General features: G+C 43.0%; 2 protein-coding genes and 1 pseudogene across 6 annotated transcripts; 1 reads left to right on the top strand and 2 right to left on the bottom strand.

Annotated features, from left to right (window-relative positions):
• Positions 1–5,463: 5,463 nt before the first annotated feature.
• Positions 5,464–19,745, bottom strand: CHGB (chromogranin B). Of its 2 annotated transcripts, none has more exons than XM_032419665.1 (5): positions 19,470–19,745; positions 13,964–14,007; positions 13,356–13,449; positions 6,707–8,451; positions 5,464–5,862 (listed from the first exon to the last, which is right to left on the bottom strand). In XM_032419665.1, the coding sequence occupies exons 1-5, from the start codon at positions 19,516–19,518 to the stop codon at positions 5,779–5,781; spliced, it is 2,016 nt and encodes a 671-aa protein (XP_032275556.1). In that variant the 5' UTR covers positions 19,519–19,745; the 3' UTR covers positions 5,464–5,778. The 2 variants fall into 2 exon arrangements, with proteins under 2 accessions (XP_032275556.1, XP_032275555.1); XM_032419664.1 differs by having other exon boundaries at positions 13,964–14,010; positions 19,470–19,744.
• A 26,705-nt stretch (positions 19,746–46,450) lies between these two features.
• On the bottom strand, positions 46,451–124,795 carry SHLD1 (shieldin complex subunit 1). Of its 4 annotated transcripts, none has more exons than XM_032419365.1 (3): positions 124,770–124,795; positions 114,671–114,852; positions 46,451–49,148 (listed from the first exon to the last, which is right to left on the bottom strand). In XM_032419365.1, the coding sequence occupies exons 2-3, from the start codon at positions 114,846–114,848 to the stop codon at positions 48,706–48,708; spliced, it is 621 nt and encodes a 206-aa protein (XP_032275256.1). In that variant the 5' UTR covers positions 114,849–114,852; positions 124,770–124,795; the 3' UTR covers positions 46,451–48,705. The 4 variants fall into 4 exon arrangements, with proteins under 4 accessions (XP_032275256.1, XP_032275255.1, XP_032275258.1 ...); XM_032419364.1 differs by having other exon boundaries at positions 124,749–124,793; XM_032419367.1 differs by lacking the exon at positions 124,770–124,795 and adding an exon at positions 124,674–124,750.
• Positions 105,926–106,407, top strand: LOC116641586 (annotated as a pseudogene).
• Positions 124,796–144,179: the final 19,384 nt, after the last annotated feature.

Raw genomic sequence — 144,179 nt, 5'->3', positions numbered from 1 at the left:
CAGGGGAGCAGCACTTTGGAGCAACCACATCAGGGAGCCGGTTTGGAGCAAGCCGCGACAAAAGACATAAAGTGAAATCCAGAGCTTCACGGTCCTCTAGGCCTCCGGGCAGAATTTGACATGGGCGACCCCTTTCCTTGCGACAGCTTTCTCACCTGGCTTCTAGGACACAACTCGTTTGGTTTCCCCCCTCCCTTTCTGGCTATTCTTCCTCCATCTCTGTTTCTGGTTCCTCCATGTTGACATGCCCCAGGGCTTAGCAGTTGCACCGTTGCCCTTTTTTGTCTACACGCTGCTAGGTGTAGGGTGGTGGAAGGATTTGGGGTCTGAGCGAAGAAAAAGATATGACCATGAGGTGGCAGTAGCACCCACATGCTTTACTGAGTGGTGGCCCTCCTCGGACAGGTTAACAAGGGAGGGGGTGTTTTTCACTGCAGGAATCTGTCTAGAAGCCACACCATGGGGTTACTTCTCAGAAGAAGAGGAGGGCAAGGGAACCCCCAGGGAATGGGGAATTAAAGAGGGCCTTCTCGTGTTTAGGTGGAGTCTCTGGGTCTGATAGCTCTGAAGGACAGGAGTCTTAGAACTTAAAAGGCTTGGCATCTGATAACCACTAGGCCCTTTCGATCAATGGTCAGCAGATGCCGGGTATATGCTGAAAGTATGAAAAGCAGATGGACCCTAAATGTCTAAAAGTTTGCTTATTTGGGCTCTATTTAAAAGAAGTAGATGTGAATGTAAGACCTAAAACCATAAAACTCCTAAACACACACACACACACACACACACACACACACACACACACACACGGTAAGCTCCTTAACATCAAGCTTGGTCACGATTTTTTGGATTTGACACCAAAAGCAAATGAAATAAAAGCAAAAATCAACAAGTGGAACTACATCAAACTACAAAGCTTCTGCACAGGGGCGCCTGCGTGGCTCAGTCAGTTAAGCGTCTGCCTTCAGCTCAGGTCATGATCCTGGGGTACTGGGATCAAGCCCTGCATCAGGCTCCCTGCTCAGTGGGGAGTCTGCTTCTCCCTCTCTCTGCCTTTCCCCCCTCTCATGCTCTCTCTCTCAAATAAATAAAATCTTAAAAAAAAAAAAATTTAGTTCTAGATATTTTATTCTTTTTGATGAAATTGTAAATGGGATTTTTTTCTGAATTTTTCTTTCTGATAGTTCATTGTTAGTGTATAGAAACACAACAGATTTTTGTATACTGATTTTGTATCCTGTAACTTTACCGAATTCATTTATTATAACGGGTTTTTTCTGGTGGAGTTTTTAAGGTTTTCTGTATGTAAAATCCTGTCATCTGCAAATCTTGACAGTTTTACTTCTTTCTTTCCAATTTGGATGCCAATCCAATTTGGATTCCAATTCTTTTCTTACCTAATTGCTGTGCCTAGGACTTCCAATGCTATGTTGAATAAAAGTGGCAAGAGTGGGCATCCTTATTTTATTCCTGATCTTAGAGGAAAAGCTTTTAGTTTTTCACCATTAAGTGGGATGTTAGCTATGGGCTTGTCATATATGGTTTTTATTACGTTGAGGTAATACCTATACCTATATATCTATACCTACTTTGTTGACAGCTTTTATCATAAATAAATGTTAAATTTTGTCAAATGCTTTTTCTACATCTATTGAGATAATCAGATGATTTTTGTCTTTTATTTGGTTAATGTGTGTCATGTTAATTGATTTACAGATGTTGAACCATCCTTTTATCTCTGGAATAAATCCATTTGATCATGGTGTATGATCCTTTTAATGTATTGTTGAATTCAGTTTGCTGAGGATTTTTGTATCTATGTTCATCAGGGATATTGGCCTGTAATTTTCTTGTGTCCTTGTCTGGTTTTGGTATTAGAGTAATGCTGGCCTCATAAAAATGAATTTGGAAGGATTTCCTCCTCTTCAATTTTTTGGAACATTTTCAGATGAATTGGTATTAATTCCTCTTTGAATGTTTGGTAGAATTCACCAGTGAAGCCGTGTGGTCCTGGACTTTTGTTTGTTGGTAGGTTTTTGATGATTAATTCAACCTACTTACTAGTAATTGGTCTGTTCAGATTTTCTAATTCTTCATGATTCAGTCTTGGAAGGTTGTATGTTTTTAGGAATGTATCCATATCTTCTAGGTTGTCCAATTTGTCGGCATATAATTATTCATAGTAGTATCTTATGATCCTTTGTGGTGTCTGTTGTAACAGCTCCTCTTGCATTTCTGATTTTATTTATTTGAGCCCTCTCTTTTTTTCTTGGTAGGTCTAGCTATAAGTATGTCAATTTTGTTTATCTTTTTAAAGAAGTAGCTCTTTGTTTCGCTAAACTTTTCTATTACCTTTTTAGTCTTTATTTCATTTATTTCCACCCGATCTTTGTTATTTCCTTCCTTCTACTAACTTTGGGCTCCATTTATTGGTTTTCCGGTTTTAAATGCCATCTCTATGATGATGACTCCCACGTGATGTCTTTACAACAGATCCTCCCCCTGCCCCTTGAGCTCCAGGCCCGTATACCTGACTCAACACCTCCACTTGGGTGTCTGGTCACATCTTAGACTTAACATAACCCAACCTGAATTCCCCGTATCTTCCTTCCCAAGCCAGTCCCTCCTACAGTTCTCCCTACCTCTGCTGTTCCCCGTTGCTCAGGCCTAAAGCTTTCATCCTTGACACCTCTCTTTCACTTATGCCACACCAAATCCTTCAGCCCTACCTGTCCTCTGTCTCCAAAATAGATCCATAGTTTGATGACTTCTCTTTACCCCCAGTGCCACACCCTGGTCCAAGCCATCACAGTGACCCACCAGGATTATTGCAGTGGTCTCCTTACTGGTTTTTGTGTTTGTGCCCGGGAGCTGGAGTGTTGTTATCACGTAAAGCAAATATTGTCAGTCCTCTACTGAGATCTCTCCAATTGCAAAAGCACAAGGCCTTACCAAGGGCCTACAGAGCCCTGTGTGATCTAGCCCATGCCACTTCACTTCCTATGTCCTCCACGTGGGCCTCCCTGCTCATCTTCGAACATACCAACCACATTACTGTCTTGGGGCCTTTGCACTTATTGCTCTCTGCCTGAAGTGTCCTCCCCCAAGGGGTCCACATGGCTTACACCCTCACTTTCTTTAGGTGTTTTACTTTCTCAGTGAGGCCTGCTATGTACCCAAGTGGCTGGTTTCTGGGCTACAGAGTAGTAATTATTGTAGTTAGTCAATTATTTTAGCACCCGAAATCTCCCAATTATACTACATTTTACAGTGATATGTTGTGTATTTTCATTTTGTAATGCTAGGACCCTTTCTCTCCTCCTGTTCCATCACTATGCCTTAACTCCTCCTTGATAAAATATTAGAAACCATGACAGTTAAAATATTCAAATAGGAGAAGAACTCTAAAATACAGATGGTTACGTCTGTGGAAGGATTTGGGAGGAGAGGGTCACAGGCCGTTGTTTCTGATAGTATTAGATACCTAGGGCCGCCCTAACGAAGAATCAAAAACTGAGTGACTTAAAACAACATAAATGTGTTGTCTCACAGAAGTTCCAAATCAAGGTGTCTGCAGGGCCATTCTCCCCCTGAAAGTTCTAGGGGAGAATCTTTCTTTGCTCTTCCAGTGTCTGGTGACCCCAGATGTTTCTTGGCTGGTGGCAGCCCAGCTTCAGTCTCTGCCACCATCTTTATGTCTTCACGTGACATTCTCCTCTGTGTCTATCCACATTTTCCTTCTCTTATAAGAACACTGGTCATATTGGATATGGGCCTACTCTAATGACTTCATCGTAACTTGATTGCATCTGCAGAGACTATCTTCAAATAAGGTCACACTCACAGGTGCCAGGGGTTAAGTCTTCAACATAACATTTTGGAGGACACAGTTCAACCCACTATATGCTTTTCAGGACTACTTGATGTCTTGCCATCAACATATATTACTTTGATCAAAAGAGGAGAAAACAGTGGCCTGGGTAGTCCTTGAGTTCATCTTAAAGAAAAGGTGGCATGGCATCCCCAGAGATCCTAATTGCCCTCTGCTGGCACCATGGATCAGGTGGGATTTCTTGAATGTCTCCTGTATCCTTGATAGGTCATCTGTGCCTACACATTGCCCCGCCCTGAGGTGTTTGCAAACTAAACGGAAAGGACGTGCCAGTGCACAGGACATCAACAGGAAGCCAGGACCATGCAAGGCTATGCTCCACCTGCCAGCAGCCGGCAGCTTCTCATGAGCAGTGCCGTGTGTGTGTGTGTGTGTGTGTGTCACCTGCCAGGCTAGCATTTGGTGCATTGCCGTGTTTTGCCTTCCCTTATCCAGTGAGTAAATCCTTATTTGTCTTGGGCCCTTGAATCCTCTTTATTAGGAAGTGATTTTGTTCTCTGCTGAGCTGCAATAGAGAAAAAGGAGAGATGTGTCTACTGCAATGTGTTAAGCATTTCTTAGTAACTTGTATCAAGATGCGGTAACACAAAGGGTTATAATGGCAGTACCTTAAATATATTTGCCATAATATAAGCTTAGCTTTGGATGGTTTCTCAGGTTGCGGTCCCCCAGAAGCCGACCCTGAAATAAGTTGAGGACAAGCAGTTTATTTGGGAGGTGATTCCAGGAAACATCAGTTGAGGTTACCAGTAGGAGGTGGGACAGGGAGATAAAGACAGCCTAGAAAGGGTATATTACCAAGCGGCTCACTGCTGTGGCACCTGGGGCTCAATCCCTTCGGAGGCACCATTGGTGAGGAATGAGATGACAGGTCAAAGAAAGGAGAAGAGGACATTTTCCACCTGTCTTGCCATAGGAAGCTAGCTGCGGGGTTAATAATGGTAGCAGCCAGCATTTCCTACACCATGCCATATGCCAGGCACTATTCTGTTTTGCATACTCCAATCATCCTCGTAACAACCTAGTAAGGCAGGTATTCTTATTTTACTGATGAACCTGAGGTCCAGAGAGGGAAAACAACCTGTCCGAAGTCATACAGCTACTTAGTAATAGAGTCAGAGCCCTGTCTTCTTACACAGTAGAAATCAGACAGGCCCCGAGGGCTCAGGATCTGTCTGGACTAGCCCACATGTTCCGATTCCCAGTCCAGAGTTCTTCCCATTATCCAGGCTCTCTCCTCCTTAGCCCTGAACAATGACCCATGGCTGGCTACTCCCAGAGCTTTCCAGATAATAGGATTTAAAAAGTAAATGTCTTATGGTCGTTTTTGAAATCTTTTCTTCAAGCCTATTTAATAATCTTTCTTTACCCTGAGGGAACAGATGTCTTTTCCTGTACTCTCTCACTTTATATCGTGGACGTTCTCTTACTTCCAAGTTTTGCTTTTTTTCCCCTCTTCTGCATCCAAAGACCAACAAATCCTAGTGCTATCTTTTAAATTTTACTTTAAAGAATAGATTTGAAAATCACACTCCTCCCTGTTAGCCCAAAGGAAGCTAAGAACAAGAAACTTTGGCCTCAGGTGAATCTTTTATTACTTCAAACTAAGACAAATGTATTTTTTTTTTCAAGGATGACAGCACAGTCATTGTCACAAGCATGTTAATATGTCTATTTTGCGAGAAAGGATATGCTACAAGTCATGCTATTCGTATTTTCAATAGCATTCTGGCAAAAATTAAAGCATTTCCAGTTGTGTCAAACATTGAATGAACAGTAACTTCTATTTTCTGCTTTGGGTAAATAAATGGTGTCTTTCAGTGAAGCGGTGGAAAATAGATAATGTGAGGGCTGCTCCTTAAAACTGCCCTTTGCTCCAACGGCCATCAGCCCCCTTGGTTACCACTGAACTTCTCAGCTATTTTCTGTAGTTCCAGATCCATCGCAGCTAGGTTCTCAAGTTCCTTTTCCTAGAAAATACAGAAAAGTGGAGGCATGAGGTTCCAGATCGATTAATTTTATTGTGGTTTGAGGGAGTATGAACAGGAGGGAATTTTTGATATGTTAGAGCCATATGAGACACCCTCATCAGCGGTTCTCAAAGTGGTCCCCTGACCAGAAGCATCAGCATCACCAAGGAACTTAGCCGAAATGCAGATTCTTGGGCCCCACCCGGGACCTACTCAATCAGAAACTCTGAAGGCTAGGAATCTCTTGAGATTCTGATGCACATTCCAGTTTGAGAAACACCAACCAGCATAATTCAATATTAGGGAAAAAATCATCATTTAGGCAGGTACGGTTCTGATAATGTGAACTATCTGAGATGTAAACTAATTTTTATAGTCCAGTAGCTGATAAGGATAGACTAAAGCAACTAATTTCTAAATCATCTGTTCCTTCTTACCCTGGGAAATAGTGATGAAAAGTTAAATGACCAAGAAGACACCAAAAGAGGGGTTGTCAACCTTGGTTGAACACTGAAACCACATGGAAGCTTGGAAAAATCCTGATGCCCAAGTAGCACCCAGCACCAAATAGACAGAATCCCTGAGGGTGGATCCCAAACGTCAGTAATTACTCAAGCCCTCCAGGTGATTCCAACATACAGCCGAGGTTGAGAAGCACTGCAGTAGGGTAAGTGGGCAAGGATATGGACAACGGAACTTAAACCCAGAGGTTGTCGCCACGCTCTTACTGGGGGTACATCCTCATGGTAATTAATTCCCACCAATTTCTCCACATTACTTTCAGATAGTCTTGAAGATATTAACATTAACCATCATAATTTTAAACAAAAGCCCCACACTCTACCTCTTCCTCTGTCAGAACTCCCTGGCCAGCCCTGTCCTTTTCATTCTCTGCTGCATGGCGTGGGCTCATCTGCTCCTCAGAGTCATAGAAGTCTGGAAATTCGGCTGACTTCTTCCTGTAGTGAAGGAGCTGGTCTAGTTCAGCCACTCGGTCATACTGCCTTTTCAGATCCAGTTTGGGGGAGAGATTTCTCTTCTCATATCCCCAGTTCACATCCTCTTCGAGGGGCTTTTTCTCCCACAAGTCATAGTTATATTCTGGGAAGAAATTCTTCTCATTCAAGGTCAGCCCATTTTCCTCTTCACCCTCAAGAAAATTGTCATCCATGTTGTCTTTTCTCTCAAAATGGCTGCTCTTCCACTGGGAAGGGTCATAGTATGGGTTGAGCAGCTCCCCTAATCTCTTCCTCTTGTCAGTGGTGTAATGGGGAGCATACTGTTTGCCTTGAAGCCTAGCTTCCTCCCTGCTCTCCGTAGCATCTTCCAGGTCCTCCTGCTGCTGCCACTTCCCTTGGGCTTCTTCCTCACCCCTTTCCTTGCCATAGTTGAGGTAATTTCTGTCCTGCTCTTTCCACTCACCTTGTGAGTGCCTCCTTGCCTTATCCATCTGGCTTTCTTGGACACGGTGGTGTCCTTCACCCAAGAACTGTTTTTCTTCTTTGTTGTCTAGAATGGCATATGCACCTGGTTTCCCTCCCCTGGCTCTGTGGTGGTATCCCCCCTCATGGCCCCTCTCTTCCTCACTTTCTTCATTATATCCCTGTGCTGTGTTGTCAAGCTCTGAGCTGGGGCGATTTCTCTTGTCCTCCTCCCAGCTCTCCTCACTGGGAGGTCTTGGAGCCCTGTACTCCTCACTTCCTCTGCCCCCATATCGTCCCTGCTCCAGGTCCTTGGGAGCCTGGACAGCCTGGTAACTCCTCATTTCTTCCCCATATTCGGGTTCTTCCTCTGAAGCCCTATAGTGGGCTGGATGGTGGTCCCTCTTTTCCCCCAATCCAACCATGCCCATGTTTGACTCCTCAGATTCCTCACGGAGGTGTCCCCTTTCCTCAGAGGGAGGTTTCCCTTCTTGAGAGGACCTGTCAGGCCTGGTCCTCCCATGGTGGTGTCTTGGCTTCCAGCGTCGTTTGTCCACCTCAGGGTCAGCATCTTCCTCACTTTCCTCAGATTCTTCCTGACTCCCAACTTGGCTTTTAGACTCTTGAGGGTGTTTCTCCTGGCTTCTTATATCCTCTCCACTCTCCTGGCTGCTCCTCTCCCGGCTGTGTGTCTTCTCCTCAGGGGGCCCAGCAGAGTGTAGACCATATCTGGCCTTAAACTCCTCTTTTTTCTTAGCTGTAGCCTGGTTTCTTTTGTTGAGAAAGGCATTTTGTGTCTCTTCTAGCTCTTCCAGGTTTTTCTCTTCACTGCCGTCTCTCCCATGCTCCCTTTTCTGGTATTTCTCCCCCTCCTCTTCCTTCCTGTCCTCTTCCTCGGTTTTCTCAAAATGGCGTGTCTTTGCTTCTTTGGAGACTTGGCTGTCAGAGGAGTAGAGGTCTCCTTGGGGTTCACTTGCTCCTTCTCGGCTGTGCCCCCCTCCCTCTGTGTCTGCCACTGTCGGACCTTGGGTGTCCTCCTCTCCTGGGACTTCCTCCCTACCAGAAGGCCTGTGGGCTTCTGAGGCATCAGCTTGGTCTCTTAACAATCTTACTTCAAACTGTGTGTTTTCATTTTCACTTTTCTCTTCATCTTTGACCTCTTTTCTACCTATAATGAAAATAAAGAAGTGTAAGTGTAACTTCCAGAATTGCTTGTGGTTCAACAAGCACCAGCCTCAGTGATACTACAAAACCAAAGGACCTGAAAAATTACTTGGATAATTTTTTAAGTTAATAAAAAGTATACTCAGATTCCTTTTAAAAGAAAATGGTATGAAAGCTCCTTGGCTGTGTTTAACTCTAATAATAAACTCTATTTTTACTTTTTTCATAACACCCAGCCAGCATTTCTCATGGGTACTATTTTCTTTTAAAGATTTTATTTATTTGAGAGAGAGAGAATGAGAGAGCGCACAAGCGGGGGGGGGGGGGGGGGGAAGGGGGGGGGGAGAACGAAAGCCCGGAGGAGAAGGGAGCCCGAAGTGGGGCTTGATATCAGGACCCTGGGATCATGACCTGAGCCAAAGGCAGATGCTTTTTTTTTTTTTTAAAGATTCTATTTATTTATTTGTCAGAGAGAGAGACAGAGAACAAGCAGGGAGAGATGCAGGCAGAGGGAGAAGCAGGCTCCCCGCTGAGCAAGGAGCCCCATGTGGGACTCGATCCCAGGACCCTGGGATCATGACCTGAGCTGAAGGCAGATGCTTAACCGACTGAGCCACCCAGATGCCCCTCTCATTGGTACTATTAATGATCAAATTAAAATCCAAATAGAGATTTGTGAAATGCTAGAATTTAGAACCAGAAGAAACCTTAGAATTCATCTAATTCAATCTCCCCTTTTTGCAAAGACATTGAGACTCAGAGAGGTACAATTAGGGACCCTTCTTTCCATATTTGCTCTAAGTAAGGGTTAAAAAATTAGCATTATGTAAATAGCTCTAGCTAGAATCCAGCTAAATAAAGTTAAATAGCCAAAATGGGAAGTATCAGGATTCAAAGGAGGATTTAAAATTTTAAATAATTAGTTTATCAGCCTTTTTAATCCAATCAACTGTGTAGACTCAACGTAGCAATAAGTGACAATATAACTTCGTGACTGGTGATAAGAAGGGTGTATATTTCTTCCCTGAGAAAACTGCCCAGCAGTAGAAAGAACCATTTCTTCCATCACTCAGGTCCCATCTGCCCAACATATTCTCAGATGTTGAAGATGAAGACCAGTATACTGAGTTACCTTTGTGTTTCATTAGTCAACAGTAAATGGTATAACTGATATTTTAATTGAATGTGTCCTCTCCTATCTTTTCCAAAAGTCAATAGCTCCTTGACTAAATCCTCCTTAATTCAAGGGCATTTCATGAAAGGTGATATGCAGCTAGCATTGTCTGATTGTTAGCTCCAAGTCCTTGGATTTCAACTTACATCACTGAGTTCAGATAGAATTCCTGAAGCCAAGGCCTCTCGTAGCTCTGGGTCCAGATCTGCACTGTCTGTTGTGGGAGCTGCCAGTCCTTTGTGGCTACTGAGTACTTGAAATGTGGCTGGTCCAAACTGAGATGAGCTATAAGTCTAAGATACCCACCAGATTTTGAAGACTTTGTGTGAAAAAAATGCAAAATATCTCAATTTTTCATATTGATTATATGTTGAAATATTTTGGATGTAATGGATAATATATATTATAAATATTTTGGGTGTGGGGGCACGTGGCTGGCTCAGTCAGAAAAGCATGCGACTGTTGATCTTGGGGTTGTGAGTTCAAGCCCCACATTGGGTGTAGAGATTACTAAAAAAAAAAGATAAACTTTATAAATAAATACATAAATAAATCTATTGGATGTGTAAATAGTATATATTGAATAAAATACACTGGATAAAAATAAAATATATTATTAAAATTAATTTCTCCTGTCTCTTTTTACTTTTTTAATGCAGCCACTAAGAAATTTGAAGTTATATTTGTGGTTCACAATATATTTCTACTAAATGGCACTGATGAGTCATTTTGAACTGAACATTTGCAAAATGGAAAAAAATTGGTCATTGTAAAAATGTCCAAAAAATATTGGATGGTCTGTACCTCTCTCCTTAAAGCATAGCCTGGCATGATAACATCCTCATGTTTTGTGAATCAACTGAAATGTCTCTGACCTTTCATACCCAGACACCTGAGAGCTGGTCCCTCCCCAGTGATTTTGTCTTTTAAGAGCCAGTGCAGCATTGAAGCAGGTGGGGTCGTTCAGGTCGGCACAGGTGAGCAAGGAGGCTTTGGGCAGATACTGACATCATTCTGAGAGTCAGTTGACATAGCCCTAATCAGACAAGATCTCAGCTTTCCAGGGTGGGGACTGTGTCACCCCTTTCCTACTGCCTACTGGTCAGGAACAGTATTTTTATTTTTTCCCAGTTAAATCTGTGCTCCCTGTAGCAGCTTGTGCCTTAGTCTTAGAACTTCCTCCTAAATTTAGCTTTAAGTCCCCGCAGGTGAGATCAGAGGAGGACTGTAATTAGCAGCACATAGTCATTGTCAATCTGATAAACCAAGGTGTGAAGCTTATCCTTACTTTCCAGTAAAAAAGGGGGAAATGTACCTTCTATCCTTAAGTCTCTGTTGCAAGGATGACCAGATTAACCTGGACAAACAGATTCTTTTACCTATTAAGAAATTGGACTATGTATTCCCTAAGGTCTCTTCAAGCTGTAAAACAATGATTCTCCTCTATTCCCCTAAGTGCTCATTCACTCAACAAGTGTGTGCTTGCTCCACAGACACTCTGGACAGAATGGGGAGTGGAGATGAGGTGGGCTAGGGGCAGGAAGGAGATTTCATCCATCCAGCTGGCTGAAAAGCTCCACCAGTCTTCTGATCAGTTTAAGACACATCAGCAGGAGAGAAAACTAGAATTGGGCAGAAGCCACAAAGTGGTAACCCAGAGGTGAGTTCTGGTTGGCCTAAATAGCATTTTTAGTCATTTCAAATTCAAAGGCAATACTTAAATACCAGGAGATATTGCTTACAAATCCAAATTTTAACTTCTTTTGAAAAATCCAAATCTGATAACAAAGTCTGTATTTCTCCACCAGTAGGGTTGAAAGTGAGAAATATCTGCCCCCCGCCCCCCTGCAAAGGGACATGTATCCTCCAGTTTGTGAGTCACTTCTTATCCTGCCTTATACCCTATGCTGTCTGTCTGGCCTTGGCTGCTGAGTCTGCAACCAGGAGGATCTCTTAAACCCTCCCAATCTCAGCATTGTATAGTTCTCTGGGTAGAGTGTCACCAGGGTCCTTTCTGAGAGACATGAGTCATTTGATTTTAACCAGTTTCCCTGGGTCTCTCTCAACAGACATCTAAAGACCCCAAGACACAGTCTGTGTTAAGCAGAGGCTAGAATCACTATGGCCACAACCTAAAGGCTGAGTCTGATCTTGGCAGGCAAGCAGAGCCCTACATTCAACAGCTCTTCCTAAGCAATCACAGTTCTTTGATGACCTACTATGGCAGACCCCACACTTCTGCATCCATCTGGTAAACGAGGGAAGGGGAAGGAGGTAGTGAGACAGGTTTGCCCAGAGGAGCTGCCTTTAGCCTCTGCCTGAAGACTCATTCTGTCTGTATTTATTCCCTGTAATGGCTGGAAAAAAGTTTGGGGAGAAATTCGGAAAGATATGTATGCTGGGATTGGTAGGGAAGCTTCCTCCCACTATTCATGGGGTCTATAGAGGCTCAGGTCCCCACATCTGTGATTACCCTGAAGCCCCCAATGGTGGATTGAGTCCTGCCAGGTTACTCTTTTGGTCAATTGCCAATACTTGTTTTTACCATTTTATGCATGAGGGCTCATGTGCGGCAATAGCAAGAGAGTATTATCTTGCAATGGGAGATTTTGGAGGTGACAGGAAAAACAAATCCACTATTCCCAGCCTAACTAAAAATTTAAAAGCAGAGAAGGTGTTGAAGAGAACAGTGTTTTGGATTTGACTGAATCAGGTTGACTTCATGCATAGGATAGACGGCATAGTTTTTGAAAAACTGATCTTTCATTGTCAACTCCCAGTGGACACTGCTTGCATTTCTGTTCAAATTTTATCTTCAACAGAAGTTGATTGTATAGAGAACGCATCCCACTCTAGATTCAGAAGGTCACTGCTCTGACTCACCGGCTGCTCCCCTTGTAGCCTCCCCCTTCCAGTTCTCCACCATTTGGTAGTACCTCCCATTCTAATCAGCTCTAAATTAAAATGGCCTGAACAGGGGCGCCTGGGTGGCTCCGTCATTAAGCATCTGCCTTCGGCTCAGGTCATGATCCCAGGATCCTGGGAATTGAGCCCCCGCATTGGTCTCCCTGCTCGGCGGGAAGCCTGCTTCTCCCTCTCCCACTCCCCCTGCTTGTGTTCCTGCTCTCGCTGTGTCTCTCTCTGTCAAGTAAATAAATAAAATCTTTAATAAATAAATAAATACAATGGCCTGAACAATCTGTCATGTAAAGAGGCCAGAAGTTTCCAAGTCATCCTTCAAGCTTCTAACTTCTCACTGTCAGAAGAGCAGAAGGCAAAGAATAATTTTAAGATCTCCTTCTATCCTTTCATCTTCCAGCATTCCCAGAACACTTAACTCCTGCGACCTAATCACAAATGAGCACTCCCCACACTTCCCTCCATCCAAGTGAAAGCCTGTTCTAAAAATCCAAACTCTGGAACTAAGGAATTTAAGAACTGATAGCTATCTCAAAGGCTGTCATTGAGTTCAACTTCCTCATTTTACTTTGAGAAAATAAGCCCAGAAAGGCAAGAGGTCCTTCCCCGTGGCCACACAGCTATGAAGTGGCAGAGTGGGACTAGAAGCCATTATCTTCTATCTCCCCAGATCCTAGTCTAATCCGCACTCTTCCCAGTTCATTATGCCCTCCCCTGCACCCTTTCATTTGGAGGTAAAGTGGAAGGTGTAGTGGAGGGAGTGGGAGAAAGGACCACTTGATGGACAAAGATCTCCTGCAGTGTAGGACACTTACTCTTTTTCAGGACTTGGCGACACTCTGGGGTGATGGGTGGAGCGCTGGACTTCGACAAGGCATTTGAGAGGACCTCGATGATGCAGCGAGTCACCTGGGGGTGGGGGGAAACCCAAGAGCATGTTGGCAAAAGCTGGTGTCACTGGGATGAGAGACTAACTCAACCCAGAGCAGCTGTAGCAAGAGGCTTGGCTCTGTGGCCTGTACTGGTGTGGGATCCTTGGGGCAGAAATGTAGATTTACAGGACCATAGTGAAATCTCAGAAGCTTCTCCACAGAACAGTGCAAAACAGCATTGGGTCAAGATTACATAAGAGACAAGAAATAAACACCCATTTCTTGCAGGTTGGAAGGAAAATGGTGATGACAGCTATCCTCCAGGACACTAAAGACATCCAGGAAGGAAATGAGAGCCCAGGGCAGGAGGGACATTCTCTGCCCCCGTCCCCTTAGGGATGAAAACCTAGCTTTGTAAGACTATGTTGTAGGTTTCCTGTTGCTGTCATTTGTTTTTGTTTTTTTTGTTTGGTTTGGTTTGATATGATAAGGAGTGGGAGAATCTAGAGTCTAGATAAAAGTCTAGATTCTGGACTTCCAATTCAACTTACCATTTCTTCATTGTGGTTCCTGTTATCCACTGGCACAGAACTGACTGCTTTGAAGGAGAAAAATAAATGGGAAGACTTTAGTTGATTTTTGGAAGCTGTGTGACCCCCAACTCACAAAATCATCTCCACCCTCTGCACATTATATGGAGAGAGGGGCAGAGTCACAGCTGAGCAGAATGGAGATAGTTGAAGAAGATCGGTCCAGGAGCCATAATTGCCCCAGTGCGCTCTCTCTCTCTCTCTCTCTCTCTCTCTCTCTCTCACACACACACACACACAGATGTTTTCCCTAGCAATGTCTTAAACATGATTTGGAAATGAATACTGTCTAATATGCAGTATAATTCAAATCCACACCACAGACAAAGAGAGCTTCTGAGATACTGACAATGTTCGGTTTCTTTCTTTTTTTTTTTTTTTTTAAGATTCATTTATTTGAGAGTGAGAGAGGGAATAAGTGGGGGAGGGGCAGAAGGAGAGGGAGAGAATCTCAAGCAGACTCCCCGCTGAGCATGGAGCCCGAAGCATGGCTCGATCCTACGACCCTGAGATCATGACCTGAGCCAAAACCAAGAGTTGGACCCTCAACCAACTGATCCACCGAGGTGCCCTGGCAACGTTCTGTTTCTTGATCAGGGTACTGATTACACAGATGTGCTCAATGAGTGAAAAATTCATTAAGCTGTATACTATGATCTGTGCAGTTTTCTAAATGTAAATAAAAAGTTTAAAACCTAGTTTAAATGAAACCAGGGTACCCTCCTCAACTCTTCTGCCTACCCAAAATGGGTAAAGATTTGTGATTCCCTCTACCTATTCCTGCCCCCAAGAAAATATCCCTCCCAAAACTCACTTTATTTTTGAAGACGTGATTGTGATTATCTTATATCACTAATTACTTCATTTTTTTAAAAGATTTTTTATTTATTTATTTGAGATAGAGAGAGCAAGAGAGCGAGCAGGAGCAGGGGGAGGGAGAGGGGCAGGCAGAGGGAGAGGGAGAAGCAGACTCCCCACCGAGCAGGGAGCCCGATGTGGGGCTCGATCCCAGGACCCTGGGATCACGACCTGAGCCGAAGGCAGACGCTTAACCGGCTGAGCCACTCAGGTGCCCCTAATTACTTCATTTTTACCCCCAGTCCTTTGTCTGAACAAGGTTGCTTACGCATCTCTATCAGTGTTGCATTTCCCTTTCCCCACGTTGTCTGCAGCCATGTGTAAAGAGCAGGGGAGTGATCTCATTCTACTAGTACAGCATCAAGTCTGTAATATCATGTACAAATAGGTGTTTAACAGCTGGCTAATGAGGATATTTTAAAAGAATAAATTTTAGGGGCGCCTGGGTGGCTCAGTCGGTTAGGCGTCTGCCTTCGGCTCAGGTCATGATCTCAGGGTCCTGGGATCAAGCCCCGCATTGGGCTCCCTGCTCGGCAGGGAGTCTGCCGCTCCCTCTCCCTCTGCTACTCTCTCTCTCTCTGTCAAGTAAATAAATAAAATCTTTAAAAAAAAGAAGAATAAATTTTAATTTATTCAAATTAAATTTCATGAGACTCTGCTTGTTTTAAACCAGCGATTCAAATGCCTTTGTCTTCTTAGGAGATGTTTCAGGTGCTTTTAATTTTCCAAAGCCATTTTTTTCTTTCAAAGCTGCTTTGATTCTTTCATCTTTCACTTTGACTTTGTTCTGTCTAAGCCCTTTCCATTGGAGAAGCTAAAGCATTTACATGTAGGCCCACCTCCACAGTTCTCCTGGCATTCCCTGGAGTAGACAATTGCTATTATAGCTGAAGAAGCTCAGTGCAGAAAATTCTTCTAGATCCCTGAGCAAGAGAAGAACTAGCTGGAGCAAGAGCAATACTGTCAGACATCAGAGATGAAAGCTACTCAAATGCAATTTATTTTTAACCAGCAACCTGACCTCTCCTCACAAAATATTTGCTCTCCAAGCATTCTTAACTGCCTGCCTCTAATCAGTTACAGATCATAGAGCTCAATCTCGAAATAAAACACCTATTTCATGTACTCACCTTACTGAATTTTCCTTTTTAAAGCATGGCCGGGGATCTACTTCAATTGTTTCAAGAAGCCCAAAGCTATCCAGCATGTTAAAATCATGTGTAAACTGTTTGAGAAGTGGTTAACAAGGTAAGAAGACCCCACGATCTTCCTGAAATTTAGTTCAAACAAGATCCAGATGGCCTGCCTTTGGCATCCAGGGTCCAGTATGCTGGGCCATTATTTTATCCCCCAAATGGCTATTATTTGGGAACATTCCCACTCTGGCACTTATTCTTTGCACCTGAATCTGTAAAATTCTGTGGAAAGATATAACTGAGAGAATTACTCCTCTAATAAGCTAGAAGGTGCCTTTTAAAAATCTAGCTTTACTAGGGCGCCTGGGTGGCTCAGTTGGTTAAGCGACTGCCTTCAGCTCAGGTCATGATCCTGGAGTCCCGGGATCGATTCCCGCATCGGGCTCCCTGCTCAGCGGGGGGTCTGCTTCTCTCTGACCGTCTCATGCTCTCTCTCTATCTCATCCTCTCTCTCAAATAAATAAATAAAATCTTTAATAAAAATAAAAAAATAAATAAAATCTAGCTTTACTAAACCTTCTTTGTAATGCAGTTTCTTGCTAATAACACCCCCCCCCCAAATGTAAAGTAGGTACTTTTATTAACTACTGACATCGCCTAACTATTAACAGTCATCAGATTTGGGCGGAGATAAGTATTTTTCTTTTTTTTTTCTTTTTAAAGGTTTTTTTATTTATTTGTCAGAAAGAGAGAGAGCACACAAGCACAAGCAGGGGAAGCGACAGGCAGAGGAGCAAGCGAGGAGCCCGATGTGGGACTCCATCCCAGGACTCTGGGGTCATGACCTGAGCAGAAGGCAGGTGTTTAACCGACTGAGCCACCCAGGTGTTCCGAGAGATATTTTCTTTATCACTCTAAACAATTTATAGCTCATGTTTGTTATTGCAGGACAGTCCTGTTTCTCTGACTGAGGCTCTTCAGGCCTGTTTTTGATGGAAAGGAGCTGAGGTCTCCTTATAAAAGTGCATTATGCATCTTGGTGAGACACCTAAGTTCTACTGTATTTCTTCCAATAGAATCTGTGACAGCAAAGTAATAACCAAAGACATGTTGATTCCCCTAAAGTAGCTTAACTTATTTTTGTATAAATTAAGATTCAGGAGGCACCAAAGAAAACCCAAAGATTATGATAAAAGTGAAGTAGTCAGATGGTAGAAAATCTTCAAATTATATTGTATGATAAACCTGAGAATAACTTCCAGAGTATTATATATCACAAGACTATCAAACTAAGGTTTGATTCCAGAATAAAAATGCAGCTATAGTTTAAAAAGTTAAGCAACCTCATCTGAATGCAGAAACTATTTTACCCAGTATAATATGGATATCACAGAGCTACTTCACTCACATTAATTTTTTAGAGTGCCCAGTAGCTTACTGTAGAAAGGTATGGATCTCCCTTCAGAAGCTCTTAAGGGTAGGAAATGAACCAGATGGTTTCCTGAGGTTTTCTTCAGCTCTGTGATTTTGCTAAATAGCAAACTTTGCTTGAAGGTTACCATGTTTCATTTCCAGGCATTTGTGGAAGGTGGGAATGGGAAATGACTGCTAACGGGCATAGGGGTTTCTTTCTGGGGTAATGGAAAACTTCTGACATTTGATAATGATTACAGAATCTGTGAATATACTAAATTATGCACTTTAAAAGTGTACATTTTATGGTGTGTGAATTATAGCTTGATAATTTTTTTAAAGAATATAATGTCTCAAAAAATGTCTCTAATTTAGCCAATATTAAAATATGAACCCTTCTTAAAATATTCTCTTGAATAAAGGAGCTATAAATATTTTACCACTATAGTAAAGTAAGTCTCACAAATGACACTGTTTTGTAGTCCAAAGCACAATGTATAGCATAGCTATAGCATTTTAAGCAGTTTCTTTTTGAAAATATTTTTGACTGGAAAAGACTCTAAATATTCATTTAGTTTTCTTTAAATTAAGAACATTTATAGGCAATTTATAAGAGTGACAAGAACATTAGAAAATTCTGGGAGTGCCTGGGTGGCTCAGTCGTTAAGTGTCTGCCTTCGGCTCAGGTCATGATCCCACGGTCCTGGGATCAGGCCTGGCGTCGGGCTCCCTGCTCAGCGGGAGGCCTGCTTCTCCCTCTCCCACTCCCCCTGCTTGTATTCCCTCTCCCGCTGTGTCTCTCTCTGTCAAATAAATAAATAACATCTTTAAAAAAAATGTTAGAAAATTCTGAATGTGTGTAGCTTGCAATAAAATAAACTACCATTGGTTTTCTTTTTGTGTCTTTATATTTGGGATCCAGCAATTGCTGTCATTGGAAACTTCATATTCATGGTTGGCAATACCTCAATTCCAGTTAGGAATCTCAATCTCAGATAAGAACAATATCCTATGAGGTTATTAAAACAGTAACAGAAAACCTCCAGTTTAATCTGGTGGTAGCATATTTACTTCCCTGGTAAATGGTCTAGTGATTTTACTTCAACACACACACACACACACACACACACACACACACTCTTTTCCAAATCTCCAGAGATCATTTCTTCAAGATTCATAGTAGTTTGAAAGATTAACCCTACAGTCTTCCACACATAAAGAGACACTATCAAATATCTACTACTTAAAATTACATCCTCCCGAATTGACTAAAATGATGTTTTGGTTTTTTTGTTTGTTTTGTTTTGTTTTTACTTCTTCAAGGATATCTTTGTGGTTGTTTTATAATTGTTATTTTCCTGGAGTACAAAAGTCAAAATATCTACTGCAGTTTCCATTCATACTTAAAAATGGATGAATTTGGATATGAAATTACCTCTCCCCAGAAATGGAACTATAAAATACAAAAAAAATTACGTTAAACTTGTACATACATATACATAAAGACACACATATAGAGGAACATGTTAAGAAAAAGATATGATATCTTATATACATACGAGACTTATTTTCATCTCATCATGTTTAAATAATAATGATAATAAAGGAAATTATGCAGGTGCCAACTAATATCATAATACATGTACTCTTGTGTCTCCATAGTTCTCTGGCTTTAAAAAACCAAACAAATACTTAATTCCAGTTACATATTAAGATTTTAGCAGCATCTCTCTAGACAGGTAGAGAGAGCATGACATTTTAGAAGTGAGCACAAAATGTGGGGTTTCCTTGGAGGCGCAGGCACGTTTTTCTCTACCTACAGGAAAACTCAGATATGAAAAGACTGAGACTCTTCTGGTTGGGCTAGGAAGCCCTCTGGCTTTTTCCAAGTCAGACGATGAAGCAGGGAGTTTCAGAAATTAAGAATCTCAAGAAAGAAGGAAAAACCTTCCACTCAACCCCTTCCTCTTCCCCCAGTATCTACAAGCTGGTTCCCCAGCGGCCGGAAGACCGAGGCTAGCGCTGTCCGCGGTGCTGAACAGCCGGCCGAGCCCACTCACCGGCCACCACCGCCGCTCCCAGGAGGCCGAGAAACACCGCCGGCTGCATGGCTCCGCTCGGCCGAATCTGCACGGAGAAGAGGATGGCGGCTGGACCGGTGAGTGAGATGCGGGCAGAAGGCGAGATAAAGATGCTCCGGGAAAGCAGCTGTGTGTCCAGGTCCCCGCGGTGTGGTACGGTTGGCGCAGGCCCCGCTCTTTTAAAGGGCAAGCCGGGCCGCAGGGCCAGGAGGGGTGGGAACCCAGGAGGCAGCGCCCCCTCTCTCAGCCTTGACGTCACGAGCCCCCCCACCCCCCCGGGCCGCGGCGCAGGTAGGAGGAAATTTAAGCGAGTCCAGCCTCCTGGGTGCTTGGGGTCTGGAGCAGGGGTGGGCAGTAAGGCGCACGTAGGAATGAAGGGGTGAGGGGAGGTAGTGCAAATCTAATGCAAGGGGAGAGACGGAGGCCCCTCTTAGATTGCCCAGGCTTGTTCCTCATCTCACTCCACCCCACCTCCAAACCTGAAAACGTGTGTTTGAGGCTGTGTATGGTGTGCGGTTTTGTTGAAAGTGTATCTAGGACTAAGGCTGGTTTGTGTCTTCACTACCTAGCCGAGAATAAGACTCCTGCTAACTAAAGAGGACTAAACGGTGGGGGGACATGAAAAAAGGAATGATGGCTTTCAAAATAAAAGGTGCAGCTGGAGAATATGGAGCCTGCTGTTCCTTCAAATTTTTAGTCTTAAATCCGTCTACCTACCTACGTACTATTCGTGATTTTCTCTCTTTCTTTCTCTGAACACAACATATACATGTGGTAAACAATTTTTAGGTCAGATGGTACAAAAGGGTTTACTATAAATGTCTCCCTTCTACTTCTATTTCCTCAAGTTCTCTAATTACCCTCTGCAGAGTCTATACTACTTAACCACTTTCTGTTGTTTAGGCTTAATTTATTTTGAAACATACATAGCTGCATCTTCTTTTGAATGGCTGCTCTATTATTACATTGACTGTATTAACTAGAATTTATTTAACCAGTCCACTTTGTGATAGGCATTTATTTAGGTTGTTACCCTTTGGCCTTTAATTACTCCTTTATAACAGAGCCCTAGTGCCAGGTAATGGAATAACCTGCTTGTAGAATCTAGTACATCCCATAAGCACTGTGCATCCTGTCTTGCTTTAAAATTGAAATAGGAAGGTATTTTGTTATGTGTGAGAGGAAGATGAAAACATCTTCCAGGATATTTTTAACGTGAGTTCTCTCAGTCTAATGAGGAATCAGGAAAAAAAAAAGCATCCAAGTCCCTACACCAAAGAGAAACCATCCAGAATCTTCTCTGATAACATAGGCTTTGGGGAATAGAGTGAAACTTTATTTGGGGTCTTTTTTAGGAAAGGCAGATGTCTTCATGCACAGCTAAACGGAAGTTTCAGTGTCTTTTTCCTGAAAATCAATGAGGCTCAAATCCTTTAAGCATGCATTACATCTTTTTAAAGAGGCTGGGAATTATTTCACCAAGACTGGTGAAATATTTAGAAGAATATTTAGAAGAATAGTCTTGAAAAGGATATCAGTGGGACAATTGGTAAAATTTGAACAAGATCTGTAGATTACATAATAAATATTGTATCAATGTTAATTTCCCGATCTTGAGAATTGTACTGTGATTATGTAAGAAAATATCTTTGTTTTTAGGAAATGCATGTTGAAGTAGCTAGAGATAAAAGGTGTCATAGGTACAACTTACCCCCAAATGTTTTAGAAAAAAATAGAGATAGAGTTAGAGAGAGGAAAAGAGGGAATATTAAAGCAAACAGGGCAACATTTGGGAAACTGGGGTGAAAGGTATATGGGAATTTTTAATACTATTTTGGATTTTTCTGAAATCTGATATTATTTTAAAACAAACAGAAAAGAATGTTCTTGGCACAAGAGAGTCTGTATAAAACCTCTGGAAAGAAGTGGGTACAGACAAAGAAGATGTTAAGGGAAGGCCGGCCCTTCCTTGGGTACTGATCTGGGGGAAATTCCTTAGCTATTTTTGAAATTATATAAGGGTTCCAACTGCTGTTTAAAATACACTGATTGCCAATAGTACTTAGAAATTGGCACCTTCCAAGAGCATCTACATTCCAGTGTTTCAGCAATTTCCCTTTTGTCTTGCTCTCTTGTAAAGCACAGGGTTAAAAATGTTAATGTCATCTTGTGGCTTCTCAGACAGGACTTGGGCTGAGTTTATTACTCATCAAGAAAAGTCTTTTCATTATTGTGAATTGACCCACAGCCAGTTCCTATATTCAGACTGACCTTTCTTCGTTCTCATTATTTTACAAACTTTTTATTATTTTGCCTCTCATATTTAGATCTCCATGTACCAGGGGAAAAAAAATAAAAGCTTTTGGAAGGAGCATTTCCAAGGAATTATTTCAAAGCAGGATGACAGAGGAAAACCAATATTTTCCTTAGGAACTGGAGCTTAGAATAAACCTGGCATGAGTTAAGGGTACAGTCACACTTTTTACCACATTGCCACTTCGTTGTCCTGAGAATTTTTTATGGAAGTGACCATCCTTTCTCGCCTACTGTGTAGTGTCACTGAAAAAAAAAAACAACCCTAGAGTTCATATGTGCATAGGTATGTTTCTAGACTCTTCCAGAATACTGATCTATTCTGTCTCATTGGTCTATTTGTTTATCCTTGGAGCAGTACCACACTTTCTCTACACCACAGCTTTTTAATAAGTCTTGATATCTGGTGAAAAAGGTCTTCCCATCCTGTTTTTCTTCTGGAGGGCATTGGTTATTCTTGGCCTTTGCATTTTCATATAAATTTTAGAATCAATTGCCAATTGCCATGTGACAAATCTGTTAGGATTTTGAGAAGAGTTGCATTAAATCTATGGATCAATTTGGGAGCAGCTGACATCTTCACAATATTGGGCAGACTTAGCTTTTTGATTACTGATAATGTTTTGGATGTAATCTTATCTCAAGTAGTATAAAATACTATTACCCTAGGTCAAAGAAGAGAAGCCATGGGGAAGAGCATTTGTCAGGAATGCTCTCAAAGAAAAATTAAGGAGGAAAACAGATCTCCTTTAGGAAGCAGGGTCCAGAAAAAAGCATGGTTTTGTACATGGCTCCTGAAATAGATTATCCATGAGGGTCCAGCCAGGAAAATGAAACCACTATAAGGAATTTAATAAAGGAAATAATACACAGGGATTAGAAAACCTGAAAGAGCAAATAGGGGAACAAGAGGAAGCGCAGAGATTAGTAAATGCAGGCAGCTGCTACACCCCTAGGGAATGGAAGGATAAAGAAATGTTGTGTCCTCACTGGAGCCCAGAAGCTTGAGCCACTTGGTAAGAGTGGGAAATTCCACAGGCTAGGAAGGTGGAATTTGGGGCCATGGAGGAGGGGTTGTCTGGTAAGAGCCGGAAACACAGAAGAGAAGCAGCCATGGCTGCCAATGCAGCGTCCTCTTCCCAAGGAGATAAAGGGGGAGAACTCTCTTGGCTTCTCTTTTCTTTCAGTGCCTGTGCCTCTTATTGGCTGAACATACCTGGGTATACTGACAGGGAAGACTGAGCAATATGGTTTGCAAGGAACAGTTCCTCCAATGATACAGAACAGAGCAAAGAACCAGAAAGCAAACAGACATACAAATGGCATATAGGTCAAACTAACCCACCTAGCAATACAGGTACTGAATTGAGATTTTCTCTCAAAACTCATTAATTAATTTCATTTGCATATATAAATGCTTACTACGTGTCAAGCACTGTGGTACATGCATATTTGCCTACAACAAATTACATGGTCAATCCCAACATCAATGGCGAAAGGAAATATACTCCATCTACTCTAGCAGAGTTCATCAGCCAGCCAGGAAGGGAAGGTGGGAGCGGCGTGGGGTAGACTCCAGGTCTGCAGAGGAGGGTGAGAAAACAGGGCATGTCAGGAAAATGGCAATACCATGGAAACTGCTGCCCTGCAAAATCTACAGAATGCTGAGATTTCCCCCCAGATTCCCAGATCCCTCTGAGGTGTGTGTTCCACAGAGGCTCTGAGAGTTTCCCAGTGGGACTAAGCTTTAGTGATCCACAATGGAACGTTCCTGATAGCAAGCTCTTTGGGGCTGCCTTTCCTTCCCTGTTTTACTTCTCCACTCCTTGTCTCTGTTTCTTACAATTATCTCCAAAATAAATTATTTCCAGTCAGATTTTTGGTCTCAGGGTCGGCTTCTGGAGGAAACTGAATGATGACACATATATTCACAAACCTATTACAGGCTGTTAAGTAGAAATTTTCATACGTCCAACTTTTGGCTGAAGCCTCAGAACTAGAGAACATGGGTTTTAAGTGCCCACACGTTCCAAAGAGAGGAGTCAGGCACATCTCTCCAAGATTCACTAACCCAGGCACAGCGAACTGGCACAGGGGCTGTCAGAACTAGAAATGTAAAGGGGACTGGTTGGAAAAAGAATCTATTTGATAGGGAGCCCTGCACTGTTTCATGATGGTGCTTCCTACCTCAGCCAAGTGAGAGACCCCTTGAGAACAGTTCACAAAAAGTGGGGTTGTTTGCAGGATGGGAGACTGACATCTCATTTCCTGGCTGGATGCTTGCTGAGCTGCAAACACCCAAAAACTTCCTATAATGCTGCTAGAGGAGAGTGGGAAGGAGACCATAGGGCAATTTTATTTGAGAGTTCAAGAGTTAAATGAAGACTGAGGCAATGGGAAGTCGGCTGAAGCAGCTTGCAAACTGGGGAGAAGGACAGTGGCTGGAGCATCTGTGTATCTAGAGATCTGCCCTGGGCCAAGTGGACTGCATGGAATGTTACTGGTCTTGAGTCACCAAAAAAGGGCCCCTGCTTGGAGGGGAAGAATGAAGGGTGGGGGGGAAATCAGAGGAGGAGATGAACCATGAGAGACGATGGACTCTGAAAAACAAACTGAGGGTTCTAGAGGGGAGGGGTTGGGAGGATGGGTTAGCCTGGTGATGGGTATTAAAGAGGGCATGTTCTTCATGGAGCACTGGGTGTTATACACAAATAATGGATCATGGAACACTACATCAAAAACTAATGATGTAATGTATGGTGATTAACATAACATAATAATAAAAAAAAAGAAAAAGAATGCAAAGATTTACAAAAAAAAAAAAAAAGGCCCCTGCTTGATGGAGCAAAGGAACCCAGGGATGTACTGATGATGGTAGCTGAGGGGTGTTGTGAAAGGTCAGACAGGGAGCACCACGTCTGTCAGGGATTGGTGGAGTGAGGAGGTTACCATGGAGGACTCTAAAGAATCGAGAAAGGTCTCTTGTGAAAGGACCAGCCAGCATCCGGAGGTACCCTGGAGAACTACAGAGGACACTGGTGACCTCTGACCCCTTCTCAGTCTTCTTTGATCTTCCGCCTTGTTCCAAACCAGAAAGAGCTGGGTGGAGGGGGCGGGGAGAGGGGGTGGTTATGATAGGAAAGAAAGAAAAAGGAGAACAAAAGAACGAGCCACCTTTTCCTCTTTTCCATGATTGGTTCTGAGTCAGGCAGCAGCTGGGCGCCGGAGGAGCTTTGAAGTGGGTGAAAAATAGAAGTCTGGACTGTTGTAACAGTCCAGAGTTAATGAAAAGCTGTCGTTCCTGCCTGAGAGTGTGTTCAAGGATCAGGAAAGGAGATTTGACAGAGCATGCTTGAAGGCAGCTGTGAAAGAAGGTTGAAGCTGTTTCCTGAGTGTATCTTCCAAGTTCAGCGTGTTCAAAATGATATACATGTAATATAAGATTGAAAAATGCTTCCACGTTGTTTACAGATATGAGTGCTGTAGTATAAGAGGGAATGTTCCAACTGGACCAGAAACCATGAGGAATCCCCAAAAGATAAAAGCAGATGGGTTCAGAGTGAAGGAGAAAATTCACAGCCCCTAAGAGAGAACTAAGGCAAAAGATCAGATGAGTTTTGGAGTTCCTCCAAGACCAGAAGCAGGAGGGAATCTGTGGGTCACCGCTGAGGGGTGTGAATGGGGTACCTGGTAGAAGCACTTGGGTTGTATGGCCCTCCCTTCCTCCAGCACTTGTGCCAAGCAGCCGGTAGCAGAGATGGTAGGACCTGCATCCTGTTCTGTTGGGTTCTTCCCTTCTCTTGTAGCAACTTCCCTACACCCCTGATGTCCTTGATGCCCACAGCCTCTTTGTCCTCTTCCCATTAAAAAGCCTTCTCTCTATGGCACTCTTCATAGGAATTTTTGAAATTTGGTCTCATTCCAAAATATGTATTTCAATTTGTGGTATTTCCAGCACCAAGCCAGAAATGGTGCTCAGAACCTTGAAGTCACACCAGCTTCAGGCCAGCATGGCTGCTACTGGACCAGTCCTGTGCAGGGTGTTCTCAGGTCTCCCTTTTGGGCTGTCTGCTGAATTCCTCTGACCCTTCTCTCTGCACTCATCCTTAGGAGTCAGGAAATGTAAGTTGGTTCTGCCTCTGTGATTCTGAGAGAACTGGCAGACTTAATAAAGCCCTCTTTGCTCTAGGAGGAGGCATTCTTCTGCTGATGCTGAATTTTTAATTATTTATGGTGACTATTAGAGCACATCAACTCCTAGGCAGGCCTCTTCTCTACAAAAATGTATTCTGTGGATGTAAACTCTGGGAAAACTCCATGTAGGCTAATTTCGGTTTTACACCTATGAATATTCTATTTCCCAATCATTCATAATGGTCCTTGAGGAGCCATTACTATTAAGTAAATATATACAGTCCCAAACCTCCCAAGATGTAATTGCCCATATTTTTGTTCTGGGTAACAAAGATATATATGTATGGTGGGCCGCTTCTCATAAGTTTTATTGAAGGATTGCTCTCCCTCTCCTCACTCTCCCCTAGCTGCCTTTTCTCTCTTTTGTACTCACTCACAAGGCTGAGAAAAGATCACCAAATAATATTATATTGCCATATAAACATGGTACTCCCTGAAACTATAAAGTAACCAATGGATGAGCCACTCTCAACTCAATCTTTTTGTCTTTCAGAAGGCATATGATCCTATCAGGTATGAAAATAAACATTGGAACACTTACCGGATTTGGTCCTTTCCCCCTAAAAGTGTAATGGAGGCAGACTTCATAGCTAACTTAGGAAGAGAGAAAGAACCTTTGCTGGAATATGACCCAAGGGACAAAGTGGTACCCTAGGTCCTGCAGACTAAAGGCAGAAGCTCAGGGTTCATTGGGCCTCAATCTACTGGAACATAGGCCAGTTTCTTGTCCAGGGGAAACAAAAGGGCATCCAGAAGACCTCACTGAATCTATATGGCCTAAGGAAATGTTGAAGATAGGTCAGAGCAGCACAGGAGTTGTCTCAAAGGAGATGGTTTAGTCACCGAAAAGTGAACCTGAATTCCTCAATTCCTGAATTCACCCAAGGACTCCATGAAATGGTTAGACAACATTCTTCAAAATCTAGAGCAATGGTTTGTTTGCATAGTAATTCAGTGTTTTATTATGCTACTCGGGACACTGTTTTGAAGGTGGGGATGTGGAGGGAAAAAAAAAAACAACCCAGGAAGAGTATATAAGAGGCAGAGTATCATACACACAAGTCCTACTCTGCTCTCTAGGTAAGCCCACACGGTGGTATTCTTGGATGCTGCTACTTCTTGATTTGGGGGAAAAGGGCACATAGGAGGTAATGCAAGCCTCAGAGCAGGCACCAAAATGCCAAGTCAGTCAACGGCCCCCAGTCCTCTCCTTCCCATACCCTTTTCCATTTCTCCTTGTCTCTCCAGATGAAAGAGAATCCAAAAGAACTTTGGGAGGTAAGGCACCATGCTCTGTCTTCTTGTCATTCTGCTCTAGAGTAAGCATCCAGATAGCTTCCATCACCTGCCTGTCTTTCCAGTATGATTAACATCCCACCATACCAGATCTAAAAGTGAAGAGTGTAATTTGTACAAAATATGCTATTACAAAGTGCTAATGAAAGCTGGAAGACTCCAAACTGGTATTACTCCTGGAACCATTTCAGAATAACTTGTCCCTAAAGATATCTGAGGGGAGGGAGTCCGTGAGTGGAATTTCAGCACAGTGCAGTTTCCCCAGAAACCCACTTCAGTTACGAACCTTCTCAGGGTCCCTCAGTTCATACATTACCTGTGAGCCATGGCCCACTCAGTAGACCAACTGTGCTCTTGCTGCCCACTCAGTAGACCAACTGTGCTCTTGCTGCACAGTAACTCCCATGATAACATTCTTGGGATTGGGGGCTGCTGCTGAAGTGGACATTTATGTGAACATTGCAGAGTGGGTGGTGCTTTGGAAGACCTTCCAGAACTTCCCAAGGGGGTGCAAGTCTTTTTTTTTTTTATATCTCTGTACCCTGACAGCATCTGGCCCAACCTTACCAGGGGTGAGGAGGTGTTGATCTTGAAATGCCTTTTGACTGCCTCTGTTGTTTTCTGTCCACAACTCACATACTTTACCTTGTGCTCAACCTTGAGCGTAACTCACATGTTTTACTCTGTGTCTGTGGACTCAGCCTTACCTGAGTCCTTGGACCTCCCTTAGCCTCTGCTAAGAGAGATACACAGAGTTCAACATCAGGCCATATTTCTTATTGGTCGGGCCCAATCTGGAATCTGACTTCTTGTGACTGGTCTTGTTTCTGATTCATCGCTGATCTTCCTGAGCCACCTCCACTACAGCCCACGGTTATATGATGCATGGTAAGAGTTTTGGACCTCATCCCAGTAAAGGATGTCTCCATACTTTCAGGTGCTCAGCCACAAACCTTAGAGTCACCCTTAACTCCTCTATTCTCTCACATCCAATAGTTGGTCTTTTGGCAAATCCTGAAGACTCAAACTTTAAAATATGTCCAGAATCTAACTGCTGATTTCCAACTCTAACTCATGCCACCACTGCTGCAAGTCACCATCTTCCCTCAGCTAGATAAACGAATGGCCTCCTCACTGGTCTCCCTGCTTCTCTCCTTGTCTCTTATTAGTCCATCCTCCATACTGCAGCCAGACGGAGCACACTAAAATGTCTATTCAACTCATGCCATTGCTTGGTTCAAAATGCTCCAATGTTTCCCATCTCATGCACAAAACCAGAATCCTTACACTGACCACCAGCCCTTTATGATTTGGCCAGCCCTCTCTTACTTCTCCTGCCATGCTCCCCTGTGCACTGTGCTCCAGCCATGCTAGTTTCTGTACTGTTCCTAAAACATGCTAAGCATTCTTCTGCCTCAGGTCCTTTGCATTTACTGTGTCCACATACAGAGCCAGAGATCCACATGTTCCCTCCCTCCTTGAGAGCTTTGCTTCAATGTCACCTTTTCAGTGAGGGCTTCCCAAACCTTCTCCCTCCCCTGTTGCAGGCATTCCCTATCCTTCCTTCTGCCTTATTGTTCTCCAAGGCATCACCACTAGTAAAACAACATACGTATTTTTCCTTATTTGTATGCCGCCTACGTCTTCTACTAGAGTGCAAGCTCCATGAGGGCAGGGTTTCTTTGCCCGTTTCATTCTATACTCTGTTCCTAGTGCCTACAACAGTCCTGGCACATAGTGACTGCTCAGTGCATATTGTTGAATGAATGAATGATGCACAACCAGATGTGGGAACCATTGTTAGGGAAGACGTTCAACCAACAGAAAGGTAGGTGGTCTGCTTTTGGGGATATTAAAACTACAACATTGTTTAATTTTAGGAAGAATATACTGAGTGCCTGCTGTAAGCATGACATTGTGAAAGACAAAACAAGATAGAGGTCCTGACCTCTTCCCTCAATTTGACAACTGAGCACCTGCTGAGTCTGACATTGTGTGAGTTGTTGGGACTCAAGGACTGTTAGTACATATCATAACTGCATTCCACGAGCCTATCAGGAGTTCAGAGGTGCAAATAAATAATTATAATCCAGGGTTCTGAGTGCTTCCTTAGTAGATGCAGTAAAGAATTCCAAAGGTTGTCAGGAAGGCCCCAAGCCTTCCACTGGAGCTGATTTTGAGCTGGCTTTTAAGTAAACATATGCCAGAGAAGCTTGTTATTTCCTAGGATGATGAATAACGTTAAAGACAAAACAGCAGTTAAAGGCAGTGTGCCACTCATGCTGGAGCTGGCTTGTGCTAGTTCATGAGAGTTGACTGTTTCATTTGCAGGAATTTCAAGAAGAGTTGGCTGACATCACATTGGCAGCTTGAACTCAGCCATTGTGGGAATATTACAGCACAGAAACCATATGTATATATGGTCTATATGTATATATATGGTCTCTCTCTCCTTCTCTCTATATAGCAGGTCTTCCCCTGCCCAAAAGAGCTGGTTGCTAAACACTCACGAACACACCACCAGGTAAAGAACAGACATGATCCCATGGTTCACATGAATGGATGGTCATAGTAGATGTCACAGTCAAAAACAATACACTTAGGTGATAGTAAATGAGCTAGGCCTTCCCAGTGGGTGAGATTTGGATTTGCCAAAGTGAATGTACTGGGTGAAATAATGACCCCCCGCCAATTCATTTCCACGTGGAACCTCAGAATGTAACCTTATTTTGGAAATAGGGTTTTTGCAGGTGTCATTAGTAGAGTTGAGGTGAGATCATACTGGATTAAGGTGAGCCCTAAATCCCGTGATTGGTTTATCAGAGGAAGGAGAGGGAGATTTGGATACAGAGACAGAGGAGATCCGGGAAGAAGGCATGGGACAAGAGACACAGAAATTGAAGTGGTGCAGACACAAGCCAAGGAATGACAAGGACTGCTGTCAACCACTGGAAAGTAGCAAGGGGCAAGGAAAGATTCTTCCCTGTAGGATTCCGAGGCAGTATCGCCCAACTGACCTCTTGATTTTGAACTTCTAGGTCCAGAACTGCGAGACTATGAATGTCTGTGGTTTTAAGCCACCTAATTTGTTACCATATTAGGAACCAGGTTACCATGTTGGGAAATTAATGCAGAACTACATGAACAAAGAGAATGAGGGGGGATGTGTACGAGATAACTGAAGGAGTGGAAAAATAAGAACTGTTGTCATTCATTTATTGAGGGCCTTTCTATACCTCCTCAATTCCTGTGCTGTGCTGACTGTGCGGTCAGCATAATTTCTGTCCTTCTCCCTCCCCTGTTGCAGCCTTCCCTATCCTTCCTCCTGCCTTTGGTTCATTGACCTCATTTTGAAAATAAGAACATCAAAGTTCAGAGAAGTTAAGTGACTTGCTCAAGAACACACAGCTTATTAATGACTTAAAAAACAAGTGTGTCTGGCTTTTAACGCTCACCTTCCTTCCGCTGTGACACTCTACCACTTTGATGTTCTCTTCCAAGTGGGCAAGAACCATCCCAACATCTCAGGACCCTGGGGTGGCTCAGTTGGTTAAGCATCTGCCTTTGTCTCGGGTCATGATCCCAGATCCCATGATCCTGGGATTGAGTCGCACATCTGGATCCTTGCTCAGCAAGGAGCCTGCTTCTCCCTCTGCCTGCCGCTCCCCCTGCTTGTGCTCTCTCTCTCTCTCTCTGACAAATAAATAAAATCTTTAAAAAAAATAACCATCTCTCGGGCTCCCTGCTCCGCAGGAAACCTGCTTCTCCCTCTCCCACTCCCCCTGCTTATGTTCCCTCTCTTGCTGTGTCTCTCTGTCAAATAAATAAATAAAATCTTTAAAAACATAAAAATAAAAAAATAAAAAAAAAGAACCATCTCAACATCTCAAATGATAGAGACAGTGATGTTAAAATCAGTATTTAACATCAAGGAAGCAGGGCTAGGAGACATTAGGATCCAAGCAGAGTTCAACACCTTTTGCCCTGCCAAGATCACCTCAATCTGGTAGAAAGATTCAGATGTCATTAAAAAATAGAATTTTAAATATCCACAGACATGCTAAGAAAAATGCTATAAGAGAACTGAGACCATTTATGTGGGAGGAAACCACCATCACAATCAAAAGAGATCTAAGCAGCTGACATTTATGTTGGTTAGAATCTCTTTTTTTCCCCCAAATCATGCCTTTTATTTGGCATCCTGGTCTGAAGTTGAAAGAATAAAGATCTAGCTACTAGAATAGCAGGCAATAGTCACACAACATTCCACACATTTGTACACTTTAGACAAGCTTTCATTTAAAAATAAAAATAATTTTAAAAAAATAATAAAATAAATAAAAATAAATCCACCAGAGTTATAAGGGAAGATCACATCGAACAACTGTGGTTATACTGCCAATGAGTCCCCCTCCCCCTACCTCTAGTAGATTTATGTAAAAATGTTCTGAGTTATATAATATGAGGATTGTGTTTGAATTTGCATATTGATAAGGATAGTCAACCAATTATCTAATAAAAGAGAACATTCCTAACATAAGTGCAATAATGGAGTGGCGGGGAATATAATGAGTTCTATACGTTACCTTGTGTACAAAAGCACAGCCTTCATGTGAGATATAATTTTCTCATATGATGACTCAATTTATTAAAAGTCTAACATTAAAAATACTGTCATTTTGCCTACATGGTTTTTATTTTTTAGAGAGAGACAGACAGACAGAGCACATGTGGGAGGGTGGGGGAGCAGAGGGAGAGAGAGAATCTTAAGCAGGCTCCACACTCAGCGCAGAGTCCAATGCAAGGCTCAGTCTCACGACCCTGAGATCACAACCTGAGCCAAAATCAAGAGTTGGACACTTAACTGACTGAGCCACCCAGCTGCCCCTTGCTTACTTGGTTTTTAAAAAAATTATTATTGGGGGGCGCCTGGGTGGCTCAGTTGGTTAAGCGACTGCCTTCGGCTCAGGTCATGATCCTGGAGTCCCGGGATCGAGTCCCACATCGGGCTCCCTGCTCAGCGGGGGGTCTGCTTCTCCCTCTAATCCTCCCCCTCTCATGCTCTCTGTCTCCCATTCTCTCTCTCAGATAAATAAATAAAATCTTAAAAAAATATATATTATTATGTCTTCTAAACTGTGGTTGGTTAGAATCTTTTAATCTTCGATTTTAACTGTTGGGGTCTGAAGTTGGCCTAGCAACTGGAATCGGTTTCTGTTGGGCCCATACCTAGTAAAAGGTTATGCCTGTATTTCATGCACTGTATTCTAGCCTTTGGGAAAATACTTTCCTCAATCTTCTTTTGAGGTGTGACTGCAAATGCAGGGTGCACCTACCCTAAGCAGTCTAGGCCCCATGCAGCATTCAGTGCAGAGATCCCAACCTGGCAGATCCTGGCCCTCAGTGGGTGGTTTGGTTTGTATTGGTTGGTTGTTTTAAATACTTGAATTTTAATAATTTTAATCGAGGCTCGCACTCTCCTGTTTGGTCACACTCAGTCTCCACCACTTTTGTAGTCTTAACATTTAGCCAAGTTCCCATAGTTTATCATCTATGTGGCCCCTGGAAGCATTTGCTTCTATGATCCTTGGAAGGAATGCCTTGGACTCTTTTTCCCACACTTGCAGACATGCTTCCATTTTCTTGATTATGCTTCTAATCCCCACGGGAGTCATATTAGTTCTTCACATCTCAGGAAGAAATCCTTCAATCAGATTGCTTCCCTCCTGAAGCCTAAAGTCAACCCAGAGAGAACTGGAGTTTTGCTGGCAGGGAGTGTGTATCTGTGAAGCTTGAAAGGGCAGGTTTAGTGGGACCGAGTAGAAAGGGGCTTTGGGCCGTCAGAGAGCACAAGAGGTGGTACCCACTGAGGAGCTGCTGAGGAGTGTTTCCATGAGGGAATTCCTTCCCAGCGTTTCTTAGACAATTTATATACTTTCCAGATATCAAATTCTGAGACAAATTGGGAAATTGGGAAAATAGGAGAAGGTATTACAATTCTCCTGTGAGAATTAAAGCTTAACCATGAGCAGAGAGATACCACTGGTCTGAAGGGATCCATTGAGGGGATCCACTAAAAGACCAGGAAGAGCTTTGTGCTCAGCGTGAAATCTGCTTGAGATTCTCTCTCCCTCTCCCTCTGCCCCTTCCCCACTTGTGCATGTGCACATGCGCGCTCTCTCTCTCTCTTTCTCTCTCTAAAATAAATAAATAAAGGGGCTCCTGGGTGGCTCAGTCGTTAAGCGTCTGCCTTCAGCTCAGGTCATGATCCCGGGGTCCTGGGATCGAGCCCCGCATCGGGCTCCTGCTTGGTGGGAAGCCTGCTTCTCCCTCTCCCACTCCCCCTGCTTGTGTTCCCTCTCTTGCTGTCTCTCTCTGTCAAATAAATAAATAAAATCTTTAAATAAATAAATCTTTAAAAAAAGAAATCCATAATAAAGAATTTCTGATTTTTTACTTCCAAGTCCCAAAGATTAATATGTTCTTGAGAATTTAGAAACACTACAATGAATGAGGATTTAAAAGGGTAATGAGAGTCTGTTTTGAAATTTTGCCTAGGGCCCATCTTGTTCCTGGAGTGAAACTAATGGTCTCCAGGAAGCACAGGTTTCTACAGGGAAGCAAAGCTATTTGGTAAAAGTCACAGTCTACGGAAGCCACAGGGATTTGCTCTTGTTTGTCTTATCTCCATGTTCTCAATTTCACCTGGAAACATCATTTCTCTTTTGTCTTGGCTTACAAGTCAGCTTATGTGCCTAAGGAGGCTTAAATGAATGTGGTAGCTGAGGTGCTGTTCGGTCCAGAATCCAAGGTCTTTTAACTACTCTGTGGCCCAAAGCACTCAGCCAAATAGTAGGATCTGCGGCTTCCATTGTACAAACTACATGTGTTCCAGCCCAGACCATTTCATGTGGAACCAGATGTGATCAAATCATATCATGTTCTCAGCAATGATTGCTCGTTTGAGAATAAATTATTCTCTATCACCCTATTAGAGATAACGGCATCTATACCAGATGCCCTCTGGTCCTGGGGGACTGGCAAGCAAAGAGAGGGCATGAATGAAATCCAGCAGGCCCAGGCTTCACTTCTCATTTCAATCCAACTCAAAATGGAAGCCTCTTTGGTTTCCACTACTAGGAACCAAAGTTGTCCTTAGAAACCAGGACAAAGCCAGCAAAGAGCTCATGCCTCTTACACTTTAAGGAGTGTGATCGACAATGGTCAACCTCTGTTCCACTCACAATTTTTTTTAAATTTTTTTATTGTTATGTTAATCACCATACATTACATCATTAGTTTTAGATGTAGTGTTCCATGATTCATTGTTTGTGCATAACACCAGTGCTCCATGCAGAACGTGTCCTCTTTAATACCCATCACCAGGCTAACCCATCCTCCCAACCCCCTCCCCTCTAGAACCCTCAGTTTATTTTTCAGAGTCCATCATCTCTCATAGTTCGTCTACCCCTCCGATTCCGCCCCTTCATTCTTCCCCTCCTGCTATCTTCTTCTTTTTTTTTTTTCTTAACATATATTGCATTATTTGTTTCAGAGGTACAGATCTGAGATTCAACAGTCTTGCACAATTCACAGCGCTTACCAGAGCACATACCCTCCCCAGTGTCTATCACCCAGTCACCCCATCCCTCCCACCCCACCCCCCACTCCAGCAACCTTCAGTTTGTTTCCTGAGATTAAGAATTCCTCATATCAGTGAGGTCATATGATACATGTCTTTCTCTGTTTGACTTATTTCGCTCAGCATAATATCCTCCAGTTCCATCCATGTCGTTGCAAGTGGCAAGATCTCATTCCTTTAGATGGCTGCATAATATTCCATTGTATATATATACCACATCTTCTTTATCCATTCATCTGTCGATGGACATCTTGGCTCTTTCCACAGTTTGGCTATTTCCACTCACATTTTTGTATGTGGCCAGAGGAGGGGAGAATTAAAATTCTCATTCTGATATAACAAGTAGGCTCTGAGCTGCTAATTAGATATACAGGTAGATGCAGAAATAAAAGATGTACATCATATAGACATGGATGTTGTCTGTGGTGAAATAGGTGATATTGATGTAGATATTGTAAATGCTGTGATGAGGCTGTCCATGACCCAGAAGTAAATGCAGATGTAGCTGATATCTATATAAATATAGATGTACATAGAGTAGCTGCCAATAGAGATGTAGATGGGATTGGCATAGCTGTAAACAAGGATGTAGTTGATGTGGATGATAGATTAGAGTTTCTCAATGTCAGCACTATTGACATTTTGGGCTGAATAATTCTTTATTGCAGGGACTGTCCTGTGCATTGTAGGATGGTTAGCAGCATCTCTGGCCTCTACTCACTAGATTCCAGGGACACGCCTTTCCTGCCTGGAGTTGTGACAATCAGAAATGTTTCTGCATGTTGCCAGATGTCTCCTGGGTACAAAGTTGTCCTGGTTGAGAACCACCGACTTAGACAATGTAGATGTAAACGTCAGGTAGACATTGATGTGGATGTGAGCATAGATGGAGACGATGCAGATGATGAACAAGAAAGTGTAGCTGTAGGTAATATAGATACAAACATAGATGTTGGTAAAGAATATGTAAAGACAGACGGAGGAGATGATGTAAGAGGAGATGTAAATGCTATCGCTTTGAACATAGGTGTAGATGACATACATGACATGGCTAATGCTGATGGTATAAATGTAAGTTGTATGATCTGGGGAGAAAAATGCTGGTGTTGATGATGCTGATGATATAGATTAGGTATAACCAGCGTTCAGGTATATGAGATAGATATCTAGATAGATCAAAATAAAAAGAATTTTCCCAATTTGAATTTAAGTTTTTTGAAGATGAGGATCATATCTATATATATTGATAACTCCCAGAGCAATTTGGAGGTACTTATGAACAATCTATTGATTGTTTAATTAGTTCTACCCATTAAGAGCCAATAAAGTTATCTCTTATATTCAAGTATGTTTTCAATTAAGAAAACAGATTGTCTTCAGGAGAGTTTGTGGTTATTTAAAACTCCAAGTTATAAATAAAAGTATGTGGGTAGACATTTAAACACCCAAAACATAGCCTGCATATATTTTCCCAACATTTTGTTATGAAAATTTTCAAACATACAGAAGACTTGATAAAAATTTACAAATAAGACCTATATACCCACCACTTTACCATTCACATTTACTCTACCATTAACATTTACTTCACGATATATAAAACATTTACTGTACATTTACTATACTATATACTTGTTTAACTCATGTCTATCCATCTGTCCATCCATCACTCCATCTTATTTGTTGATGCATTTCAAAGCAAGTCCTACATGTGTTTTTCACTGATTCCCTAGAAGACTAAATTCCCCAAATACTACTTTTGACTTCCTATAATTACATATTGTCACCTTGCCTAGGATGGTCATAGGTCACCTGGGATGTTTTGCAGAATAAACCTTTGTAGAACTTAGGAGATCAAGACATTTGTTTAAAATTTGAAGCTGAAATTCAAGCAAGGATAGACCCAGAGTTTATTAAGGAAAGACACTGAGAACAGGTAGGCTGTGGCATTTCTCCCACTTCTTTGGGAGAGTGTTCAGACGCTGGGCAAGCAGCATCCTGTCAGGAATGGTTTTTTAAGTGTGGTATTGCCTGAAGGCAGAGAAATTGTCCTGTGATCTATTAAGGTCCTTTTTGATAGAGCCATCTGATTCTGAGGTCTCTCATTCTCCACTAAAGACTGATACTCAGATTGAAAAAAGAAAAAAAATCAATGATGAAAACCAGAAAGACATTAGACTTCAAGCTATAGATAACTTCATTAGCACAAGATCACATGACAAGCGTCAGGTGGTCTCTCAACTCATTCAGTAAAGCTTTTTTTTTTTTTTAAGATATATGTATTTATTTATTTGAGAGGAGAGAGAGAGTGAGCATGAGCGGGGGTAGGAGCAGAGGGAGAGAGGGAGAGAATCTCTCAAGCAGACTCCACGCTGAGCCTGCAGCTTGATGTGGAGCTTGACGCGGGGCTCGATCCCACGACCCTGAGATCATGACCTGAGTGGAAACCAAGAGGCGGACGCTTAACTGACTGAGCCACCCAGGCGCCCCTTCAGTAAACCTTGGTAGTATGTTCATACACCAGACAGCAACTGAGGAAATGTTTCTGCTTTCACGGAAGTCCTAGCCTTTCTCCCAGACATTGCCAAGTTGTCAACTCACAGCTGGCTGACCCACAGTTTACGCAAATGCTATTCATAGTCCTGAGGAACCTGACTTCTTCCCCTAGAAATGAGCAATACTATATTTTTCGGAATCACAGTTCTCTACATACCCAAAACTCGTTATGCTTAGCAAATTTGTAAATCTCTCCAAAACATCAAAGCTGACAAGAACCCACTGAAAGTACATTGGCTGTGGATGGCAGCATTTCCAAATATCCAATCAGATGTTTACTGAATGGAAGGAAGTGTCAGTCTGTCAAGTTTATTGAATTGTTACAGGGCTGTGGTCAGTCTGAGCTGCCGACATGTTACCAGGCTGGGCTAAAGAGGACCAGATGTGGGGTGATCCTACCACATGGGTGGAGAGCTACTGAATAGCAAACAGTGAAATTAGCAATCTGCACCAGTCTGTACTGAGATTTGGTTTGGGGGTGGCACCTCCTACTTGATTCTGGGAAGGTTTCCTCTGGGCTTTGATGGGTGGGGAACAGAAAGTTTGTCCACAAGTCTGGAGGATGAGAGAACACAGAGTAGCAGATGCTGTAGATGCCCAGCCTGCATATATTCTCTCTCCTTGGGCCTTGACATTGCACGTATAACCGACGTGACTTCCAATCACCAGCATGTGCCTCTTTACCTGAGGGCTCTGTGTGGTGCCTGGCGTCCCCTCTGCCCATACACACAGCAGGCCAGACGTGCTGGAGTATGAGTGCCTCCCCGGGTGCGGCCTTTGACAAAAGACTGATGGGAGCTGGTGCTCACATGCCCTCGCTCTCTCACTCCTCGTGCAGGATAACTCTGAGGCTTACGTTCTGCCCTGGCGCCCTGAGTTCTGAAGGGGGATTGAGCTCCAGTTGCCCACGGGAGCAACTTGCTGGGTGATGTACCTCTTATTGGCCTCCTTTTCTCCCATCTCAGCTCCCCGCTCTCCCACTCAAATAAACTACTTGCACTTGAATTTGTGCCCCAGAGTCTGTTTCTGAGGGGACCTAAACTAAGCCACACAGGCAGTGAACAAATGCTCTAAAGGTCCTTCTGGCTCATTATTTTCCGTCTTGTAATCCGTGAAGGCAATCAGAATGCAGAGAAGACAGGGCCTGCCAAACTCTCTTACCTCAGCCCAGAAAACTCAAGGGCATCTTTTCCTAGTAACAGAAATTCTGTGCCTTTGGGAACAGCAGTCACGGGGTCAGCCCTGGCTTCACATTACTTAACCACGCACACCACCTCCTCCCATTAGGGAATTTGAGAGCCATCAGAAATACAATGAGGGAACAGAGGCAGAATCCTGGCCGTGGCAACAAATCTCCTATGGCCCCGTTCATCTCTGCCCAGCCTGATCTGTAGCAGCATGGAATACTTTCAAGTGCAAGTCCAGTCACTAATGGAACCCTTGGAGAAGAGGTTTTAATGGGCCTGGAAGACCCTGTGCTTACACTGAGCATCTGAGTGAAAGTCAAGGGGACAGATCGATCTTTGGTTTTCCCCCAGAGATTAGGCCAGGAGACAATCACTGAAACACCAAGACACAGAAGAAACTGTTAGCTCTTCAATGAGGTTAAAGCCTTTGCAAACTCGGTGCTTAAGGGGTGCTGCTTAGGGGCGCCTGGGTGGCTCAGTCGATTAAGCGGCCGACTCTTGATTTCAGCTCAGGTCATGATCTCAGGGTCCGGGGACTGAGCCCTGCATCAGGCGGGGGGGGGGGGGGGGGGGGGGGGGGGGGGGGCAGCTTGGGGATTCTCTCTCTCCCTCTCCCTCTGCCTTCCCCCTGCTCGTGCTCTGCCCACCCCCCTAAAATAAATACATAAATCTTTAAAAAAAAAGAGTACTATTCTGTTGATGTAATCCATTTTGGGGGTTGGGAAATACCTCCATATTTTGTTGAAATAAAGTAACTACTGTTGTCTATGTCTATACACTAACAGAAGTTCAAGTGGAGAGATGGGCAGGTCATTTGCTGTTATGGGGAATGCTTAGCATCCTAATTCCCTTTTCTCTATGATGTGGGAAATGGTGAGAAGCAGGATTCACCCCCCTACTATAGAAGGGAGCCAAACCAGATGGCCCTTTCCCTGACCCCCGGCTGCTAGAGGACAGCCACATGATCTAGCCTCAGCAAATCAGATGTTCCCACGCAGGACTTAATTTAGATGCAGGGACAGCTTAGAATTTAATGCAGCAGTGGCACCTAGGCTCCTGGCCCTAGCTGCAGTGGTATTCAACAGCCAGAGAGCAGAAGGGCCAGAGTTAGGAACATTCCAACCAGACTATCCCTGTAGCATGACCTCAGCTGCGTTCCTCCTGCCTAGCCTCCTTCAGATCTGCCTGTTTTCAAAAACCTGATTATCCAGACTTCTGGTCAATTCCATTTGGCACCCATTCACCTTCTCCTAAAGTCAGCTAGAGTCCACTTCTGTTGTGTGCAGTGCAGAACTCTGACTGGCACAGAAAGTGACATCCCCTAGTATACAGAGTCACCCTGGAGGTTGGACACCTGGGTTCTTGTCGGGGAGGGGGTCATCTAGATAACTAGACAAAGGGATCTTTACCTCCCTCCCTGCAGAGGGCTTGACTGCATAATTGCTAAGTTTCCCTTACTGTTAGGTAAGTATGTAAATTACTGTTCAAAGTCTATGATTCTACATGAAGTATTGGTCGGTGAAGAGCCAAAGCTACTTGAGTTTCTGCATCCTTAGTGATAGGGAAAGTGTGTCTGGAAAAAGATGTCATTGTGTGAAGCCCACAGATAGATTTGGTCCAAATCAAATAATCAAAGAGTGTCTCAAGCCACTATATGTGTGCATAGGTTCCCCAAAGGGGTGAATGTACCTGGTAAACACTGCTTTGGGCATGTCAAGGCCAAGAATATGCATGGCTCATTTAATAGTGTCCATAAGTGTCTGCTTTATGAGTGGTCCCACTGAAGACAAAGAAAATCAGAGATCAGACAGTGAGAATGACTGGCACTTTTATGTATGCAGTAATCTAAATAATTGTGTAGCCACGAAAACAAGTCTGGGGAGTGGGAAATGTGGTCATAACATGCACAGATCATGGATTTTTAGGGGGAGAGTAGAGGTCACTCACTTCGAAGCGCTTCCCATGTTCATACTATAACAGATGCTGGAAAAACCCACAGGAAACATGATGAGTCAGGAAAACTTTTGTGGTTTAATGATAAACAAATTTATTTGGAGAGTAATTCCAGTTTTTACAGGAGAGCAGCTAGTGCAGATTGAAAGAGGTTTAAGAGATACAAATGCAATGGTAGATCCTTGTTTAAATCCTGATTCAAATCAAACAGCTCTAAGAAGGCATTTTTGAGACAATTGGGAAAAACTGAACATGGACTGAGTATCAGATAACATTAAGGAGTTATGGATGATTATCTTCAGGTATTCACGGTCAGGTGGTGCTTTGTTTTGTTTTGTTCTGCCGAGTCCTTATCCATTAGCGACAGATGCTCCGTTCACAGGTGAAATATAAGAATGTCTTGGATTTGTTTTAAAATACTCTAGCATTGGGACGCCCGGGTGGCTCAGTCAGTTAAGCGTCTGCCTTTGGCTCAGGTCATGATCCTAGGGTCCTGAGATCGAGCCCCACATCAGGTTCCCTGCTCAGCAGGGAGCCTGCTTCTCCCTCTGCCTCTGCCTCTCCCCCTGCTTGTGCGTGCACGCTCACTCGCTCTCTCTGACAAATAAATAAATAAAATCTTTTAAAAAATAATAAAATAAAATACTCTAGCATCATACTCCTCAAAGTATGGCCTGTGGATCAATGCCTATTTACAAATTGTGTGCTGTTGGTCTGTGGTAAGTGCAGATATTAACAGTTAGGGTTTAGAAACTGTTATGACACTTTGCATTGTCGTGGCACCCAAGCAGGGATTAGTGTGTCATTGGCCAGGGAAGAGCCCGGTCCCAGTGTTGTTGAACTTGCACGGTGAGCTGCATGTGCCGTGAGCATGAGCTGTGTGCTGGAGTGGGCCAGGACGGAATGGACATTATACAAAAAGGCCCTTCACCGCTGACAGCTGAAGAAGCAATGCTTTAGCACACATGCAGAAAGGCTGGGGGCAGGGGGGATTAATGAAAAAGAGTGCAGGAGGCTGGTGGCTGTTGAAGCTAGGTGATGGGCACATAGCACAGTGCTCTCTACATTTGTGAAAGGTTGAAGATCGCCATCATTTGGTTTACTAAAAAGTTAAAAAGAAATCTAGTCTGTCAAGGGAGATATTTTAAATAGGTACGTCTTCAGTACATTTCATAGGTTTATATCGACATGTATAGCATATGTATAATAGGTGTGTGTTTCACATAAACTACTATAGAAATGACACGCAGAATAATACATAGTTCACACAGGGATTAGGGTTCAGGTAAAACTTTATTTTACAGAAGTCGTGGGTAAACAAAGTAATTTGCTGCATCATGAGCTTGGTGAGCTTTTATTATATAATAAATTCTGATTATATAATAAACTCCTTGACGCCAAGGTTTCCTGTGAGATACCACTTCTGTGTCTCCACAGGACTCAACACAGGGTACCTCAGAGTAAATGGTGGTTAATGAACACTGGCCGGTAGGCTAAACTCAGGAAATGAATTGCTCTGAACAGTAGTTTAATTCTCCATGCAGTAACGCCACACCGCTCAATCAATTTGAAAATCAGTTTCCTGAATCCACTCTCGTGGAGATTTGTCACAGAATGTTCGAGTCTGAGGGGGACTTGGAGCTTTGCTGATGTCCTCATTCTGCAGATGGAAATGAGGCCTGGAGGAGTTAGATGAGCCTCACTAGACATCCTGCTTGTTAATGGCAGCATTGTGCCTCTGCCAGCTCCAGTCGGACTCTTCCTTCCGCCATGAGGTTTCCCAGAAGGGCCAAAGCCACCTCCTACTTTCCCCCACCCCTTACTCCTGCTTTGCAATTATATGGTTTCAGTTGCAGGAAAGAGAAAGAGTTGTCAAGCTCCCTCTACCAGGAGGCTGAAGAGAAGATGGGACCCACAGAACGAGCTCATGTCATAATCGGTATTTACCCAGGACTGGTCTGTGCCTAGCCTGGCTAAGATAAGCTCCCTAGCCTTTAGGAACTTTCCATCTCTTTGGGGAAAGAAGATGTACACACATTCATAGCTACAGGAGGGTCCTCCTATGTAAGATTAGAGCATAAATGAGAGGTTGGGTAGAATCATGGGGGCTAGAGAAGGGATGGGATGTTTTGGAGGCCATGGAGCTCGGGCATAAGGTTTGAGGACTGAGAAGAGGGAAGAACACAGATTAGAATAGCATGGGCCTGGGTTTGTGCTTCACCCTGTTGGTGTTAAGGAGCTTGGGAAGTTTCTGGGGGGTGAGGGGAATGGTAGAATGGGATCTAGTACTGACTAGATTTAGGAAGACCAATATGGTAGTAACAGTGCATGGGAATGGCTGGAAGCAGGAACCTTAAGGAGGGCCTTAAGGAGATAAAAGCTCGGGGCAGGTAATGGCAGGAGGAAGAGAAAGAAGCAGCAGATGTAAGAATTTCCATTTTTAAGCAACCCCCCCCCCAAAAAAAATCTCCAAAAAAACCAACACTAACTGCCAGGTGCTATTCTAAACACCATACAAATATGAACTCATTTGACCATCCTGAACTAGGTACGATGGTTAATTCTGTTTTACAGATGAGGAAACTGAGACACAGTAAGAGCAAATAACATGCCCAAGGGCATATGCCAATAAATGATAGAGTCAAGATTCATACCCAGGCAGGGCCTCCCAGGTCTCAGCTCTTAAGGACCACTGGCATGCTATAGTGGAATGTTTAGAAGCAGAAGTCATGATGAATCCAAATTTTTTCAAGCCTGAGTGACTTAGCAAATGTTAATGCCATTGATGGATTACATATATCAAATGGGAGTATTATTAGCCTGTGGGAAAGAGGATACACTTGACTTTTTATACATTTTGTTTATGGTGACAAGAACACATCTGAGTAGAATGTCCCATGGGAAATCAGAACTACAGGACAAGCTTGGGGAAGACACGGTTGCAAGTTTGTTTCTTTCTTTCTTTCAACCCTTGAAAAATGTTGTGCCACTTTCTTCTGGCCTCCATGATTTCAAAAGAGAAATCTGCTGTCATTCGAATTGGTGTTTGCCTGTAACTAAGATGTGCATCATTTCTCTCTGGTTGCTCTTAAGATTTTTTTCTTTAGTTTCCAGAAGTTTAATTATGCTGTGTTTTGATGAGGATTTCTTTAGATTTATCCTAGTTCAGATTCATATTAGCTCTTGAGTCTGTAGGTTTTGTTTTTCACCAAATGGAAGTTTTCAGCCATTATTTCTTTGAATATTTGTTAAGCCCCACAATCTTTTTTGTCTCCTTCTGGGATTCTGATGATATCAATGTCAATATCTTTTGTTACTGTGCCACAGATTCCTTTCTCCCCCCACTCCCTGTTCTCTTGTTTGTGAGATTGAGTAAATTTGATTGAACTGTTCTCAATTCAGCGATTCCATCTTCTGTCATCTCCACTCTACCATTGAACCCATCCAATGAGGTTTTTTTTTTCTTTTTTAATTTTGGTGGCTCTGCTTTTCAGTTCTATAATTTCCACTTGGTTCTTTTTTGTAACTTCTATTTCTTTGATGAGGTTTTATATTTCTTCATATGTTTCAAGGGATTTCATAATTACTTGCTGAAACCATTTTATGGTAACTGCTTTAAAATCTCTGCCAGATAGTTCCAACATCTGATTCATCTCACTATTGGTGTCAGTTGACTATCTTTTCTCACTCACATTGTGATTTTCCTGGTTCTTGGTATGACAAGTGATTTTTTTTTTACTGTATCCTGGGCATTTTGCATATTATGTTAGGAGACTCTTAATCTTATATAAATCTTCTATTTTAGTAGGCAGCCACCCTGTTTGGGCTTTGGATTTTTTTTTAAGGTTTACTTTTGTAGTCTATAGTTTCAGTGACAGTTTTCTGAGCCCTTGCAATGCTGTTTTGGTCTACTTTGTTCTGGTTTTGCTTAAGCTCCCACTGGATCCCTGCATGTGATGCCTACATGGATATCATTGGGTAGATACAGGGGGATGCCCTAGATCACCATCTGCCATTGCAGGGAGGCCTGGGAGACACCGGGCCTGCTGGCGCGACTGGTGCACATGAATGTATCTACATCGTTCACTTTTTATTCTAGCATTTTTATGATTTTATCTTTTTATTTTTAATCCATCTAAAATTCATTTGGATATCAAGAGTGAGGTGAAGAATATTCTCCTCCCCCCGTTGGGGAGCCAATTACTCTAAAACCATCTGCTAAAAATTCCACCTTCTCCTTACAAATTTGAAATGCTACCTTCATCAAATTCTCAATTTCCATGTGCATTTATATCTATGGGCCGAACTCTTTTTCTTGGATTTGTCTACTTTTGTTGCTGCTTGAGTTACTGTAGAGTTAAAAATGTTTTCATATTTGACAAGGCTAGTCCCTTCTCTTTAATTTGCTGTGTTTTGCTTTTTAAAAGGATTTGCGACATGGGTGCAGGGCAAAGACAGGCAAAGGAAGATGTGGCTTGATCTGATAGAAGTTTCTTGCAGTGTTCCAGGAGAGATATGGTGGAATACTATAAGGTAGGATAGATTATCTATCCCATTGTCTTCCAGATTTCAGTCATTTTCTGGTACACCAGCTGTGTAATTTTTGACATATCTATACGTTGTCTGCACTGTTAACTTTTTTGCTAATTCAATTCACTTTTTAAAAAAAGATTAGTTATGGACGCCTGGGTGGCTCAGTTGTTAAGCGTTTGCCTTTGGTTCAGGTCATGATCCCAGGGTCCTGGGATCGAGTCCCACATCAGGCTCCCTGCTCAGCAGGAAGCCTGCTTCCCCCTCTCCCACTCCCCCTGCTTGTGTTCCTGCTCTCACGATCTCTCTCTCTCTGTCAAATAAATAAATAAAATCTTAAAAATAAATAAATAAATAAATAAATTTTAAAAGATTATTTATTTATTTATTTATTTATTTATTTAGAGTGCATGCGAGGGGGCAGGTAGGGGAAGAGGGAGAGGGATAGAGAATCTCAAGCAGACTCTGCTGAACACAGAGCCCAACACAGGGCTCGATATTACCGCCCTGAGATCAAGACCTGAGCTGAAATCAGGAGTCAGACGCTTAACCGACTGAGACACCCAGACCCCCCTAATTCAGTTCACTTTTAAATTTTAAATATTTATATTAGGCTTATCCTCCATGCTATCTGTAAAAGCACAGATTAGATGCAGCAGTTATATATTTTTCTAGCATATTAAACCGAAGAGATAACAGTGAAAAGAAACATTGTTTTTCCATGTGGTGCCTACGGTATGGTGTCAGCAGTTTGAGAAACAAAGGGTCTGAGCAAACCATTCTCATCTGTTCTCCAGATGAAAGTCCTCACTCAGAAGGGAGCCGCCTGGGTTGGCTGGTGATCTCTGTCGCTTGAGCTGGATGCTGGGCGCACGGGTGGGTTCAGTTTGTGAAAATCATCAAGGGGTTCACTTAGAAATACTTTTCTGTGTGATAGGTGTGATTCAATGAAAAGTCTTAAAAGTATCTCCGTATTGTTTTGTGCTAATGACTGGTACTAAGATCTGTGGCATGTACTCACGCAGGTCATGCAAAGCAATGACTAATGGAGTGAGTAGCCGCCATACAAACTTAAAACACTGGTAACAATTTCTCTTCTTCAGAGTTCTGATGTTCCTGCAGGCAAATCCCCCTCATGGAGACTGCTGGAAAGGGCCGCAGAGGATATCACAGAACAGTCAGAATGCTCACGGGATGATAAGACGTTGGTGAAGTGATCTGCGGGGCAGAAACGGACGATAATGCCAAAAGCCAGGGCCTTAATATCCTTATCTCTTAGTTTTTATTAAAGGTAAACAGAGATAAATGGAAAATGCCATCCAAACCTCACGAAGATCAAATTAGAGAGCGAGATTGCAGGGAATCAAATTGTACTGACCTGTCACAAGCACTTACTCAGATGTAAGCAAACACACAGCACACTCTTTTCTTCTTCTTCTTCTTCTTCTTCTTCTTCTTCTTCTTTTTTTAACCCTAAGGTGATTCTGGCTTTTAGATTTCTAAATTCTTTGGTCTCAGAGTCTGCCTCCTGCTGAGCACCCTCAGCACCCAGAATAAAAAAGGTTACAAAATCACTGATAACTAAAATCTCTCTGCCAAACAGAAGTAGCTTCCATCTTCTGTTCTTTAAGAACAGTAGAAAATAATCCAGTCTCCTCCTGTTAGTGGCCATGGAAACTAATCTCCAATATTTCTTTCAGCGACTGAATAATACTAAAAACCACAGCAGTCTTCAGAGTCATCCATTAACTGGCTCCACACTAAAAAACAATAAAACTACCGGACCTTAAAATTCAACCTGCACATGTTCCATGATAAGTCCCCCCGGTTTCCCGATTATTTCAGGGCCAGTTGAATAGGAGAAGCCCCTGGGGAGAGAGTCACATGATTGCTTGTCAGAGAAAAACCTGGAGTCTTGTTTCCTCAAGTATCTCTGAAAGACCTACTCCTTTCCTATTTCCTACCATTTGGGTCTCCTTCCAGTGGTGTTTCTGCACTTCAGCGTGAAACACTGTTTCTTACCTCTGATCGTCTCAGAACTGGAAGCCTCAGTATGGAATTGCTGACCTTTAGAAGTCTCCTCTCCGCAGCCGAGCGTTCCCAAGAGACCTGCCTGAGAGGGCTCCCTCACTCTTCATGGACACTTGGAAGCCGATCTATTTGCAAAATCCGCTTTCTGGCAAGCTTCTGGAGTCTTAGGCCAACCAAATTTCACCTCCAGTTTCTCAAAATCTATCTGCACAGGGTTGCCAGCTTCTCGGTTTCCCCCGAAAGAAAGACGGACCTCCTTCCGTCAATGTCATGTATGGGAAGGGCTGTCAAGGCAGGGATCAGCAGGAGGCCTCCAATGACAGTTTCAGAGAGCTTGGTGCCGGGTGATGTCATTCGACCCCCTGAGTCTCGAATGGGGGTTCAGGACACGGCCGTGGAGTGGAGCACCTGCCGGCACGAGCCCGGGCCAGCTATTTAAAACCACGAAGCAAGGACAGGACAGGGGTGAGGGGCCAACTGTTCTGAGGGTGCCGAGGGTGCTGGTAGCAGGCAGGCAGAAGGCAACAATGCCGGGGAGGAATCCACCTGGGCAAAGGATGCCTTTTTCTCTTCCTCCACGGACGGCCAAGGCCGTACCTCGTCAGCCTGGCGTGGCCTGATGGAGCTTACACAGACTTCAGTAGGTGGCACACATTTGTTTTCTTCACACCTTTCACACTGGCAATCTGGTGGAGACAAAGAGCCTTTCTTTCTTTTTTTTTTTTTTTAATTTGCGAATCTTAGCTCTTATTTTAGAGGGTCCAAATGTTCCTTCCACGCCCTGTTAGTATTATAAAACAGGGAATTCTGGCTTTGGAGAGGCAAGGGTATGATTAATATGTGATGCATCTTAAACCATATTTAAATCTTAAATGTATTTTGGGAAATACATTCTCAACCACATGGTCTCAGTTTTACAACTTGGTAGGATTCTTATACTTGATTCGGCACAGAGCTTTAAATCCTTCAAAAGACGCATCTAATGAAAAAGTCTGTTCTCTTAGGTTGGGTTCTCCTAGAAGCAGACTTTGAGTCAAGGATTCAGGTACAAGAGCTTTATTAAGGAAAAGCTCCCAGGAGACACCAGTAGGTGAACGGGAGAAGGAGGACAGGGAGACAGAAGAAGCTGAGCAAGGTGTGATTTCGTGGGAAGGCCCAGTCTTGGCCTGATCCAGAGGGGAGTCCTGGAGAGTAAATTATGCCTCAGAACATGTCCTTCCTTCCTCGGGACAAGGAAGCTGTGCTTTTGGATCTCCCAACCAGTCAGTCGCTGGCCTTAAGTCAAAGGGAGTGGTAGGGTGGGGTGGGGTGGGAGGTAGCGTGGACACAGGGGCTCTCAGGCCCACAAACACTGCAGGCTCTCCATGTGGGCTGACCTGGCTCCGGTATCAGCTCACAGGGGGCTGCACCCACAGGGCTGGCCAGAGAGGCCTGAGGGGATGTGGGTGCGGCCCTGACAGCGTGGGCCACAGGGCCATCCTCCACACTGCCTGTTCTTACCACCGGGAGCTACTTAGAGATCTTTCATCACCTTCTGCTGCAAGAGGAAACGAATGATGTCTTTTGAAAGTCCCGGGGTGGGCTTTTCATCATCCAGAGACACACCTCCTTCTCCCCGTGGGTAGAAGTGGGTGTCCTTGGAATGCCTCCGTAAGACGGAGCAGCCGTCCCGGTTGAAGATGACCTGGGCCATCTGAAAACTGCGAAGGGCGTACTTTTGGTTCTCCTGGCCCTTCAGTTCGTTGATTTTCTGAGACAGGCACTGGCAGACCGATGCGGAGAGTGGATTTCTAGCGGCTGGCTGGGGATGGCCAAACATTTCATAGAATCGATCCAGGGATTTCCGAAGCCCATCATCCTCTGCCTTGGTCTCCGTCTGGCCCTTCACACCAGGGTCAAGCCAGAAGTTCTCAGAGGTCCAGGAATCATTTTGTTCACTATTTAGGTGACTGGTGTCTGCAAGAGAGAACACATTCCAATACTCGAACACATATTCAAAAAAGCCAAAAGCAGATAACGTCTCTTCAATTCACCACACCTACTGCTCTCGGGTGACTGATAATGGGCAGGATTAGCTGATTCCAGAATTGATTCCCACCATCCTGGGGTTATGCCCCTTGTTTGCTCAAAACAAGAACATCTTATTTGCATGTTTCAGGAGTTCTTCATCTATGGTCTTTGAATAGAGGTTCAGAGTAGCTGTGAATTTGGATGGGGAAAAAAATCATATCTTTATTTTCACTAACCTCTACCAGAAATTAAGCATTTCCTTCCATAATAAATGTAGGCAACAAACCTATTAGCAGCAGTACCTATGACTTTGTTACCAACAGCTCACAGCTATTTTCTCATCACATTATAGTTTCCAGAAGATGTTTTTAAATATCATTTATGCCTATCACTATGCTATGGACTGAGGTGTGGCCCTCCAAAATTCTTATGTTGAAGCCCTAACCCCTAATGTGACTGTATTTGGAGATGGGGCTTTTAGGAGGTTATTAGGGTTAAATGAAATTGTAAGGGTGGAAGCCAAATCTGATAGGAGCGGTGGCTTTATAAAAAGAGGAAGAGATCTCTCTTTTTTTCTGTCTCTCTCTCTCTGTCCACGTGCAGGAACTGAGGGAGGACCATGAGAGGACACAATGAGAAGGTGGCCTTCTCGAAGCCAGGAAGCCCTTCCCAGAACCCAGCCATACCGGCATTGTGATCTCAGACTTCCGGTCTCTAGAACTCTGAGAAAATAAATTTCTGTTGTTTAGGCCACCCAGTCTATGGTATTTTGTTATGGCGACCCAAGGAGACTAAATTACCACAGTTATTAGTCCTGATACTAGATCTTATTATTTAAGCATTAATTTACAAAGCATATATTGGAGACTCTTAACTATAGGGAACAAACTGAGGGTTGCTGGAGGGGAGGGGGGTGGGGAGATGGGGTAACTGGGTGATGGGCATTCAGGAGGGCACGTGATGTAAGGAGAGCACTGGGTATTAAATGCAAGTGATGAATCACTAGATTCTACCCCTGAAACTATTAATACAAATGCAGTAAAGACCCCTAATGTAGACAGTGCTGGGCATTTACACAGTTCAGACATTGTCTTTCTCTATTCCCTACACTAATCCTATAGACTCTTTGTCTCTCAATTAAAATCACCACCTTTGTGTTTTTTAAAAGAGTAACAAATAAACTAAGTGACTTAATAATAGACAATATGAAGCCAGAATTGGAGCCAAACCCTAGTCCCTGATCTCACTTTCTGTACCTCTCTGGGAACCCTAATTCTTAACATGGGAATCTCTCAGCTCTTCTGAAACAAAGGACTTTCCTCTCAACGTGTTCTAGGAAAGATCCCACACAAATAATTTGCAGAATTCCTTATGCACCAACCAGTTTTATTCTTTAAAACTTTATACTTTAAATCAAAATATTATATTTTCTTTTTCTGCTCTGATAGAAGCTTTACTAAATTACTAGCTTTAATTCCACACACACGCCCCTCACCCCCACTAACTCAATTAGTAGCTATCATAAAAATATTTGCACTTGCTAATGATGAAGAAAGTTGTGTGATACAGTGGGTGGTTTTAGAAAAGGAGAAGGGATTTGGGGATTTGCCTTTAGTCTTCCTACTAGCTAGACAGCATACTACCTTGCTGAGCTTTGGCTTTCTCATCTACAAGAGTTTCAGTAAATGGTCTCTCTTTGAGAACTTCTGCGGTAAGACAAGGAACAGAGAAGTAGATAAGCCAAAGCATCCAAGGATATGGACACATGTGGTATGAGACACACGTAGGCCCACACGTGGACAGACATTCACTGGCCCACCATATAAGGAGCCCAACAACAAACCACTTAGCCACCTTGAAGAATGGCTGATTCCAGGGTGGTTACAGGAAAGTACATGATGGGACTGGTATATTTTATTGTTCTAGAATGCTCAAATACTGATGGGGGCTTGTCAAGGGGGAGTAGAGGCCAGCTTGAAAGGGATCACCTGGCCACATCTGGAACAACTTGAGCATGAAAATAAAATGAGAGTAACAGATGACAGACCATTTATTAAAACAGAAAACCATGAATCCATAAAATAATTGAAAGTTTGTTGAGGAACAGGATAGTTGCAGTCTCAGAGTACTTCCCCCTAAAATACTTATTAGTCACAAATGGAAAAAGAATAACTTCATCGTGGAGAAACCTGGCACATATCACCTCAATCAAGTGACGTAAGTGAGGGGACCAATCGAAATCCTGTTGCCATGGGACCAGATGCAACAGGAAGACCCTGAGCCACTTTTCTGATAGTCCTGCCAAAGCTGCATCACCTGAACCCGATTATGAGGAAGTGGCAGACAAAGCCAAATTGAGGGACATTCTGCAAAAGGACTGGCCTATACTCTTCAGACGTGCCAAGGTCATGAGAACCCAGAGAAGAGTGAGCAAGGCTGTTCCACACTGAAGGGCACCAGAGAGACATGACAACTAAACACAGCACATGATTTTCACCTGGATCTTTTTGCTATAAAGAACGTTCCCGGGATCGCCTGAATGGGAGCTGAGGATTAGATGGTAATAATGTACCCCACTAAACTTCCTGATTTTGAGAGTTTCACTGGGTTATGGAAGAGGATGTCCTTGTTCATAGGAAAATCAGGGGTGGTGGGCATGAGGCTGGCAACTTACTCTCAAATAATTCGTGGGAAAAAAAAAGTTCTTTGTATTGTACTTGCAAGTTTTCTATGAGTTTGGGATTCTCTCAAGAAAAATAATGAAAACAAACCTCTGGAGGAATAATCGTTAAAACTTCCTTTGGTGGCCTACTTTAATATTAACACAAAAAAAGCCTTAGCCCAGGGCTTGGCAAACAGTCCTTATCTAATAAATGGTAGTGGCTATTACAGAGCCAAGGGGAGAGGGGGGCGGGCAAGGGATCCCACGATGGCAGGATGAGCTGTCCCTTCCCACCTTCTCCCCCAAAGATGATCTGGTCCCGGGGACGTAAGGCAGGAAGACAGGGGCTGAGAAGGGTCAATGGGGAGAGTGGAAGAGAGAAGGAAGATCCTCAGCAGTGACACTGAGAAAGCTGGGGAGTTCCTCAAACTGCCACCCGAGGCAGCCATTGACCCAGAACCCTCCCAGTAGCACAGCATGTACTTGTTAAGGAACTGGTCAATAACTGATTTGAACCCAATGAGCCTAAAAACTGGGCTTGTCTCCTCCGTTTTTCATGTAAATATCAAGCAGATTGCAACTCATTTTCAAAGAAACCCTCCTTCCCCTTTCCAGAAGAGCAATGACAACATGGGTTGAGTTATTTACTACAGCAGTTCTTTTGAACACCGTCCACAGCTCATTTCAGTCGTTGACTTCCTTTGAAAACTTGCTTTACTACCAACAACAAAGCTATCTCTCTAATAATGTGGCTGTTGGCAGCCTTTCGGATATCTGGGATTTCTTTGCCAGCAAATAGAGTTAATTGCTTTTCTTTTCCTGATGCGCCTACATACGGACAGCATGGCGATCTTTGATAACTCAGTCAGTTCCTGCACCCTCACAAGCTAAGTTCAAACCGCACCTTATTCTTATATTAACATAGCCCAGATTTGTAGGGCTCTCAACTTGGGACAGTAATGTCTACTCTAGGGAGAGTCTGGGGATGTTTGTGTGTCAGTGATTGGAAAATGCTACTTGTATTTAGTGAGTAGGGTCAAGGATGTAAATATCCTATAAGGCACAGATCAATCCCATACAACAAAGAATCATCCTCCCCCAAATGCCAATAATGCCTCTTACCCCTTGAGAGGAACAGTGGCTCAAAGGATGGATTCTGGAAAGAGTAGGAAGTGAATGCTTCATCCCACTGCATTGTAATATATTGCTTTGCCTTGCCCCCAGGCACCTTTGCTGTTGATCCCTGCACAGTGCCTGTCTTGCTGGTACCCATTTGTACCATGCATTCCTCCCTTCTCAGACCTTGAGACCATTTTATTTTTCTCAGCAAGGGCCCCAGTCCCCAGTGATTTTGGCATTATCTAAATTGAGTGGAATTTCCTTTTTTTTTTTTTTAAGATTTTATTTATTTATTTGACAGAGAGAGACACAGCGAGAGAGGGAACACAAGCAGAGGGAGTGGAAGAGGGAGAAGCAGGCTTCCCGCAGAGCAGGGAGCCCGATGCGGGGCTCGATCCCAGGACCCCGGGATCATGACCTGAGCCGAAGGCAGACGCTTAACGACTGAGCCACCCAGGCACCCCTGGAATTTCCCTTTTTATCGCAATTTGCTTCCATCACGAATAGAATTTCTTTAGGAATTGACAAGAAGGGAGGAGGATGGCGCTGGGTATGGCCAGGCTTTTGCATGCATTGTTTCAAGGTCACCTATCTACCAGAGCATCCGTTTGTTAAATTTTCTTTCAACTGGAGAGAAAACAGCTAACATACAGATGTTTGGGACTCTTACAAACCTAAAAGTATTTTTATATCTTTAGGAGTTATAGATGATAGTTTGTTCAGTAATGCCAGGCAATCAATTAGCATGGAGGATTTGAGATTAATGGTTGCATTCTGTGAGGCGCCATTAGCCTTTAGAAACCCAGATGTTTAATGGGGGTTTCTTCTAGAGAATCTTCCACGGCTACGTCTGTGGTTGATAAATACGCAGCAGGATTTTATCTCTGTGAAACATTTTAGCTTTCAACTTTAACACGTTTTTCCTAAATGGATTTGATATTTAGAATTCTGTCTCCCTCATGCACCAGCCTCAATAGCCGCCCACTCCACCTTATTTGTTCAGACTTTCTTTTACTCGCAACTGCTAACTAGGAGGATCTGTGGTTTCAAGGCTGCACAGAGCCAAAAGAAATCAAAGACTTAATAAAAGAAGAGAATTATCAGGATTTAAGGAAGTGTGGCTCATACAGTCTCCTTTTATGTTGCTCAAAGGGAACAGCTGCCCCCTTTCTCAGCGGGGTGCGCGGCACACTCCTACGTGTGGCCCCACTGCTTTGGTTCATCTGTTGGAGGCTCCTTGGGTTCTGTGTGGCTCTAAGTCGTGGGTGTAAGAAGAACAAGGTGAGTGGGGAGGGGGCATGTCTTGGTCATCAGTGGTCACGGATTAACACAATTTGGATGCACTGACGCCTCTCCTTTATGAGAACAGTCAGACTTCCGAGGCCCCACAGGCTCTCTACATGGGTGACACTACCGTTTTTAATATATTAATATATATTGCCCAAGGATCTGGAGCCCCGCTCTGTAGGCTGCATCTCCCTGCCCAGATCTTTTGTTCCTTCCTACCCTCTTCTGTTCCTCTCACCCCTGCCACTCCACTCCATACCCTGCAGAGGAAAAGAGGAGTGAACAGCATCACTGGGTGAGCAAGATTAAGTCCTATACCTCCAGCCCCACAGGCTGCGTGGAAGTCTGAGTGGAGCAACACCTCTGCATCATTGCCTTGAGAAATCTGGCTCCCTCTTCAGAACCTCTGCAGCTGCTGTTCCTCTGTGTGGAACACGCTTTCTCCACATTTCTGCATGGTTGGTTCTCTCATGTCCTCAGGTCTCGGTTCAGATGTCATCTTCTCAGTGAGGGCTCCTGTATCAGTCAGGATGGGCTGGGTTATGCTATGTAACAAGCAAGTGCCAAATCTCAGGGGCTTAAACAACAAAGGATCATTTCTCACTACTTACAGCTCTGTGTCATACCGGTAGATCTATGTCATGCTTGCCCTTTACCCTGGAACCCAGGCCAACGGGGCAGCCACCACCTCAACATTGCTTAGTGACTGTGACAGCAGAGGGAAAAGAGCCCGGGGGAGCAGGCAGTGACTGGGAAAGGCCTGTCACGTCTGTTCACAAATCACTGGCCAATGTCAATTCATATGGCCAAGCCTGATTTTAAGAGGATGAGGGTGAAAAATTCTTCTGTAGGGGGAGGCAGAGAGTATTGGTGACCGATCTTCTGTATGAGCCACAATTCCTTCTTTCCTTAAATCCTGATAATTCTCTTCTTTTATTAAGTCTTTGATTTCTTTCGGCTCTGGGCAGCCTTGAAACCACAGATCCTCCCAATGTGTACCTTCCCTGAGCACACTATTTAAAATGACCTTTCCCTCACTCCTCTAGGCCCTGACTGTCCCTCTATCCCTTCTCTGCCTTGTATTTCTATATAAACCTAGTAGCGTCTAATAATGTATGATTTGATTATTGTCTGTCTTCTCCGGCTTATGGCATTTGTCTCCCTGGATACCTGCTGTACCCCCCAGGGCCTAAAGCAGTGCTAGCACAAGATAGATAAATTGGAAACTTTTTGATGGTCTGTTTTACTTGATGAATTTCATTTTCAAATAAAGATGTAAAGGTGCATGATTACTAAGGTGAACAGTCAGGCGACTGGGAGGTTTGCTCAGGACAACCCCCGTTGATGCCTGTTGTCTCAATTAATTATTAATAGCACCCTCGTTCCCTCTCAAAAGGGCCCTGGGGCACACGAGTCATTACATGTATACACGTATCAGGATACAGCCATGACATATATGTTCCTGCCATACATCCTGTGTCCCGGGGGGCTGAGTTTTGATGCCAGAGATCATCCCAGTCTGTGGGTTAAATAATAAGGTGTCTACACACTTTTTTCCCTAAACTTTCTATTCTACTGTCCTCCAAGACAATCTTCCTTTCCTTCCCCTTTGTTTTCACAGCAGTCTTTTCTCCTACCCCTTGGCTGTCCAAGAACTGTTTGGTTTCCGCCCTGCAAGTAAAGGGCCTCAATTCGTTATACCCCATCGGTAACTCACTCTGATTCCGCTTTCTGGTCTCATGTGACTTTCCACCTCTGTACAATAACACCGGCATTGGAGTTCTAAGGTACCTTATTTTCTGTCTCTTTAATAACATAAAATTAATGACCAAAAAAATTACAGGCTTATGCCTCCTTTTGCCTGATAGCAAGCCTGCCATCTGCAGCTTGAACATTTTAGAATTTGCAACTGTTCCTTTAAAGGACAAAACCCGCAGACTCACAAAGGGGCGGGGGCAGGGTGTGGATCTCAAGATATTTAATCCAAATTAACACTTCAAAGGATGGGTGGTCTGGTCAGGTGCTTTTGAAACCGCAGTCTGAGTCTGTACTTGTTTACATCTGAGAGCTAATCCTGATGAATCACCCAGAGGGGAGGTGGCATATGCTGTCACCCTTCCTCCTAATGGTGAACAGATGCAACGGGCAGAAGCTAGGGTCCTCTAAAAGGCAACTGCTGAGAACAGAAGTGAATGCTGGAAAAAGCGAAAAATATATGTGATCGGTGAAGAGCCCTAAAATTAAGTGCCCAGGGCAGTTAATAAGGCTCATCTCTGCCGTCTGATTGGTAAGCTATTTTACCTGTACCTTGGCATTTTATATTTTCTTAAGAAACTAAAATGTTCTGAAAATTACAAAGAACTAGGATATCCAAGTTCACACCACTTCAAATTGACAACTACCATATTGTCATATTTGCTTCAAGTCTTTTTTCTTAGTAAAGAAGGCAGCACTGGGAAGCCTGGGTGGCTCAGTCGGTTAAGCATCTGCCTTCGGCTCAGGTCATGATCCTGTGGTCCTGGGATCGAGTCCCGCATCGGGCTCCCTGCTCAGCGGGGAGTCTGCTTCTCCCTCTGCCACTCCCCCTGCTCGTGCTCTCTCTCTGACGAATAAATGAATAAATCTAAAAAAAAAAGAAATCTTAAAAAAGTGAAACAGGTGATGGGGATTAAGCAGTGCCCTTGTGATGAGCACCGGGTGTTTTAAGTGCTGAATCACTCTATTCTACACCCGAAACTAATACAACACTGTATGTTCACTACACTGGCATTAAAATCAAAACAACAAAAAAAAGTAAATATTTTAATTAAAGTTGACCACTTCCACACAGAGATTCATTCCTTCTAGGCCATTTTTATTTAGGTCTTATTTTTTTATTATTTGTTTTTAAATATTTTTTTTTAAGTAATCTCTACACGCAACGTGGGGCTCGAAGTCACAACCCCGAGAACAAGAGTCACGTGCTCTATCTACGGAGCCAGCCCGCGCCCTTTCCAGCCCGTTTTTATACCTTACATATATTATGTATCCCTAAGCAATACCGTGTTGCTTTGTGTGATGGTCATTTTAATTTTATTTTCCATATACGAAGTTTAGCTTTTTTTCACTCCACTTTATGATTTTTTTCCTTCCCGCCGTTGTCGATATTATATATGAATCTGCTTGAGAGTATTCTAAGAACATCCTGCATTATTTTTCATCCATTTCATCCTCTTGTGATGGCCATGTGGGTTGTGTCTAATTTTTCCCTGGCACAGTGAGCCCCCGGTACCTGCTTCCTGTGTATTTGCTCTACATCCAACCGTAGAACTGCCGAGTTGAATGGAACATGCGTTTTCAATTTCACCAGAACAGGCCAAATCACTCTCCAGAGTAGCTGCGGCACTCCCACCACCAGGATCTGGGTTTCCCTGTTTCTCCACAGCTTTGCCAAACTCGGCTACTGTCGGGCGGGCGTATCCAATCCTGGCTCCTCATGTGGGGTCACATTTCCCTCCTCACTCAAAGTGGCCGAGCTGCTCTCCAGACGCTTAGCGGCCACTTGGGTTTCCTATACTGTGAAAAATTCACCTTCTTTACCCTTTTTCTACTGGGCTTTGTCTCTTTTCTATCTTCTTTTTAATGGCATACAAAATAAATTACAGAGAAAACAGTGTATTTGACTTTTCTCCGCTTGATCTCATGACTTGATTATCCCAGTCTGAGGCTGGACAAAAGACCTCGAGGTTTGTTTTTGTTTTCATGGCAAAGCTTCTCAAGTACGACAACCTTCACGGTGTCAGTTTATCACTTCCAAAAAGTGATACTGTGTCTCTACTCCATTTAGTAAAAAAGTCACGCACCAAGCCGGATCCAGGGGCAGGGCCAACAGCCGGCTCACCGGGTCTCTTTTTCCAGACAAGAAAATTGAGACAAAGACCAAGTCTCCAGAATCACGGCATGAGGGGGTTGGTGACTAGACCACGGACAAGGCTAATCTGCTTATTAATTTTCTTCATTAAAATGATCTTCATGTGGCTAACATTTGCCATAATTAGGACCACGTTGGCCGTGATGAGCCAGGCAGAGGCGTTCTCCCTCGATGATTCAGGTAATACAAGTTTAGGAATCACAGGCCCGGATCCTAAAAATGCTTAACAATCCTCATCTTTAGTAGGAGATTAAGGTTTAGCCTGAGGCTTGATTTAAAACAGATTCGTTTTGCATGTTGTTAAGTAATAACCAAATTAAAGGATCAGAACCTGACCCCTTTGCAGCTAGAAAAGCCATGGCGGATTATCTGGTTCAGCTCTCACACTTTCAGGACCAGAATCTGGGAGCTGAAACAAGAACTTGGATCCCCTGACCCGGTCCAGGTTCTGGCGCATGGCTCTTGGGCACTTCTGCACCTGGAGCCCCAACAGGGGACAAGAGCGAAGGCTGTCAGACCAGGGAACCTGAGACAGAATCCCCTTCAGGAGCCATTGGGAATTAGGAGCTTCCCTGCAACACTTAAAGCAATCATTTAAAAATGATTGCTCCCCTCCCCCCCCCCCGCCCCGCTAAATGCTTTTTTTTAAATCTCATTTTACATGGGATGTTTCAGCAGATTTGTTTCATATCATGGCCTAGATAGTAAGGCACAATCAGGGGCAGAAAAGAAAATCAAATGATTCTGATCTAGGTTGCTATGGCAACGTTGCTATTTTTGAATACGATTGTTTACTTCAGCAGAATTAAGTTCAGTGCAAGCAGCTAATTAAGATGAGGCTTGAAACTTTAACCTTAACCTTCACTGTAAGAAAAAAAAAATAAGCACTTTAAAAATGATGCTTGAAGTGTTGCTGGAGACAGATTTAGCAGAGGGCTCATCTCCCTTTGCTGGGGAAGCAGAAAACGGATTTTTTTCTTGAAGAGGAACGGGGACCTACTCACCATCTGTCCAAATCCACAAGTCAATATTTCCTAATTTTCAGAGATAAAGAGGAACAGAACAGAACTCTTATCAAAACAGAGCCAGTTCCAGTGTTGACATCAGCAGACTTGCTGAGACTGACAGACAAGGGAAGTTCGATGCTTTCCTATACACAGTAGTAGTTTTGTTAGATGCGTATTTGTGTAAACAGACTTCACTCCACATCAGATCAACATTAGGTATATCTGTGAAGTAACAGGTTGAATGTAAACAAACACACCGGAAAGCAAAGGTATAGCTGAGCACTGCCCCTTCAAAGTAATCACCCTGCGAGGCCAAGCTCTTATTTTCAAAACGCTGACATCACTGAGAACATGCTGGAGCCTCTCAGGAAGGGTCTCCACTCCCGCTGGAAACCTCTTCTGGATGTCCTCATTGGTGGCAAATCTCCATCCTCGGAGGACAGAATTATCTTTTTGGAAACTGTCAAAAGGCATTAGGAGTAAAAGCTGATAAATAATGTAGGTGATCAAGCAGGGTAACATGGAATGAGGTAAAAAGCAAGGTTTATCTCCAAAAAGAAATTGCTTTTCTTACGTTTCACACACTAGTTCTTACAAAGGAATTCCAAAACCAGTTCTGCGCGTGGCAGGCAGCATGGTATTACGTACTTTCAGATTTGTTACTTTAAAGGGCAGAACGAACGTGAATTTAAGTTCTAGCTTCTGTAAAACAGCTCATAGTCACAGATCAGAAATCTGAATTTCTGTCCTGATAGATGAGATGCTTTCGAGCATGGACTGGGTTTAGAAGGCTTGAGTTTGAGCGCCAACGTGTCCACTTCCTGGCTGTGTGACCTTGGGCAAGTTACTTGACATCTCTGAATCTTCATGTCCTCCTCCGTAAAATGAGAATGATAATATTAATGATCCATACCTCCTAGGACAATTGTAAGAATTAAATGCTTCATTAGCATTGAGCCTAGCACACAGTTCACAGTAAGTAAAAGCTACTCTGTCATTATTATTATAGTGACAAGAACAGCCCCAGCAGCAGTGATGTTACATATAAATATTAAGGCATTTGTCATTTAACACCCGACATTTTTAAGAGTGAAGTGCAAATGCTCTTGGGTAACTACCTGCCGCGATAGACACATATCACAGGGAAAATCCAGATGAACAAAGTGTTCATTCCTGACTGGAAGAAACATCACCTTTACCAAGAGCTGGTGCCCCATCCTGGCATCAGAGTAAACATCACCCATCTCGCGGTTAGGACTGACTCCGGAGAGGTCCCAAGTGCATGCTCTGCAAAGCACACAGGATCCCACTGTGGGTGGGAACAGCAGCTTCCTCAGTGTGTGGGAGTGTCAAACACAGAAGCCCAGGCTGGTGGGGCCCTCCAGCTGTCCCCTGACACATCGCCCCAAGGAGGGGACCAGCACCAGAGAGCGCGGGTGGGATTGAAATGACTCGACCTGCAGTGGTTTTGTGGTTGATGGAAATTACGAATCAAGTGCAGAGCTTCAGGGAAAAGCTGAGGTTAGTAAATACACTGAAGAAGGAGAAACACTGCATCAAACAAACAAAAATCTCTTTTGTTAAGAGATCGGGAAATCAGGCAGAAGAGATCTATGTTCACAGACTGACTGCTGGTGGAGTCAGAACTGCAGTGCTGAGTTAGATTTGAAAAGGCAAGATAAGACTGAGAAATACACTGCGAAGAGTCCTAGGAGTGAATCCTTCACTCTCCCCCTGCCCTCCCCCCATTCACAGTTGAATCTGAAGAAGGGCAAAGCTATGAGCCTTCTTTTCTGGAGCAAATAACATCAGAAAATACAGAGAGCTCAGAAACTGGGGGAAAGTCATAAATATTCAAAAACAGTGTAACATCATAAAACCAATGCAGAAAAGACCTTAGAGACAGCAGAGAAATAAAAGCTGGGGTTGACTGAGTGGCAGAAAATATGAGACATGAGGGGTTTAGGATGTATTTGTGTTGAAAATGTTTCCAGCATTAATTACTAAGGGCTAGTAGTGGGGGCAAATATGGAATTGAATTTCCCGCTTTACAAGGACACCTCTAGTAGGATGGCAGAGATAGTTATATATTTTTGACAAAAAAAAAAAAAATGTAATGGGCAAGATATTATGAAAATCCTTCTTGTTACCAAATATCTAAAAATTCCAGGTAAATTTTTTTTTTCAATCTTTTAAAATGCATGACTGAGCAGGAGTAAAGGAAGGGGAATCCTCAGAGACCAAAAGCAAAATCACAGTGGGCATTCCAAGAGATAAATGAACCCTGAGCTGGTGTCTTGATCTGGCAAATCAACTTTAATGGCACTCAGGTTTCAGCACACACAGTCTAGCGTCGAGGCAAGATGGGGGCTTGAAAGGAGGTCACTGCGTGAAGCTGAGAGCCCTGAAGTTACACCCTGAAGATGAACTAGGGAAAAAAAAATGCCTTGCAAAGGGTCCCAGTAAGAAAACTTGTTTGTCTTGGCTTTGGCCCTGGGTAGAGAGAAGAAAAAAGAAACATCCCTCTGGAGCTTTAACTATGAGCCTGACCTCATCTGTGTTTGTGGCCTGAACTGAGTGAGACTATTTTTGTGGTCTGAAAACCCCCAGCCAGGAATTTATTTCAGTATGGTTCCAAAATAATGTGCCCTTATTTGTTTAGAGAAAGCAAATGCAAATCCTCTTTAGAGAAATGTACCTTCACTCAAATGTCAAAAGAAACCCTGCACATAAAATTTCACTGAACGGGAGCTCGATAAAAACAATACTCACAAAATACGCACTGAAACGAGGCAATGGAGCCAGTCCCAGAATGAATCTCACAGAAACTTTAGACATTAGTTAACGGTCACAGAATATAAAACAAGTATGTTTAATATGTTAAAGAAATAAATTAAGAAATAGAAAGTTTGAGTTCGGAACAAGAGACTACAAAAAATAAATCGGTAAACTAGAAAAAGAAACAAAAATAACTTAGAAAAATGGAAAATTATGATAATAGGTATTTATGCCTCTGTAGGTGGGTCAAACAGAAGACTAAACACCACTGGAAAGAGAATTAGAGAATAGGAATCAGACTTGAAGATACTATTCAGAATTTAGCACAGAGAGACAAAGGGATGGAGAAAACAAAAAAAATGAAGAGATATGTAAGTCCAAGTGAAATGGTCCCACATGCATCTAATTGGAATTTCAGAAAGCCATAATAGAGGGAATGGGGAAAAGGCAATGCACAATGAGTTAATAATGGGTAGAAATTTCCTAGAACTGATAAAAGCATGAATTCTCAAATTTAGCGATCACCATGTTTTGCAAGCAGGATAAATGAAAAGAACCCCTATTGCTAAGCATGAGATAAGACTATAGATTATCAAAGGCAAAAATAAAAATTCTTAAACCACCCAGTTAGAAAAGACAGATTCCCCATAAATGAATGACAATTCAGTTGATGGTTGATGTCTGGACAGCAACAATAGAAGCAAGAAGGCGGTGGAACAGGGGCGCCTGGGTGGCTCAGTTGGTTAAGCGTCTGCCTTTGGCTCAGGTCATGATCCCAGGGTCCTGGGATCAAGCCCCGCATTGGGCTCCTTGCTCAGTGGGGAGCCTGCTTCTCCCTCTCCCTCTTGTCAAATCAATAAATAAAATCTTAAAAAAAAAAAAAGAAGGCTGTGGAATAATACGTTCAAGTTCTAACAGACAAGAACTGCCAACCTAGGACCACTATCTTCCCTGGCCAGATCAACAGAGTAATATATGTCATAGCCAGATTGCCCCCCTACCCAAAGTTCATTCTTTAAGAACACTCAAAATGGACAACATTCATATCACCTAGGTCAATTTATGGAGATTTTGCCTGAAGGCAAAGAAATGAGCCACAGAGAATTTTCATGTTTTCTATTTCTTTGGTGATGTGAATCTGTTTAATTCACTAATATGGACCAGCTCTCCTTGAAACAGGGTCCCAATGCTAGACTTTGATCCCAAATCACATGTGACCATCTTAAAAGTGTAATTCATGTCCACCGTACATTTTGTGTCTGAAAGTTTTATTCTGTAATGAGCCAATTATGCAAAATAATTCAACTTCAAAGTTGTTCTCGTTGGTTTTATAAAAAATATAGATGCTCTCAATGTCTTGTTTTGCAGATGACATTTTCTCTCTGCAATCAACTGTTTCCATTTGCTTTTCAAATGATTACCAACTTTATCTTGTAACTCAGCTAAAGTCTGCTGCTCTGGTGGTCTTGGCCTCGCCATGCTAATTATCCAGGCATTGGCTCCAAACGCTCTTTTGAAAAAAAGGAAAATAATTATTTTTATGCTCATGATATTCACTCTCTTTGAAGAGATCACATGAAAAAAGCTGTATAGCTTAGTTTTAAGAAAGCAGTTAAACTCTCCTTTAGTCAATAAACTATGACAATCATAAGAAGATTAACTGAGACAGAGGTTTTGACTCACAAAGGCAAATGGTAACAGTTAGTGCCTTACTGATATTTTGCAATTTTCTGTTACCTGAGGTCCTCCTTCATTTCATTTCCTGTGTAAATGAAATCATTTTCTTTCATAAATCTAGAAGGGGATGCCAATTTGTAGGGGAGTATGAAAAAGAAAAAAGAAAAAGTGACCTGATTATACTGTTTATTCTAAAGGACTAAATTTTTTTTGAGCTCTGAGTAGCAAAAATCTCAAATGCATTTGAAACTTTAGCTTCTAAAAAAAAACTCCCCCCCCCAAATCCATACACACAATAAATCTTTCATGCACATTTTTTCTATCTCGATCTGGGTAGTGGTTAATTGGGTGTATACATCTGTAAAAATGCACCAAGCCATAACCCATAAAATTTGTGTACTTTATTGTATAAAAATAGTATCTCAATTAAGAAATTATCTACCGGGGTGCCTGGGTGGCTCAGGTGGTTGGGTGTCCAACTCTTGATTTTGGCTCAGGTCGTGATCTTGGGATCCTGGGATTGCTCCCACTTTGGGCTCCACGCCTAGCATGAAGCCTGCTTGGAATTCTCTCTTTTCCCCTCTCTCTGCCCCTCCCTGCTTTCCCAGGTATGCAGGCACACACTCTCTCTCTCTAAAAAAAAAAAAAGAAAGAAAGAAAGGAAAGAAAGGAAAGAAAGAAAGAAAGAAAGAAAGAAAGAAAGAAAGAAAGAAAGAAAATATCTACACATACACACTCCCTGTCTTCAGTAAGTCCTGGATGTGGCATAGAAATTAAGGTTTTAAAAAAAGATTCCCAGATGGTTCTAATGTTCACTTAGGTTGTAACCACTACCCTAGGGCAGCTGGAACATCTCTTGATTAGAATAAACATTCAGCAAATATTTATTTCAATGAATGAATGAATGAGTGAGTGAATGAACCAACAAACTAATAAATATCTGTGTTATTTGTGGTCGTAGGTGTACCATTGACTAGGTCCAGAAAAAGCCCTAAGCATATTTTAAAAAAGAAAACACATGCCAGATGTTCTAAGCACTGTACATGCTTTATCTCATTAACTCTATCAACAAATCTACAAGCTAAGTGGACTGTTCTTGATCTTTAGGTGCAGCCAACATAACTTTGGCTACTTGAAGAAGAAAGAGAGGTACTTAGATGTAAACCACAGTACACACTGCCGTTGAGAGAGCTGCAGAAACAGACTCTAGGCTAAGCTTTTAGGAATTACTCCCCACATCAGCCAAAGGGGCTGCCGGCTCTTCATTATTTGAAACCTAAACAATTAGGAAGCTGCTGCTACAGATGCAGCTTCAAGTCAACACAGCTTCTGCTACAGATGCAGCTTCAAGTCAACACAGCTTCTGCTACAATCTGGAAGCTTCCCAATCAGGAAGCTGCCTGTTGGATCAGGAAGCCATCAGTTGCTGGTTCCAGACCATGCTGCCTCTGCCATTATCCACCCCAGCTAAAAAGGAATGTCCCATGCCCCAGCTCTCTTCCCACATAATCTAGGTCTGAATCCAGATGTTTATGGGAATGCATTTGATTAGCAGATCTAACTCACATCCAGAACACTAGCTATGAGAGATTCTGAAAATGGTAACTTCCATCCTCTGTAAGAGGAGGATGTTGGAATAGGCATTGAGTGAGCTCGTTGATAGACTCACAGATAATGAACTTGAGGCACAGAGATTATGAAACTTGGTCGAAGACACACAGCTAGTAAGTGGCAAGGGCAGGATTCAAACTCAGGAAGTATGGCCCTAAACACTACAAAGGCATATAAGAGAATAATCATACGGAGCACAAGCAAGCTAATGGGCGTGAGGTCTCCAGGTCTTGACATACATACTTTCATGCTCATAGCGACTGTACTCATTAATTCTGACATCACCTCTAGAATTTTAAGTCTCACAGTTTCTCATCTTCATAATTCAAAAATATATTAATTTACTTGACCACTTAATTTTTGGCTTGGGAAGTGTTCTCAAGTGTTGGCAGGGAGGGTTGTCGAAAAGGTTCTATCACCAAACAGTGACCGAACACATCCACACCCAGGCTTCAACAACTACCTCCAACTCTAGCTCCTCACACTAGTTCCATGGTACAAATTAAAAGAACATTTACAAGTATCCTGAAATTATTTTAGGACTTTCTAATGGAACATCTAACTAATTCCATTTTCCTCAAAAAGCTTGGGAAACTGTGTTGGATGTAATAGAATGATGTTTATTTAGCTTCTGCTTAGAAAGCTATTACATAGCTCTTAGGAACTGGAAACCATGTGACTAAAGCTTGTGATGTATCCTCTGTTATCTGAAACTGTATTTGCACACATCTTTAGTACAGTTCGGTCTGTCCATCTATCTCCATCCACCCAACCATCCATCCATCCACCCATCTCTCCATCCATTCCCCCACCCACCCATCTCTCTATGTGAATGACCCAGATAACAGAATAAAAATATTAAACTGTATCTAAAATAAATAGATCAGTAAATACAGACTAAGGTTGAGAGGAGTGAGAAGAGTCAGTTCCAAATCATAGGATGGAAATGTTGAAAGCTCCTCACAAAGGGGAGTATGTTAGCTCTTTTTAAAAGACTATAATTTTTAAAAGAGATCCTTCTAGGTGCAGGGAAAAGAGAAATGCCACATTTGACATGACACATTATAAACGGCAAACCTGCCAGTTTGGGAAGGGTAAATATTTGCTGAAGATTAAGTGCATGGCAGAGGGATGTCATTAAATCTACAGTAATTAAAAAGTTCAATTTAGTATCACGTGCATCTACTCCATTTTTGATGAGCATACAGCCTCAACAACTCCAAGCCATAGTCCAATAGTCTCCATGGTATAGAAGGAAATGATAAATGTCTTCAGCATGACTTCCAGCAAAGTGAGTCAGAGTTAATTACTCTGTATGCCAGTGAAAATGGATTTGTTTAAACAAATGGGCCTGCCAGCCAATAACATCGGCCACATGCTGAACTAAATCTCATATTAATCAAATGCACATCAAACGCTATCAGACATGTGCCCAGAAGGAAGGCTTTATTCCTTTATTTCTTATTAGTCTTGGTCTCTGTATGTTGTGATGGAGGATTCTTCCAAGTATCTGGTGATTTTTGGCTGTGTGTTCATCATTTAAGGGTGTGGCATTAAAAAGGGATTTTTGAAGCCCTTGCCCAGGGTACAGCTTATAGATTGGTGGGCTTCATAGAGGGGGACTGATAATTCATTCAGGCTTTCCAGAGACGGATCCTGTCATCTCCAAACTGGCCAGAGTGATGGATGAAGATGCTGTTTTAGACAGGAAGGTCCAGAAAGCCCTCTTGGAGGAGGTGGCACTTAACCAGAGCCATAAATGCAATGAGGGAGGGAAGAAGTGATGCAAATATCTGAGTGGCGGGGTCCAGACAGAGGATATGGCAAATGCCGAGTCCCTGAGATGGGGTCAGGTTAATAAGGCTAAGAACCAGCCAGGAGGCCACTGTGGCCAGAGCCCAGTGAGAAGGAGGAGACAGAAAGGAACAGTGTGCATTTATAACATATGAAATCAATTTCCCATGGGGCACCTGGCTGGTTCAATAGGTAGGGCGTGTGATTCTTGATCTCAGGGGTCGTGAGTTCAAGCCCACGTTGGGTGTAGACCTTACTTTAAGTAAATAAATAAATAAAAATATTTTTAAAAAATTTTCCACCTGGACCTTGTCAGAGACATTGAAAAGCGTAACATTAAAATATTTAGTGATACCTTATAAAAACAAAAAAAGCACTCTGACTTGCCTTTGGTTTAATCAGGCAGGCTGACAGTTATGTGAAAGTATTTGTCACCGTTCAACCTTGTGAAGATGGTGCAAAATAAAAAATCCATACCTCATAAACAGTTACACTAGAGACTCTCTGAATAAGATAGAAATCTGTACACGCATTGGAGCTAAATCAAAGGAAGCAGCTCGCATTGTTGAGAAAAATCAAAAGCTTAAAACAAAACAAAACAAAACCCAACCAGTTGCCAAGGCAACAAGAAAATCATTCGACAGAAAATATAGTTTCCATCTCAAGCACGTTCACATGGAGAAGCCAAGTATCTTCCGGCCCTGTGTTGGGAGTTTTATGTAACCTTTATCCAGTCCTTTGTGGAGATGGGGCAAGAGTTGAGAACCCACAGCACCGGGACCTGGGTCAAAGCTGGACAGCAGGGCAACTCGCCAGTAAAACGCCCTTTAGGAGAGTGAGAGTTAACCCAGTGGTTCACAGGCTAATGCACAAGAACTCTTCTCTTCTCTTGAAATCATTCGGCCACTTTTCCTGAACGACCCAATTTTACAGAGAACTCCCATTTCTGAGCTAAACACCAGATGATTATTGAGATACTAGAAGGTCACAGAGCTGGGCTGGAGGGCTTCCAAATCCTTCTCCTTGAATTTCTGTAATTTCAAAGAGTGACTCAGAGCTGACTTTAAACACCATCTGTGCCCCTCGCTGGGCACCCTGCTCAAAGCTCTGCCACTTGCATGCAGCCAAATATGGTCTTGATTGTCCCCTCACTGGCCTGCTCCACCTGGAGACTCCACTGCTCCTGGGGTCCCTGTGCCTGCGCCCCTCCTCTGTGGAGCCTCCCCAGTTGCCCAGGGGCAGCTGGCCGGCCCCTCCCCCAGGGCCCGCAGTGCTCAGTACATGGTATTCAGCGTCTCTTCCCTCATTACTGAGAGCTCGTGCATGGCCAGTTTCTTATCCGAGTGTGACTTCCTAGAGATACGGTCCCTGTCCTACCTTTAGTGGGACACCAGGGCGGAGGTAACTGGTTTTAGCAAATCAGAAAAAACTGAATTAATATATTGCTCTTGGTTTGAAGGTGGAAGGACGATCCCAAAGCACCATCGACACAACTCACAGGAAGAATCTGAAAGCCCCCCGGTAGTAGAGGGAGGTGGCTGCGTCTGGTCGGAGCCCCGGCCCTCGCTAGTGAGACCGCTGAACCTCTACTTTTCTGAACCGTGTCTTCAGAACACCACCTGCATCCTGACAGGTGGAGCAGGTGTTTCACAGAAACGAGGACTTGGTTTTCCAATAAGTTCAAGATGGCAGGGTTAAAAACATTAACCAGCTTTATAACAGTACCTCACCCATAGAACTAGAGGGGATGACATGAAGCACAATGGGGAAGCATGAGTGCTCGATAAATGCTAACTGTTGTTCTCATTATTGCTACTCTTCTCATCCATCTATACTCGGGAGATTTTTTTTTCATAATGACTATAGATCACTTTTAATTTAAAAATAAGAAAGCAAAAACAAAAACAAGCAAACCAAAAATCCAAGAAAGCTATCTTACTCGAAGAATTAGTCCAGTTAGAATGCAACCCCCCTGGATAAGTTTGTAATACGTTTTTTTTCTGTATCGTGATAGAAATGGTCCCGTCCCTAGTTCTTCCTCTGCATGAAAGTTACACACTGTTAATTTTTCTGTCCAAAAAAAAAAATTTTTTTTTAACTTTGGAAAGTCATGTTTGAAGAAAAGGACTCCCAGGATAGGAGAACCACTCACCCAGAGGGAGAAAGTCTCCACCATACATACACCCCGCTCCTGGCGGGCAGCTTTCAGAAGGCTCAGACATGAGTGGGAGTTGCCCATTTGCTTTCCCAAGCACTGAGCATAATAACATAAACATCACATCTATAAATTTGCCCTCAGCATGTATCTGCATTCCAGGGGTTATCAAGTTGAAGGGAATCCAATGTAAACACACGTGAAGTCTTGTCTCCTCAATGCCAAGGACAGCAGGTGCATCTTACCTGAGGATTATAGGGCCACTTCAGTAACTGATGTAGGCCAAGAGTTAGTCAAGAAGGAAATGATAAAGGTGCAAATCCAAACGATATGTATTTCTTTTCCCTTTTCTATAACTATTTTGGTAACTAGATTTTCTAAAATTATTCTCTCTCTCTGTCTCTCTGTTGCACACACACACCATCAGCAGGGGTCTCACTTTAGATGGCTTCTGTTCAGGACAATGATTTACAGGCTTAGAGATAAGGCAAATGTCACATGGGCCCCAACCACAGCTGAACAAACAAAACAATGGGCTCGTTAAGGTATTTTAAAGGTCAAGAGAAACAGTCTGTCAGTGTTACGGGAGGGATTTTTCTTCTTACCAATAACTAATCTCATTTTATTGAGTATCATTTAAATACTTCTTGAGTCTAAAGAGAACCAAGGACAAAGCTCGAGGAGTCTAGAGGAGAAAAACGGAAGAAAGTTAAGGAGAGAAGCACAGGAGTGTATTTCAGGAGGAAAAACAAGAGTGCACACACCGCATAGAATGTGCCCACGGGCGCTCCAGGTGACGGATGGGGAGCTCCGGGGCATGACAAAGAAGACACAGCGCTGGGAGAGGGAAGGGGATCACCCCGTGGTTCCAGAAACAGAAAGAACAGTGCAGCCTAGGACAAAAGCCCAGAAATCTCTACCTAGAGAGGCAACTCTTCTGCTCTGATTCTCAGGCAGAGAATTAGGATTCATGGGATTTCCAGGGTCTGAAAGAAGCTGAAGTCTAAGAAATTTAAAAGCTGTCATCCTGCTTTCAGGACGAGATTGAGGACAGTAACATGAGGAAACAGAATAGTTCTATCCTGGAAAAACTCTAAGTTCTTTTTCGTGCTTTGGAGTATAATGTATGCACCATTGAAGCTAACCTAAAATCTGGAAGCCGGGGATCAGAGAAGCCTGACTTACATCTTCATGTGATACTGTTCTGTAGCAAGGGATGAAAGCCCAGCTCTTAAACTAAGTCACACGTTAGCATATGGAGAGTCAGGAAAATGGAGGCCGTAACTAAAGTGCACGGTTTCTATCCTATCCGAGAACCCTTTAAAAATGCGGAGCAGTAAAAAAAAATTTTTTTTAATTTAAAATATGCGAGCAGTTTCTTTGCTTGACTCATTCCCATTACTCTTCAGAAGTAAAAGAAATGGAGTGGAGGGCAGGGAGCGGGAGCATGAAAGCAATGGCATTATAGCAAAAACAAGAAAAAAACACAGCAAAATATTAAGAGTTTTTCCTCTGAGTGGGAGGATTATGGGTGTTTCTCCTTTACTTCTGTGTGCATTTTCATAATCCCCAATTTTCTACAGTAAACATGTAAACAAGAAAATTTTAAAGAGAGAGAAAGATATCAAAGGGATTGGAGAAATCAAATTGAGACAATTCGAAGCAATACAACTATTACCGCTTAAAAGCAAATGCTTGCCCTGCCTCGGGCAGAGCCTCTGTTCATCTCCCCGCTTCTTCAAGAGCAACGGTCATTTGTCAAATATTTATCAAATGTCCACAAATGCCTGACCTTGGATGGAGAAGTGAAAGGTGGAGCTGTTGGCCTGGACAGTCAGAGTCAAGAAAGAATCAAAAGAAATAAAACACCTAGAGCACTATTAACTGCTAACCGGGTTCTTTTGGTGATGGCTGTAATTGGAGCTCATAAGAGAAGAGACGTCAGAAAGGAACAAGGAGGGGCGCCTGGGTGGCTCAGTCGTTAAGCGTCTGCCTTCGGCTCAGGTCATGATCCCAGGGTCCTGGGATCGAGCCCCACATCGGGCTCCCTTCTCCGCGGGGAGCCTGCTTCTCCCTCTCCCACTCCCCCTGCTTGCGTTCCCTCTCTCGCTGTGTCTCTCTCTGTCAAATAAATAAATAAAATCTTTAAAAAAAAAAAAAGAAAGAAAGGAACTGGGAAACTAGAGCTGGCCCCGAAAGGAAATGGGGGTTTGGATAAGCTCCCCTGGTTCTCCACACACAAAAATCACGGCTAGGCTGAAGTGTCCCGGTGGTTCCATCTCGTAGATAATATGGTTCAGCCTTAAGACAAAGCAGTACAGTATTCACGTACCCTTGAACCTTTGTCACAGTGTCACTGTAAACTTCTGCCTTCTAATGAGTCAACTCAAAAATTATAGCAATGTCCGTTTTTCAAATTGTATATTTGTAACTTTTTTTTTTAAGTAGGCTCCACGCCTAGCGTGGAGCCAAACGCAGGGCTTGAACTCACGACCCTGAGATCAAGACCTGAGCTGAGATCAACAGTCCGACGCTTAACCAGCTGAGCCACCCAAGTGCCCCTGTAACTTTTTATTAAATTATAGTATCATATTTAAAGTGCCTAAATAATGGCTCTATTAATTTCCACAAACTGAACATACCCAGTAGAACGAGCACCCAGGTCAAGAAACAGAACAGCACCAGAAGCCCAGAAGCCCTTCTTGCGTCCCTTTCCAGTGACTACCCTTCCAAGGGCTACTGTCATTTTGACTTCTAACACCTAGACTGCTTTATCTGTTTTATACTGCATACAGAAGGAATTACATAGTAGGTACTTTTTGGCACCTGACTTCTTCCTCTCAACCTTCTGTTTGTGAGACTCATTCACATTGTTATACAGAGTAGCAGTTTGTTCATTTTCCACTGTAGGAACACACACCACTTACTTACCCATTCCACAGATGTTAGGCATGTAGGTAGTTTCTAGTTATGGCTGTTATAATTAGTGCTGCTATGACTACTTCCATGAATGTTTTTCCATGGACGTAAGAATGCATGTCTGTTGGGTATGTTATCTGGGAGCAGAGAAGCTTCGGCTTTTGGAGATACTGCAAATAGACGTAGTAGTTTATCTGAGAATTAAGGGCCCATCTCTGCTTTTGCCTGTTCCTCGCTCTAACTAGGACGTCCTGTACCAGGCCTGATCTAAATCTAACCTTCTGTCATCCAAGACCGAGAGCTCCCAAACCATTCTATTTGCATCTACCTTAAAAATATTATCTTCATAGATATTGCCTATGCTTATTTTTTTCCCTAAAGAAAAGTCTGATCACCAGAAGGGCAGAACAAATTATATTGTAGTTAAAGGCAAATTATATTACCAAGGACAAGCCGTCTAGTAAAACACAACTTAGAATTATAATTATTTTCAAAATGAATCAATTATTCATATAAACCCAACCACTCACTGGTAAATTAATGAAAAATATAACAGTGTTGAGCTTTTAATTGCTTCTATCACAAAACCCTTAACTTAAACTTCGGTTATCAGGCAGAAAAGAGGCAACTGGTTTACAACAGGTGCATCAGGAAAAGCCTGTTACAACATGGCCCCAGAGCAAATATTCTCCAAGTCTGTGAAGTTCATCTGTCCAATTTTTTCAGGCTTTCACTTTAGACAATCCTACGTAGTCCCTCTAAACTAATTACTTTTTTTTGTGTTCTTTTTTTTTTTTGGATCAGGATCTTTTTCTAACATCTCCAGTATATAAGCTTTATAAGAGTCCTGTTATCTCAACCCTCAAGTTTAATTTCCTCCCCAGAACTGTTTTTTTTTTTTTCTAGAATATTAAATGTCAGAAAAACGGCAGATAAAAAGATTACTGAGTGGTGATAGAGCTTCAATAAATGAAGGCTTCCAGCTGGTGTTGCTACTTCCTCTTCCCAAAAAGTAATCTTTTTTGAGGATATTAAACATCACTTGTGACCTTTAGAAAGAACTCCCTGAAGTCATTCATTCACAATAAAATCTGGTTAGACTATCCCAGTAGGAAATAACATAAAATGATGCCAATTTTCCATTATAAGACCCGATAATGCCCCATGACACACTTTCAAGATTGCTGAATAGGTGTGAAATGGTCCAAATAACAATCCAATATATTTTGCTGGGCACCATCAGGTTAATAAACTACAAATAAACACAATCGGGAGAGAGAAATGAGAAACAGAGTCATTTCAGAAAAAATAATTTCCCCTATATTATATTTCCTATGAAGATTGAAAAAAGAGACAATTTGTTCTTGGTACCAGACCTGTGCCCATAGAAGCGGAGAGGGCGGCCACTGCAGTGGTGGGGAGGGAGGGTCATAAGGAAATGACCCCTCGCAGCAGAAAGGAATGAGCTGAAGGGCATGGGAAGGAACTTCCTGGGCCCTTCCATGGCACCTGGAATCCCCACTCTGCTGGACTCCTGAGGTTGTGACAGGTCACAGACTGTTGTGACCAGAATGTTTATTCACTCAACAAATATGTGTGAAAGATCTAAGGTGTCCCATATTCTGTTCTAAGGTTTGCAGATTCCATGATGAACAACACAGATCCGGTCCCTGTCCTCATGGAGCTAAAGATCTAGAAGAGCAGGTAAAATGAGGAATAAGTGAGTACATAGATAAATTCTAAAAAGTGAGATCTAGGGTGCCCCCCCCCCGCCCCAGAGAATATGAAAGCAACTAAATCTGGATGCGGGCCAGGGGGCCAGAGAGTGACTTGGTTACGTACAGCATGTGCTAGAGTTCACCACTGTTAAATATGTTGAATCCATGACTCATAACGAATGCTATCTTTAGCCAGGAGAGTGGTATTTATTGTCTTTCCACTAGTCATTTCCATGCCATTAATTTTTTTAAAGATTTATTTATTTGAGAGACAGAGAGAGCACGAGTCGGGGGAGGGCCAGAGGGAGAGAATCCTCAAGCAGACTCCCCACTGAGCACGGAGCCGGATATGGGGTTATAACCCAAACTGAGTGGGCGCTGCAGACCAGGGGTCCTCAGGGCACAATGCAGATATTTTGCCCCCTACCCTCCGGTCTAGACCCACTCTCCACCTGGTTCCACCCTGCTCTACCCTGGGAGGCTGACTCATGGACTGCATCGATGGATGGGTGCCTTTGCTCTCTGTCTTGGAGCTAGGAACCGGGGGCAGGGTGGGGGGGCTCGGCAGGAGATGCAAAGAGGGAGAAAGGTAAGGTCAGATTCCTTACTTCCCTGGCTCTCTTCCAGGGCGGTTGCGGTGGGCTGGCTGCATCCCTCCACCCAGCTCATGGCTCTGGTCAGGCAGCCCTCTCAACATAGCTCCTGTGAGCGTGCTCTCTCGGGGTTTCTACGCCTGGGTACTGTGCTTCCCCTTGTGCTTTCCTCACCTGCTCACGCCTTTGTACATAATGTCTTTATTTAGCTTTCCTCAAATTACCTGGTCGGACAGTGTCATCTGTAGCCCACCAGGACCTGAACTGAAACGGTCATGCAGCAAGGATTTCAGGGAGGGGGTGCTGGTGAAGGCCTAAGAGACAAGTGCAGACACGGAGATGCTTGTGGGAGACGGCAGGGGGCGGGGGGGGGGGGGCTAGGGGATGGAAGGTCATGATGGCGGGGAAGAGGGGATGATGGGAGAGGTGGGATGACAGACTAGCCACGGACTACAGCACTTATGGGAAACCTACTGTGTGCCAGGCACTATTCCACAGGCTTGAACATAACTCACTGACCTCCTGTAGCTTTCTCATGAAGCATCCCATTGACGGATCAGGAAACGGAGGCACAGAGAGGCCTAGGGAGTTGCTCAAGGTCCTAAGCTAGTAAGTGGGGAAGCTTAGATTCAAACCCAGGGAGGTCTAGTATCAAAATAATGTTCTCAGCCTCTGTGCTAGAACGACCACTCTGGCTGGGGCAAAGAAAGGGACTTCAGAATTCAAGATCTTGCAGGAGCAAGGCACTGGTGATGACATTCTTGGGACAGCCATCTGAGCAGATCGCTGAAGTAAAGCTCCTTGAAGGAAGTATTGCTACCCTCCACAAACCCTGCCTCGGTGACAGTGCAGAATCCTGTACAGGGATCTGAATGGCAGAGATCCTGAAGGAAACAAAAAGACTGTATCCAAATAAATTAGAGTCACTTGTGTTATAAACCACAGCTATGATCCTAAGAAACCTCACATTACCAAAAAACATACATAAATAATTATTTCAATATGGGAAAAGGAGGGTTATGGTCACAGAGAATTGATAAAGTTAAATAATTCTTCCTGTAGGAGCTTCGATCATAGAGAGTTTAATTACATTTTGTTGCCATCTGAAAATCATGAATGGCTTGAGCACATACCAACAAAAAAGAACCTTGAACAGCACAGGACAATAACCTGCTGCCAAGGTCACACCCACTGATGATAAAGAAAAGCCCAGGGCTCCCTCCGATGGTGCTTAAATCACAACCCCTCAAGGTCCAGAAAATGCAAACCACGCTTCCCACGTGCGCAGGTTCGTAATAACCAGTTCTCGAGACGAAAACTGACACCATAAGGGAAATATCAATCAGTGATGTTTGTGTAAGGTCTCTTGCAGCAGATAAGATCGTGAAAACAACAGTGCTCGGGAAAACGAGGGACAGGGAACAGGGAACAGGGACAGGGAACGATAGCGTGTTCCTCCCCTTACTTGTTCTAAATGGCACCTCACCATCTTAACTCAGGCTGCCTTCCTTTGGCCAACAGAGCCAGGCCATCCTGTTCTTATTAACATCAGAAATAGCTTCCACGGCAATCGCTTTCCTTTCCTTCAGGAGAAAGGGAGGAGAGGACATGCTCCCTGAGTCAGACTCATCTATTTTTCATTTGCACCGTGGGCTGCCAAGCATGCCAGCCCAGCCGAGGCTGTAATGACGAATCCAGTAACAAGCTCGTACAAACGTCGGCCGGGGGCCTGGGTTCAGTAATCGCTACGACTGTGTTGACCGGCCTCTGCCTTCCTCTGTTCTTGCGGAACATCCTCTTGCTGGGTCCCACGCACAGTAAAGACAGGGCTGCACAAAATGGTCCATTTCTACAGTCCTTCACTCAACATCCGGGGCTGGTGGCTGTGATTATGCGGACGCTCAGCTTTTCCGTGCAAGTGGGGGTGGGGGGGCGCTGGGGGGGTAGCAGGCAGATGACACTTGTTCATCAGTGATGTTCCATACGCTCATATAACAGGAGCCAAGAAAAGCTGACACTACTGAAAATATTTATCCTTTCAGGTTCAGACTGCTCATTTGTTTTATTTATTTATTTATTTTTATTTTTTAAAGATTTTATTTATTTATTTGACAGAGAGCACAAGCAGGGGGGAGCAGCAGAGGGAGAGGGAGAAGCAGGCTCCCCTCTGAGCAGGGAGCCCGATGCGGGGCTTGATCCCAGGACCGTGGGATCACGACCTGAGCTGAAGGCAGATGCTTAACCGACTGAGCCACCCAGGCACCCCTGCTCATTTGTTTTAAAGGAGTGCACCCTCTCTTTTGGGTAGAGCAGAAGGAGAGATTTGATGAAGTACTTTGGAAGGGATGTGGCTTAGCTAAGTGTATTGCCAGGTTTTGAAACTTCCCATTTTTCTGATGCCTCAACATCCCCACACACAGGCTCTGAGCATCCGCCCCAGCAGCGAGATACCCACCAGCTCGATAAGGCTGGTCCCTGCTACAGTTCCTCTTCTTGGCACCCCCCCCCCACCCTCGACTGTGACTGAGTGACACTCAAACACACCAATAAAATCTCCCGCCTTTGCTTGACTAGCCCATCCTGATCGCCAAAAAGGCACTTGCCCATGGGTGCGTACTCTCGGCTCCCCACCTGCTTGGTTCAGTCTGCTCCCTGGGTTCTCCTCCCAGGTGGCCTCCCTCCTCTAGGCCCTGTGAGTATAATGGATCCTCTCATTTCATATGCCTCTCTGTAATTTCTGTGGCTATGTTGGAATCATCCTCAAAGACCCCACAAGGGAGACTTACTCCCCCGTTTACATGACGCTAAGCCACCCAGTGGTTTTGGAAAGGAAGCTAAGACCTCTGATGACCGTGAAGATCAAGATACAGGCCACAGGAATGGATCCCCAATTTTAGGTTTGAAAAATGCCGTCTGAACATTAGGGTTTGGAAAAGACAATCTAAATTTTAGGATCTTCAAATAAAATTGGAAGGACGCAAGCTTCAGTCCACACTGCAGAGAACTGGGAAGTTCATCAGAAAATTGCTCCTGGATACTGGACACATTTCCCCCTTAAACATGCAACCTTCGTGACACCGAATGAACCAGGTGTACCACTGTCTTCGGCACAAGTTGTAAAGCAAAATATCTGTGTGTTCTGCTTGGTGAACAAATGGATACTTGCAGATCTTTCATGTGATAAAATTCAAGCTGTTTATAAAAAACAAAACAAAAAAAATGATATAGAAAATTGCCTTCCTAGACAGAAATATAGAATAACAACGTTTGGGCGCCTGGGTGGCTCAGATGGTTGGGCAGCTGCCTTAGGCTCAGGTCGTGGTCCCTGCTCAGCGGGCAGTCTGCTTCTCCCTCTGCCTCTGCCTCTCTTCTCTGTCTCTCATGAATAAATAAATAAAATCTTTAAAAAAAAAGAATAGCAACATTTATGGACATCACAAAGAATCCAATTCTTTACATGGAAAACAAAAAGCAAGCTTCATCTTCTAAAGTCAAGATTGGGAAACCTGTTGCTGAGAGCACCTCTTCTGGTCTGTTCCTCGGGGATCCGACTATACAGAGCACAGCCCTGCTCCTGTGGGCGGGGCTATGCTGCTCAGAGCCGCCGGGGGTTCTTTTTTTTTTATTATTATTAAAGATTTTACTTATTTGACAGAGAGCACAAGCAGGGCAAGCAGCAGAGACAGGGAGAAGCAGGCTCCCTGCTTCATCCCTGGACCCTGGGATCATGACCTGAGCCGAAGGCAGATGCTTAACCAACTGAGCCACCCAGGCGCCCCCGCCTGTGGTTCTTAAAATTCTTCAGTTAAGGTTCACATGGAGGAGATGGTCCATTCACATCCCGCTCCATTCTATGCAAGGAGTCACTCCAAAATAGTTCTCCTTTTCCCCTTCACCTTGCTCTACCTGTCCCCCCAATCTGATTTCCCCTTCTCTTGAGCACACAGCTAGGCTGCATTTGCCAGCCTCCTTAGCTGTCAAGTGTGGCCACAGGACTAATCCAGAAGCCCAGTGCCGGACTGTATGTGGGGCAGGGGAGGCGGGGGTGAGTGGAGGGGTGGGTGGGAGGAGAGGCACAGGCCTGGCTGGGGTGGGTTGGAGAAACTGGGAAGGGAAGAATGGAGAGAGTGAGTAGAGACAAATTAGACACGTCTTTCACAGCCCTTTGCTGTAAACAGGAACAGAAATGTGGGGCAGGAGCCGAAGAGCAATATGGGGTCAAGGGAGGACTTCTCTCTTTTTAAGATGAGGGATATTACAGCCTGTTTTAGGTGGCTAAGATAAGCCAGTCGAGAGGGTAAAATCAATATGCAGGAAAGAGGAGGTAAGTGGAAGTGTGAGGTATGTGACCATGACCCGGAGAGGAGGCGGGACAGCCTACCTTAGGAGGGACCGGCTTTAAATAGGAGCAGAGATAACGTACCCACTCTAACAGATGGGGGCCTCTGGGGATAGGGGCAGGCAGCCCGCAGTGATAAAGTTCTTTTTCTGTTGTTTGAATTTCCCAGTAAAATAAGAAGCAAAAGCAAGGTTTGGGGCTCAGAGGGTGATCCTTAGAAGGGATAGAAACAACCCGGTTTCCTCTAGACCCCGGCAACAAGCAGCCTCAGGCTGGACCAGTGGGGCGCCAAAGCTCACTGGGCAGCCCAGCTCCCAACCCAAGGACTGAGCCACCTCTTTTTCTTCCCTTCTCCCTTACTCTCTCTCTTTTTTCAAAAATCATTTATTTACATATTGTCACTGCAGGGTCATGTTCATGTTGTGAGCTGCAACTTAGTTTCAGCAAAACAAAATAATGCGTAACATTAAATTAATGTTGTTGATTTATTAGTTTTGTTGTTTACTGTCTTGGCTCTTTAGCTGTGTAAGCACCCTAAGCCTGAGGCATTTTTTGACCTTACGCCTTCTCACCACGTGTGCACACACACAGTTAATTATGCAAGGTGATGGATGTTAATTATTTTGATCTTGGTAATTATTTCACCATATATAATCAAATCATGTTGTACACTTTAAAGACATACAATTTTATTTGTCAATTATTCTTCAATAAAGCTGTAAAAAAAAAAAAAAAATACCAGGCCCATTTCTAAGGAGAGAAAACAGTTGGGAAACCCAGGCTTAGCAGCCAGGACGGTCACATGTAGGCAAATCTCTCAGGAATCAAGACCAGGCAGAGAAAACCCACCAATCTTTTAACAACACTTAAAAAACTAAAAATCCTTGATCCATTCACTCTCAATTTTCCTACTAAACTCTTCCCACTCCATGAGAAAAACACTAATGCCCCAATAGGAAATACAGGCTGAGGACATTTACAAAGAATTGATAGGTAAAGAAATGTGAACGGCCAATAATATGAAAACATTGCATTCACCCACAGAGGCAGAAAATAGAATGGTGGTTGCCGGGGACGGGGGCAAGGGGAGTGGGGAGTGAGTGTCTGATGGGTACAGAGTTTCAGTTTGGGAAGATAAAAATGTTCTGGGGGCGCCTGAGTGGCTCAGTTGGTTAAGCATCTGCCTTCAGCTCAGGTCATGACCCCAGGGTCCTGGGATCGAGCCCTGAGTCGGGCTCCCAGCTCAGCGGAGAGACTGCTCTCCCTCTCTCTGCTGCTCCCCCTGCTTGTGCTCTCTTGCTTTCTCTCTCTGTCAAATAAATAAGTAAAATCTTTAAAACAAACAAAAAACCAGTTGAGCCAGGTGCCCCTCAATACACATCCTAAACATGCATCTTCTCAGAGTTGCCAGTTCCAGTGTGCGTGAAGCAGGGTCCAACACAAAACACATGGGACAGTTATGTTCATAGTGGCATTATCTGTAAGAGTAAAAATATTAGTGATAGTCAGCAAAACACGGTGAATAAATTATGGCATGGCTGTATAATGGAATGTTTTTCAGCCATTAAAAATGATATTTTGGGGGCACCTGCGTGGCTCAGTGAGTTAAGTGTACAATTCTTGATCTCAGCTCAGGTCTTGATCTCAGGGTCATGAGTCCAAGCCCTGTGTTGGGCTTCATGCCTACTTAAAAAATATATATATATATTTTATTTTATTTTATTTTATTTTATTTTATTTTATTATGTTATGTTAATCACCATACATTACATCATTAGTTTTAAAAAAGATATTTTTGAATTTAAATGCTATTTTTAAAAGGCTCACAGTATAATGTTTACAGAAAATTGAGATAGTTGGCAAAAATGGAATTGGGTCTGTAGCTTAGATAATAGTTCTGTATAAATGTTCATTTTTCCAATTTTCATAATTGCACTGTACTTATATAAGAAAGCAACCCTGTTTTTTAGGAAATACACACTGCACTAAAGTATTTATGGGTAATAGAGCATCATGTCTATACTTACTCTCAAATGATTAAGAGAAAATAATAATATACAGAGAATGATGAAGCAAATGTGGCAAAATGGTTACAATGGGAGAATCTGGATAGAGGGTATAATTCTTTTTTTTTTTTTTTAAAGATTTTATTTATTTATTTGACACAGAGAGAGAGACAGAGAGAGAGGGAACACAAGCAGGGGGAGTGGGAGAGGGAGAAGCAGGCTTCCTGGCGAGCAGGGAGCCTGATGCGGGGCTCGATCCCAGGACCCTGGGATCATGACCTGAGCTGAAGGCAGACGCTTAACGACTGAGCCACCCAGGCGCCCCCAGAGGGTATAATTCTTTAGAAAAGCAAATAACCCAATAAAAAAAGGTCCAACGATATGGACAGGCCATTTACAGGAGAATAAAGATGTCTAATAAAATTCTACAGGATGATGCTCAAGCTTATTAATAAGCAAGTGAAATGCAAATGAGTTATTTTTTACCTGTGTTGGCCAGGATGTGGGGCACTTTTGGCACAGCCTTTTGAAATGTTATCAGTAGTTATCTAACAAATTTGGAGATGTGCATGCCCTTTGACGCAGCACTTCCGCTTCTAGGGCCCTATTCTACAGAGGGGAAAAAGGTGCATGCACATTATACAGAGAGTGTGATCCTTCTTTGGTTAACAATAAAAAGCTACAAGTAAATCACAAAAATGGGAACAATGATTAATGATTACCTCCTGGTTTTAAAAAGGAGACTGTGTTCTCAGCGCTGCTTCTTAAAAATATATGAAATAGTCCACAACTGCCAAACGATGGAAAGAGCCCAGATGTCCATCAACGGATGAATAGATAAAGAAGATGTGGTGTGTGTGTATATATATATTATATTATATTATTATATATAATAATATAATATATTGATATAATATATTAATTATTAATATTATAATTAATATATTATATTAATATATATTATTAACAATATATTAATAATTATATTATTAATATATTAATTATTATATATATATAAATCTGGGAAGCAGATTCTCTGGCTCCAGTCGAGGCTGTAGCTTGATTGCAAGCTCGTGAGAGACCGTGAACCAGAACCCTCCAGCTGAGCCACCCCCAGACTTCTGTCTCCAGAAACTGTGAGATAATTAATGTTTGTTGTTTTAAGCCACTGAGTTTTGGGGTAATTATTACTCCCTCTCCCTCAATATCCAGTCTGTTATAACAATAACTCTAGTTTTACTAAACTATATTTTAGAGGTTAAAAAATGTTGGTCACAGACTTTCTTTTTTTTTTTTAAAGATTTTATTTATTTATTTGTCAGAGAGCTAGAGCACAAGCAGGGGGAGTGGCAGGCAGAGGGAGAAGCAGGCTTCCCACTGAGCAAGGTGCCCGATGCGGGACTCAATCCTAGCATCCTGGGACCATGACCTGAGCCGAAGGCAGACACTTAACTGACTGAGCCACCCAGGCATCCTGGTCACAGACTTTCACATAATTTTTAAAGCCCTTTATTTAATACATATAATTGATGGATCCAAATTTTTTTTTTTTTTAAAGATTTTATTTATTTGACAGAGAGAGACACAGCGAGAGAGGAAACACAAGCAGGGGGAGTGGGAAAGGGAGAAGCAGGCTTCCCGCGGAGCAGGGAGCCCGATGCGGGGCTCGATCCCAGGACCCTGGGATCATGACCTGAGCCGAAGGCAGACACTTAACAACTGAGCCACCCAGGTGCCCCGATGGATCCAAATTTTTAAAAAATTTTCTCAGTTGACTGAACTCAAATAGTAAAAGATTCTTCAAAGGACTACAGATTGCTGTCATAACATCCAATATCCAAGCAAATTGTATATTTCAGAGAAGGACTGGAAAGCTCTTTATTTCACGAGGCTTTAGGGGAGCTGCCTTCCCAGCAGGCTCTCCCTGAGCACCTGCTGAAATCCTCCATGTGGCTCTCAGCCCGCTCCGGATCTAGGACAACACAAGGGCTTTTAGGTACGCCTGGCTGGCTTTGTCATCCCCGGTCTCTTTCTCTAGAACACTGTAAATCAAAGGCCCCAGCTAACGCTTATACATCAAACCTGGAGATGAAAAGAAGACGAGACCAAAAGAGACATAAATAAAACCCTTCCCCTGTGAGATAGTACGGCAGCTGGCTAAGCGATCACTGAATGTCAGCCTCAAGTAACATTTTCCCTTCTTGATTTTATGAACTTAGCCTGGTCTTTCACAGCTCTTCTTTTTTAAGCCTACCCATGACAAACAATTCCAAGCTTGCCTAGTAAAAATACCACTGAGGGAGAATGTCTTCTAATCTGAACATTTCGGAGGCTGATTTCTTGGATTTTCTATCGCTAGAGGGTAAGTTTCAGGATCAGAGAGACTGTATCCAGCTCACACTTTATTCCCAGGAACGAATGCAGTGCCTGGCACGCAGTAGGTGCTCACTCAATGTCTGAATTTACTTTCCATCTCTGAGGGCCTATCAATCAATCGATCAATCAATCAAAGGGTATCTGTTGAGTGGCTATGGGTATAGCACAGAGCCAAGAGCTGTGAGGACCACGAAACTTAACACAGCAGATACATACCTGAAGCACTTAAAAAAAGATTATCAAGCCCTCCTGGTGAATCCACTGGAATCCAGTGTTCTTTATATAGAAACACAAAGTTGTGCCTTTCTTAGCAAGTTACGTGATGTTTTAAATATTCTACGTAGTTCCTGTGGTACCTGAAAGCGATAAGCATTCACTGGGTACTTTATCTGCTGAGGGCCAAGCAGTTACACAGGTGAGCATTACCGTTCATAAGCAAAGTCTGGGATTGGAAATAATGTATAACGGTAAGAGTAGAGATGATTTTGTTTCCTTCTAATATTCTGTATTTTCAACATCTCCTCCAATTAGCATGTATTAGTTTAAATAAAGTCAGAGGAAATAAATGTACTCTTTTTTTTTTTTTTTTGAAATAAATGTACTCTTAAAGGAGTGGAATGAGATGGAAGGGGGAAAAAGATCAGGCAAGTCAACGAGTCAGGGAAAGGCGACCTCTGAGGAAGAGCATTAACTTTGGAGTCTTCGGATCTGGGTTCAGATCTCAGCATTGCTACAGTATCAGCTGTCTCTGGGCAGATAAGTTTGCCTTTCTGAGCCCCCACTTCCTACTCTGTAAAATAGGGATAATAATGTCTTCTTTAGGTAGAAAATGAAGAGTAAATGAGACAGTATACTTGAAAGCTCTCGGCACAGTGGTCAGGGTGGACTCATGGCGGGTATTATCTCTACATTATCATGGGTGACAGGGAGTGATTTCTGATGCAATTCTTGGGGTCTCTGTGTCTCTCCTGATACACAGCTGAAGAGCCTTCCCCTCCCCCCATTCTTCTACACCGTCCTGTTTTACCCCTTCTTCTCTTCTTTTTTCTACTGCTTTTGTCTCTGCCAGTTACGTAAACCCGCCGGCGTGCTTGGGTCTGCAGGTGGGATCTAGTTTCGTGAGGCAGGGTCAGGTCACGTGATCCAGGATCCTGCCATCCTACCATCTCAGTATGTGATTTCAAGCCTCTTAACTCACTCTTGGCAACTTTGTGTCATCTAACCTATAAAATGGTGACAGGACCCCTGCCTTTACTTACAACAGGAAAATATTCGAAGAGAAAAAGATCTAAGTCAATAGCCTCCAGCAAGGACAGAGTAGCTGGCGCCAGACCTGCCCTTCTGCTGTGAACAGCTAGAAAGCTGGACAAAACCACTGCTTCCAGATACTGAACACAGGACGTTTAGGAGAGAGAGGGGAAACAAGTAAGATGTGCCTACGACTGCCCCCGCTTTCTGCCTGGAGGCAGCTTCTGGCCCACAGTGCCAGGAGGGAGAATCCAAGCAGGGCACAGAGACTGGAATTTGAGGTACCTGAAATTTAGGAAGCCAAGTCCTGCAGAGGAGGGAATTGCATAGAGAGAAAACTCCAGAAATCAGCATAGAGTTTATTCTTTAGAGTTTCACTGAATACTAACCTGTGCATATTTAAGACAGAAGTCCATAAAGCCAGGCAAAGCCAGGGGAGCTGGGAGCTGGACACCTCTCAGAAGCCCCACAGGGCTGGGAGGCACGCACGTTCTGACGGTCGAAGTGGAGCGCCCTTGTTGAACAGCTGGGGTATTCAGGACAGACCCAGAAAGGTCACACCTTGGTAGGAACCTAAACTAGCTATAGAGTAAAGGCTGCCCTAAAATCTCCCCAACAAGCTTAGCAACAAGCCTTGAAAGGATCAAGTCCACTAGCAAGTAATCTACCAGTTATACCATTACTGTTACATAAAAGCAAATTCCATACAGGAAGAAAAGCAGCCGATGGATCCCATAAAGCGGGATAATACTAAGAAGGATTTTCAGTGGTTACAGGGGGCTTTATAAAGAGTCCTTCTAGAGCAGGCGTTGGCAAATTTTTTCTGTAAAGGGCCAGAAAGCTGTACAAAATCAGGCCTTGGGTCAGATTTGGTCCACAGGCCTTAGTCTGCCAACCTCTGCCAACCTCCGTCTTACTGAGCTATCACTGGTCTTTCCACGGCATACTCTACGGAGTTAGAATCTGCACTTTCACCAGCTCCCTCCCGGACTGATACACACATTCCCTCTTGAAAAGCACTGCCCTAAGGCAGCGGTTTTTAAGCTTGGCTGCATATTAGAACCACCTAAGGAGCTTTTAAAAAATTCTGATCCCCAGGCTGCCCTCCTTACCCATTAAATCAGAGCTTCTAGAGGTAGATCCCAGGTATCAGTATCATTAAAGCCCCCTCCAGGTGATACCAATGTGCAGCTAAGGCTGAGAACCAAGGCTGAAGAGGCTCATTTAGTACAGTCACAACACAGAGAAAGCAGCCCGATGCCCCACCAGGCCCACTCGCTCTCAGAGACGAATGGATTCCAGAATCACAGAAAACCCCAAGGAGCGTGAGTGGTAAAAAAGAATGTTGGAGCTAATTCTTTTTTTTTTTTTTTTTTGAAGTATAGTTGACACACAATGTTACATGAGTTTCAGGTGTACAACATAATGATTCCAGAACTCTCTACCTTATGCTATGCTCACCACAAGTGTAGCTCCTATCTGTCACCATACAACCCATTAGAGCTAGTTCTTTTTTTTTTAAAGATTTTATTTATTTATTTGTCAAAGAGAGAGGGAGAGGCAGAGGGAGAAGCAGGCTCCCCACTGAGCAGAGAGCCTGATGCAGGACCCGATCCCAGGACCCTGAGATCATGACCTGAGCAGACGGCAGATGCTTAACTGACTAAGCCACCCAGGCGTCCCTAGAGCTAGTTCTTGATGTCTGTTTCCGGTCCCCTGGTGGTGTGTGCCATTAAAAAAAGTAATCTTGGAAATGCAGACTCTATTTAAAAAGATGTTATCGATTTCAGACTCAAAAGTTAAACATTTAGCTAAAAGTAGACAACTCATTAATCTTTTTTTGACTTTGGAATTACGTTAAAGACTTCATTCCATAGGGCTGAGCTCAGAAGCATTTCAAATTCAGGAACATTTAACACAAAAAATACAGATATTCCTAAATAAACCACCACTGAGTGCTCAGTACTTTTCTTCAAGATTCTTGGGTCCCATACAATTTCACAGATGAGATTTACTTTTTCCAGTGTTTATAAATATTTAACACCTTTACAGATGCTTTCTGGATCAATACTCAGGATGCCATGGAAGAGAGGCAGTAATAGGTGTTTTGAGAAAAGCTGGCTCATTTCTTGATATACAAAACAACCACTTAACTCAGTTCTTTTTGTTTGTTTCTCTTTGCCTTTGTCATTTGAGGAAATAGTGCTGTAAAATACATGATTCTTCCTCCTGCCGCTCTTTTATAATATTTGCATTTTCTCCCATCCATAGAAAAGTACAGAAGCTCTTTATCACATGATTAAGTTTACAAGCAAAAGAAAAATCTATTAATTTACTCCATTAATACTAAAATTCTTCTAGACTCTATTCATGTGTCACTTCTCAGAGAGGCCTTTCCTGGCCATGGTGTTTAAATCACACCCCCATCTCTTATATTGCATTCCCTTCTTCCATAGCACCAGCTGATATATTATTTAATTTTTTGTTTTGTTGTCTCTGTACCCCTTCTGTACCCCCTCTAGCCATGACCGCAGTGACCAGAATTAAAGCTCCTTGAAGGCAAGGTCTTCACCTATTTCGTTCACCGTGTCTCCCCAGTGTCAAGCACAGGGCTTGGCACAAAGTAGATGCTCATTCATCATTTCTGGAATGGAAGAACAAACAACATCCACTACATTTTAAAGAATCCAGTCATCAGGAGTTCAGGCAAACAACCCAATACAGTAAGGAGAAAACCAAAAAGAACTCAGTGTGATGCACATGGCAACCTTGCCTCTCATCAGTGTAACCATTTACCCTGAAAGGCAGAGAGACAGACAACGTCACTGAGCTTGAAGCTTATAATCTACTAAAAATATCATCCACAAACTTCACGAAAATCTCTCCACCAAAGGAAATGTAATCCACAGAAAAGAATAGCCTTGCTGTCTTATAAGAGGCCACCCATTCACTTGTTCAAAGATACCAGAATTTTTAGAAATGGAAGAAAGGGCTCTTAAATTTCAGGCAGCATCATCGCTAAGCAGTAGGTTATTAATCATCCTACTACCATTTTCCAGTTGCCTCTTAAGCACCAGGGCAGCGGAAGGAGTGCTTTATGCACTATGTCCATCAAAGTGTCCCAAGTACTGGCCTCTAGACTCATGGTAGGCCATGAGGAAATTCTCACCAGTCCATGGCCAACCGAGAAAACTAGCAACCACAGAAGGCTGATCTTTATTTGGGGATTAGGTCCTCTTTCTATTTTACATATTAAAATAGGCTTTCTTTTACGAAATGAGAGTAGATTTGTGGAGTCAGTGGTATAGGCTGTTTTTAAGGTCTTTCCTTGACAAAACAGAAAGTGGGCCCATCTATGTTGGTCCCCAAGAAAGAAGAAGGAGAGGAGGGAGAAGGCAAGAGAGGAGGAGAGGGAGAAGGAAGAAGAGAAAGGGAACCAAAAATGTATCCAAACTTTGACAAATGTCCCTAGGGTGAGGAGGGCAAAATTGCCCCTGGTTGAGAAACACTGGTTGAGTTATCTACGCAAATGAGGGAGGATGGATGCAGTTATCATGAGATAGTGGTAGTTAGAAGAAAACCTGTCCGGGGCTGTAGCTAGATGCCGAGGGCCAACTGCACTGAGTCATTCTTGGTGGTAGAATGGCACTCCACCCAGGAGCAAGCTGAGGTGGGGAACTGGAGACCCATGGACGCTGCTAATCAGACACCTGACCGCATGGATGTGCCTATAAAGGGAAAGAGGGATTTAACTGCGAATTCAGAGCGGATCAATCTAAATCTAAGGATCTACTTGAGAGCCATATCTGTTCAAGCCATTTAGATGAACTCTAAACAGTTAGCATTCATTAAATTGGGTTAGTATTCATTAAATTCATTGAAATGGGTTGTCTATTCTTGTGCAAACATGAACATTCAGATCCCTTCTATTAGGCATGCATCTGGTTCTATAATGACTTTTTAAAAGCTGTCGTTGTAATCACTTATGAACACAGTTTTAGAAAGAAAAATCCACCCCCAACATTTCTCACCTCCTCGTATGAGAAATTATTCTGTTTTAGCTCCACCTCTGGAAGTACGTTCTCATGATATATGTACCACAGCTCTTTATCGGCCGCTATGGCAACTCGTTAAAAAGTGCCACCCCCTTAATTCCTGTGGTGTATTAATTTGGTGTTCCAAAACAAATATTTTACCATGAAATAATTCCTAGCAAATAATAAGATTAACCTCACTAAACTGGCTTCTACAACACTTCCACTATCTGTAAGTATGTTTTTTGTACATTTTTAAGGAGATCTTCTGTGACTATTGAAGGCTTCATTTTATTTATTTATTTTTTTAAAGATTTTATTTATTTATTCATGAGAGACAGAGAGAGAGAGAGAGGCAGAGGGAGAAGCAGGCTCCCAAGGAGCAGGGAGCCTGATGCGGGACTCGATCCCAGGACCCTGGGATCATGACCTGAGCCGAAGGCAGACGCTTAACCATCTGAGCCACCCAGGCGCCCCTGAAGGCTTCATTTTAAATATTCTCTGCTAGGGGCACCTGGGTGGCTCAGCCAGTTAAAAATTAAAATAGCATCTGCTGGTCGTTATGCAGCAAACCCTTACAGAGGCAGCTCGTACCCGAGAAGTGAGAGCAGCCCTGCTAAGCTCCTTCCTGGGACCTACACTCAGCATCAAGCCACCATAACTTTGAACTGTGTCTGTGGGCCTCTGTGTTTTACCTCAATTTATTCCATGCATCTGTTAACAAGGTGTGTCCTAAGGTGTCAGGAAAGCTTAAAAGAGGTTATTTTTGGAATCTGGGAATGTTCAAAAATTTTTCCATATAAATTAATGGTAACTGCTTCTTCATTTTATTGCATTTTACGAAAGCTTTCATAGGAACACTCTACTTACGGATAGCACAGGAAACCTGTATCTAAAATGCAGCAATATAGTTCTTAAGGTATGATACGACTAATGAGAACAGGCATTCACCAAATGCACTGGGTAAGATAGATATGAGAAAGTCCACTACAAGATTATTTGTGAGAGGAAAATAGTGTGAACAACCTCAGCATCCATCAACAGACATCACGTTAAATAAATTATGGTCAAACCACACAACGGAATAGTACGTAGCCACTAAAAATATGAGATCTGCATGTACTAACATGGCAAGATGCCCTGATACGGCATTAAGTGAAAAGAGTAAGATAGAAAATGGTATGTCCAATAAAATCCCATTGGTATTTCTAAAGAAGAGATATGCACACTGTGTGTGCAACATACGTGTATATGTATGTATGTGTATGTATACCTATACAGGTATTTATGCTTAGAAACGTTGCACGGAAAATATCTGGAAAGATACACAAAAGGTATTTACAATTACCTCTAGGAAGCACTGAGGAGACACCAGACTTGTACGTTTCATTTTGTGCCTCCTGTACCACTTATTTTCCCAGCTTTTTCTTTTAAAAGGATGACTATTGCCTTCATCACAAGTATCATAACTATCATACGTATATCAAAGTGGAGACCTCCCCACAAAGACAAGAAGAAAGATATGGTTTGGATTTATTCTCTTCATTCCCTAATGGCCTCTAGGGAGCATGAGTCCTGAAGCCTGACAAAGAAAGGCTACATCCTCAAAAGGGAAGTCTAAGGGGTGCCTCTTTTCCAGCAATGTTAAAATAATTCTAGGGCATTTGACTTGCCAAATTGGGAACATTCCACAGAAATAGGACTCTAACTTATGAAACGGCTTTGAATAATGCAGTGTTTTATATATATATATATATAGAGAGAGAGAAATGGATATTATTTTCAGAAATATTTTCGGAAGTTAGGAGTTTCTATTATATTTGTGGATTTTAATCTTTTTTTTTAAAACCAATGATATCACTGTGCCAGTTTTGAGTCACAATTCAAGCACAATCAAATGTGGCCAAGAGCTGCCCTCGGCCCCGCACAGGAGAGGGACTTGAGACAAGGCTGGCTGAGGACTGGCACGGCGCTGTGGGGCTCTAGCTGAAAGCAGGGGGCGCTGTCCTGGGACACAGCTGCGAGCCCATTGATTCCTAAGCCAGTGTGTCCACGAGCAAATAGGAGAACTCAAGGCAGAAGATTACAGGTAATGGTTACAAGACCACTTACTCTCAGACACCAAAAGCAAGTCTTACAACAGAAAGAAACAATGTGTGGCAACCATCACAATCACCACTCTGCACCTTCCCCCACCCCAGGTCCCTCAGTTCAAACCCCCTGGGCGCGCCAAATCACAAACACGGAATGTAATAAGGAATGCTGGGACCTTGTCTGAGCAGCAGATCATGGGCAGGCCAGGTGGCTAGGAAAACCAACTCTCCCATCATTCTGCAGTGACATGGAGATGCTGAATCTCCCTGTCCATGGCCAGAAGCAGATGCCAGGAACCTCAGCAGTCCCTGGGACAACACCATGGGCCTCTGTGCCCCTTCTGTCGAGATTACTGTTTGGTTTCTTTTCGGCCTAAACCTAATTCCTTCAGCACCTGGGAAGCTGCTTATCAAAACTGCATGCCCGACTGGTAGGAGTGGAAATGGACCCCAGCATCTATTGCAGAGAATCTGCTTCCTCACACTAATACAGGAAATGATCAGTGCTCCTTAACCATCACAAGGGATGGGACATATGAATGGCAGAAAAAGAGACAGGCAAATGTTCTCATGTTCAGTGGGGAGGAAGAAGATACAATCCATAAGTGTATTCATTACGGACCATTGAGCCTCATGCCTAAAGAGTTTAAACTGTGGGGTGGGACTGTCATCTGTGACACCTTTGTGTGCCCAACTCCATTGGGGAAGTATTATTATCCCCATAAAACAGATGAAAAAACTGAGGCTCGGGGAAGTTCTTTACACACCTAAGGACACCAAGTAAAATGTGTTAAAGCCCTTCAAACCCCAAAGGCTGTACTTTCTCCAAATTCAACAGAGAAACTGAGGTCACCAGGCCCAGCCATCAGTCCTACCACGCTAGGCCCACCTGTGTCTGATCACAAATTTAGCAGAGTTCAAGTACTTACATTCCTGTTTTGTTGTCTGTCCCATATAATCTACCTTTTCCTCTTTTTTAAGGAACTGAATGGCTGTTAACTAGACTTCTTGTGGTGATCATTTTGTAATATATACATATACTGATTAGGTTGTACATCTGAAACTAACAGAATGCTATATGTTAATCATATCTCAGTTTCTAAAGAGATATTACGTAGGGGCACCTGAGTGGCTCAGTTGGTTAAACATCTGCCTTCGGCTCAGGTCATGATCCTGGGGTCCTGGGATCAAGCCCCACATCGGGCTTCCCGCTCGGCAGGGAGCCTGCTTCTCCCTCTCCTTCTGCCCCTCCCCCAGCTTGTGCTCTCTCTCTCTCTCTCTCTCTCTATTTCTCTCTCCTTGTTAAGTAAATAAATAAAATCTTAAAAAAAAAATAAAAAGACATTACATAAAAAAGAAAGTGATACAATGTATTACTATAGAAAAGCCTAATTTCTTAAAGAATCCAAAAGGGGGTTTGGGACACTGATCGATAAAGAAGAGTAAGAAGGGGAAACAGCATCCTATCCCTGCAGCTTCATGACCCGTAGACCAAAAGTCAGGCATTAAGGTGCAGTTTGCCTACGTTGGGACAATACTGTCTCCTTAGAGGGAGAAAGGGCATTTGGGGTTCGTGCTGTAAGATGTTGCTTTTCTCTCAGCTGATAACTGGAGCCTTGCCTGGGTTCCTGCCACCTGGACTCCACCCAGATACCCTGCGCAGGGCCTGGGCTTTATTCCAGCACCAGCGCATAGTCTTCTTTCCTGCAAACCAACTGCCAAGGAGTCTTTGAATATGTACAATCTCTTGGGTTGTTTGTTGTTCTCCTGCCTTTGAACACCTTGTTTTCCAAAAGTCAACAGGAAACATCTTGTGCAAAACTGAATAAAATCCTGCTTCTTGGGCACCTGGATGGCTCAGTTGGTTAAGCGACTGCCTTCGGCTCAGGGCATGATCCTGGAGTCCTGGGATCGAGTCCAGCATCGGACTCCCCGCTCGGCAGGGAGTCTGCTTCTCCCTCTGACCCTCCCCCTCTCATGCTCTCTCTGTCTCATTCTTTCTCTCTCAAATAAATAAAATCTTAAAAAAAAAAAAATCCTGCTTCTTCACGCAAATTCCCGCTAGGAGCACCAGCATGTGTCCCTGTGCCAGGCACAGAGTGTCAAGTGCACTGGGACATATGACTGGGTGACAGGGATGGCGGATGGACAGACACCTGCACCACAATAACTTCTGCCATGAAATTCTTGGGGTACACCTTGTGTGAGGCCATGATTGACATGTTCTTTCTTAAAAAATATTTTATTTATTTATTCTAGAAAGAGAGCATGGCAGGGAGGGGCAGAGGGAGAAGAGAATCTTACAGAGGCTCCACGCTGAGCACAGAGCCCAAGGCTCGATCCCACGACCCTGAGATCATTATCTGAGCAGAACCCAAGAGTCGGGCGCCCAACCGACTGAGCCACCCAGGTGTCCCAGGCTGTGCTTGACATGTTCTTGTGCAGCCACAGATCAGCGCTAAGATAAAGAAAGATCACAGACCCTGAGCAAACAAAACTAGCCTGCAGGAACTGTTACATAAAAAACACTAAAGGAGACAGTATAAACTAGTTATTTTTTCTTGCTAACACTATGCTAATGTTTCACATTAATTTTATTTTTTAAATTTATTTTTTTAAAGATTCTTTTATTTATTTGAGAGGTGGGGGGCAAAGGGAGACAAGAGAGAATCTCAAGCAGACTTTCCGTTGAGTGCAGAGCCCGATGCAGGGCTCGATCCCAGGACCCTGAGATCATAACCTAAGCCAAAATCAAGAGTGAGACACTTAACTGACTGAGCCACCCAGGCATCCCTCTCGTTAATTTTATTAATCCAGCATAGGATCTTTCAACTGAGGCAGGAGACAGGCTCCCAACACCCCAATAGCAAGCCCACCACCACCTACTCTTATTATTCTTGTTTTATTCCTTTAAATGTTAAATCCAAGGCCGAGGCTCCTAGGGGTTCCCCTGAAACCACATGCCACATTTGAAGCCCATTCTCCCCTCCCCTGGGGAAAGCTTTTTACTCTATCAGATCCTCAAAGGGATCTGCAATCAAACCACGGTAAAGCACAAATGTCTTTAAGCCTTCAAGAATGTTGTATTAAAATACAGCCCCTCTTGAGTTGCAAGTGTTGGGGGCTGACTGAGTATGGGCAGAGGGCAGGAATAAGCCCGGGACAGTGAGAAGGGACAGCCAGCGCTGGTCATCAGGCCAGATGGGAGCCAGAGCAAAATGTGACCCATTTCACTTTGTCTTGGCACTGGCCCTGGCCTGTAGCATGCATGACAGAGAATTTGATTGTATAACCATTGGAAGTAACCTCCAGAAGCCCTGCTGCATTACAAGGCCGTGGCTTGAAGGAAGCACCTGGTTAGCTGGGGAGCAATGTGGCATGTGGTGATCGCTGACTAAGCTCTGGAGATCGGCTGCTTAGTTCCACCACGGCCTCGGTGAAATAACCTAGCTGCGCATCAGTTATCTCAACTGTCAACGCGGATAAAAATGGTCTCTCTCCCCTTGCTTACTGGGATAAGGCCAAGTAAACACTCAATAAATGTCAGGGATCATGATTACTATTTAGAGAAGACATTTCACTCCTTTTGTAATCATTTTCTTGTGTGACCTTTGCAGTGAACACTTCCTGACGGTGCAAGATTTATTGTCATCTCCATGTTAATTTTTCCCTTTAAGAACTTGCGGCCACATGTTTTAAAAAGCATATTCTTAGCTCTCCTGCCTATTTCAGAACTTCGATCTTCAAAGGACCGAAGCAAATGTATCTCCTCCACATTTTTCTTATATTCTATTTTCTGTAAATATCACATGAAGTCAAGTTGACAATGATTTGAACGTTTCTAAGTTTGACCGACAAAACGACAAAGTGGATTTTTCCAATCTCCACCACAGATAACGCTTTCCGGCTAAAAATGCCTTGTGTGTGTTTGATGCTTTGACCTTCTTCCAGCGCTTTCATAACTACTCCTTATTTTATTTATGTGCTTCTTTATTTATTTATACCTGTACCTTTTCCCATCAAGGACTGAAGGTGGCTTTAAGGACACACAGAAGTTGACAGGTTGGCATGAAATAAAGGCAGAGCCAAAGAAGAAAAACAAGGAAGAAAGCAAACCGAAACCCCTGGGAAAAGGTAAGAAAAAGGCATTATTTCTACTTCACAGAGAAGGAAACCAGGGCACAAAGCCACGTAATGCTTTTTGAAGCAATGTGGGTTAAAAGCTAGAAATAAGCTGACACTAAGCCAGCCCTACAAATACCCTGCAGCTCTGGGGTATTGGGAAATTGACTCAAAACAAAACACACCAATCCAAAAAAAGACCACCATCCAGCTCAGCAAAAGTGGGACAGAGAGATGGGGACTCCTCCTGGGAGAAGTCCTGGGAGCTGATGGGACAGAGCTTGGAGGAAAGTGGCATTGACAGCAACGATGATGATCCATACCACGGATCAGGTATTAGAAAGGGCCAGGCACCATTCAAGAGCTGTCCCTCATTCATCTCCTCATTCACTACTCACTACAGTGCCTTATGACATAGCACTAGTATTCAAATTTTGCAAAGGAGGCCCAGAATATTTAAGTAACTTGCTCAAAGTCATAGAGTGAGTGGGTGGGAGATTCGGACCCAGGCGATCTGACTCCAGAACACACTCCTAACCTCTGTTTCTCCAGAGACCCAATGCAGACAGAGCCCATCGACGGGAAAGCTGGATGACCAGGGACAGCCTCTCACAAAGCTGAGAGGGTGAGGAAAGCATGCCATGGTAGGTGGGTCTAGGAAGTTGCAAGGGAAAATGAGGACACAGACACAGTTTTTTCTTGTAATTTCTTGAAGTTTAGATGAAAGAAAGAAGGTGGGATGTATGGATTACCAGCCACCTTGATCCAGTCTCTGTATATAAATTATTTAAATACAAAAGTCAACAGAAGTTGTAGTGGGGCACCTGGCTGGCTCAGTTGAAGAAGCACGCAACTCTTGATCTTGGCATTATGAGTTCAAGCCCCACGTTGGGTGTAGAGATTACTAAAAAAATAAATAAATAAACTAAGAAAAAAAAAGTTGCAGACTTTGAGAACCCTTAGAGAATCTCACAATTTGAATCTGGAAATATATAGATAAAAAATTTCTTTGTAAGATGAAAGGCACAAATGATGTCTTAGGGTATAAAAAGCAATGCATTCTATATGAACGAACAAGGCAGTCTAGGAAGCCTCTTTGCTCCAATTCAGGGTTTCTCAGCCTCAGGACTACTGACATTTGGGGCCAGAAAATTCTTTGTTGTGAGAGATGGCTGTCCTATGTAGGATGCCTACTATCATTTGGCTTCTATTCACCAGATACCAGTAGCACTGGCCTGCACCCCAGATATGACGACCAAAAACGCCACTAGACATTGCCAAACACCCCCTGGAGAACAAATCATCTTCAGCTGAGAATCACTGCACTAGCTATCATCACACATAGACCTAAACCTTCTCCCACAGAATTGGATGTCAATTTTCTTTCATAAAAGATTAGTTAGTGTCATGTTTATATACCGACACAAGTGTTGTCCCAGTGCCACCCAACTGGATCCAAGACAAATCAGCCTGGGTTCCAATGGTTAGGCGAATGATAGCTCACCACCTTTTCCAGTATTACTTCCAGGGCATGAACCTCGAGCCTGTGAGTGTCCTTTTAAAAGACTTAGACTCAGTTAAGACAAATTTAAAGGAAGGTAGTATTTACCCTATAGTAAGATGGTCACTCATTAACTTCTCTCCCTGTATGCATATGCCATTCCCGCATCAAGAGTGGAGTCAATTCCTTCATCCCCTTGAATCTGAGCTGGTCTGTGAGTGCTTTGACCTACAGAATACAACAGAAGTGAGGCAAGCCTTTAAGAAGACTAACAGTTTCTGCTTCTCTTCTCTTGGAAGGCTCACTCTTGGGATTCTCCCTCTAGGAACTCTCCCTTTAGAACTCAGCCGCCATGCTGTTAGAAGCCCGAGTCATGTGGGCACAAAGAGGTCCCACGTAGTGTTCCAGTGGACAGGCCCGCTGAACTAACTGTCAGCGATGTGAATAAGATCTTGAACTTCATTTCAGACAATTCAAGCTCCCAGGGGACTGCAGCTCCAGCCAACATCCCACGGAGCATAAGCACCACCCCGCTGAATCAAGTCAACCCAAAAAACTGTGAGAGAAAATAAAATGATTGTTGTTTCAAATCACTACTACGTTTTGGAGGAGTTAGGCTGCAAAAGATAACCCAAACACAACCTCAGGTCCAAATGTACATATGTGACATGCATGGAGTCCTAGCAATAGGACAGGAGATAGTGAGCAGAGAGGTCTATAGCAATGGCAGAGTCTAGGATTGCATGGCCAGGAGGGTGTCATTCCAGAGAGGTCAGTGAAATCAAGTCATTGTATGTTCATGAGTAGCAAAGTCATTATAATGTGACTTCTTAAATAAGTGTAGATGTGCCTTCAGTCAAATACTATTCCTGGAACATACAATTTTACATGATCATCATCATGGAGGATCCTATTACTAGTGCACCTAGTGTGTGTGAACACAGTGCTGGGTACTTTACACACATTGTCCTTAGTCCTCGAAAGGGCCTTGAAAAATAAGCATACTTATCTTTCCCTCTTTCCCTTACACTCTCTCCTTCCCTCTCTTCTACTTCCTTCTTTCATGAGAAAAGGTAGTTTAAAATTTTTGTAAATCACATCACACATTGTTCAATGCAAGAAAGCTTCCTCTTATTACTTTGAGCAAAAAACAGAATCCAGAGCTCTGTTTTTTCCTTCCCAGTTCTTTCTTTTTTAAATTCCAGTATAATTAATGTACAATGCTGTATTAGTTTCTGGTGTACAATACAGTGTTCGGCAGTCTATCCATTACTCAGTGCTCATCATGATAACTGTACTCTTAATCCCCCTCACCTGTTTCACCCCTCCCCACTGTCCCTTCCCTTCTGGTAACTCTGTTTGTTCTCTATAATTAAGAATCTGTTTGTTTCCCTCTTTCTTTTCTTTGTTCATTTGTTTTGTTTCTTAAATTCCACACATGAGTGAAATCATGGGGTATGTGTCTTTCTCGGACTGACTTAGTTTGCTTAGCATAATTCTCCCTAGCTCCATCCATGTCATTGCAAATGGCAGTATTTCATTCTTTTTTCTGTTTCTTAATATGCTGAAAGACATTCAATATCCTTCTTAGTTTCCTGGCTAGTTATGAACAACTTCAACTTCCCATGCCTGCTGAAGGTTGAGTTACTATTTGGAAAGTGATATGTGGGTTTACAATCTGCTAGTGGCAGAAACCAAGTATCCTTCAGCTCACCTCCCAAGCCCTGACACCCTGCACGTGTTTACTGAGTGTCCACCACATGGGTGAATGCCATGGCCCCTCCTCAGTAGATGAAATCAGGAAATCGATCACAAGTAGGAAGATTCTATCTAGACGGACATAAAGGCTGCAGCTAGGGACAAGTGTTGTGGCAACCCTCTAACAGTAGGAAAGACATGTCCTTTCAACCATTCTGTAAGGTAGCTGGATCGCCAACAGCCAGCACAGCATTCAGTACAGAGCACGCACTTACTCAGTGCTCACTGGATGAATAAAAAGCATTAAATAGACAGCAATATGAATGTGTGGAAATGTCAGACAACAGTGTTCAATGTATAAAATAAGTAAAGTAGGATTATCTGATATTATTGGTTCATGCTGACCCCACAAAATTCACCTGAATGCATAAAAAAAATTCTCACTTATGGGTGGCTCAGGCTGTTAAGAGTCCAACTCTTGATTTCGGCTCAGGTCATGATCTCAGGGTCATGGGACTGAGCCTCGAGTGGGGCTCTGCACTCAGCACAGAGTCTGCTTGTCTCTCTCCCTCTGCTCCTCCTCCTGCTCTCTCTCTCTCTCTCTTTCAATAAATAAAATCTTTTTTTAAAAAATTCTCCTTAACAGTATTATGTAGATAATTCCTAATTTGTTTTTCCCAATTTCTGAATCTTGCTAATTCCTATTTTTGCTCAGGTTGCTATTGTCTTGAAGCTGTAGGAAGTTACCACGTAATCCATATTCATGAGGTACCTATTCGAGAGACAACGTATTTCAATCAACTCATTCTTTGAAGGAAGAAGGCACAATTAACCACAGACTTGGCCACAAAGACCAATGATCTTCTCATCTTCACAAAGTAATTCAGATTCAAATTTAGGGAATTAGCTGAGAATTTATAGGCAGAGATAAAGCAGTGGGAAACCGTAGGGCACTTCTCAGTTGTAGCATAAAAGGAAAAATTCCACTGGCACCACCTTAAATCATAATTGAGCAATTGCCTGTTTCTTATTATGACTATTTATCTATACTTCATTAATAATATATTAATAACATTAATAATAACTATGGCCAACAGGGCAATTTAAAAAAATAATTTAAAAACTCTACAGGTAATTCTGAAAGTACTCACAATAAGAAAATTCTCAAGGTCTAGTAATAAACAGTTATAAAAATGTTCCCTCCAAGGGGCGCCTGGGTGGCTCAGTTGTTAAGCGTCTGCCTTAGGCTCAGGTCATGATCCCAGGGTCCTGGGATCGAGCCCCGCATCGGGCTCCCTGCTCAGCGGGAAGCCTGCTTCTCCCTCTCCCATTCCCCCTGCTTGTGTTCCCTCTTTCACTGGCTCTCTCTCTGTCAAATAAAGAAATAAAATCTTAAAAAAAAAAAAATCTTAAAAAACAAAACAAAAAACACGCCATAGGATACATTCTCCCAAACGTGGCTTTGCTTAAAACCACCTCAAGTTAATTAGGATCCTTCACCATAAGGTGATTTGTGGAGACTGCATGGAAGGCATCTTCAAATACAAATCAAAGCACTTTGCAAATGAGAAGGCATCTGCTGACATACACATTTGCAATGAAGACATTATATGAGAATAGGATTAGATTATTTGCCTAAAATTATACCCAAAGTTAGGAGAGAACATTTATAGCAATAGCAAATGCTAGGAAGTAATTCTATGGACACTTTGGGTCAGTATTAGAATAACTTCCCTGTAAAGGCTCTGTGCCAGTACAAATCACGTTTTTGCCCAGTACTGAGCAACATGAAGGAGGAGAAGTTTTAGTCTCTTCCTGAAAGGAGTTCAGCAAGTAATGGAGTCTAGAAACACCTGCAGGGCCTCTACCAGCTGCAACAGCAGCAGTGGTAATGACCGCTTGCCTTTACTAAGCGTTCTAAGTTCCGGTGCCTCACTCAACCATCATGACAACCTAGGAAGCACGCAATATCATCATTTTCATTCTACAGATGAGGAAATTGAACAAGGCGAAGTGTAGCAACTCGCCCAAGGTCAGAATCAAGGTCAAACCCAAACTAGTCTGGCTCTAAAGCCAAAAATAAGAATGTAGATGTGATTTTTTTTTTTTTTTAAGTGAGGGCAACACTTAAAACCAGAGGGAAATGATAGAATTAAATCAATAGCATTAAGGGGTGCCTCGGTGGCTCAGTCGGTTGAGCTTCTGACTCTTGGTTTTGGCTCAGGTCCCAATCTCATGGGTCCTGGAATCAAGCCTGGCGTGGGGTTCCCTGCTCAGTGGGCAGTCTGTTTGAGATTCTCTCCCTCTGCCCCTCCCCCCCACACTCTTTCTCGCTCTCAAGTAAATAAATCTTTAAAATAAATAGGGGTGCCCGGGTTGCTCAGTTGGTTAAGAGTATGCCTTTGGCTCAGGTCATGATTCCAGGGTCCTGGGATCGAGCCCCACATCTGGCTCCCTGCTCAGCGGGGAGCCTGCTTCTCCCTTTTCCCCGATTGTGCTCTTGCACATGCTCTCTGTCAAATAAATAAAATCTTTATTAAAAATAAACAAGCAAATAAATAAATAGCATTAAGACAACTGACTCCCATTGGGAAAATAATAAAGCTATCACCCTGCCTCACACCTTACACCAAGATACACATTTCAAAGTAGAAAAAAAAAAAAATTAAAACTGTAAAATTGCCAGGAGATTCCTATTCATATAATCTTGGGTGTTATAATGAATTTCTAAATATTGCACCAAAGCAGAAGCATTGATTGATAACATTAACTATATAAGAATCTAAAATCTCTGTACAACAACAAAAAAAACCACATTTCCTTATAGTAGCCAAAACTGGGAGACAAACTAAGGACCACTAATAGGGGGAAAGTTAAAAAGACGATAGTGTATTTGTACTCCAGAACACCTTAAACTGGCGGAGATATTAACATCTAAAGGCTGGTTGTGATAGAATGGGGAATTTTAAAAGGCAAGTTGCAGAACAATACGTTTTTGTTAGAGATTTCTGGCGTGCTAAAATCAAACACAGAGACCAGACTTGAAAGTTCACTGAGCGGACACAACCAGTTAATCACACAAGCAAAGCTTAATTCAGTTTATTTTGCGAGATAAGAGAGGTTAACTTGACCTGGGTCACTTCTTGCTTATGCCTCTGAAAATCATAAGCAAAACTTAAATTGTTCCCCCAAATTGATAGGCGGTAACCACTCACCAATTCCTTTACCTTTAAGAAAATTCTAACATTGTAACCAATTACTGCAAGGACTACATAAGCTGCTTTGTAACAATATACCTCTGAGCCTTGTTCCATGTTCCGGTTTGAGCACTCCCAGTTTGCAAACTGGCTTTTTAGTGTGTGTACGGTAAACTTTTACTAATTACTACTTCAGGGATTCATTGGGTTTTTTTTAAAGATTTTATTTATTTATTTGACAGAGAGACACAGTGAGAGAAGGAACACAAGCAGGGGGAGTGGGAGAGGGAGAAGCAGGCTCCCCGCTGAGCAAGGAGCCAGATGCGGGGCTTGATCCCAGGACCCTGGGATCATGACCTGAGCCAAAGGCAGATGCTTAATGATTGAGCCACCCAGGCACCCCCGGATTCATTGGTTTTACTTGTTTTCTTTCCTGAACTTTTGACAGGTTAAAAGCTACGCATAATCAACTGTACTAAAATACATACATTTACATACACAGTTTACACCACGGAGATAGATATATTTATAGTACACCCCCCTAAAAATATACACAGTGCTATTGGTTACCACTAGGAAGGAGAAAGGGAGGGTGAGAATAGAGAATGTTCTCTTTTTGCTTCCTTTTGATCTACATATTTTACTTTTTTTTAAAGTACACATTCCTTTGGTCATTTTATTATTTTTTTTATTTTACTTATTTATTTGAGAGAGAGAGAGCACGAGAGGGGAGAGGGTCAGAGGGAGAAGCAGACTCCCCGCTGAGCAGGGAGCCCGATGCGGGACTCGATCCCAAGTCTCTGGGATCATGACCTGAGCTGAAGGGAGTCACTTAACCAACTGAGCCACCCAGGCGCCTACTTTGGTCATTTTAGAGAAAACAAATATTTCAATCAGAGTGTATAAAAATTAAAAGGCAAAACTGGGAAAAATTATTGTAAAAAATGCTACAGATTTAGTATTCTTGAAGTATAAAGTACTCTTATGAATTAGTAAGGTTACAATTCCAATAGAAAAAAGGCAATCCATAGAAAAGAAAATGTCCTAGAAAACAATATTTCTTTACACTGAAATCTTTTTTCCCTATGATACAATAAGCAGAGTTTCAAAAATTATAATATTAGTGTTGAGAAGAGTCTTGGAAAAAATGATTTTCATCCATTTTCTGGAGGACAAACTAGCAATATGTGCCAAAAAAGTTTTAATGTGATAGAGCAGTTTTTCTTATAGAAATTTAGCTTGAAGAATAATTTAAGATAAATACAAGGGCTTAATCAGAAGGATGTTGAACACAGCCCTTTACAGCAAAGCCTCAGAAACAATGAAAACGATCAAAGATAGGGAACTGTTTATTTGTGTAATGATTTTTAAAGTTGTTTCAGAGAAAAAATTATTTCAGAGAAACACAAGGAAGCAAAGGAAAACAAGGAAAAGGTGATCTCATAAGCACTTAAAAGAAAAAGGGCCTGGGGCGCCTGGCTGGCTCAGTTGGAGGAGCATGCAACTTTTGATCTCAGGGTCATGAGTTCGAGCCCCATGCTGGGGGTAAAGATTACTAAAAAATAAACTTGAAAAAAATAAAGAACAAAAAGAAAAGCCAGAATCTTTTTGATGCCCTACAGATTTTTTAGTTGAAAGTTTTACTGAGTTCATTAAGACTTGCATGCAGTGCTACGGACCAAAGCAGACAAATATTGTGAACCTTTATCCACTTTCCCCCCATGTACTTCAAACTATGGAATACTGGCAAGGATAAATCCGGATTTCTCCAGTTTTCCCTGTACTCATTTATGTGTGTCTCTACAATCTTATCACATGCCTGGGTTCACCCACCCACAACCACAGTCAGCATACAAACTATTTCCATCACAAGGATCCCACATGTTGCCCTTCTGCCCAACCCCAAACCCTGACATCCACCAGTCTGTTCTCCAATTTCTAAAAATTTTGTCCCTTCAGAAACATTATGTAAATGAAACACAATATGTAAACTTTTGAAATTTGCTCCCCCCGCTTGCAGCTGAATTCCCTGGGAGATTCACCCACGTCGTTGTGTGTCTGGATAGTTCATTACCCTTAACCGCTGACGGGTACTCCCTGGTACGGACACACCACGGTTTGCTTAACCGTCTCCTGAGGAAGGATATCTGGGCTGTTCTAGTTCTTCGCTGTTATAAATAAACCTGCTACGAACATTCGTGTATAGGTTTTTGCTTAAACGTAAGTTTTCGTTTCTCTCAGCAATCACTGGGTCATATGCTAATTGCCAGTTTAATTGTATAAGAAACTGCCAAACTCTTTTCCAGAGCAGCTGTGCCATTTTACGTTCCCACCAGCAATGTGTGAGTGGTCCAGCTTCCCTGCCCCTTTACCAGCATTTGGTGGTGTCGATTTTTATCCTAGCCATTTCTACAGGTATCATTATTCATTTAATTTGTTTTTCTGATGGCTTATCTGAATATCCTCTTCGGAGACATGTCTCCCCGTGTCTTTTGCCCATTTTCTATTTGAATGGTTTACTTTTCTATAGTTGAGTTTTGACAGTTCTTTATGTACTGGAGGCACTAGTCCTTTGTCAGATAACAGATTTGCAAATATTTTTTCCCGGTATGTACCTTGTCTTTTCATCCACTTTATGTGGGCTTTCAGAGAGCAAAAGTTTTTAATTTGGATGAGGCCCAATTTATCAATTTTTTGGCTATTGTAGATTTCATGTCAATCATTTCCATTTGCTTTTTTTATAACTTGGATTTCTTCGCTGAGCTTTTCTATTTTGTCATCTGTTTCAACAGAATTTGTAACCGATCCTGGAAGTGCTTGTACGGTGATTGCTTTAAAAGCCATAGCAGTTCATTCCAATGTCAGCTTCGTCTCAGTGTTGGTGTCTGTGACCTGACATTCAAGTTGTGATTTTTGTTTCTTGGTAGGATGAGTGATCTTGGTCCTATTTAAATCCTTTATTTTAGCATATAGCCATCCTGTTTAGGTTTAGCACACAGCTCATGGCCTACTTTTATGGGCTGTGGTTCTAATGACAGGTTAATTTTCAGAGCCTTTGCTGTTACTTTTGGTCTCCTTGGTTTATTGGGTGCGGCTGCCCGAGGGACTAGCCCAGCCTCTGGGTGTCTTTCAGTGCGGGCTGGATCTCAGGCCCCTCTAAAGGTAGGCTTTCCGGGTGGGCTGCTTGTTGTACTAGAATTCCCCTTTTCCAGCACCCCCAGCTGCTCCCCAGCTGCCCCAGTGAATGTAACAGGGAAGGGAGCAAGGGGAGTCTCAGGCCCATGGGGACAAAGGGGCTTCTCAGGCCAGGTCACTTACTGTGTTGGCAGAATCCCCTTGCTTGTGCCCCCTCATCACCTGGGTCTGGCTTAGCAGAGGAGTGGAGTCTCTGGCCCAGTGGAGGAGAGTGCTTCCTCTGGTCTCTGATTATTATGGGTTTTTCTACAGATTCCCTTTTGGTGGGTGCTGGGCTCTCCTGGTGATGTGGCAGTCCTGGGGAGAAATGAACCTACCTGGGCCCCTTCTTGTTGCTAGGTGGCAGGCTGAAAAGCACCAAGTTCTGGTCACCTTCTGTTGTGGGGGGGGGGGGGCGCGGGAACAGAAGACACCCTGCCTCTGTGTGGTTCCTTCAGTCGTGGGGCCCAGAACCAATTCATCTTCTTACCATTGCTTGATATTCTTCGACTGCCTCCCACACTTCTATGGTTTATAGTTGTGTTTAGCAGGAAGTAATGGGTATGCCATCTTGTCAGATTAGAAATCCCAAAAGATTTTTAAAATCTCATTATCCTTTAATGCTACTATAATTTCATCAAATAAGGCAAATTTAAATCCTTTGGTCTTATCTTTGCAGAAAAGCACAACTTTTCTTGGCAAAGGAACAAAGAAAAATCAGATATCATTTTCTAATGTTTGTATTCTAGCCTGCTATCAGTCAAGAAAGATAAATGAAAAGGTGTCCTCAAATTGTACAATGCATGTACAGTAACTAGATTTAACATTGGTGGCCTTAAGACAAGTTAGCTTCTCAGATTCCAACTGAGTAATCTCTAATAACTTGGAGGTTTTATTTCTAGTAGGCACAAAAACTCTGCAAACAATGAATTATAAAGGCTTAACACATCTGGTACACTTAAATTCTTGTTCTTGGTAAGGCTCAGGAATATGCAAAAAGTAGTCACTAGAGGGCAGCAGACTCAAACACTGCCTCATAGTAAGCAATTGCCAGGCGCCATCTCCAGGTTCTAGACCCAGGGCCAGTTTTACCAGCTAAAAACATGCAATATTATTTTACCCCATTCTCCCTCAAACTCGACTTCTAAAATGGCATGCGCCCATGGGTAACTGCCTTATCTTTTTACTTATCCTGTGCCCAACATACCCTAATATTTTCCAGGAGTTCTTTATAGAAGAAAATTCTGGATCTATTGACTGAGTACATTGTGAAGAAGGGGCGAAATCTCTTGGCTTGTTTGTTTTTAGAACTTATTTAAATTTTCCACTCAATTGCCTTATTTTGTGAGCAGGAAAAAATTCATAATGCTATGAAATGTAATGAGAGTTTTCTCGGGGCGCCTGGAAGAGCGTGTGGATCTTGGTTTGGGATCATGAGTTCAAGTCCCACGCTGGGTGTTGAGATTACTTAAATAAACTTATAAAAAAAAAAGATAGTTTTAAAAAGCAGTCCTTAGGGGCGCCTGGGTGGCTCAGTCGTTGGGCATCTGCCTTCGGCTCAGGTCATGATCTCCAGGTCCTGGGATCGAGCCCCGCATCGGGCTCCCTGCTCAGCGGGGAGTCTGCTTCTCCCTCTCCCTCCGCCTCTCCCCACTGCTCCTACTGTCTCTCTCTCTCTCTCTCTGTATCTCTCTGTCTCAAATGAATAAATAAAAAATTCTTAAAAAAAAAAAAAAGCAGTCCTTAGAGGGTGCTTTGCAAGTGAACTGGGCACAAGTTGTAACAAACCAGCAGCTGGAGTTGCCTCTGTTCTGTCCACAGCTTCCTGATGTTCCCATGGCCAAAAAACCCCCAGCTCTAAGCCATCTCCAAGTTCAGAGGATTTGGCAAACAATGGCAAAGCAGAGCCCCCAGAAACGGACACCTGATATCCGTGACAAATATGGTAAGGCTGCCTCAGCCAGTGGGGCCACTTCCTGCGTTGCTGTGTGGGCATACACAGCAACACAAACTAGAAGACAATGGAATAGAATGGAACCTGTCCCCCGTTGGCAGAGTCACCCCAAAGGAATGGAGAGATCAGTAATTATCCCAGCTGGTGTAGTACTGAATTGTTTCAAAACCAACTCATAATTGATGCCAAGTAAAAGCACTGTGCACCCATTAAAATAAGGCACGACTGAAGAAATAAAGTACATGTGAAACCTTCAAAAAAATTAAAATAAAATAAATAAAAAGCAGTCGTTAGGGATATTCCTTAAAGCCATAGTCTCATGCACTAGAATTAAGAGAAATATTTGCTGGAAAAATAAATTAAGGAAACAATTCTGCTTGGAACATACTTTCTCCACCATAGAGAAATGGGAATGATAATTGTCTGCTCTCAGAAGCCTTCTATCTCCTCACAGATGTTCATTTCTCTGCTGTATTCTCATCAAGAGAAAAAGCTGAGGGCTTTTGAGAGGCCAGGGTGGGCTAGTCTGAAGACTTTCCAAATGAGAGTTAAGCAAATCTGCAGGGATTAGGTAAGAGTATATACTATTTAACTTAGAAGCTTTCTCATCCTAGAGTACACGTAAGATCACTCACAGCTTAAATTTGATGACAAAGCTCTAATCTGGTGATCAAGGGACTGTAATACTTTATATCTATTTTCATACCTTATCAAATTCCATGTATATATGCTTTCCATTGATTCATCCAACCAGCCCTTACTGAGCACCTACTATGTGCCAGGCACTAGATACCCTTATTCTCTGCTCACCCATCAGGGTCTAGGTTTAAAAGGCAACAAGTGCAGGCACCGTGTGATGAGACAGGCAGAGAACAAAATGTGAATCCTGAAAGACAAGCATGGGCAACCCAGGAATGGATAAAGCACTTACCCTTAAAAAGTATGTTCCAGTAAGCTGGGTTTTTGTCACTTCAAGCACGTTATCAAAACCCAGCTCTAGGAAAACCTCCAGGGAGCCTGGAGGTAAATAAAGGGCAGCCACTCAGCACACAGCATGGTTTATAACTTCAAAGGGCAGAGAGCCAAGTTTAAGAATAGTTCCTGGGCCAGATGAGAAAATTTCTTCTGGACAGAAAAGTTATCAAGGGTTGTATTTATTCCAGCAAACAGACTGAGAAGACTCGTTTTCTTCCCTTGGTTTTTAAAGATTTTATTTATTTATTTGAGAAAGAGAGAGAGAGTGCGAGCTCGAGCAGGGGGAGTGGCAGAGGGAGAGGGAGAAGCAGGCTCCCCGCTGAGCAGGGAGCAGGATGTGGGGCTGGATCCCAGGACCCTGGGATCATGACCTGAGCCAAAGGCAGACATTTAACCAACTGAGCCACCCAGGCATCCCTCTTCCCTTGGTTTTAACATAAGCAGTTGGATCCTATTTGGTGTTGAGAAATTTAACTGAGAAAGCAATGCCTTCTCTCCAATTAGTCTGCAGGTGGTTAGAGCTTCTTCAACAACGGGATGATGAGAGGCTGAAAGGCGAGCTCAGGGAGCAGTGGATAGGACCCTGGTCAAAATGAACCACAGTCCTGGTCACCCCTGGAACGGTGCTGATACTAAAGGTATATTCAGGGTTAGCAGGGTTAGCAGAAAGAAGCCAGCAGAGACTGAAGGAGAAACACTTAGGAAGAGAAATATTTAAGACTTACTACTTAGCACTTACTCATGCCTGAATGTTTGCATTTCTTTAAAGTTCTGCCTTTGAAGTCAGCCTGACCCAGATTTGAGTCTTGGCTTTCCACTATTCTTTGGGTAAAATATCAATATGTAACCTCTCAAAGACTATTTCCTCCTGGGTAACATGGAGATCACAATAGTACTTATTTCTCAGGGGTGGATATAAGAATCAGAAGGAACGGTACACAGAAAATGCACAGCATGGCGCCTGGAATGTACGTGTACAACAAATGATAAACTCTTAATCTCTTCTCAGCTGTATATAGTCTCCTCTGTCCTACAAACACATCACAGTGAAGGGTACTTATGATGGGGTACATTTGATTATTTCAATCAAGTTGTTTTCTCATACTTTAAGAAGACACAGGGCACCTGGGTGGCTCAGTCGGTTAAGCGTCTGCCATCGGCTCAGGTCATGATCCCGGGCTCCTGGGATCGAGCCCCACATCAGGCTCCCTGCTCAGTGGGGAGTCTGCTTCTTCCTCTCCCTCTGCCCCCCTGCCCCCGCTCATGCTCTCTCTCTCTCTCAAACAAATAAAATCTTAAAAAAAAAAAGACACAGCTGAGTGACAAGTCATGAGTGAATGCTCACTTGCAGTAGCCTTGAGAGAGAGCTATCAGGTCGGACTCTACACCTGGACTTCAGAGATAAATGTCAGTAGGTGTGGCTCTCGACAGGAATACAGCCCGTCTTTCAAATCAGCTGGGATTTCTTTTTAAAACTATAAGTGCAGGCGAAGTACACAGAAGTAAACAAGTCTCTTCTCCCACAGCAGGTGTCTTTGAAACTCACAACAGAGGAGCAGTGAGAGATGCCGCGGTCAGCAAATAGCCTTTGAAAATAATTCTCCTCTTATACTAGTATTTCTAATGACTATTTAACGTTATCTACAATTTAGTAGCCTAAAATAAAGAACTATATTCTTCTACTTTTAGAAAAGGGGTGGAAAAGTCACAGTTAGAATAGTCTGTACAGAGGGTCACCGAGGAAATAGGAGTTGCCAGGTTGCTCTGTGACCTCGGGTGATTCATTGAAAGGAAAAAAGATATAGTTATCTACTCTTTTTTTTTTTTTAAGATTTTATTTATGTATTTGTCAGAGAGAGAGAGAGCGAGAGAGTACAAGCAGGGGGAGTGGCAGGCAGAGGGAGAGTCAGGCTCCCCACTGAGCAAGAAGCCCGACGTGGAACTCGATCCCGGGACCCTGGGATCATGACCTGAGCCGAAGCAGACACTTAACTAAATGGGCCACCCAGGCCCTCCTTCTATTTATCTACTCTTAAATAGCAAATTCCTTGGATGAAATGCCTAAATATACATTAGTTACAATGTATATTTGTACATAAATGTACATATACATTAAATATGTAATAAACATAAATATACATTTGTATATAAATGTACATAAATATACATTAGTTACAAAATGGCCTTTGAAGATTGGGATGTTGACAGATTCCAAAAGCAAAATAAGGGGACATTAAACTGCTATTTAACTTTAGACACAGAGCTTGGGCTGTCAGCTAGGGCTTTTAATCATCAAAGACTTACTGTGTTTAATGTTCAATTTGCTGTATCAGCCAATTTCTCAACAGATGCTCTTCAAAGTTAAAGTTTGAGGAAAGGGCTCAAAAAGAAAGATTTCCCACCTCCATATTGCAACGTGTAAGCAAAAACTTCAGAGGAGCTCTTTGTCCTGATGAGAATGTGTCTGGGGCACTCTCCAGAACAAAGGTTGCAGAGGGCCCTGATGAGATCAGCAACATGAACTAGGCAGACTTTCTCAAGCGAGAGTAGTACACACAGGACTTCACCTCCAGGAAACCTTGGTGACTGCTTTTGAGGGGTTTATCCAAGACCACTGACCACCTCCCTTGGCACTTCCATTCTGCCTACTCTATGCTTTTCTCAAGCCCAGTAACAAAAGAGAAAGGGAACAAGTATTTAAGAGGCAAGGCGTCCAAGCCCATCAATAAGTGTGTGTTGGAGATTAACTGACGGGCTGAACTGGACTCAATTCGGCAGTGTCTGGAGTGGCCTGGCGTTGACCAGGGAGGAAGGAGCACATTTCAAGGACCGGAACAATGCAGCTGAGGCATTTCGGCCTGACTCTGCATTAAAACCAGCCCAACAGGAGTGGCAGGCCCATGTGAATGGGTAGTTAGACACCGACCGGCAGGGGCCTGTGGCATGCACCTGTACGTTGCCTGGGGCCTTGCCAGTTATTAAAATATTGCAATCCTGCTGAATCGTCATTAAATATTTTGAACACACGCCCCGGACATGAGATTACACACATCTCCAAGGGACTTAAACAGAGGAATGTGACAGAAATGCGGTTTCAGGAAGACCTTTTTGGCAAGTGTGGTCTTCTGCCGGATCTCACCAGGAAGGACAGAGGGAGGCACTTTCATGCTCCTGCGCCTGGCTTAGGTGACAAGTTGTTTGTTCTATCATCACTTCACAAGGAGTGGTCAGACAACCCTCGCCCAAGCCACCAGTTCAAGACAGACGAGCTGTGTTCATGTGGACAGACACAGCCCAGTCTCGCCTGCCTTTGGGTACCCAGACTGAAATGACCGAGGCTTTCAGGTTTTTCTGACTAATACTTTCAGATTCTTATCAACTCATTGAGTTTCCTAGAAAGTGCTCTTAAGTCTCATGTCCCTTGCTACTAATATCCTCCTCCAGGGCATGAACAGTGATATGGCAGTTGGGCATACAAGATAAGGGCAGGGAAGTATCCATTAGGGGGGCACCTGGGTGGCTCGCTAGGATATGCATCCGACTCTTGATTTCGGCTCAGGTCATAATCTCAGGATGGTCAGACTGAGCCCCTCGTTGGGCTCCGAGCTCAGCGGCGAGTCTGCTTGAGATTCTCTCCCTCTGCCCCTCCCCCCGCTCACATGTGCATGCTTATGTGCGCGCACACGCACTCTCTCAAATAAATAAATAAATCTTTTATTTATTTGACAGAGAGACAGGGAGAGAGGGAACACAAGCAGTGGGAGTGGGAGAGGGAGAAGCCGGCTCCCCGCGGAGCAGGGAGCCCAATGCAGGGTTCGATCCCAGGACGCTGGGACCATGACCTGAGCCCAAGGCAGACGCCCAACGACTGAGCCACCCAGGCGCCCCTCAAATAAATAAATAAATCTTTAAAAAAAAAAATCCATAAGGTTTAGCTCCTGGGGAAGATCACTGGCATGGGAGCAAGGGCAGGCCTAGTATTGTCTGTAATGGGGGTGGAGGATATGTGCCCAGGAATGAGGAACAACTGTAAGAAGCAGCAGAATGGAAGACAGGCAACCCCTCCAAAAAGCCTCACTGGGAAGAACAGGTGAGTGATGGCCAAAGCCAGAGGCAGCTGCACGGTGAAATCGGGGATCCTTTACAAAAGTGAGGCTTCAGCTTGGTCCCTTTCCTTACAACCTGGCTTCTCCAGTGGTCCCTGCCATCTCCTAAAACTGAGGCCACTCGTCCCTAGCCTGCTACTCTTCCAGGGTTTACAACTGTGATGCTGACTCCAACCTTGAAGTTGGGACCTCGCCACTCACTGATAAGCCATCTGCACACTGACTGCCACCTGCCGGGATTTCTGGGTACTCTCGCTGCGTTACCCCTTGCAGGGCTGTGCTCTGCTACCAGTGGGCTCTTCTATACCACCACGGTGGACCCCACCCCCTTGCTAACTGTGTGTCTGAATTTCGACTGTAGGTTTTGACAATTGGGCTAATTTGACTGAATCTTTTTTTTTTTTTAGATTATTTATTTGTTTTTGAGAGAGAGAGAGAGAGAAAGAGTGAGAGCAGGGGGAGGGGCAGAGGGAGAAGCAGACTCCCCGCTGAGCAGAGAGCCTGACACGGCGCTTGATCCTGGGACTCTGGGATCATGACCTGAGCCAAAGGCAGATGCATAGCTGACTGAGCCACCAGGTGCCCGCCCATGACTGAATCTTAAAGGTCAGCTCCTGGCTCCTATTTCACCCAGCAGCCAGAGAAGCCACATCCTGGCTTCATCCTCAGACCTCCATTCCACTATGAGCAACCTACCATACTCAACCAGTTCTTGAGATAGTCAACCACATGGTGAGCCAAACACAAGCCACATGAGTGTAGCCAACAGTGAGCGAGTACTAGGGTGGGTACAGCCCAATGGTGATTGTCAGCTGGAAATCTCTGACTGTATTCACCAACCCCTAGAAGATCAACTTCCTAACAACACACAACAGCAAACAAGCAAACCAAGAATGCAAGTTGGCCAGGGAGTGGGATATGTTAAGAATCTGAAATAGAACAGTAGCCATCAGAGCACCAAGAGAGACCAATGTGTCTCTGAGTAAAGAACAGATCCAGAGTTATCAGAACTAGATTAAAATGTGGGCAAAATCTGCTGGAGGGCTATGGGGGAGGGAACCTGTAAGTACACCTACTCATGAACACAGTGAAGGGAAGGAAAGTGGATCTACTTATAAACAGAAAATCAAAACTCAAGACCCTGGACAGTTTTGAGAAAGTGGAGATGGAAGATGATCAGCCCAGAGTAAATCAGGCTGGGCAGTTAGGACAGCGACTTCCCCCAGAGTTTAGGACTGCATTTTAGGAACATCAGAAAGAGCCTCCAAATCTCTCTTCTACCTGTCCTTGATTCCTGAAATTAAACCATTCTTTTAGGGCTCGGTCCTCTTAAACAAAGAGCTTCCTGGAAAAGCCAACACTTGAAGCTACGGTTAGTCATTTGTCTTTCAGTCTAAGTTTCAAATCGTTTTTTGGGAGGCTTTGATGGGTGACATGTGAAGGCCCCCAGCACCCAGGGATGGGGCGGAGGCCCAAGCAGGGAGGAGAGAAATGAGAGCTGAGACCCCAAAGGGCACAGGCCCAGAGTGACTCACCCGGGCGTGGGGTGCCCATTATAAGCCTCTTGTGTTCTATCTTGACAAAAATGGCACAGGATTTATACCACTGCACACGAGTTGATAACTTCCTTTGCACACACTGATGGCTGACAGTTTGGCCGTGTCTCCAGCAGTTACACAATTTGACTTTTCTTCTGGAAGCCAGAGGCAATCTGACCATCTCCTCCAACACTGATCGTGCTATGGGGCTAAATTCAGGCTTCACCTAATTCAGTGTCGCCTATGACTCCCACTCCTTATACATGGAACGTTCCAAAGTCACTCATAACCACCCTTAAGCTAGACGTGTAGGGAGCAGAGAGGAGAACAGAGTTTTATGTTAGGATCAAGTTCAGCCCCAAATCCATACAGGTATATCTCTTAATGAAATAATAATGGCAGTTAACATTTACTCATTCTTTCCTCATACAAGTACTTACCGAGTACCTCCTATCCTGGAGTTTATATTCCAATGCGGGGAGACAAAGAAATTAACAGTCCTACCTAGGGTGCCCAATGGCCCTGCTGCTGTGGAGAAGAATAAAGCCGGGGTAGGGGATGACAGAAGAACCTCAGCAGGAGGGAGGGGGGCTGGCTCTTAGATGCGGGAGGCAAGGGTGGGCCTCCGTGAAGGGCGACGCACACTTGGTGTGGCGGAGGCCCAGCCCGGAGAGGGCAAGGAGATGGGTAGGAGGTGAGGTTAGAGAGGCGGCAGGTCCAGGGCCCAGAGGGCATGGGCACCAGCTAAGGACTTAGGCCTTTGCTCTGAGACAGATGAGAAGCCATGGGAGCTTTGCGCCAAGGACTAACATGATCTGATTTGTATTTTAAAAGGATCTTCTGGGGGCTGTGTTGAGAAGAAACTTTAGGAGGACAAGGGCAGGTATGGAAAGAGGTGGTTAGGAGATGTAACAATAATCCAGAAGACAGACAACAGTGGCTCACACCAGGGTGGTGGCCATGGAGATGGCAAAACTCTTCAGATTCTAGATTTATTCAGTGGAGCTGGCAGTGAGGGACCGAACGTGAGAGAGGTTGAGAAGGCCTCCTAGGTTTGGGCCTAAGTGAACAGATGGATAAAGTGCTTTTCTGAGATGAGAAAGCCTCAAAGAACAGGTGTGTATATATGAGAGGGAAGGAACTGGGGAGGCGGGGAGAGAAATTAGCAATCTGGTTTAGGATGTATCAAATTTAAGAAGTCTAACAAGTCTAAGTGATGATGTCAAGTACACAGAGCTCAAAACTGTTAAGAAATGTCCCCCCAAGTCCCATAGCCAGTAAGTGGCAGAGCTCTGAGTCCATGTCCGTGGACCTCCGGGTCTGGACCGGGCAACGAATGGGGGAGACAAGGGCTTTGCAACCAGAGGTGGTCACTAACTATGTCAAGGAATCATCAGTAAGCTTAAGTAATAGACTTTTTGGCAATTCTGCCAGGGAAACTTGTAGAAAAGTTGTTCCCCAAATGCAGAGCATACTTCATACAAGGAATACTAAAATCCCTGTTACTATCACCTATAACATAAAACAGGCCCACATTGCCACTTTCTGAAGTTTTAAAAGAACAAAACAAAAAACACTTCCACCCTCTCCCTGTTGAGCCTCTGAATGCAGCTGGACGGAGATTAGAAAGGGACTGAGACAAAAAAGGCCTCCAGGAAACAGCTCCCTGTCACGGTTACACCAGGGAGCTTGTCCTTTGAAGTCTCTCCCCACAGTGCTTAGATAAGATGTTTTCTACCCCAGACAATGGGCCATTCCTCAGAGAGGTGCTACCGGAAGGGAGAGAAACAAACACATACCCGTATGTAGAGAGTGTGTGTGTGTGTGTGTGTGTGTGTGTGTGTGAATGTTAGCTTGTTTTGAACTCTGCTTCTTACCTGAATCCACATCAGAAGAGGAAGGAAGAGAAAGGCTTTCCACAGAATTAAACGCCTCGCTGTCGGCCTCCTGGTGGGGTCTCTGCAGCACATAATCTCTTATGTCATCAACTGGTGGCAAGTCCAGAGCACTGCTCTCCTCTGACTGGCTGTCTGGAGTGGCTTCCTGGGCCGCCATAGTCCTGCCATGGGAAAAACAATTCAATACAAAAGGCACTGCAGAAGAGGAGTCTCCATTTCCGCCACAGCTTGAAGGGCGAAAGTCCCAGAATACTTCATGTTCCCGTTAGTAACGGTCTTCCTTGTCCTTACTTTAGACCCAGTATTTGTTTACCATGTTTCTTCATCAGGAGAAACAGACACTCTCAGCACAGAAAGAAACCATTAATAGGGCGCCTGGGTGGCTCAGTTGGTTGGGCAACTGCCTTCGGCTCAGGTCGTGATGCGGAGTCCTGGGATCAAGTCCCGCATCGGGCTCCCGGCTCAGCGGGGGGCCTGCTTCTCCCTCTGACCCTCTCCCCTCTCATGCTGTTTCTCTCTCTCTCAAACAAATAAATAAATAAAATCTTTAAAAAAAAAAAAAAAGAAAGAAACCATTAATAATTTCAGCTGGAGGGGCGCCTGTGTGGCTCAGTCAGTTAAAGCGTCTGACTCTTGGTTTCAGCTCAGGGGGTGATCTCAGGGTCGTGAGATCGAGCCCCACAACAGGCTCTGCGTTCAGTGTGGAGTCTGCTGGAGACTCTCCCTCTCCCTCTGCCCTTCCTACTCATGCTCTCTCTCTAAAATAACAAATAAGGAGCACCTGGGTGGCTCAGTCGTTAAGCGTCTGCCTTCGGCTCAGGTCATGGTCCCAGGGTCCTGGGATCAAGCCCTGCATCAGGCTCCCTGCTTGGCGGGAAGCCTGCTTCTCTCTCTCCCACTCCCCCTTCTTGTGTTCCCTCTCTCACTGTGTCTCTCTCTGTCAAATAAATAAATTAAAAAATCTTTTAAAAAATAAAATAAAACAAAATAACAAATAAATCTTTAAAAAAATAAAATAATTTCAGCTGGAGAATAAGGTGCATGTCTGATAAGGATGAAACACCATGTAGCACCATAATCCAAGGGCTACAAGAATATTTAATGAGACAAGAAACTGTTCATGAGGGTGCCTGGGTGGCTCAGTTGGTTAAGCGACTACCTTCAGCTCAGGCCAAGATCCTGGGGTCCCAGGATTGAGCCCCGCATCGGGCTCCCTGCTCAGCGGGGAGTCTGCTTCTCCCTCTGACCCTCCCTCCTCTCATGCTCTCTCTCTCTCAAATAAATAAAATCTTTAAAAAAAAAAAAAAACTGTTCATGATATATTATGTGGAAAAAAGATTTCTATAAAATACAGTATCATGTGTGGAGTGTCAGCGTGTGTGTGTGTGTGTGTGTGTGTGTGTGTGTGTGTGTATGAGTAAGAAATCTACAGTTCTATAGCTAAAAAAAAGCATCTGCAAGGGTATATTCCAAATTAACTTAATGGTAATTAATTCAGTGGTTTAGTTTCTGAACAGTGAGATTATAGATGATTTGTATTTTTATCTGTGGCATACTCAAACACACATTCACTCAATTATTTCACATGCCAGGCCCTGGGTATACGAAGGGGAATGTAATAGACCCTTCCTTCAAGTTGCTCACAGCTTGGGACGATCCAAACACAGAGATATACCATGTAAACACAAGGACAAGACAGAGGAGAACCCAGAAAGGGACAGTAAGCTTTCTGGATGAGGTTATCCCCAAGCAAGGGGCAGGCCAGACCATGGCTGGAGGACAGCATAAACACCAGTAGAACCAGCTTGGGCAACCACAATGGCATGGCTGTCGGGAGTTCAAAGTGAGACTCAAAGAACAGTCATGCGTGAGTAACTGGGGAGGGACAAACCCTGTGGTTTCAGCTAGATGACCGTGGGGCTCTCTCCTGTTCCTACACCAGCTCTGGGAAGGACAGCAAGGCCCGGCAGCTGTCAGCAACGTGGAAACACAAACTCTCCAGCTGAGCTCTAGAGACCACAAAGGTGACTTACTGGGTTCATCATTTGGACATTCCTTATTAAAAATTAGGTGTTCCTAAAAAAATAAAATAAGGGCGCCTGGGTGGCTCTGTCAGTTAAGCATCTGCCTTTGGCTCGGGTCATGATCCCAGGGTCCCGGGATCAAGTCCTGCATCGGGCTCCCTGCTCAGCGGGGAGTCTGCTTCTCCCTTTGCCCCTCCCACCTGCTCGTGCTCGCTCTCTCTCTCTCTCTCTCTCTCTCGCAAGCTCGCGCACAAAAATAAATAAAATCTCTTAAAAAACCAACACTTAAAAAATAAAATAAGGTGTTCTCCCTCTGCAAGTCTGACTCATAAATTGCTGTCATCAATAAATCATATTGTAGCCAACACCACACATCGTGACTGCCATGGGCCACCATGCGCCATGCAGAGGAGCTACGTGGTCAGATCTGCAGATTTGGCAGCTGGATAGGAGATGCACTTGCAGGGTTTCAGCCCAGTGGCAGGCAATCTCAGAAGCAACAGGAATTCCTTCACCTTTCATGGTCCTGGTGAGAGAGGAGGAGCATGTGACTAAGGGCAGGGCAATCAAGAGCAGGGGACAGATTAAGTGACATATTTAGGAACTAAAATGAGAGTAGAACTTATTAACTGAACGGATAACGAGGTTGAAGAGAAACTTAGAGTCAACAAGGAGTGGCAGCTTTAACGATGGGGTGGTTTTATGGCCTGAGTTAGAGAAGACTAGAGGAGGAATAGCTTTGGGAGGAGGCCATATTCCACCATTATGGAATATGGTGCAGCTGTTAAAATGATGGTTGGAACTTGAAAGATCTCAAAGACATATGTTTGAATGAAACAAGCAATTTCAGAATAAGCATAAGAGTAGATAACATTTATCCAGTGTTGGCTGGATGCCAAGCCTTGTGCTAAGAGCTTTATGGACAACAGCCCTAGGAGGCAGGTAATCCTGCTACTACCCTCATTTACAGTCAGAGAGTCAGACACAGAGAGAAGCAGAGTAACCTGCCCAAAGAAACTCATCTAGAAAGTACCAATCTAGGATGAACCCAGCTCCAAGGCCTCCCAGCCTCCTGCTTCTGCACAGCCCAAAGTACCACCTGATCAGGCAAAGATAGGGGTGTATAAAAACAAATCAACAGAGAGGCCTGGCAAGATTCTTCTTGTTTGAGGACACCTGATCACATGCTGTTGTGGACATCCGCTCAGGCAGAGAGTGAGCCAAGATAGCAGCTGATTGCTTCTGCAAGAAGCAAAGGGATCAAGGTTCCCAAAGAAGCAAGAACATCCTGTCTTTCACACATTATATTAGCCAACCAAGCCTGAAGTTTTAGCAAACACCTCTGCCACAGGCATCTGTGTCTCCTCCTTCGCCCCTCATGTTACCAAACACTGCTCTGGAGGCTCCTGGAAGGGAAAAAAAACAGGTCAGTGAAGGACAGCCGTATATCCTGCCTGCCTGAAAAGGAGCCTCGAAATTGCCCATCAAGCAAGAGTGTCATTAGTGATACAAACTAAAGGAATCCTTGAAAACAAACAGCACAACTGATGTGACATCTATCTTTTCTTTTAGAATCACTTGTATTAAATGTCAAATACATTCCAAACTGGGCATTCGAACAAAAAGAGAAAAAAGAAAGCCTACTGAAAGGCAGAATCCTGTTTCTTACAAAGTCAGAATCTGTGACTGCAGAACATCTGGAACTCTGAGTTTGCACAGGAGAAAGCAAATACGAGGGACAGATGAGACCCTTTCTATCGTCTGCAACCACAAGTAGAATGCGATGATTATCTTTTTTTTTAATATTTTATTTATCTATTTGAGAGAGAAAGAGAGAGAGCACAAAAGCAGGGGGAGGGGCAGAGGGAGAAGCAGACTCCCCGCTGAGCAGGGAGCCCAATGCGGGGCTCGATCCCAGGATAAAATAAGGTGTTCTCCCTCTGCAAGTGAGATCATGACCTGAGCTGAAGACAGACGCTTAACCAACTGAGCCACCCAGGTGTCCCCGCAATGATTATCTTTGCCCTAAAACTTTAAATAGGTGGTTCCACTTCCTTCTCCAGAAGAGCTTATTTTCCTCTCTTAAAAGTACTTTAGTTACACAGTTTGAGCATTCTTTCCCAATACTGGAGAGGCAGAGACACAAGAAGTCTCTCTGTACATCAAAACCTGCTTGCCGAGCAAAGACAGTCATCTTCCACGACTACGGATTCTTACAGACCTACGAATCCAAGTCAGCCAGGGTCCCCATATAAAAGGCTGTTTAACTTCACTTCTTTTTTCAATCAAGACTCTTCCCTCCCAACATTTTACATGAAAATTGTCAAACGTGAAGAAAAGTGGAATGAATTATCCAATGAATACCCCTATAGCTACTGTCTAGAGTTCACAATCAACATTTTACTGTGATTTTCCTTATCACAAAACTGTCCACCTATCCAACTCTCTATTCATCTGTCAGTTCATCTTTGTATATATATTTCCATTTAAATGTAATGAAAGCTTCTGAGTTAGGGTATGATAAGATCAATTTGCATTTCCACATGCTCACGCCGTTAGCCAAATGAAGCATGAGTGCGAGGAGGGTAAAAGTGAAGCAGGTAACACAGCTGGGAAGCTCTGCAGAAAGGTCCAGAGATGCGCAGGGTCTCTGGAGTGAGAGACTTGGGTTTGAATCCCTGCTGTCACTTTTTAGCTGTGTCACCTTGGGCAGGTCATCTCATCTATAACAATGGCCTGGGGCGCCTGGGTGGCTCAGTCGGTTAAATGTCTGACTCTTGATTTCAGCTCAGGTTGTGATCTCAGGGTGGTGAGATCGAGCCCCGTGTGGGGCTCTGTGCTGGGTGTAGAGCCTGCTTAAGATTCTCTCTCTCCCTCTCCTCTGTCCCCCCTCCCCCCTCATACACACCCATGTGCTCTTGAAAGAGAAAGAAAGAAAGAAAGAAAGAAAGAAAGAAAGAAAGAAAGAAAGAAAGAAAGAAAGAAAGAAAGAAAGAAAGAAAAAAAGAAAAGAAAGAAAAAAAGAAAAGAAAGAAAGAAAGAAAGGTTTTTTTTAAAAAATGGCTTGATGACTATGCTTACCTCATAGGGTTGTCATAGGAATTACATGAAATTAATGCACGTAAAATACTCAGTACAGAATGCATGTTCAATAATGTCAAGCTCCAATAAGTGAAATAGTAATAATTAAAAAACAATTTACAGGCTCCTATCTTCCCAGCCTACCTCCCATCCATTTACCCTTCTATTTCCCATTCAGTAGCCATCTTATTTCTTTCATCCTTATCCAGTGTATTCTATAGTCCATTATCTTCTTAGTACCCTAAACTTCCCTTCCCTAACCATTCTGTCCTTTTATCATACTCCTTTGGCAAAACTCCAGCCTAGATGAACTCAACTTATCCACCCACTCTCCAGTGCTAAACGTGAGTCACCAAATAGGACAAGCTGGCTCACCCTAAATGAATGAGCATCAGCCTGAAATGGGCTGTCTGGCCACATGAAGCTTGAGATGTTTATCTCATAACTCCCTCTTCCCCTCTCCTTGACTCTCGCATTTTCTCCAATCTTCTTCAACTCAGGCCCTTCCCATTTCTCACACACTTTCCTGCTCTTTTCAGTAGATCTGTTCACATCCTAATTGATAAAGGAAACAGAATCCAGCAGAGAGGAACTTCCTCCACTCCCCTATCAAACAGAGCAAAGATTCCCACATCTGCCCACTGCTTCACCTCTCTTCACAACAGAGAGCCGTCCCTCCTGTGGCAAAGTCCAACCCCTCCACCTGCACCTTAAATCCCACCCTCTGGACCCTTTAACAAGCCTTCAGTGATGACAACCCCTTCTCCCACTTCTGTTCCACTGGACCTTCACTTGGATATTTCAATATGCCCAAACCCATTTTCAACAAAACCTAGTATGTAAGAGAATGTCCTTGTTCTTTGGGAATGCCACTCAAATATTCATTGGTAGGGGGACATAATGTGTGCAACATACTCTCAAATAGTTCTGTGTGTGTGTGTGTGTGTGTATGAGAGAGAATGATAAAGTAAATGGATGGGGCAAGTGTAGACAACAGACAACAGGCGAATCTGGAAAATGTTATTTGGGAGTTCTTTGTACTAGTCTTGCAATTTTTTGAAGGTATAAAATCATATCAGCATTATGATGGGAATGCAAGCTGGTACAGCTACTCTGGAAAACAGTATGGAGGTTCCTCAAAAAGTTGAAAATAGAGCTACCCTACAACCCAGGAGTTGCACTACTAAGGATTTACCCCAAAGATACAAATGTAGTGATCCAAAGGGGCACCTGCACCCCAATGTTTATAGCAGCAATGTCCACAATAGCTAAACTATGGAAAGAGCCCAGATGTCCATCGACAGATAAATGGATAAAGAAGATGTGGTGTATATATATACAATGGAATACTACTCAGCCATCAAAAGGAATGAAATCTTACCATTTGCAACGACATGAATGGAACTAAAGGGTAGGATGCTAAGTGAAATAAGTCAATCAGAGAGAGACAATTATCATATGATCCTACTCATATGTGGAATTTAAGAAACAAAACAGGATCATAGGAGAAGGGAGGAAAAAATAAAAAAAAAAAGAAATCAGAGAGAGAGACAAACCATAAGAGACTCTTAATCATAGGAAACAAACTGAGGGCTGCTGGAGGGGAGGGAGTTGGGGAATGGGGTAACTGGGTGAGGGACATTGAGAAGGGCACATGATGTAACGAGCACTGGGTGTTATATAAGACTGATGTATCACTGAACTCTACCTCCGAAACTTATAATACATTATATGTTAATTAATTGAATTTAAATAAAAAGTAAATATATACATTACTTTAAAAAAATCATATCAACATTAAAAGTTGTCAAGAAAGAAAGAAAAGTGAAAAGGAACTCTTTGACACCTGCCCTCCCCACAGCCAGTCTCCTCTCCCTTCCACAAACTTCTCAAGAGTCTAAATTGGCTCATTTCCTCATCTCCACCAACTCAATCACTTCAGCATATAACTTCTGGAAACTCTGCCATCTTTTGTTTGCTTTTCAGGGAGCCACTCTCCTGATTGCCCTCCCATCTCTTTGCCTTTGTTCCTTCCTGCCTGCTCTGTGGCTCATCTTCCAATCCCAACTGGACTTCCTCCATGCTTAGCCCAAGGCTCTCTCTTCTTTCCTCCTCTGAGACGTTAATCACCACCTAGAAATTTCTCTCTAGCCAAATCCTCCAACCTTCACTGCTTTCCAGGCTTCAAGCATAATGGCTTTCCTTCAGGTTCTCCAATAAGTCCTACTTCCTCCTACTGCACTTGTCCTTCCCTCACCTAGATAACTCCTAAAAAATGGAAGAGGAGGGAACACGTCCCAATTTACTCTAAGTCCACGTATCAGCCTGACACCAAAACAAGACAAAGACATCACAAAAAACTAGAGACTGATATTATGAATATAGACACAAAAATCCTTGACAGAAAACAAGCAAACCAAACCCATCAAAATATTAAGAAGGATTATACTCCATGACAAATGGAACTTATTCTAGGAATTCAAAGTTGTTTTAACATCTGAAAATCAATGTAATATACTATAGTAGAATAAAGGACAAAAACCACAACACACACAGACACACAGAGCATTTGATAAAATCAAACACTCATGATCAAAATACTCAACAAACTAGAAATATAAAGGAACTTCCTCAATCTGATAAATTTTTTTCAAAAAATGCATAGCTAGCATCATACTTCGTGGTAAAAGACTAAATGTTTTCCCCCTAAAATCAGGAACAAGGTAATGATGTCTGCTCTGATCTCTTCCATTCAATATTATACTGGAGGTTTTAGCTGCACAATTAGGCAAGAAAATGGAATAGAAGTCTTCCATAAAGATTTTCATAAAAGAGAGAAGTAAAACTATAGAAAATCCCAAGGAATCCTCTTTAAAAACTAGTAGAACCACTAAACAAGTTAAACAAGATTGCTGGATACAAGATCAATATAGTAAAAGTATATGCAAATGATTTTACACTAGCAATAAAGATGTGTCAAATATTGTGTAAATATTTATATATACTAGCAATAAACAGTCCTAAAATTAAGAATATAATTCCATTTACAATAACATCAAAAAGAATACAATACTTAGGAATATAATTAATAAAAATGTGTAAGGCATGTACAATGAAAACTAAAAAAAAAAAAAAAAAAATGTTGAAAGAGGGGTGCCTGGCTGGTTCAGCCGGTAGAGCATATGACTTTTGAATTTGTGGTTATAAATTTGAGTCCCACATTGGGTACAGAGATTACTTAAAAATAAAATCTTTAAAAAAATGTTGAAAGAAATTAAAAATCTAAACAAATGGAAAGACATCCTATATTCATGGATTGGAAGACAATATTTTGAGATAGCAATATGGCTCAAATCGATCTACAGAGCAATGTAATTCTTAGCTGCATCTCAGTTGGCTTTTTTTTTTTTTTTCTTTTTGCAGACATTGACAAAAGTGTTTAAAAAATAGCCAAAACAATCTTGAAAAAGAACAAAGTTGGAGGATTCATACTTTTTTATTTCAAAACTTACTAAAAAGCCACAATAATCCAGACTGTGTAGTACTGGCATAAGAATGGACATACAGATCAATGGAATACAACTCAGAGTCCAGAAGTAAAACCTTACAGTTATGGTCAATTGATTTTCCACAGGGTGCCAAAACAATTTCACAGGAAAAGGAAAGGGCAGTCTTTTCAACACTGAGACAACTGGATATCCACATACAAAGTCACTGGCACTTTGGAAAACAGTTCGGTAGTTATTCAAAAGGTTAAACGGGGTTACTCTTTAACCTGGCAATTCCACTCCTAGGCATATGCTCAAGAGAAATAAAAATACATGTCCACACAAACTTTACACAAATGTTCACAGCAGTTTTATCCATAATAAACAATAAGTGGAAACAATCCAAATGTCCATCAACTGATGAATGGATGAATAAAATGTGGTCTATGCACACATGGAATATTTTTCAGCTTTATAAAAAAATTAAATTCTAATACATTCCACAAGGACAAACTTTGAAAATATTATACTTAGTGATAAGAAGCTAGTGTTAAAAAAACAAGACAACAGATCCAAAATGGTGTCACTTGTCTAAACTCCACAACCAATCAGGAATCGCCTGATCAGCACTAGTTAGGTAATCTGCCAGGTAGATCCTTGCCATCCCCTAAAGAGATGTAACGTTGCAATAACCAACCTGCTTTCTTGGCCTAGTATTACTTCCTTGTTTCTCCTCCCTCCTGCTTACAAGTCTTTCATTTTGTTCAGCTCCTCAGAACTCCTTATTAACTGCTGCATTGGATACTGCCCAATTTGAATCGCTTCTTGCGCGAATTAACTTAGAATTTTAAATATGCCTCAGTTTATCTTTTAGCCACATGTTGTATGATTCAGTTTATATCGAATTCCAAACTGGCAAATCTATAGACAGTAGACTAGTATTAGTCTAAGACTGAAAGGTCATGGTGAATGGAGACCGCTAATGGGTACAGGGTATTTCTTTAGGGTGATGAAAATGTTCTAAAATTAGATTTGGGCGATGGCTGTACAATCCTGGGAATATATGAAAAGCCAGTGAATTTTACATTTTAAACAGGTGAATTTTATGGACTGTTAATTATATCTTTAAAAAGCTGTTTTTTAAAATAAATAATTATATAAAAATAAAAAGCTGATTTTTAAAAAAGGAGAAGAGGAACGGAAGAGCATCCGGTCACACTGCCTGGAAATTTAGGGGATTTCCCCAAAGAGGTGGCTGCGGAGGCCATGTGTTGTTGGGGAGAAGGAGGGGGTGGGACAGGGGGAAATTGGAAGTGTGCCAGGAGAAGCCGCCGTAATTTCCCAATTATGAGAGAACGATCTGAAGCGTTGCCCAGACCCCCTACCTACTCCTAATTCCAGGTCACTCCTCAGTCCACGGAGACAACTGATTGAGAAAAATTGCAAAGGCCCCATTACACTCACCGACCCGCAAGAGGAGCTCACCGAAATCCGGAAGCGGAGGCGCCATATTTGTTGTGGGAAAAGCCGGTTTGAAAGGAAGTCACTGGAGCCACCTTTGCTGAGGGCAAACAAGGGCAGTGGAATGTAGCCGCAGCCATCTTGACTGAGGGCATTCTCCCAGCCCGTGAAGTTTTGCGCACTTGACAGCTGGGCAATTTCTAAAGGCTTATTGATAAATGCTCTTGGTGGACGCGAAAGGGAACAGGAAAAAACATTTAAATTTAAAAAATTTAAATGTCTACGTTTTAAAAAACATAAAGAGTAGAGAGAAATTATCAAAGACAATGAAAATATTTTAGTATGTTGCATGTAACTTAGCTGTACACAACTGCTGGAATTGCAGGACCACAGAAAGGAGACTGAAGGTTATTGTCCCATTTCGGCATCTTCTTGAAAGAGTCCTTTACATCCACATCCTCCTACAGATGCCTATCTTAGGATAGAACCCCATAAATTAGGGAGTCCTTCACTTGCGATGAATATTTTAAATAATGCTAGCTGAGGTTTGGTCAACCATATGCCAAATTTGAAGGCAAATTTAAAGATAAAATCAGAAGTAAAAACATATTCAGACAAACGTAAAACAGCAACTGTAAATTTCATTTTCTCTTCCAGCGTTGGTAATCAAAGTGTATAGATTCACTTTTCATCTTTTTTGGTGTAATGAATCTCACAAAAACATTCTTCTAAAGTAACATAGAGGGGCACCTGGGTGGCTCAGAGAGTTAAGCACGTGCCTTCCGCTGGGTTTGTGATCCCAGGGTCCTAGAATAGAGCCCCGCATCGGGCTCCCTGCTCAGCGGGGAGCCTGCTTCTCACTCTCCCTCTACTGCTCCCCCTGTTTGTGTGCTCGCTCTCTCTCTGTCAAATAAATTTTAAAAATCTTAAAAAAAATAAAATAAATAAAATAAAGTAACATAGATTGTGACAAAGCCTGGACTAATACTAAATTACTTTCCTGTTTGTTTCATAAAATGACTGACTCAAATATAATTGAATGAACTTAATTATCTGGATTATTATATAACCATTAAAAATGATAGAAGATACAGCAAAAGAAAATCCCAGATCATGCATTGCATTCTCAGTTTTCATGGTTTTGTTTTGGGTTTTTTTTTTGTCTCCTTTAATCTCCATTTCTCAATCTTTGTATTTCTTGGTGTTGACATTTTTAAATGTCAGTTATTTTGTAGAATGTCCTTCAGTTGGAGTTTGTCTGATGCTTCTACCTGGTTTTCAATGGCATTGAACACTGTTGATCACTCCCTCCCCCTGGAAAACTCTTGTCCTTGGGTTTCCCTGATACTACCTTCTTCTGATTTTTCTTTCTTCTCTCAAAAAATCCATCTAAATCTCATTTACAAGCGTTTCTTTCTCTTCATTGTGGGCCTTTCTCAGGATTCTGTCTTGAACCTTTCTTCTCCCATTTATGCAGATGATTCCCAAACCGCTAAGCTTAGTCTCCTGTGAGTCAAATCAACGTATCCTCCAGCCACCTTTAACTCAACCTTCCCCCACCTCTCAATCAAACTACTCCTACCCCAGTGTCTCTTGTCTCAGTTGAGCTGGACTATTCAGTTGCCAAAGCCAGAAACTTTTTCTACCCCTTTGTCAGCTTGTCCTGTACCCATCCATAATCAAATCCTCTCCTGCTGATTCTTTCTCTTTAAGATCTCTTGACTATTTCTTCATTCTCTCCATCCTCACAGCAACTTTCTGGGTACAGCTAACCATTAGCTGCCACCTGGGTGACAACAGCTTCCAACTCTCTGGCAGCCAGTTGTTTTTTTTGTTTTGTTTTGTTTTGTTTTTTAGTGAAGATTGAATATACCCCTTCCTGACCCTCAGGCTAAATCTCAAACTTCTTAACTAGACTTAGAGGACCCCTATGCCTTATTTCTCATCACTGTCCCCAACCCTCCACCATTATTTTCTTTTCCTTAAACACACCATGCTTGCTCTCTTTCGCCTCTGAGCTTTTTACCTATACGATTCCCTTCCTTAGGGACCCTCTTCTTTGGTCTTTCTCATCCTTCAGATGTCAGCTTTAAGGAATTCTTCCAGGAAACCTCTGAGTTTTCAAATTCGAGGTAATTGTCCTTCCAGGAATCCCCGCGTTCCTCCATTTACCCTGATTAACTTCCTTTGCCCTTTGTGTTCCTCCCACTAACTGTAACTCCTTTGAGGACAAGGACCATGTCTATCTCATACTTACTTGTAGTCCAGAACCCAGCCCATTGACTCACACAAAAGTAAGTGCTCAGAAAGCGTTTAAAAAAAAATTTTTTTTTAGTTTTTAAAAGGTTTATTTAATTATGTAATCTCTACTCCCAATGTGGGGTTTGTACTCAAAACCCCGAGATCAGGAGTTGCATGCTCTTCCGACAGAGCCAGCATTTTTATATGCATGAATGGATAAGTCTCTTCCCAGTGTCCCCCATCCCCCACTGCCATCCAACTCAACCCATCCAAGAAGTCTCAAAAACACAACTTCTTTGGGCCCCTGTGTGGCTCAGTCGGTTAAGCGGTTGGCTCTTGATTTCAGCTCAGGTCATGATCTCAGGGTCATGGGATTGAGCTGGGTGTAGGGCTCTGTGTTGGGGGGGTCTATGGGGGTGTGGGAGTCTGCTTGAGAGTCTCTCTCTCCCTCTCCCTCTGCCCCTCTTCCTGCTTGCCCTCACATGTGTTCTCTCTCTCAAATAAATAAATAAATAAAATCTTTAAAAAAAAAAAAACAAACAACTTCTTCCTGACCTGTTAATCAGTGAAACAAACCTTGAAACCTTTTGTCATTGTCACCCTTTCCTTGAAAAACAAGTTTGTTTACTTATAAACTACTTCTTATGTACTCTCCTGTGGCCTTTCCATGAGAGGTTTTATCTTTCTGATGGACTTCCTGGAGCAAATTTCTGAAGTTCTCACGTGACTTTTCTTTGCCACATAGCATGCCTCTGACCATCCTTTCTTACCGCTTTCAATTGGTTAGTGCATAAGAGATGAAAACTAATTGAAGTCATCATCAAAACAAAATAGGGACTTTAAATCTAGAAACAGCAAAATAGAGATTTTATTGCATTCCAAAAATAAGGTATAAATTACTTTTGTTCCCCTGCTGTTTTGCCATTGATTATACAATGGCTGTAAAAATAGGGCCATGTCACAATCTTATGAAACCTTTATAGCTCATGGTTGATTTTTCTGCCATCCGCTAGGCTAGCTGCTGCCAAATCTCTTTCAGCAGAAAGAAGTCACTTTAGGTGAAAGACCAAAATAGCGCTTTCAAAGTGGGATGATGTTGTTTGCAGTTACTTTATCTGTCTTTGTCATTCTGAACCTTGATCTAATTAATTACTCACCCATCTGGGGATTTAGCTTTAAAAAAAAAGAAAGAAAACCTTACAAAAGTTCAAGGGTTAAATAACTGATGAGTCTCAAGGCATCTTATTGCTTTTCATTCATACAATATTAAAAAACCATAATTAAGCAATAAGTTGGTAACCAAGAAAAAAAAATACCAGATAGACTATAAGGTCCCAGACTAGACTGGAAGATCCACGAAAGTGAAGGTGTGGGTTTTATTTGCCAGTGGATACCCAGCACTTGGACAGTGTATATTTATAATGAACATAAACTTGGACCTTAATTTCCAAGGTCAGTACTAGCACAATGGTAAAGACTTTAAAAATATTGCTGGATGGACATTCCATGACACTAGGACAAAGCATCCATTTCCTGGCACCCCACACCAGTGAGGGCTTAACAAATGACGTATCACTTCATGATAGGGACAGACACATCTGAGCTATAATCCAGAGCCACTCTGGACTATGTACACTCAGAGGTGAAGAAACATGTGCCCTTAGCTTAGAGTCAGGAGGCTGGGCTTCAATCTTAGCTCTCTCATTAACCAATTATGTGGTTGTAGTCACTTACTCTCTGTGAGCCTTAATTTTCTTATCTGTGCAAAGGGAACAATAAATGCCTTCCAGGACTACTTAAAAAAAAAAAAAAACTGCTTGATGGAGTAATTGACAGACTGATGGCCAGCAATTCTAAATTCACTTTACTCCCAAATTAATGATTTGAAGAATGCCAGGTATAACGAAAGTATTACGTCAGCAGAAAACAAATGCAGCTTGTAGAGGCTGTAGATTTAAAAATTGATGATGCTTATGAATACTAAAGAAATAATTTGATTCTTTTTTTTAAAGATGTATTTATTTATTTGAGAGAGAGCACATGGGGGGAAGGACAGAGGGAGAGGGACAGAGAGAATCCTCAAGCAGACTCCCCGCTGAGCACAGAGCCTGATGTGGGGCTTGATCCCAAGACCCTGAGATCATGACCTGAGCTGAAACCAAGAGTCAGACACTCAGCCAAGTGAACCACCCAGGTGCCCCAAAATGATTTGATTCTTATACATTTATTGGGATGTGATGTCTGAGGTCTTAGTAGTTACTGCAAAGCTTAGAAATCATCAGATACAATATGGTGATGGAGATTTTTGTGTGTTTATGTTCTGTCCACCTCCAAGAATTATTGAAGGAAGTGAATGAGCATTTTACTTGGGGACTTTAAACAATATGTAACATGCCATTTATGATGGCTGCATAATAAATTACCCCAAAACTTTGAGGTTTCAAATAACAATTGTCATTTATTATCTCTTATGGCTGTGCTTCAGCTATTGTTTTAGCTAGATGGTTCTGGCTCAGCGTCTCTCATGAGGACACAGGCTGATGGCAGGTAAGACTGCAATCTTCTGAAGGCTTAACTGGAGTTGAAGACTCTACTTTCCTGCCGGTTCCCTCATGACTAGCAAGCTTGTGTTGACTCTGGGTGGGAGGCCTCAGCTCCTCTTCATACTGGCCTTTCCGTAGGACCGTCTGAGGCCCAGGACACTCCATATACATGTCCTTACAGCAAGGTGCAGCATTGCTCAGAGCAGGGACAGCAAACTCTTTCTGTAAAGGACCAGATAGTCAATATTTTAAGCCTGTGGGCCACCTCCAGTCTCTGTCACATATTCTTCTTCTTTAAAAAAAAAAAAAATTAAGGGCGCCTGGGTGGCTCAGTTGGTTAAGCGACTGCCTTCGGCTCAGGTCGTGATCCTGGAGTCCCGGGATCGAGTCCCACATCGGGCTCCCTGCTCGGCGGGGGGTCTGCTTCTCCCTCTGACCCTCTTCCCTCTCGTGCTGTCTCTCATTCTCTCTCTCTCAAATAAAAAAAATAAAAAAAATAAAATTAAAAAAATAGGAAAACCAATCTTAGTTCACAGGCACACCAAACAATCAGCAGGCTGGGTTTTGCCCATTAGCCTGAATTCTAGTCCTTCCCCTAGAGTAAGCAATCCATGAGACCAAGATGGAAGCTGCCGTATCTTTAAAGACCTAGCCTGCCAAGTCACACGCTATCCCCTCCGTTGTATTCTTTTAGTCAGTTAGGGCTTGATTCATTGCGGGAGAGGACTATACAAGGGTTTGAAGACTATGCCAAAGGCAAGGATCATCAGAGGCCATCCTGGTGGCTGACTGCTACACAGTGCCTTTAAAAATAGTATGTCTGAGGAGCATACCGATTAACACGATAGACCACACCGAGAATTGTCCTTACCATAAAATATAAAATATTCTGCTCCTAATTGCTTGGTGTTCTTCTAAATTATTCCCTGAAAGGTCTAGAAAATATTAAAGAATATAAATAACTAGATTATGAGACTATCTTTTTTATCTTCAAAAATCTTACAACTCCTAATGACATTATTTTTACATAGTGGACGTTAAATACATGTTTGTTGAATATATATATATTAGTATCAATAAGGCCTCAAAATAGGCCTTCTTTTTTTAATTGATCCAATTATTTGGCACTCTGTAAGTCAAATATAAAAGATTATTTAATTATCTAGTTGTGCTGACTTTGTGTAGACACAGCATGCGTCTACTGAGAAAAAAGAGGAGTAGGAAAAAGCATGAGTAGTAAGATGTTTATAGAAATACCTCACTGTCAAAGATATAGCAATCACTCAATTTTTTTCTTTTTAAACATCCACTTGTCTTTTTGGCAAATACCTTTGAGTGATGTTCTCAAAGATGGTGTCTCAATGCCCAGATGTGAGCAAGTATGCAGAGGACTTGATGGAACATGCCAAGAACTACTGCCTTCAGCTGGCTTTGTTGGTAATTTTGAATCTCCACACAATTTTGCTCTCATGATCTTTGACAATGACCTTCTGAAATGAGGTCATTGAAGGTAAAGCCAGTTTCTTACACTCCGTGCTGGTTAAAGCGCAGGTTCAACTTCATCGAACACCAAATTACGGACTTCTACCCCCGACTCACTCCACACCATGACCTATAAAAAGCCTGTGGGTGCCATGAAGAGGCCTGTGCAGATTGTGGGTGTCTTCACTCCTGCATTTCTTGTCTTTAGCTGAAGGTAGCATTTCCCCTCAACACCTAAAAGCATTTCAGTCTTTGAACCTCTCCAGTAAAAAGTAAAATACACTCACACTAATGAATCACAAAGTTTAATGTATGTTCCAAAAGTTCTCTTGAACTGTGCAAGTCTTTGTTTTCCAGTCCTGGGAAGTGTATTTCTAAGTGCTGTTCCCAGAGAAGGTCTTCCTACGCATTGTACATACCCCAGGAGGCGTAAGGAAAAGAGCAAGGATTTGACTGCACAAAAATGTGAAAAGCTGCCTTAAACACATTCTGGAGCCACAGACAAATCAGACGAGGAGCTAATGCCCATCTTGTGTAAAGAGGGGGCTCCAGGGGACCTGCTTGGGGAGGATGTCCACGATCAGTTGTTAGATGGGGCAAGGAAAGTTCTAAGGTAGTTGCATGAATGTGCATAGAAAAATTGCGCTCAATATACAGTGGCTATCTCAGGAAGTAGGACTGGATGGGGCTGGGTGAAGAGTGGACACTATCATTTTTTACTTTATAAACCTTTACATTGTTCGGATTTTTTTTTTTTTTACAACAAGTACATATTACTTTTGTAATTCAAACAGTTATAATATGCTAACGATAGCTAAGTTTGGTAGAGCACTCTAGACTGTCCTAAGGGCATTAATGACACAGATGTGTTCATGTAATCTTCAGAACAAAGCTGTGAGTAAGGTACTATTTTTATGTCTGTTTCACAGATGAGGAAACAGAGACACAGAGAAGGCAGGTAACCTGTGACAGAGCTCATAAATGGCTGGCTAAGATTAAATATTACTAAAATATATAAACTGCAAAGAATATGATTATCCTTAAAGGAATCAGTGGTACTATTCCTAGCTTCCGAACATAATTTAAAAATAATTTATAATTTATAAAAGGATTTAAATTTTAATTTAAAAAAATGACCCAGAGCACACTGAACTCATAAATTATTTTCTTTAAAAACATTATTAAAATAGAGCAGACACGACCTTCTGCTAGATATCTGTGACTTAAATCCTTTGTGTGCTTTAGAAATATCCCTGTCGTGTGCTATAAAAACCCCATGTCAGGGTGCCTTGTTGCTAAACTGGCTCATTTAAAGGCCAAGAGAGGGAAACATCACTAGCAAACGAGCATAGACAAGGAGAAATGTGTAATTACAAAGCTCAGATGCTCCAAACCGATTGATGTAGAAAATAAAAATGTGAAGACATCTCCCTTCCTTGGGCTTATTATCTTAAATTGGCTACATCCTTTGTTGTGGATAGCCAGACAGACTCGTTAGAGAGGCAGAGTGCTCACATCATGTCTGGGGACACTCCAAGAGTCAGCAGTTTCAGCTCCTGGGGTTCCTCATGTTCCTTTTCTATAAAGAGGAGGTAATAAAATCCACCTCCCCTCAGTACCTGAAGGCAGCATGTGAAACATGCTCTCCCTTTGCTATCAAAGTGATGAGAAAAGCACTGACCTACTGTTTTTTACTGATAATATTGAGTTCTAAATACCCATTAACAGTAAGTCCTTGGAGTGAACCGAAATCCACTCACCTTTGAGAAAGACAATGAGTCAGATGTTTCTGAAGTTCCAAAAGGCAGAGCCAACCTCTCAAAAGGGCAAAGTAGGAGAGGCTACCTAGTCAATCATTTGAAGAGCACAAGTTAGAACATCCTGTCCCAAAACATCTTTGGTCACACTAGGTACTTGAAGTTCCACCATTAGAAATTCATTCCTTTGAATGGTTAGCGTCCTCCTGCAGAATGAAAATATCTTCACATCAGCTTTCCACTGCCCAAGTTCAAAGTTGATTCACTGGAAGTAATGCTTAGAAGGTCCATCAGTCCTCAAGTCAGGAGGTGGGAGGGGCCTGCCCAGGAGAGAGACACAAAAAGATGTTAAAGTAAACTGCAAAGAATTTGATTATTCTAAAAGGAATCAGAGTTACTGTTCCCAGCTTTGAACCAGCCCTAGGACTCCAAGAGCTCTAGTCTTTCCCAGGTCAGTATGTCCCACATAAATAAGGTCAGGCTGGTCATGTACTTTCCAACTGCACAAATACCTCAAACTTTGGTTGGGTTTCCTGCGAAGTCACGTCCCTCCCTACCTGGGAATAGCAGTTTTCCAGCAAATAGCCAGACTTGGTGACTCACTGGCATATTCTCTCTCCTGCTTTGAGCCCCCATAGACACACAGAGCTGGGCTCTGCCAGTGCCTAGATGCAAACGTATCTTTCCAAGCTGGATCCCTGAACCCCAGAAGATTGGCTTTTTTTGTTTTTGTTTTTGCTTTTAAATGATATTGTCATCATAGATTTTCTAATCCTTTCCATGGAGAATGAGTCCGTATTCTGCTCTGATTAAGGCTCTCAAGGTCCTAAACAGGAATACCTTGTCCCCTCTGCAAAAGGAACTCACTCCATTCACATTCTTTCTCTTAGCACAGAACCTACCATCCCCTGAGCACCAGCAACACTAAACTAAGGGTCATTCCCACCAGCCCTGGCTGTGAAGAGGTTTTTCAGAACAGAAAACTATTATTGTATATTTAATCTGAAGACTGAATGGAACTGGGGGGAGGGAGGAAGCAGCAGGCAAGGAAGAAGGAACTAGCAAATTGCAAATGTTGACATGTCTGCTGCCCCTACAATCCATCAAGAGACACACACCCCCTGTGCCAATCCCTTCAGAGAACCATATCAAAGATTAACACCATTAGGAAGCGTTCGGACTTTGAGCTCTAAGCAAGGGCTTATTCACTCAACCACGGAACAAAATGCCATGAGAACAAGCTCTGAATGAAGGTGATAAGATAAACTTAACCGCTAACCCTCTCCTAGCAGCCGTCCCTAATGTTTCTCTCGGGACCTTTGGAAATTCTCTGCCTCTCTGCATGTCTGACATTGCTTACCTGTGTTACTTGACAAACTGAATGAGTTGGTTCATAATATTTTTCATATAAATTCAATTGCTTCTTGCTGACCATGCCTTCATTTCCTCCCTCCTCCTGGATCTGGAGGAAAAAAGTTCCCAGGATGATAGAGTCGAATTAGGAGGAACCCTTTCCCCCAAGAAGACAATAAAGAGTCAAATAACTCCGCTGTCAAGGACTGCCAGGGAAAAGTCCCTCGTGGGGCACAAGGGCTCCTTTGTAAGTTCACCCTCACCAACTGCACTCAGTCAGCAGGCTCTGGTCTTTCTGGGCATTTCTCTGGTCAGTGCAGGTTCCTTCCCTCCACCATGATTAGTTTAAATTTCTTTCCTTTCCCTCTGGGCTGCTCACTTGCTTCCTAATGCTATTAAACATCCGACCCCATCCAGACCCTCTTTCTGTCCATTTAACACAGAAGTTGCTGATGGTCCCTTTTTGTCTTTCTCTGCCCTCTCCTCTGTCCTGGCCTGTTCACACGACACTCAAACTATTGATCTTCTCTGCTCCTTCCCTTCCCTCCTCTTCCCCCCCCTTCCCTTCTCTAACCAATTGCTCCCTCTCCGCTGGTTCTTTATATCTGTATCTATATCTATATAGCCATTCCTTTACCTGTAACACACATAATATATATAATGCATGCTGCAAATATTTCCTCCAGGTTGTCATTTGTCTTTTAACTTTGTTTCTGATGTTTTTTTTTTTTGTTTGCCTCCTTTTTGTGTTTTTTTGGCATGCAAAGGTTTCTAAATGATAACATTTATCAATCTTTTCTTTTATTGCATCTGGATTTTGCGTTAAAAATACTTTTCCCTTACTAACTACATAAATACAGACAGACAGACAGACATGCATACATACATACAAAGGGACGTCGGGCTGGCTCAGTCAGAAAAATGTGGAATTCTTGATCTCGGGGTTGTGAGTTCAAGCCCCACATTGGGTGTAGAGATTACCAAAAAACCCACCAAAAACAAAACCTTGCCCCACCCTTAAGATATCAAGGAATTCATGCATGTTTTCTTCTAGAATTGTATGGTTTCATTTTTACGTTTTTACAGGCAGGGAGCCCGATGCGGGGCTCGATCCCAGGACCCTGGGGTCATGACCTGAGCCGAAGGCAGACGCTTAACTGACTGAGCCACCCAGGTGTCCCTCCAATCTGGTTTTTACCCTTGTCATTCCATCAAAACATTTTGAGCTTGAATCATCACCATGGCACTGGATTCCACTGGCAGATTTTGGGCCTCATCTTCTTTGTTCCCTCAGCAGCTTTTGACATTGTCGAACACTCCTTGAAATGCTGTCCTGATTGGCCTGCAAGTCTCCACCATCTCCTGCTTTTCCTCCTTCTTCCTTAGCCAGTCTGGCTCCACTTCCTTCATGGGTTCCTGCTGTTCTACCTGGCCACCCAGCCCTGGTGGTTCTCCCGCTCACTCCCCACACACACACGCCACCAGGTGGTCTCATCCCTGCCTCCCAGCCTGCAGTTTCAGTTCCAACCAACCCAAGGTAACTCACCCCTCTCTTCCACCCAGTTCCTGCTTCTAAGTGATTCTAGATGACATTTACACTTGGGTATTTCAAAGGCATTGTAAAATCAGCATGTTCAAAACCAGACTCAAGAAAGACCCATTTCATGTTACCCTCTTCCCCAAATCTGGTTTGTCTTCTTCCCATCTCACTGAATAATATCATTGTCCATGGTGACAAAACCCAAAAACCCAACTGTCCTCCTTACCATCTCTTCCCTACATCCCAGACCCAAACCATCGCTAAGTCCTCCAGAAGACTCCTCCTATCAGTCTATTTTTCCCCACAACACACCCTCATCCAGGCTAGTCTCAACTCACAGCTGCATTCCTGCTGTGGCCACCAAACTGGTTTCCCTGCTTCCTACTCTTTCCTCACCCCTACATTTCACTCTTCGCTTGGCAGCCAGAAAGATCTGTTTGAAATCAAATCACTTCGCTTGCTTCCTGTTGCTCTTCTAATAAGCCAAAGTTGTAATGTGGTCTACAGGAGCCTCTGTGGTCTGGCACTTGCTTACCTCTCCCTTCTCCTCTTACACCACCTTCCCTTTGCTAGGCTCCATCTCCACCTCCCCTCCGCAGCCCAGCCCCTGCCATGGTCTTCCTAACAAGGACCAACGCTCCCATTATTTCCTCTCTGGGTACCATATATCTCCCCTTGGCAATGTTTTCATCACAGTTAGCGTTTGATGTTTACATGGGAGACGTATTTTTAATATCTATGAGGACAAGACCCCATCAGTCATTTGTTTCATTATTACCCCAACATCTACCTCTCATCCTGACAATGGTAAACAAATGAATAAACTTAAATCAGCTCCTACTTCTTTCACAGTCCTTGTTTTCTTTTCTTAAACTTTTAGATAAGTAAGATTTTGTTTTTCAAGATGTTTTTATGAAACATGGGATGATGGCTTAGGGTGGAGTCTGATATTATGACCAGAATACTGAGGATCAGGAAACTCTAGTTCTAATGCCAGTCTTACAAACTGCAGTGGTAAATTCAGGAAAAGAGTTTAAATATTGCATACTTCCCCAAAACATGCTAAATATGGCTGCCTCACTTCTATTTTCATTATGTTAATTGCTTTCATATTCTTCTCTTCCCCTAGATTGTCAAATTCTTGATGGAATACCCTATGTCTTACTGATTTTTGTTTCTCCATGCTGTCCATCACTTCAGAAAGTGATCAAAGTTGAATAAATGAATTAATAAATGTGTAACATATGATGGCATGATTTTTTCTCTTTTTTATTATCTTTTTTGGGGGGGCTGTGTAGGCAAATAGAGAGAGAAGAGGGAGATAGCTTGATGAAAACACACAGGCAAGGGAGGCCTGAACCTTTTTTATTATCTTATTTTATTTAAATTCAATTAATTAACAAATAGTGTATCATTAGTTTCAGATGTAGAGCTCAGTTATTCATCAGTTGCATATTACACCCAGAGCTCATTACATCACGTGCCCTCCTTAATTGATAGCATGATTTTTAATAGCACAGTGAAAACAATGCAATACTAAAAAATAGTTGAGGAAAAATTGAGGGTATTTCCACTTAATCAGAAGTAAAATATAAACTGAAATGCCCCAAATATGATAAGCCTTTGGCCAGAGTTTTGAATAAGCAGGGCTGATGTCAGGTCAAACCATGAGGTAGGTGTTCAGGAAGACTTTAGAGGAAGCTTAAACCGGGAGTTGAGGAATACATAGGCATATGGAATTGACAGACCATCAGTGTAGATGAGGGTCTCCAAGAGAGCAGTGAATATGGACGTTTAGAATTTGCTTCACTTATATAAAACAGAAAATTAACTTAAACATAGTAGAATATTTTTCTTCACGTAAATGATATTCAACGGTAGCTGGTCCAGCACTGATATATTGGCTCCATGACATTTTGGGACCAAGATCCCTTCTATTTTGTTGCTTTGTCATTTAAATATGTGGCTTCTCCCTCATAATCCAAAATAGCTGCTCAGGTTCAAGCGACTGTGTCTGCATTCCAGCTGGGGAGAAACAGGAAGAGAGAAAGATGGCCATGCCCAGTACTTTAAAGACCCTTACTGACACTCTTATCCCATTGGTCAGTATTTAGTCACATGGCCACATCTAACTGCAAGGGAAGCTTGGAAATACAATCTTTTTTTTTTTTTAAGATTTTATTTTTAAATAATCTCCACACCCAACGTGGGGTCAAACTCACAGTCCCAAGGTCATGAGTTACACTCCTGACTGAGCCAGCCAGGTGGCCCAGAAATGTAATCTTTGATCAAGAAAGCCACGTGCCCAGTAAAACTTAATAATCAGAAGAACTAAAAGAAGACTTTGTGCTGCAGGGAACAAAGTTAGGAGGAAATCCATGGATTGAGCCAGTATTCACATTTCTAGTTCCTACACACAGACTGCCAAGTGCTACTCAGTTTGCACAGGGAGTGGCCAGATGAGTGATCATCAAGCCTCAGGTGGATCTCAGCATCCCAGTGAATCCTGCACTGGTGCCTGGTCAGCAACCTCCTCCACACCCACAGAGGCTGTTCCAAAGCTTCTCCACTCTTCTACAGCCACTGTCTTCCTGGCTCTTGGATCTCTGACCATCCAGAGGAAATGCATGCTATCAAGCATGGGTAACTCATTGTCCCATCCCCAAATCTACAACCTTATCTCTCTCATTCACCCCCACAATGCCTACCTACCCTCTAGTTTTGTGTTTGTTTTCTTTCATTCTTTGTTTTTTGGCACCCTTTCTCCTGATTAAGATAAATCTTGCCTCTCAGGAAACAAGCCCCAGTGGATATTATGGCTTTTCTTAATATCTTCCCTGTCCCAGCCCTTTCTAAACATTTTCAAGCCTCCTGTATCTTGAAAGACAAAAGGAAGGTTCAGGCCTCCCTGCCTGTGTGCTTTCATCAAGCTATCTCCCTCTTCTCTCTCTATTTGCCCACACAGCCCAAACTCCCAGGAAAAACAGTCTACTTCCCGCCTGCCACTTACTCTTCAACCCGTTGTAATCCTCTTGCAACATGACCCCTGACCCCTATAGTCTCCTGAAACTGCTCTGGTCAAGATCTCTGATGACCTACTCGTTGCCAAATCCAATGTTCTCTATTCAGTTTTCATCTTTCCCAACACTTCCTTGGCACATGGCATTGTTGATACTTTTCTTCTTCTGGAAATTCCTCTTATGGACTCTATGAGCTCTATGCCCATTTCTTTTCCATTTTACTTTCCACCTCTCGCTGGTGCTCCTGAGATTGCCCCAAGGCGACCTCATCCCTTTTTACCACTTCGAATATGTGCTCCCTATGGGCTTGATAACTCCCACATCTCTATCTCCAGCTTCAGATCAAAAAGTTCAGGTAGCTCCTGGGACGTTTCCACCAGAATCTTGATTTGCTTATATTTCTGTGAGGAGCATTTTGGGCCGGAATTAGCTGGGCACTTCTCCTGATCTCACCAGAGTTCACTCACGCAGCTGCAGTCATCTGGTAATTCATCTGAGCCTCAATGGTCTAAAATGAGCTCACTCACATATCTGGTGGTTGGTGCTGGTTCCTGGCTGGAGCACTTCAGTTCTCCTATATAGAGCTCAGCAGGCTTATGCAACCACATAGTTGTCTCAGTGTTCCAGTTCTGGCTGAAAGAGAGCAAGCCTCCATGTGCAAGTGCTTTTTAGGGCTCTGCTTGTGTTACCTTCACTAATGCCCTATTTGCCAAAGCCAGTCACACAGCCAAGCCCCAGTCCAAAGAGCGGGGAAATAAATTCTACCTCTTGATGATAGAAGCAGTGTCTCATAGCAAAGGATTATATATACAACAGTGGATGAAATTATTGCAGTAGACAATCTACCATAATGTTCTTCCCATTTCAAACTTGTTTTTTCCCATGGCTTTCCTATCCTAGGGAATAGTGCCAGTGTTCCCATATTCACTCAAGCTGGAGTAAATCTAGTTCACTCCTTCCTTCCTTGCAGATGCTGTAGATTGGAGGGCTTAACACCAATTCCCAACCTCTTTCTCTACCATGGAGATACCAATGATAAACACTTTCTCACACTATTTTGTAGCAATAGGTGGTCGTGTGATGCAGTTCTGGCCTATACGTAGAAGTCTGTGAGTGATTTTACAAAAACTTTTGCTTTTTTTATTGAAAGGAACAGACCCCATGGCGCCTGGGTGGTTCAGTGGGTTAAGCATCCAACCCTTGATCTCAGCTCAGGTCTTGATCTCAGGGTTATGAGTTCAAGCCCCATGTTGGGCTCTATGTTGGGCATGGAGCCTACTTTTAAAAATAATAAGTAGGGATGCCTGGGTGGCTCAGTCGGTTTAGGCGTCTGCCTTCGGCTCAAGTCGTGATCCCAGGGTCCTGGGATCGAGTCCCGAATCGGGCTCTCTGCTCTGCTTCTCCTGCCTGCAGCTTCCCCTGCTTGTGCTCTCTCTCTCTCACACACAAATAAAGTCTTAAAAAATAAAATAATAAATAAATAAACAAATAAGAAAGGAACAGACCCTGTCTTTCTTATTTGCTCCTTCCGTCCCTGAACACAAACACTCATCTGGAGCTGCAGCCACTACCGTGTGACCATGAGGTGACAAGTATTAAGAAGAGGCCAAGAGAATCAGAGACACCAGCCTTGCTATTATTGAATCATGAAACAAAAGCAGCAGTTGCCTCCATCTAAGACTTCTTGCTATGGGGAAAAATAAAGTCCTCTTTGTTCAAGCCACTCTAAATTGGGATTTGTTTTAAAAGATTTTATTTATTTATTTGTTTGTTTGTTTGACAGAAACAGAAAGCAAAAGAGCACAAGCTGCAGGGAGCAGGAGAAGCAGGCTCCCCGATGAGCAGGGAGCCCGATGTGGGGCTCGATCCCAGGACCCTGGGATCATGACCTGAGCTGAAGGCAGATGTTTAACCAACTGAGCCACCCAGGCGCCCCTGGGATTTTTTGTTACTTCCAATCAAAAGAATTCGTGGCACACCTTCATCCACTAATCCAATCACTCATCACATCCTGTATACTCTTCCTTCTGAGGTTTTCCCATGTGTACTTCCTTTATTCTATCTCTGCTGCCTCTGTCTTAGTTCACACACCTGTGGAGCTACCTCAACAACCTTCCATCTGGTTTCCCTCCCGTCGTTTCTCCAACCTAATCCTGCTTATTGCCAGCACTTGACACACTGAGAGTCAAGAGATTTCCAATTTCCCGTCATGTAAAGTCTTAATTACTTAGAATGGTCCCCAGTGGTTTTCTCGATCAAGCCCCTACACGTGTCTCCATGATTTAGCAGGTCTAGGGTGGGACCCAGGAATTTGTATACCTAACAAGCTCTCCTATGATGGTGCTACCAATAGTGGATAAACCACTTTTTGAGTAGCATTGGTACAGAATTCTTTTCCTTCAGAGTATTTGCCTTCACGTGTAATGAGAGATTCCTTCATTCCTTAATTCATTCAGTGGTTCTCAAACATTAGTGTGCATCAAAGTCCCCTGGAGGACTTGTTAAAACACAGAACACTGGCTTCTCCCACCAGGTTCTGATTCATCAGGAGTAGGGTAGGGCTTAAGAATTTGCATCCCTAATGAGTTCCCAGATGCCACTGATACTGCCTGTCAGGGACCATACTCTGAGAATCACTGTCTTGGTACAGGGTTTATCAATCAGGGCTCTATTGACATCTTGGGCCAGATAATTCTTTACTGTGGAGAAGTTGTTCTGTGCATTATAGGATGTTTGGCAGCATCCCTGGCCTCTACTCAATAGATGCCTAGAGCAACTCCTCCAGTGGTGACAAAAAATGTCTCCAGAAATTCTCAGCTGGCCCCTAGTTGAGAACCACCACCTTGGAGTGATGATTTGATCTCCATCCATCTTTTCCCTTAATCTCTATGTTTCATAAAAGCAAGAGTCTGCTTTTTGTATTCCCAATGCCTAGCATAGCCACTCAATAGATATTTGTTCAACAAATGAATCTAATTCCAACAGAGTTTAGGGTCTTGCCTTCTCCAATCCCTTTCTGGTATCTCTCTCTGATCACCAAAAAGCATTCAAAAAAAAAAAAAAATCTTTCGGCTGTCACCCTACCCTGAACAGCCAGGTAATGACAATGTTTCCAGTCTTTTTTCTGTACTTTTATAGTACATCTGTGCATTAGCAGTGACATTCTGGAAGCAATATCTTAACCCAAAGAACAACTTAATAGTGAGAATTTATGAATTTTGGCAGGCTGGTAGAAAGAAGATACTTTTGGTCAGGGCACTGCTGCTCCCCAGCAATAGCATCATATGGGCAACTGCCTATGAGACGAACACATTTGAGTGAGCCTCAGGAGGCTGAGGATTCAGAACCCTGGCAGGCAGCAAGTAGGAGCTGGGGAGCTTGCAAATCTGGTGTCACAGTCTGTTCTTGCTCCAGCATATTTAACTTTCTCTGATTTCCTCCTACTGCCACCTATCTCTAAATCTGGGCGGCTTGGTGAGCTCGCACTGGTCCAGTTGGGTAATTAGGGAATAAATTGCTCCATTCTGGGTTGTCTTGGACCACAAACACTTTGCTGTATGTACCAACCAGGTCTTTAGGCCAGCTTTTGTGAATGCCGGAGGGTAGTTGAAGACTTGTTCATTCACCTGTGGGGAGGTTAACAATCGTTGTGCTCTCAAGCCTTCAAGAAGGAAATTCTCACAGGGAATGTAGTGGAGCAGAACTTTCTGACTCACTGAGAGTGTGAGTGTAATTTTAAGATGATTTGCTGGGTTAATTGGGTCTTTGATGGTATGTTATAGAAGTTACTTTGAGCTACTTTGAGAGGCAATGGAGAATTTATGCCTATATTGTACCAATATTGACATACTTCGTGGAGCAGGAGCTGGTTGTAGGAGGACATTAGGAAAGGAGGGAACCTGGAACAAGGAGGGAACCTGGAACCAAATCTTCTCTGATTCTCCGAGCCATTCTCCTCTCTCTCTCTCTCTCTTTCTGTCTACCCTGCCTCCTTGCACTGCCCCCCTGCCCTGTCCTGGAGACTGGCTTTTCTGTGCTTCTCTTACCCTTTGGTACCCTTGCAAAGCTCTTGAGTTTACATATGAGAGCCCCAGCCTCCTGCAGACACTGACCAATATCCTCTCTGTTCTAGTACAAGATTCCAGGGAAAGAATCTGATGGGTGCAGCTTGGGTCCAGTCAGCTGTGGGAAGCATAAGCAAGATTGTGGGGGTCCATCCTGAAGAAGGGACTAGTCCCCAGATATCATGCTTAGATTGGATCCCCCAGAAGCAGACTCTGAATCAAGAATTTGAGTACTAGTTTATTTAGGAGGATGCTGGAAAAAGATATACTCCCACCTTCGCCTTCTTAATCCTTTTGGTCACCTGCTGGAAATCTCTGCCAAAGTCTCAAGCCAGAAGGCAAGGAAGCCCAGGGAGCCTACTGAATTGGCCCATATTAGGCCAGCCTTCGGGGCACAGAGCAGGATAGAGAAGGGAACCAAGTAAATCTGGAGGGGCAAATGGAGACATGATTTGGACAATTCTCAAGAGAATCATGTTATTTATATACCCTAACACAAATATGAAGAAATAAATGATACCATTCTTTAGTCGTAGGTAATTGTAGCATTTAGCCATGTCTAATTTCAAAGTATTACTTGTCAGATTTGGATATCTGTTGACACTTGACATTTATCACTGTTTCACACAACCTAGAGTCAGGAGTGTCAATAATTTTCTGGACAAATTTTAAGCATATTTTCATTTACATAAATAAGATCCAGGCCTGTTGTAACAAACTTACCCAGTGCGAGTACCAAATACAATATGTTTGTGTTATGCTCCATGTGAGTAGTTACATCCCAAGCAAGGTGAAAGTTAGTTGTTTTTAGAACAGTGATATCAGAGTTTGCTCTTCTTTATATCATCATGTGTAGCTTCCGGAAGTTACTGTGCAAGGCTTCATTTAAACTCCTTTCATACTGATTCAAAGTCAATCCATACAGATTTATAGAAACATTTCTATCCCAAGCAGCTTTCACCAAAAGCCTCATGTCGTTTCTGAAACAAACAACCACAATAAAAATAAGTGGTTTGTATTAGTTTCCTCCTACTGCTATAAGAAATTACCAAAAACTTGGTAGTTTCAAACAAACACATTTATTATCTTAAAGTTTTGAATGTCAGAAGTCCAACATGGATCAACAGAATTGGATTCCTTCTGGAGGCCCTAGGGAAGAATACGTTTCCTTGCCTTTTTTAGCTTCAAGAGACCGCCTGCATTCCTTGGTTTGTGGCCCCTTCCTACATCTTCAAAGCAGGCAGTTTAGCATCTTTGACTTTCTTTGTCTCTCTCTCTTTCTCTCTCTCTGACCTCTTCATCCATCATCACATCTCCTCAGATTCTGAACCTCTTGCCTCACTCTTATAAAGGACCCTTGTGATTACATCAGCCCCACCCAGATAATCCAGGATAATTTCTCCATCTCTAGATCTTTCACTTAATCACCTCTGC

The sequence above is a fragment of the Phoca vitulina genome, unplaced genomic scaffold, assembly GCF_004348235.1.
Source record: "Phoca vitulina isolate PV1807 unplaced genomic scaffold, GSC_HSeal_1.0 scaffold22, whole genome shotgun sequence".
Classification (NCBI taxonomy): domain Eukaryota; kingdom Metazoa; phylum Chordata; class Mammalia; order Carnivora; family Phocidae; genus Phoca; species Phoca vitulina.
Note: the sequence above shows the minus strand (reverse complement) of the source record. Positions and strands in the feature narration are given on the sequence as shown.

Bases quoted from the DNA above. Each gene is read 5' to 3' on its own strand.
- CHGB (XM_032419664.1), bottom strand. From the start codon at position 19,518: ATGCAGCCGGCGGTGTTTCTCGGCCTCCTGGGAGCGGCGGTGGTGGCC. The intron at 8,452-13,355 runs GTAAGTGTCCTA...TTTTCATTATAG, and splicing joins TCGCCAAGTCCTGAAAAAGA to GTAGAAAAGAGGTCAAAGAT. The intron at 5,863-6,706 runs GTAGAGTGTGGG...TGTATTTTCTAG, and splicing joins GAGTTCTGACAGAGGAAGAG to GAAAAGGAACTTGAGAACCT.
- SHLD1 (XM_032419365.1), bottom strand. From the start codon at position 114,848: ATGGCGGCCCAGGAAGCCACTCCAGACAGCCAGTCAGAGGAGAGCAGT. The intron at 49,149-114,670 runs GTAAGAAGCAGA...TCTCTCTTGCAG, and splicing joins CTCTTCTGATGTGGATTCAG to ACACCAGTCACCTAAATAGT.